Source organism: Oenanthe melanoleuca, chromosome 1 (assembly GCF_029582105.1).
Source record: "Oenanthe melanoleuca isolate GR-GAL-2019-014 chromosome 1, OMel1.0, whole genome shotgun sequence".
Classification (NCBI taxonomy): Eukaryota; Metazoa; Chordata; class Aves; order Passeriformes; family Muscicapidae; genus Oenanthe; species Oenanthe melanoleuca.
Genome location: NC_079333.1, coordinates 51354030 through 51498208, shown reverse-complemented (window position 1 = coordinate 51498208; position 144179 = coordinate 51354030). Strand labels below are relative to the sequence as shown.

At 40.8% G+C, this 144179-nt stretch overlaps 3 protein-coding genes across 7 annotated transcripts; 2 read left to right on the top strand and 1 right to left on the bottom strand.

Annotated features, from left to right (window-relative positions):
• Positions 1–19462: 19462 nt before the first annotated feature.
• FAM124A (family with sequence similarity 124 member A) lies at positions 19463–55626 on the top strand. The gene is made up of 4 exons (XM_056498045.1): positions 19463–19521; positions 29244–29275; positions 44881–45620; positions 54835–55626. The coding sequence occupies exons 1-4, from the start codon at positions 19463–19465 to the stop codon at positions 55624–55626; spliced, it is 1623 nt and encodes a 540-aa protein (XP_056354020.1).
• Positions 55627–79934: 24308 nt separating this feature from the next.
• SERPINE3 (serpin family E member 3) lies at positions 79935–95316 on the top strand. Its single transcript, XM_056498058.1, has 8 exons — positions 79935–80193; positions 82839–83066; positions 83719–83916; positions 88174–88372; positions 89415–89515; positions 91515–91601; positions 92943–93026; positions 95033–95316. The coding sequence occupies exons 1-8, from the start codon at positions 79935–79937 to the stop codon at positions 95071–95073; spliced, it is 1197 nt and encodes a 398-aa protein (XP_056354033.1). The 3' UTR covers positions 95074–95316.
• A 1276-nt stretch (positions 95317–96592) lies between these two features.
• Positions 96593–135585, bottom strand: INTS6 (integrator complex subunit 6). 5 transcript variants are annotated; one of them, XM_056497990.1, is made up of 19 exons: positions 135491–135585; positions 135019–135178; positions 134697–134774; positions 133828–133977; positions 118713–118802; positions 111605–111788; positions 110521–110646; positions 109568–109722; positions 106668–106820; positions 106399–106531; positions 105827–105921; positions 105289–105399; positions 103503–103718; positions 103268–103394; positions 101796–101938; positions 101000–101234; positions 99898–100269; positions 99356–99449; positions 96593–97171 (listed from the first exon to the last, which is right to left on the bottom strand). In XM_056497990.1, exons 2-19 carry the CDS (start codon positions 135127–135129, stop codon positions 97078–97080), a joined length of 2667 nt encoding a protein of 888 aa, XP_056353965.1. In that variant the 5' UTR covers positions 135130–135178; positions 135491–135585; the 3' UTR covers positions 96593–97077. The 5 variants fall into 5 exon arrangements, with proteins under 5 accessions (XP_056353965.1, XP_056353984.1, XP_056353956.1 ...); XM_056498009.1 differs by lacking the exon at positions 103503–103718 and having other exon boundaries at positions 135491–135581; XM_056497981.1 differs by having other exon boundaries at positions 135019–135550.
• Positions 135586–144179: the final 8594 nt, after the last annotated feature.

The window sequence follows — 144179 nt, the reverse complement described above, 5'->3', positions numbered from 1 at the left end:
AGCCCTTTGGCAACTTGCAGACATGGACACTACAGGTGTCCCTGGTGTAGATATTGTTTGCAGTGGGTCCACCTTTGAGATGGCTCACCAATAATACTGAATAAAATCAGACAAAAATAATTAAACTGTTATCTATTTGTATTCTTAAAACAACCTGGAAAGTCTTTGCAAAGGTGAGAATTCAGCCAGGTCAGAAAAAACTCAGATACAGGCACAGGTGGTCATGGGTGGTGAAATGGTTTTGCATTAATCTGCAAAGCCAAATGCCACTCTCCAGACTAAGATACCTGTTACATTCACAAAGCTTGCAAGTCAGCTTAGTCAGTGCTCAAAGGAACATGGAGATTTTTTATGCTGTGCTCTGAAATGTGGCAGAACATGTGCCTTTGACCCAAGGTGGGCAAAACCTGGAGGTGCTAACTGTGTTTTTCTCTGAGACATCCAGGTCAGGCAGGAGGGAGTGAAACTGGGTTAACTGAAACAGAAGGAAATACTTATGTGACCCTGGTGAGCTGGAGCAGCTGAGTCTCACAGGCCTGTAACATGAGCATCAGCACAAAATGAAAGGGACACTCAGTAGCAAGGACTGAGGCAGCCAGCATTCCTCTTGTGATTATTTTTTTTTCCCTTAAACCATCATTCAGAAAAAGCATCTCAAGGAAACTGTGGTAGTTACAGAAATGCACAGGCCAAAGTTACAGATAAATAGTGGCCAGAGCTGGCAGCAAGCAAAGGTCAGTGCACTTCTGAGTCAAAACACACCCAGCAAGGGCTTCATGGAGGGTTTTCAACACATCCACTGGGGCTAAGCAGATACAACAGGAACATCCAGAAAAATTTGCTGCAGTGGAAATGGACTGCAATCTATCATCTGTAATTCTCCCTGCATAAAAAGAAATCCAATTGTCTGAAAACATGAGGCAGCAGAAACTGAGTTGATATTTCAATTTAATTCACTTCAGTTCACCTTACTGACTTCAACAGTATGCAGAACACTATCTTTTATCACTCAAGTGTCACTGTTCTTCATTTTTTTGCATAGTGAACATGGTTATGGTTATTGATGTGCTTATGAAATATAAACTTAGATTTCTTCACAGTTTGCCTGGATGTGTGCCAGTGGATATCAAAAATTGTTCTCTGGTGGCTGGGTGAGGTTTTTGGGGGGAAATTGAGGTGGCTTCAGGGGGAAATAGGTAGGCCACCCTCACAAAACCAACCTTCACAAGATCACAGACCTCTTTATTTACAAAGTTCACTGCTGTTGTGGAGCCTGTAATGTTATTATATTTTGCAAGAAGTGCTCTATTTATTCCATTTCATTGGTGCATCCTGGCAGAAGTGATTATATTGTTCTCCTCACTCTATATGCCAAGACACTATTTTTTTTCTGAAGAGGAGTCTGAAAATCCAGGTTACTGTGCAGAGGCCAAGCTTTGCTTTCTGCCATGCCTCAGCCTGTGGATTGTCCCACAGCTCGTGCAGCACCTCAGCTACTGCCAGAACATCTGCAGAATGTCCTGCCTGGCCTTTAGCACAAGACAGCACCCACCCAGAGAGCTGTGCCCCTTCTTGTGTGAACTGAACTGCTTGAACCAAACTTCAGAGATCCTGGGGGTTGCCTGGTTTTTGCGTTGTCTTTCTCTTCTCCTCAGCCAGCTATGGCTTGGAACAAAGAGGAGGATGCTCTCAAGGGCCTCAGCAATGTGGATTCCCAAATTCATTTTGCACCTTTTACTTTAACCACTAGATGGAAGCCTCCACCTCCAGAGAGGCTCCTGCACATGCGACTGCACACTGAGCTTCTCAGTGCCATGGCTTTTCACCTGCACTGGTATAACAGCATTGAAATTGAAATAACTGAATAAAATAACTGAAATAACTGAAGTAAAATTCTCTGGGCTAAGGCATTTCTGTAGCTCGTACACGGAAGGTCTAAAACTGTATAAACCTCCCAGGTGTGGTGGTACTCTTAGACAAAACTGTAGGGATTACTGCAGTTGTATCTGTACAGGTGACATGAAACCAGAGAGGATTTGCCATGGATAAACGAAGGGAAGAGAATTAAATCTCTGCTTGCCTGCAATCTCAGCACAGGATGTAATCCCTGGTGGTTCATAGCTGGGCTTGCACTGAGTTCCTGGGACATAACACAAACAGGAGCTATATACTCCAGTTTCCCCACAGCATTTCAGGCTGCAAACACCACATAAATGAAGAGTGAGTTTGCAATTGTTGCTATAAGAAATTACCTGCCAAATGTTTCTTATGAATGAAATTTTTTTATGTCTTATTTCCAAGAAGCTCAATGTGAATTTTTATGTTACAGATTCAAGGTGCTTAGGACTCATGGCTCTCATGGGAATATTCTCTGACTGAGGAAGTAGCTCTCAGTGATGGGATATGACCTGCTGAACACTCACAATTATGAACTCAGAATTTGCTTTGCAGAAAACTCATGTTGGCTCTTAGCCAACATCAATGAGATCAATGGGAGATATTTCTGCTCCCTAATGCCAAGCCAGATGCTGAGAACTCCACTGCTTTAGGAGACAGCAAATTCATTTCAATTCTTAGACAAAGTAAACAGAAAACAGTTTATAGAAATTCACTTAGTGTCAGAAGACTCTCTAAGAAAATTTGTTTGTGAAAAGAATTTCTGATGCTCATGCATCTTTAGTCCTTATTTTTATAAGCCTATAAAAAGCTCCTTGTTTCTTGCTCTTCCATTTTTTTTTTATAAAAGTGCAGGTATCTGGTGTAATCTTGCTATGTATCTATGACTGTTCCCACACACAGTGCCACAGGTGTAATTTCTGTAGTGGTGCTGAATTCAACACAGTTTAGGTTAGTTGTTTTGCATCTATATCTGTGCAGGAACATCAGATAGTGAAAGCTCTTGGTTTTATTGGTTGTCTTTTTTTAGGTATTGGGGCAGAAATGGGGAGAAGTACCATCTCTGTGAAGAAATTGCATTTTAATAGTCAATACTGTTGCTTGCTGCAGGAAGAACAACACATTATGCTTATGATCTAGACCACAGCATACAGCTGTTCTCCTGGTGGGATAAACTACTTAAAGTTTACAGGTAATGTATCTAAGACACTACAAGAACTTTACTTTTACTGGAAAACTGTTTGTTTTGTGTAACCACAGATAACACTGCAGGTAATTATGACTGAAATGGATGAAAATCTCGGACTTGGGCATGGTTTCTTTGCCTACACATTCCCATTCATTCTCTGGGTTACAACATGGTCCTTCACCAGCTGGAGCTTATGGCTAAGCTTGCCTCAACTTGAGCATCACAGGACAAGTAGTCTGAATTAATAATATCCAGCTCATATACATATTTTATATGGTAACAAGGAAAGGAAGAATGGAAGAACAAAAAAAGAAGACATGAAAAGCCAACTGATAGGAATCATGAGGAGGTGCACTAGCAGAAAACACTCTGAATTAATATCTGAAACTAAATGCACGTGAGGTTGCCAGTGTCTCTACAAGAAGTGCCATTTACTGTGAAAGCTATTTTAAGGAAAAAAGCAAAAGGCTCATTTGCAGCAGTACCACTGCTGATTGACAGATGATGTGACTATTTCATCACTGCCTATTGTGGGAGGAATTGTGTTTATTGAAAGGAAAACTGTAAATAACAAATGTGTAGTGAGCTTCTATAAACAGCACATTTTTGTCATACTAATAATTTTCAGTTTTCTGTGATTTGCAGACACCTGAGATTTTGCAAGTGGAGAATCCACACAGACAGAGTAGAAGCTACTATATGTGAAGAGGTGAGAATGCCAGTCTGATGACTATAACTTTAATCCATAATTGATTTCAGTTTTATCTTAAACTATAGTTATAACACAGTCATGTGAACATTCATTTAATGGGCTGAATTGATGACTTTTTTTCATCTTTTTATAAGCCAACTCTTGTCTAGAGCTGCACCAGATTCAGGAGATTCAAAATCTGTTCCATAATCTAATTACCAATAAAGGTGTCTGCAGAAAACTTTTTTTGATTGCTGAGTTTTACAAAGTTTAATGCCATTTCACCAGCCAGAGATATAAGTTAAAGGCTTCACTGGTTCCAATGTCTGATACAATTAGGTTAAAGGCATGAAGCCACTGGAGTGTGGGGATGCAGGCAGACTGTTCTGTGCCCAGGAGTCAGAGCCATGGTCACATTTGCCCTTGCTGTCAAAGAGAAGAGAATAGCAATGACAATAGCTGCTAGAAGGATCTTTTTAGAAATAAAAACTGGCAGGCTCTCCTTGTATTGTCATGCCCATAGGCAGCTGTCCTACAAAGAGCTTGCACTTCCTAGGAATTTCAGCAGGATTTTCTGGGCACGAGCAGAGAACTTTTCAGAACAAAAAACAAACAAAAACTAAAACCCCCTCCCCCCCAAAAAAATAAAAACAAAAAACCCACAAAAAAACCTCAAAAAACCCCAAAAAACCAAAACCAAAACCAAACAAACAAACAAAAGGAAAAAAAAAAAAAAAAAAAAAAAAAAAAAAACAGCCAGAAAATGAAACAATTTGCTTTAATGAAAGACGTGTAATTCTGTGTTCCTCATGGCTGAGTCTTTCCTTATGTAGGCAATAGCATGAGAACATTAGGGGAGATCACAATGAGGCCTCTCTGTGAGTGAGAACTCATCTCAAATGACTTTTACACCCCTGGAAAAGTCCCTTCTTGCAGCAGTTTCCTAAGTATGGGGGTTTTCTCCTTCATTTTCTTCCAGCTCATCACGTCCTTTTTTGTGAAGTTTTTTCATAGTTTCTATCCACCTGCTTCCAAGCTGTGTTTTAATTCAGCTGTAACAAACTCAGTATTGGAATGACTGGCAAATTGCCATCCTTGACCACTGCTCTGGCTATGTAATGGCTTATCTCACTCATCATGCACATTTGGGACCAAGATCAAAGACACCAAGTTTAATGTCACAGATAAATGTGCACTCTTACCATAGAGGGTTCTCTTTGACAGAGGTGTAGGTACAGAGAGTCTCCACCTTGAGCTACAACCTCTTTCATGTGGGTTAAATGGAAATTATTACAAAGTGTTACTGAGAAAGAGCCTGAGGTGTGTATGTGTATATATATATAAATATATGTATGTATTTACATATATATTTATATATTTACACACACACACACACACATGAAGCCCATTATCCTGAGTGCAGTCAGATTTCTGCTATTTATAGACCGCCTCTAGATTTTTCTATTTTCCTTAAGAAAAAAAAAATTACTCTCAGTCATAATCCTATTCTTGTGTAATGCAGAAAAGGAGATGACCAGGAGGGACTGGAAAACACACAGCAGATTAAGGGAAACATTCTCCTTCTCATTAGTGAGATGAATGATCATCATGTAACCACTCATGCAAAGGTCAGACTCTGCTTTTCCACTGGCACTAAGGCCAGATTATCCAGTCTGTTAGGGATGTTCCCTGCTGCATAAGCATGAAAAAAATTTCAAGAGCCTTAAAGGACCTAGAGATAACTAGAGAGAGCCCCTTAATGTGAGCCTGTCCTGGTTTCAGCTGGAAAAGAATTAATTACATGTAACTTAATTAGTGTAAATTCAAAGCAGCAGAAAAACAAGCCCATCATTAAAAAGACAAATTCTTACAAAATATCACTTGAGCTGCTGGAACTCAAATGCCTCCAGAAGATCTGAGGCATGTGACTTCTACAGATTTTGTTGTAAAATGAAATTTGGATAAACACCATTAGCACCTCATCACACATCATCTGCCTTCTTTGCAGCTGCTTTCCATGTCCCCAGCCACCCTGCAGGAACTGGTCAGCTGACCCCTGAGTAGCAATAAAAACTCATGTAATCACAAACAATGCAGCATTCCAACAAATGCTTGTGTGGTCATTGCCATCTAGACTTGAATTTTGTGAATTTTCTGTTTCAGGGCACAAAATCCACCTTGCAGGTACATGATGGGATAATGGTTTCACTAACTCTAAGTGGTGATATTAGCTGTTTCAGATACCACCTGCTCACTGAAAGCAAGCTGCCTACTACTTGATTGAGAACAAATTCCTCTGCAGATTGCTCAGAAGACCTATTTCTCCTCCCTGATTTTGAAAGAAGTCCAGAGGGACACATGCCACATCCTGGGTGTCTAAACTTCATTAGATGGACTGCTCACCCATGACCCTTTTCCAAGAGAAGGTGGGAGAGGGGGAGATCTCCCAACACTCAGACACTGCAGTGCTGTTCAGGGCAGCAGACAGGAGCCCACAGCCAAGGCTCCAGCTGCAGCAGCCACAGTGACACCCCATCCCTTGCTCCTGGGCAGGGCACTCAGGACTGGGAGCTCCTTGCTATGCAAGGGATTTTTGCCAAGCTGCCATGCAGAGGAGTGAGGGCTGGACTTCAGACATTTCTTAATTGAATGGAAAAAGAAAAGAAAGCCAAGTTGTAACTGAGGAGCAGTTCTAAAGTTAGTTCAAATAACAGTATGATGAATATCGTGGAAAGGTTTCGTCTTTTAACCAGATCTGTACAAATAGTGAGAAAATCAAATAGCAATGTCTCTTGTTAGAGATTAAGTAAATACTCTGAAGATGATGTGGAAAGCTGTGGGTTTTGTTTTTTTTTTTTTTTTTTCAAAGAATGATATCAGATTAGCAGCAGGATTCATAGTCTTTTAGATTTCACTAACATACAAAACAACAAAGTCAACATTCTTACACCTCTTCATATCATCTTAGTCTTGTGTAAATTTTACCCACACCTTCAAACAAGCCATCAACCCTCTCAATGCCCTGGCAAGACCAAACTTTAACCAGGCACCTGCTCTTTGGAAGGTTGGGTTCCCCATGTCCAGCCTTTTGCCTCCCTTACCAGGTGGATAGATACACCTGTGCCCTTTGGTCACTCACAGCAGAAGAGAAACTCCTGCAGACAAACCACTGCATAGTTACTGGGCAGTGAACCACTGTTATTTTTTATTGGCTGGTGAAACATTCCAGAGCCCACACTTGGCTCCCTGAGCCATCTACTACACTCTCCCCAACAATTGCAAAATTGGTCACAAGCTACACTATAAGCTTCCACCATTATCACCCATTAAAATTCTTCCTTACTTACAGAATGTTTAAACACGTGTTATTATATCATGGCTGATATAATCATGGCTGACAATGCGGGTGGGAAAGTGAATAAGACTTTTTTGGTCCATTTACTTCTTCCACTGCCCTAAAACTTTGCCAAAAACACAGGAAAGGAAGCAATCATTCAAACAATCCAATAAACATTTTCTTCATGTGGGTGATCTCATGATACTGCAACCACAGTAACTGGAGTAGTTACTAAATGAAACTTTTCTTCCTCAGATAAATGACCTTATCCCACGAGAAATGTTTGTCTGGCAGAAGTAGGCAGTATGCTGAGGCAGTTACATTCACTGCAGTTTATAGGTAGCATTTTAAAGGTCCTTTGAGAATAAGGAATTTTGAAGTATCTGTAGAGAAGACTATCATAAGCCTGGACACAGTTTCCCTATCACCCACGTGGAGGCCTCTTTTTTAATTATTACAAAAGGCACCATGCAATGCAAATTACCCTGAAGGTGCCTGTCTTTCTCCATTAACCAAGGCAGGCCAGGTCTGTTCAGTTCCTTCACTTAAGAGTGCTTAGAGGATGTCTATTGTTAAACAAAATTCATTCTGTCCAATACTTGTTCAGTAAGGTCACTGCTTACCTTGAACAAAAAATGGAGCTGCACACACATCTTCACTCAGAGAAAGGCTCCCTGCTTCCACAGACAGAAGTTTTCTTCTTCTTCTCTTTCAAATCTTCTATCAAACAAGTAATTTCTTTTAAATATTCTCCAGATGTAGACTACTTTTCTATCTTGTGCTTGTCCTCTGGGCTGGTCATTCATGCCTCTCATTTTTAGAAGCAAAACACTATTTGGTTCTTTGGACAAAATCTGCCTTCTCTCTCATGTGATCAGCACAGACTTGTGCAGAGGGAGAATGGAAAGAGAAGGTGACACAGCCTTTCCTTGTGGAAGTACAGATTGTCCTCTGCTCTAGCACTGCCTTATGCCAAATACTCTCCAAACTTCAGCTGGCTTTATGAGGACAATCTACAGATGCTGGAACTCATAGTAAGAAGCATTTCTGCTGTGCCTTCCTGAGAGCACCAAGAAAAGCAGTGGAGTTTTTGGAAGATGAACAAATAGGGTAGAAACATTGAAGATGAGATGAAGGAGGTCAAGGTGTGGCAGTTAAAAAAAAAAAAGGTATTTGTAAAAAAAGTAATCTCCTTAGGGCCACAAATCAAAATAAAAGACAGAAAATGGGAATCTATATGAAAACTGGAGGAACATAGAGGAATGGTATAACCTTGGATGGTATAAGAGCATTTTTTTCCTTTTCTATCAACCACTCCAACCCTTTCTCACATGCTACAGAGCACTCATCCTCTGCAACCAACATTTGAACTAATGGCTCATACATAAAGCCATAAAACAGTTGGAGATTTTGAAGACTACTGAGCATTTGATTTGTCTGTGGACAGTAAGCACTGAACATCCAATCAGTTTTATGTGGGAGCCCAAATACAGATGTAGACACCTAATGTTAAATGGATGAGACTGAAAGTGATTGTCTAAATGTAGGATGAGATTTTATTTGATAAATCCCAGATGAGTAAACTTGGCATCTTTATCATTATTCCATGAACAGAATTGCTGAAGAGTATTTATGGGAGCAACTTCTTGACAAGCTGAAATAACTTGTAAAACTTATTTTCACATCCTTTAAGCAAAGACAAATGCTTAAAATTATCTATTTGACTTTTTCCTTTGGCAGACTTGGAATAAAATATTTATAAGTTCTTAGACCTTTCTAGTCTTAAGAAAAATTTAAGACATTTTGTGGTGTTCGTATCTATAACATTATCACTGAAAATATCTGGAAAAGAACTATTTGTGAGATCAGTCCTGCAAACAGAGAATGCTGTTCATAGTACATAGCAGTACCATTTTCTGAACAGATAAAAATAATGAATAGTGCTGACTTAGAGTTAAGATCTTCATTATCAGACAATGAATTTAACTGTTCCATTGGTTTAATGAAACTGTTTTGTCTAGAATCCATATCTAAATTGTTTCAGGTAAATCATACCCCATTTCTTTGAGCATAAACAACATTCTTCAGACAGGGACATGCTGATCAGCTTCCCTGAATATCAGGTTAAAGAGAGATGATGAATTTATTCCCTGTTCTCCATGGAGTGGCTTTTTTTACATGCTGACATGCTGTGATGAGTACTTTATGATGCATAGCAGACTGGCTCTAATACCACTTGATCCTTCATAAATTAAGAGGCAAGAGGCAGCAGCCTATCGTGTAACTCCATTACTGGGATTTGGATTAAGAGTGTCTTGCACATGTTATTGTCCTTCTTTTAGCTGCTACATGTTAGGTGCCTTGAGAAGAAGCTTCTGGAAACCATTCCCCAAGTCATCCTTTTACTGCCCATCTGGGCTCTCTGAAAGGATCTGTTTGTCACTGAGCTTCATGGGCCCAAGTCTGGAGGAAAATCCAGCAATCAGCAGAGAAAAGGAGTCAGTTTAGAAAGAAACTTTTCTATTTCATGTTCATCTGTATTGCAAAACCTGATCCTGACTAGTAAATGTTTTTATTTGCATCATTATTTCTAAGTTCACCTGTAAAGATTTTACCTGTTATGCTCTTGCAGAGTGTTTTCACAGGAGATCTGTTACAGTAGGTACAGCAGTGGGCACAATTACAGTCAGACCTTCCCCTTTTATCTTTGACAGCTGGTGTGCTTCAAAAGTTTGAATGCAGTTTGCATTCTCCTGGGCTATGGAGGCTTCCTATGGGTTATGGGGCTTTCTGTGTCAGCACACCCCTCCCAGCCTGGGTCACACAGCCCCTGCACACCCAGCAGACTGGCCATGTGAAACTTCATAGGAACCAGTGAAATAACTGGTGAGCAGGGAAATGAGCATTTAGTCCTTCCCTCTGCCACAAGAGAGGAGCCAGACTGACCCTGTTATTGCAGCAAGGGCAACCAGGCAGAGGGCCAGTGGGACTAGCAGGGCTGTGCAGAGCCAGGCCAAATCCTCTAGCATGATGGAGAGAGAGCACATTTCAGTATCACTGTCATGAACAGGACTTTCTTCATCCTGAAAGACAGAACATTTAATTACAGATGGGTTTCCTTTCACTTTGATTTGTGCATCAAACAGCTGGAGCTGAGAGGTGCAATCAGCAGCTTTGATAGCTGGATGCTGCCTCTGATGTGATTTCTAAGGTGATCTGTGTACAGGATGATAACTATAAAACACTGGAGGACAGCTCCAGGCAGCAGCACTGCCAGTCACTACTGTGGAGGTTCTGGCAGATTCACCAGCAAGTTTTGCTACATCAAAACCCCTGGCTGAGGCACATCAGAGCTGATTACAGCAATCATTAGATGCTCTGTCACCTACACAGTGCAGAATTCCATGGGGAATGAAATCACAGTGTGACTGCTACCAAGTCAGCTTTCTTGTTTCATTAAGATTTTTTTCCTCACCACTAACTATATGAATACTGCTAGAATGTGTAGTAACCATTTTCTCACAGCCAAACTGCTGGACAGTAAGAGGTGGGATAAGTTCTGATCCACTCTGTACACTCTTATGATCCCTGCCCTTGTGACATATCAAAGTTGTATCTGGAGATAAATCATGGAAGTATCATTAGAAGTTTGTCCTGTCCTTATGCTTTTCTTAAATGTCTGCTTCTGGCTACTTGATGAGACAGATGCTGGGCTAGATGGATCTTGGATATGACCTAGCCCCACTATTCCAATAGTCTGTAATAAAAGAAGATTCAGAGCAGCCAGGGAATCCAGGAGGCACTGCAATTTGAAGGAAAGGCACTCATGTGCTTCAATGATGGGCAGCCATCCAAAACACTAAGGTAGATGGAAGGCAATAAACTCTGGAGATAAGCAGATGGCTCTCAGGCTATAGAATGAGTTTACAACCAATACTAATGGTCTTAAGCTGTTTTATGAACTTCTTGCAAAATGCCAGAGCCAGCTATTACATGTCTGAGCTTTTTAAACATCAAAGATATTTTTTAAAGTTGATTTACACAAGCCAAAAAAAATCATGTAATTTTCAGTTAAAACTTGCAGACCTCAGAAATAGCATCCAAATTTCTTTCCTAATTATCTTTTCTGGCTAATGGGTTTCTGGGCCAAGTTTCTGCCCTTTATACTTTTATTTGGCCCAGTTACAATTCTGCAAATCTTTCTGTGCAGTTTGAGAACAGCAGCTGAAGTAAAATTTAATCTGGGCTGCTGGGGTCCTGTCCTCTGCCTTGGAGAGGACACCCATTGCTAATCTAATTGCTGCTCTGTCCCTCTCTTTTGTCTTGCTGCTGGACTTGGGGCGAGGAGAAGTGAGTCTGTCCAGGAAATAGTGTGTCTGAGGATGGACCATTTCTTTCTTTTGCAGGGCTGGTTTTCAGTCAGATCAGCTCCCTCACAGGCAGTGTGGAGATGAGGAGTGCACGTGCACAGCCAGGGACAGGAGAGAAGGGCAGATGTGCATCCTCCCTTTGGCTGAGTGTGAGCTGCTGAGGGGCTGTGCTGCCCAGGAATGAGAGCTCCTGGCCCTGTGGGTCACTGGAAAATGCAGCTTGCAGGTTTAGTTGTGACCTTTAATATGATCCACAAACTCTCAGAAAAGACCACCCTGGTACAAATGGATGAACTAGAAAACTTGGAAATTTTATATTCTTTCAATGATATAATGGCTCTGATAAGACATTAAAAAACTGACTGGCCCATATTTTGAGGCAGAGTGTTTCTATTTATTTCAGTCTCAATTATTTTCTTCCTATGGTTCCCTTACAAAACTCTTCTTTCATTCCTTCCAAGTTTTGGTAGAATCATTGAATGCCTTGGGTTGGAAAGGACCTTACAAATCATTTAGTTCCAAACCCTCTGCCATGGGCAGGGACAACTTCCACTGCCCCATCCTACCCAGCCCTGAACATGTCATCATTGCCTTCCAATGCTCTCAGCACAGGCAGGGAGGTTCAAGGCTGCTCTCAATGAGAGAAGGGCTACAGCAGCCACAGCCTCAGTCTAAGGAGGGAGGGGAGAGGCAGCTGCTCAAAGCCACTGGGCACAGGAGCTCCTGCACCAACCACAGCAAGTGGGACTTCAGCATCTCCTCTACACCAGCCAATCTACTCCTGCTTACAGATCTCAGAAGTGGAAACAGAATCAAATATCTTCTAGCAAAAATTGCTTATGTTTTATTTCAGTGATCTACTTCACTGTGTTTACCATTGTTTAGATTTTACATAAAACAGGCATTCTTGGTGTTGGTTTGATACATCAGTGGCTAAAATTCACAACTACTGGATGAAAAGTTTTAGTAAAAACATTTAAACCTAGAAAAAACATTTGACTGCCAATCCTATGATTAAAAAATTGTATCACAGGTAATTCAAAACTTATTTTTTTAAATGTGGTAGAACAATTAGGAAATAAAATCTCCCTTGGAGATCCAACAGTGTTTTAAATATAGCTGCTTTCCAGAGTAAATCTTTTTACTGTCATGACCAGCTGCAAAAGAAAAAACCTGAAGATCATTTTCAGTTTCAGAAGAGTCTACCTGTAAAAGCTGCTGTAGTATTTACTGCTGCTACCATAGGGGCTTAATCTTTCCTCTTTGAACATCAATGAGTACAGGATTGGTCCTTGAAAATAAATGTTTTCTCTGCCCTGTAAAGTACACTATTTCATGAAAAAAACTTCATTTAATAGGAGTTGTCATGGTTACCAATATAGGAGTGCTTTTCTGAATATAATAATCATTCACTGAGTATATGTGAAGGGTTCAGCACACTCACCAGAAGCCAGAATTGTCTCACTGACCTCATAAAAGTGACAGAAAGTCCACTGTCTGCTTTTCTGGTATACTTTTCACACATATGACACCCCATGACACTGGCTAGCACTTCTTTAAATGTGACAGCTGAAACATTTCCACTGTGCTTCAGTGGATGTGTGCCAGCACACTCTTAACACTTCCAACAACAGAGAAACAAGGCAAACACCCAAGCATCACCAGGCTCATACTCTAGATTAAGCATTGCCTCTCTACCTCAGCAAGTCCACAGAAGACAGCTCTGTCACCGGCACAGAACAGAGTGGTCTCTGGCCAAGTGGGCTAAGAGTACCTGGAAATGTGAAAATTTTTAGGCATCTACCCATCCACTGGTATCTTGAAAGCACCTCTCTGGTCCTAGAGAAAGTAGAGATGGCTTTGTTTGGACTGTGCTGGTGCTCTCTCTTCTTGCAGGGCACCAAAGAAGAGGTGTAGTGGAACACTCTCAGCTGGTGACCAGAAAAAGGGGAATTCAAGTGCAGGACCTCCACCTGCCTTCACACAGCCATGGCACACAGCCCTTGTACACCAAGCTTTCCACCCTCAGGGCTGCCCACACTGGTGCTAAGCCCTTCTAAGATCCCTCTCACCAGTAGGGGCTGGGTGAAAGTTTGCAGCAAAGGCTCACTTCTCATGCTTTATCTAGGATGTCAGACTGGTCAGTGCACTCACAGAGCTTGAGGACTGACTCAGCATTCCCTGGCACAGAGCTAAAGTCCAATCCTGGGTGTTGACCCTGGCACCTACACACAGCAAACCACTGAATGCATCCACTGGAAAGATCTGTCTGAATGGGATTGTTGCAATGTGAGGGCAAGATTAATTCCTCATGTCCATAATACAGAAAGTGACTTCCACTTTACTTCCTCTGGAAAGGGCTTTTCATCACCCACATTGGTCAAGCCTCCAACCAGAAGCCTGAGCAGGGATGGGGTGCAGCTCCACTTCCCCTTGTACTCCCATAGAGCTCTGAGCTTCAGGATGTTACCAAAAAGGACTCCAAATAGTCAAGTTTTTATGGCAGTTGTTACTGAGTGCTAGAAGTTTTCCATAAAGACATTAATATACTAGAATTCAAGTTAAAAAACAGCAATTTGCTTATAAAATGAGTATTTGTTGTACTGTACCATGAACTTGGGTAGAAGTGTGTGTGCTACAGTTTTCAAAAGAAACTTAAAAGACTGGGACCTGGGAACAAAGCTCCCTTAAACTTCAGTGAAAACCCTCACCCTGCTGCTTTGAAGAAATAGCTTTTTATTGCTTAGTTGTATTTTACCTCAAAATTGTAGAATTTTAGGAGGCTGAGTGTCTGGCTTGAGACCTACCACAAATGAAACTGACCTTATCATAACCTTTAAAAAATCCAAACAACCCAACAGTCTGTGTGAGAAACTGCCACAACTATTTTGGCAACATTTACCAGTCTAAAAGTCAACCTTTTAGGGCTGACCTAGCATGAAGAGTGAACCACATGCCAAGCCATAATTTCTCTCCTCCTTCCAAAACTGCAATTGTCTCATTTTTTTTAAACCACAGCCCAGTGTCTTAAGTCCAGCAGTGAATGTTAACAAAGCCTTGACCTGCAGAGGGCTAATTTCCACGGGGACCATTAGAGGAGAAAAACTTTTCTATAAATGCCAGATTCTGTAAACTGAGAAGTTCATCACTGCAATACCTAGAGTAGTGTGGAAAGTGCCAGGAATGGAATGCAGAACCCCTTATTAGAGGCTGAGATTCTGCCTCCAGAGTCAGGTAGCAGAGGGTGGAGACAGCACAATTGGAAAGGTTTCAGCTGGGAATGAAAAATCCCATCTAGCAAAAATCCCAATGGCATATTTGCTGTTTCTTTGTCTATGGTACTGAATCCTCTGCTAAGCTAGGTTCTTGGTCTGTCTCTCAAGAGAGCCTTTAAGAGGGCTCTCTAATTTATAGCATAATGCCAGAAGGAAGTTCAGTGGCATCTGTCCCCTTTTGTTTTGAAGTTGCACAGAAAAAGGGAGAGATCCAAAATAATGCATGAAAGGAAAATAATTGAGTGCTTTTACCTCTAACAGAACGCCCCTATCACCAGAATTTCAGTCATATGAAAAGGGACACATTTTTCTCCTCTCTCTCTACCCCTGCTACACTCTTCCTCACATTCCATCCTCCTGGTGCAGGAAAGATGATACCCCAGCAGACAGAACTCAGGGAGCAGAAAAGATATTGAAATTTGAATCCAAGTGTGGATTCATCAGGGAAATGGATGCTTTTGCTTCCCCTCCTCTTAGTCCCTGTATGATCCCATGTGGTTCACCTTCATCTTTCCAGTCTGCCTTTCCTCAGCTGGGGGCTGCAGCTCTCCTGCACCGTGCTCTCAGTTGCTGAGACCACTGTGTGACGAAGGAGGATCTGCTGCTGCAGCTGCTTCTGTGAGGACAGAGATTACAGCAGATGGAGGCTGCAGTTAGGTGGTGCTTGACTTTGCTGATACAGGCTAAAATGGTTAACCTTGGGCAATCTGCACATACAGCCCCAGACACAGTGGCAGTTTCTTTGGAAGGCAAACACCTCCTAATTACCCACTGTGTAGGACTTAGCATGATAATAGATTTGAACACAGTCATAAAAATTGGCTTTACATCCTCTTTTAAGTACCTTAGGTCCTATTTTAGATCTGGATCTAGGCAAGTAGGAAAAAGAGAACTTCCCACAGAGCTAATGTCCATTTCACATGAAATTTGGTTTTGACAGCAGAATGCTTTACTCTTTTGGCATCTTTGAAGATCCAAAGTCTCCTGATACTTTTGTGTCTGGGTTCTTGCCGCCACTGCTATTAAATGAAAGGTTTGAAATTTGAGGAAATTTAACTTAGAAATATTGTCACTATTACCTTTGTCTCTAAACTGATATCACAGCATCATAAGTATAATGGAGTAATTAAAACTTGACTTCTTTTTTTTTTTTTAATAAATAGCAGAGAGGACCTAATGAAAAGCACAGGTAACAGAGAGAACCTAAGTAAGGGGCAGGAGTTAACACCTCATTCATTAAAGTCTTTTAAATGCTTGGAATTTAATGCAGAGAATTCTCCTTTTCACCATAATTATGTGAAAGACCAGAATAAAACAGAGTTAAATGGGGCAAATATATAAATAAGAGAACCTACAGTTTGCGGTAGCTTTACTTACTATCTTAATTATATATTTCCTTTGAATGTTTCTTTTTCCCCTCCCTGGGACAGATGGAATAAATTAATCTTAAATGCAGCATAAAATCTATTCCAGATCCCCTCATATGCCAGTGTTTAAACAAAACTAACTAGAATAATAAAAGTCAGAAATGGAAAAGATCTATTAGCTGACCACCTAAAATTTTATATACAGAAATGTATCAATTTAACTAAACCTATTTCTAAATATTTAAGGAGGTTTGGTTACGTCTTAAATCAGTTCAACGGTGGCTAGAGTCAGTTTATTTCACTTTGAAACCACTCTTAAGAGCAAATAAAAGCAACCTGCTTTAAAGCACAGTTGCACTAGCTAAATAAATGCATGTGTGTAGGCTAAGAATCAGAGAGACAAGCAGGTCTGTCCAGTCCTGGTAACAGAGACTACCAACACCACTTTTGTGGGGCTCAGGGCTGTCCGTGGCTGTTGCAGTGATGGAGAATAAAATATTTACCCAAAACAGAGCTCTGAGTTGGGAATCAAGAATTGTTGCCTAGGTTTTGCCTCTGTCCAGCCTTAGGGGAATCCCCTAATGACACAGAGTTTCTGAAAATATTAATGTCTCCTACCTGAATGTGGTGATTCAATTTTAGCAAGCTGGGAACCAGGCAAGCACAGCATTTTGGTCCCAGTCCTAAAAGAAATTGTATTAATTTCATTTTGTGAGTAAATTGTTTTGGATGGCAGTTTACCAGTCACAAAGCACAGAATAGGTTGTTTCCATGTGTTCTGAATTACTATGTAGGTGTCTGCACAGGACTGTTCTGTATGAGCCCCATTTATAGCATTTTGTCCAAACTAGCTTTTAACAACTTGCTGGGGGGAGGATGGAAGAGGGAATAATGAGGAGGCTTATTCCATACCTAAATCCTTATATTTATGGGAATGTTAAATGAGAAATCATTTATCTTCTTCCAAAATGACATGCATGAAACCCTTACCAAATAGTCAAAGCGGATCAAACACCAACTTTCCTATACTGCATTTTTTTCACTAATTCTTCACTAACAGTAGAAGCTCTGAAGATACTCAGTGGGTCGACCTTCTGTGATGCTGAGAGGCCACAGGACAGCACATGAGCTCAGTGTCTCTCCAAGGTGGAGCAATGGGAATTCACCAGTTTCATAACAAGACTTTGGGGTTTGGTACCAACCTCTTGTTCCTACAACATGGCAACACCACCTTGGCAGCTCTTCCCAAGGTGCTCTCCATTCCTTTTATTTCACAAGAGTCCTACCCACACCCAGATTATTTTATTATTTATTATTATTTATTTTATTTAGAACCAGGGCTATGCACTATTGGAGGCAACAGCAGCATGAGCTACACTCAGCCTGTTAAACAATGCTAGGTGTCACTATTAATTTGTGCTGCCATATCCAACTTGAGAGACCACTGGCAGGCTTGAAATGAGAGACCGCAGTGCCATGCAATGCAGAGATGGATATAAAAGTATTGGTGGCAAACTAAACCAGTTTAGCATTTCTTAGACCAATAGAATGTTGTTTTGTGTGGTTTATTTTTATATTATTGTCAGTTTTATGTCTTAAATGTTAAGATTTTCACTATTTTTCTTTTTTCTTGTAAGACATAAATAAGAAAAGGTATAAGAAAATAATTTTTTATTAAAAATACTTTTTTTTTTTTTACTTCTAATCACTTTCTGCAAGTGGCCATTTCCTGCAGCTGATAGAAATTTGGTATTGTTAGAGATTTTTGAAGAGAAAATTCCAACACACCAAAGCATTTTCCACAAAATGTTAAAGGAAGAGGCCTCCAGTTATGGGGTAGATTTAATTGTCCCACAGTGTCTACATTGAGGGGAACACAGAGCACCCCATCCCAGTTTTGTGGTTGAACCTGATTCAGAAGAGACAAAGAGCTGGTCTGCCAGGTTAGAAAGCTTGGCTAACAAATCAATTCTGCACCATCCTCTTGTAAAATCTGCCACAGACTGAGTGGACTCAGTGATTTAAGGGAAGACTTGTTTGGTTTTTTGGGGTTTTTTTGGCTGGGTGAGATCTTGGTTCACACCTACATGGGTGGATATTTGCACTTCTACAAGTGATAGGGAAAGAGATAGATGTTCACTTCCAAACACAAAATGAGTAGACATGCATGACATGATACAGGAGCACACCTACAACTTCTCCCTTTACTCTCACTCTATAGACACTACCACTCAGCTTTCCCATATCAGCATCTCCTCACAGGCAGCATTCAAAATGCTTCTAAACGCTCCTTTTGCATCATTATGGAAACTCTCATCAGGTTGGAAACCACCTCTTGACCGTCTCTGTGTGTAAGTTCAAAGTTACTGTATTCGATGTAAATAAACAAGCGACGGGCAGCACTGGGGAGGCTGGCGAAAGCTCAGCACAAGACTTCAAATTAAAGGCTGTAACAGCGGATATTCCAAGACCGCATGGATAGTGAGGATGTCCATACATCCAACAGCCTCTCTTGACTTCCACTGGACATGGAGCGCTGCACCTTTAGCCCGGGAAGCACTGATGTGCGGCGGTGAAGGTGCTGAAGGAGTTTCGGAGCCAGCAGCCCCCGGAGGCGGTGTCCCGGTTCGGCTGGCAGGGGCAGGGCAGGCTGTGCCCGCGGTGTCCCGGCTGGCAGGGACAGGGGCAGGAGCAGGGGCAGGGGCAGGGACAGGGGCAGAGACAGGGACAGGGGCAGGGGCAGGTGCAGGTGCAGGGGCAGGGGCAGGGGCAGGGGCAGGGGCAGGGGCAGGGGCAGGGACGGGCAGGGGCAGGGACAGGGACGGGCAGGTGCAGGGCAGGGGCAGGGGCAGGACAGGGGCAGGGACAGGGGCAGGGCAGAGCAGGGGCAGGGACAGGGGCAGGGGCAGGGGCAGAGCAGGGACAGGGACAGGGACAGGGGCAGGGGCAGGGACAGGGGCAGGTGCAGGGGCAGGGACAGGGACGGGCAGGGGCAGGGGCAGGGGCAGGGAGCAGGGACAGGGACAGGGGCAGGGCAGGGCAGGGGCAGGGCAGAGCAGGGGCAGGGACAGGGACAGGGACAGGGCCAGGGCAGGGCAGGGCCGGCCGTGCCCGGGCCGGGCCCGCAGGAGGGAGCGGGCGCGGCGGGCGGTGCCTCCCCCGGCGCGGGGCGGGGGCCGGGCCGGCCGAGCGAGCGCTGCTCTCGCTGGCGCTGCTGTCTCTGTCGCTGTCTCTGCTCTCGCTGGCGCTGCTGCCGCTGTCTCTGCTGTCGCTGCTCTGGCTGTGGCGGCTCTCTGTGTCGCGCAGGGCGGGCGCGGAGCCCCCCAGCCCCGCCGCCATGGAGAAGCCTCCCGGCGGCGAGGAGGAGTGCGTGGACTCGGGCGCGGAGACGGGCGGGTGAGTGCGGGCGGCTCTCCCGGGCTGCACTTGTTGCCGGCGGGGCTGGGCTGGGTTGGCGGCTTCGTGTCCCGGGCTGAGCTTCCCTCCGGCGGCCGGCAGCATCCCGGTCTGCCCCGAGACTCCTTGGCTTGCCTTTCCGGTGCTCCTGCCGTCCAGGGACTCCTCCGGCGTGACCCCCGGCGAGGCATCACCGTGCTCCCCCTGCCCCGGGGAGCTGGCGTTCCCTGCGGTGGAGCAGTCCCCGCCGCCGTGCTGCTGCACACGGGGAGGAAGGCTCGGAGAGGCCGTGGCTGTGGGATTTTAGTCTGATCCCCAGAGCACGCTGTGGGGGCTCGGCGGTGCTGCCCGCGCTCTGCTCCGCGGGCTGAGGATGCGCTGCTCAGGGCTCGGCACCGCACCTGTATCCCAGGGATAGTGCCGATGAAATAGTCTGGAAGCGTGTCCAGGACCTGTCCTCTCCTTCTGGCAGTGACACCCAGACAGCATCAGGCAGGGAGAACTGACTCCTTAGAAGGACCATGGAGAGCCTTCTACAAAAGCAAGTTAGATTTGTAGGCACCCTGAAAGTGGGTTGCTGTTGTGATTTTCGTTGTGATACTCACCATGCTAACCTGTGAACTGCTATGAACTTTTCTGGTAATGTCATCTCAGTCAAGGAAACTTTATTTTTTCCCCCTGACTTCATGACCCTGCTGCCAGAGGTGTGCTGTGTTTATTAGCTGGATGACTTCTGAGTTAATGGAGCTGCAAGGGTGATCCATGGGATCTCCCATTCAGCTCACACCTTCAGCCCATCTCTGTGGGAGAGAAAGAGAAATGCTTTCTAGCCTGTCCTACATGCTGCTGCCATGGTATCTTGTCAGGAATGGCAGTGAGCCTTTGATCCTCCTCTGCCTCCAGAAGGGCAAAAGGAGTTTGCATACTCCTGCTAAGGCTGCTCTTTCCTGAGTATTATTCTCCTCACTCCCTGCTCCTCCAGCTGTTTCTCTCCAAGCTCCTTGCCTGATGCATCTTCTTTGGCCTCTAGGCTGACTCCTGCAAAACTGTAAAGCTACTTCTTGCACAGTGGTGTCAGGTGTACAACACCAAACTGAAGTAGCAATATTTCAAATAAAAATCTAAAAGGTGAAAATGGCATATGATAATCTTTTTCATACATCCAGCTAGTAATTCAAATAATTTTTTAATCTCTTCTGTAGTCTGAGAAGTTAAGGACTTTTCCCATCACCTTGTATTGTGGGTGCACCTAGTAGTAAAAGCTTTAAAATACTTTATGTGACTTAAGTTCAGATGAAAAAATCCAGGCCTCTTTTCCAGATATAGGTTAGTGCCCATTAGGGACATGGGTAAAAGGAAGATAAAGTAATCAGTGAACTCATGCCTGGTTCAAAGCTCAGAAACCCCTTGATTGGTCAAGTCACTCTTAATTTGCTGTATTTATCTGTAATGGAAAAACCTGGATTTCCTTGGGACATGCACTTGGAAGGATTTGACCCAGCTGGTGACATTAGCCTTTAGACCTCAGGGACAGCTGCTTGTGTCTGGTGTTGATGAGGTGCAAAAGCTGATGATTTTATGAAGCATCTCTGCCCTGTGTGTGACACTGGAAATATAGGTTTGTGGAAGAGTCTGGCTGAGGAATTTGAACAATGACATATGGCAATTAATAACTGCAGTGCTTTGCACTGACGTTTATTTTGAAAAGCAATGGGTCTCTGCATTTCAATTATTATTTTTAGTTTTGTTTAGCAGCTATTTAATTCTGATAAACATGGTGCGTATGTCTCTTTCACAATGTTTATATTTCAGCTTTCTCACCAAACCAACTGTTCACAGCACTTGCTTTTCCCTGTTACCAGAAGATGTATTTGCATTGTCTCAGGCCCATCACAGCTATTGCTAAATTGAACTGTACTCCTTTTTCTCCAATTACTCAAGGGTAAAAAAAATTAAAAAAAAAAAAATTAATTAACTATTCTGAGCTTCAGCAATCATCCTCTGAAAGAATAAGGAGGAGCAACTGTCAGAGTGGTTCAGTAACAGTTTTGCATGGAGTGGTCCCTTTCTGTCACTCAGGGAACAATAGTGGATAGTGACTGTGGTAAATCCAGGCACTGCACGCCCTTGTCATCTCAATGATTGTATGTAATGATGTGTGAGCTCTTGCAGGAGCCTGGGCTGCTGAAGCTGCTTAGAGCAGCTAACAAATTGAACACATCAAGTACTCCACAGGGCATATGTTGCTTAAGGTTTTGTTGTGGCTGCCAGCTACAAAAGCAGGCAAAACTCTCTGCTAAAGGCAAGATCAATTACAATTCAAACCCTTCATTTTCCTAATCCTTTGGAAAATATGTTCCTCTTACTGCATTTGCCTTGGTAAATAGTGTTGGCAAAGAGTCTTCTGAACAAAAATAGCATATTTGGAGTTCTTGAATCCAATAAGAATGGATTGAGCTGGTGTTGTCAAGTACCTAAATAAAGGGTGCAGAACATATAAGCCAATTAGTTTATATTGGCTGTTTATTAATGAGATTTGAGATAGTTTCACCATCCCTGATCTGAGACACTTTGCCTATACAAATTGTATCTTCTCAGGAAACACATTTTGGGAGTTTTTGGTATAAAAACCTTATTTCATCTGCTACTCTTAAACTTTTGGTCCAGAAGTATGGGACACAGTGCTTTCTCTGGTAATGGTCTTAGTAGTGGATTTTTACTATACAACCTGACATTTTAGGAAAACTAATATAGTCTTTCTGTGGTCTTTTATAGAAATAAAACAGAGAGGAAAAACAAGTGAAAGAAAGATTGAAGAGAAGGTTAATGTGTAGATTTACAGAACTGTAGTTAAATGGCAAAGAAAAACAAAAAAGTGAGAAAAATAACAGTTACTTAAAATGAATTGTAGAAATATTAATTTTAACATTTTCTTCATTTTACAAGCCATGCAAATACCATTATTTCACTGTCTTCGAACAGCAGAGCAAAGATGACAAACTAAGGCAATTTTAGAAGTTGTTAGGCATGCCTGATTTTGAGGCAAGGAGACAGATTGGCTACCACTGGTATCAAGGACAAAGCATCAGTTTAATTCACTGCATTAAGGACCAATACCCCAAGTGAATGTGGAAAAACAGGTAGTTTGTCAGTCCTAAACATCAATGTTCTCAACATTTCAACATCCATGACAGTTCCCAGCAGAAGTTTACTTGTTCTCTTAGGCAGCTGTAAGAGCCCATGTCTTAAAAGGGTCACACTTTATTCATTAGCTTACTGATCCTGGCCGAGTCACAAATTGTTTGAGCCTCTGTTAACTTACCTCTTAAGCAGATCAAAAAAACCTTTCTTTAATTGTTGTAGTTCAGTAAAAGGTGTGGGGTTCTAAAGTAGAAAATACACTTGTTAATAGAAGATAAGGCTGCCTATGAATATATATATGTATATATATATATATGTATATATATATATGTATATATGAAGTTTTACCCCACTTAGAGGTAAAATATCAAGAATACTGTAATCCATGTATGTCCTCAGTCAGAATAGGTCACTTAAATTATCAAATGAATAGTTGAATGGTTTATTGGGATGAGAGGTTGCTTTCCTGTCTCATGTTTCTGACTTTAAGGAATTCAACTCTTATGACTTCGTGTGGCAGTCCTACAAACTGACATGTCACTCTCTTGTCACATATTTCATGCATCTGTGAGAAACTCACAGGAACACAAACCACTGATGTTGAAAGCTATTTTAGGGCCTATTTTTACCTTGGGGCTTCTTTTGTTTTGGTTTGGGTATTGGAGGTCGTTTTGCTGTGGGTTTTCTGCTGACACTTTCACTTCACATACAGAGCCATCAGTCCAGATATGCCATGAAACTCAAGTTGTCTCTGATTTGACATTTAAATAACGTAAAGTTGAGCTGTTTGTCACAAACTGGGCACCATTTCCAACCAGATTTACTCAGTGAAGTGAAGCTGCTTCGTTGGACATCAGGGCAGGCAGACCTGTGAGTGCCAGGCACTGGAGCAAGGCACGGAAAGCAAGGCTGAAACAGCCTTTAAGTCACATTCTGGAGGCTGTGAGTTCTGTGCTGAATCTGTAATTTTTAGGTCCCAGCAAGCAGCAAGGTTCACCTCAGCTAAGTGTAGCTGTGTGAATGTTTGATGTTTGGTATAAATTAGATTTGTTCTGTTGTTAATTAAGAGACCCAGGACCTCAGGAGGAGGTCTGGGATGGGTGGGTACATGCCAGCTGATGTGTCCCTCTGGGAGTGCTCTGTGAGGGAGAGGTGAGCAGGGTGTGCAGCCAGGTGTGCTCACTAAAGCACAGGGTGCTCCTGCCTCATCAGGTGCTTTCTGGAAGATGACACACAACTTTTCATACCTTATGCAACAATGGTGTCTCTCACGTGGAGTCTCAAGCATTGCTGTTGGTAATAAGCCCCAGAGTGTACTGGTTAGAGCTGCCTAAAGGGAATCCATCATCTGCCTTTGTCACTTGCCTGGAAATCCAGAGCAAGGAGTTCAGAGACAAGTTGCTGTGAGTAACTCTCAAGTAGAAGCACCATGAGGGTAACAGATTTGTGCTGGACTGGTATTAGTGAAGCAGATTGCAATCTGACCTGCAGGAATTTGGTGATAAGAAACCCAGGACAGAGCTATAAAGCCAAACTTTCTAATTTATGTCTGAAGCTTTAACTGCTATAAAATGTGTGTGCCCTGTGGTGCACTTTCTGAGGGAGGGAAGGAAAAGAAGCTATTAAATACAGTACTTAATATGAAACAGTGAAATGTGCCACTACTCTAGGTAGAGAAGGCATGGGAAATGTGGATCCAGCAGGTTCCATTCCATCAGTCCTAGGCAAGCAAAGGATGCAGAGAGTGGAAGAGATTGTAAACTTTCCACTATTTCATTTTGGGGAGAGAGATTAAGGAGCCCTTGCAATGGAGACTGCAGGCATGTTGGGGTATAGTGTTATGTTAGAACTACTTGAGATGTGTTTGTTTCACACAGCAGGCTGCCTTTGGGGCTGTTGCACAGCTCAGAGACCTTGGCTCCAGCCACACCAGTGCATTAAACAGCATGTAGGGGTATCCCTGAGCACAGGACAATTTTCCATATTGTTGGATCCTTAAAATGGTTTGATGGCATCAGTTTGAATGGGGCCAGCTAGCTCTCTCCCATGTCCTTCTGGGTATGTTTTACCATGGGCCAGGAGCTTGTTTTCCACGTTGCCATGGTTCAGGGATCATTCCCAGCAGACAGCTTGCCAGGGTGTTTTGGAAGGCAAAGGTTTTACTGGTACAGGTGCAGAGTGCTCAGGGCACTTGGCCTGGCTCCCAGGCAGCTCCCTTGGGACTGTTTGTTTATGGCTGCAGCTGGCAGTGCTGTAGCTGTGATAACATGGTGCTGTGCCACAGTGCCCAAGGAACCCAAGCACCGTGTCATGCTGGAGTTGCATTGCTGCATTGTGTGAGCCAGAGCTGTAAAAGAGCTGTGCTCTCACCCAAATAAACGGGCTTACAGTGTTTTTATGTACCACACTCAGCAGCTGCAAGGTGCACTAGCAGCTTCTTGCTGGTATTCAGTGGAATGCTTCCCTCTCTTGGATATTTTGAGGCTCTGTATCGACAATCAGCAGTGAGAGGTGCACACAGATCTCAGAGGATTGTTCAATATCTTTTGTGCTCCTGATGCTCTTACCAGGTCTAATAAAGCACAAGTCAGATCCTTCAATGGTGGTAATGGGAATTGAGGTCCCACCTTTATCACAGGCTTCTCTTGACATCTTCACAGCTCCTCTTTGCTGGTGGGCTGACCATTGAGCACCTTTTCTCTCCAGACTGATATGTCTTTTGACTGAGCTATAAGCCTTCCTTTTCAGTGCCTCACACTGGTTCAATACCCTGTTTGATAATTTTCTTCTCATTATGTGCCTGTAAAGGGAACAGTCCTCTATTTGTTCACCTTCTGTCATGGATTTTTTTTTCCTTTTGTCTATAATCTAACATCTATCAGAGGAAATAGCTGACTGCAAGACCACATAATAGGCCTGGAACCTGTGAGCCCCAGTGTGATCCCAGGTGTCACCATTAAAGCACAGGAGTGCTTTACTCTTGAGTTATCCTGTTGGGAAAATCCTCTTCCAAGGGAAATGATAGAAGGCAATACTCAGGATGTTTAAAACAGGAATGAAAAGAACAGAAAGGAACACAGTTACCTGATGTCTGCAGAGCCTGTATGCCCCAGGAGTTGTTTATTTCAGTATTTGATTTTTCTAATGCATGATTTTGTAAGGGAATGTTGTGTGCGCCAGTCTAAAAAGCTTAAAAGACTTATACTAACTTCAGAATTGAGTGTCCTAAATAGCTGAAAGAAAAAAAATTAATGTCTAAGAAAAAAAATTAATTTATAAGCCACTTACCAATGTATTCCATGAATCTAAATGGTTTCTTCTAATATTTTGAGAACAATAATGATTTTGCTAGTGCTGTTCAGTTTGGTTTTGTTTGGTTTTTTTTTTTTTTTTTGTTCTCAAGGACTAGATTCAAGACAAAGAAAGGAGCTGGAGGGAGAAAAAAAGGTGATTCAGGTCCTGAGAGCACACAGAGAGACTCCTATTCATCCCATATGGTTTTAGCCATGTGGCCTAGAGTTCTACATTAGAAATGTGGTTTCTGTAGGCTTCTTGTCTAGACAACAACTAGGGATATTTCAGACCTCTCTTTTATTGACAGTAGAGGAGGGTACAGCTCTCATTTCAGTATCTGTGTTTGACATAAGCCTTTGAGCCTAATTACCCTTTTTTTTAATTTGTGGATGCCAGTTATGCAACAAACATGAATTAAATATTAGCTTGAACCATATTAGAACTACAAAAAAAAACTCCTGCAATACAATTCTAAAGTCTATTAAAATGTGTCTGTGCAGTTAGTCTCCAAGCACACTGTTGTCTCCTCCTTTCTCACCCCCCATCTTTTTATTTTTCCTCTTGTTTCATTTTTAAAGTCCTGCATGTACATAGGCTGCTACTCCCTCAGTTCAGGACTCATTAATTCTCCATGTCCTATAATGTGCCTGCAGCACTTTGGGATAATAACAGTGTGAAGTAATAGGATGCTGTTCCAACTTGCAGTAAGCAAAAGGCAAAATGTTGTCTTGCTTCCTTCCGAAATACAAGCAGTGCAGATTCATTTTGAATTAGCTGCCAAGTGCTGAACATAGATACATTGAAGGACAGCCCCAGGCTGTTTTCAAACAGAAGTGCAGACTAAATGAATCCTTGCTTGGGATGCTTGGAGGCAGCTGGATGTATATTGCTTGCCTCTAGGCTTATGAAGAGTGACATGTTACACAGTTTTCACACCCTTTCAAATATACATGGTGCCAAATGACACTGATGTGACTTGCTGCTGCAAATACTATTTGATTTTATGGGCTGCATAGCACCTTAGCCAGCCCCTGGCACCACTTCCCTTGGTCCCTGCCCAGAGCCAGAGCAGTGGTGTGTGCATTGCCCAACAGTAGGAACAAGAAGGTCTCCTTCTCTGCTCATGTTGATGTCCAGGAGTTAGAAAGATAAATTAGAATTTATCAGTCAGTAGAATTGCCTTGGTAAGTTTTAGGGCTTGATGTGCTTCAGTGGTGTCAGATCTAGGGGCAGGTTAGCAAAGCCTGGGGACAGGGGTGTGCTGCTGTGAGTGGGCACAAAAAAGCAGAATTCATGGGCCACATTTGGCAGAACTCACAAGAGAAGGTAGAATACTGAGCAGTAACAGGACTGTATGACTGGCAGTAAATGAACCCTGATTTCTTTGCTTGCTGAAATGTATGAGTGGTGTGGAGCTTTGATGATCAGGGAGCCAGCCTGTTGTGGCCCACACCAGCTCCCTGCTTTGCAGAAATCAGACAAAAGAAATGGAAACACCTCCTCTTGGTGTGTAAATTGGTGCTGTACATGGCACCAGTGTGAGATCACATTTGGGATAACAATGTCCTTACTGCCTCTGCCCTTCCCAGCTACATAAGGGTCCTGGGGGAACTGGTTGAGGGGCAGCACTCGATTCACGGAGGAGCTGCTGTGGAGCAGCTCTCTGTGGGGTGCCTGAGAGTGGCTGCTAATGACCTAAACCTGTGGTCTCTGCCTCTGGACAAAGATGTTTCCTTGCTCTTGGCCTTATCCAAGTGGCTAAGAGTATACAGGATTAGCAAAGAAGAGAGCTGCAAGCTCCCACCAGCATCTCTTTCCCCAGCATTGTCCAGATCTTTTCCAAAAACTGTGAAAATCTCATGGCACTTGACGGTATTGGTGAGTCATTTTTTCATGAGTTTTCTGAAAAATTGAGGTTATGTCATCTTTCACAAGCCCAGCAGGATTGGCAGGAATTGGGGGTAGTTCCTCATCTTCTCACCCAACCAGTAGTTTTGGCATCTGAGTACTGAGTGCAAAGCTGTGAAATACGGGGATGACTGTAATTGCTTTTCTCTTCTGCAGACATATGTCCATATTAAAATTAAAAGTAGATGCTATAGATATGTGGGATTGGTGTCCTTTATTCCCTTGGTTGCCTGGGAGCCTAGAGCCTGAGGGTATCCTGAGAATATGCTTAGATGGTCTCTACTTCCACACACATCTCTTGGGAGTCAAGGCTCTGTGGATTCTTTAATTTAAAGCAATGTTGCAAGCTTGCTGCAACTGTTGTATAGAACAAGCATTTAGGTTTGAATCCAAGAGCTGTGTCGGGGCTCCCTGAGCCCTGTGCTTGTTCAGGGCACTGCAGGGCACATGTGCTGAGTTCTGGTGGCAGAGTGCTCTGGTGCATGGGGTCTGCTCTGGGCACCCAGCCAGTGTGAGTGCAGAGCCTGAACCCCAAACACTCAAAGGTCATAGGTAGGGCCTCTGCTCTGGGAATTACTTTTTCCCCTCTTAAATATTAAGTGGTGGCACGTTTGTTTTACCTTATTATTTCTGAATCTTCAGGACACAAATGGGCTGTTTCAATCAGCTCAGAATGGGGTTTTTAGGAGTTTCAGTTTATGTGCAGCCAAAAAATTATTTGTACTGTTGCTCAAAATACTTAACTGCTCTGACTTTCTCACAGATAATCCAGTATGCCCTGAACTAGAACCAGTGGTTGTATAGTTTTATTGAGATGTCTTCAAGAAGGAAACGGTCTACTAAAGCAAAAAGATTTGTCATCTGAATGTTTACATTTTGTCATTCTATTTTTTTTCCTTCTCTGGCAGTTGTGACTGTAGAACTATAAAAATTCTGCTCATCAAATAGAGTTCTCCTAAAAAGAACTCCAAAAGCATAATCTGCAAAGCAGCATTTACAGGACATAAAGTGAGGAAGGAGAGGAGCTGAGACAAACTCAAGTAGACTTTTATTCCTAACCTGTGTCTGAAGCAGACTATTCCTTCATGATGGAGAGCCTTCTGAGCTTTTGTTTCCACACCTAGAGTTAGGTAGCATGAATAACCCCTAGATAAAACCAGAGTTACTTTACTCATTCTGCTTGCATATTTTCAAAATTCACATGAGATGCCAGCTTTTCTGAAGCAGCATTCAAAACCTTTTCCAGTTACTCTCTTAGCACAAAAAGAGTAGTAAGTGGGCATTAAACTATTTCAATAAGCACTGTGTGTTAATTCTGGTAATTTTTTAATTATATCTTTTATATTTAATGCATTCTAATTAAAATCTTTGTCTTGCAGGTCTGAGTACAGCCGTATGTCCTCTACCAGCAGTGAGTATAACTTTGAGATTCTTTTTTTAAATGGCTTATTGTATTTTCTTTTTCTTCTGCTTGCTAATATTTATTAACATCAACCTGGTGTTATTGGCAGAATTCACTTTGACTCAGTAAAGCCCCCATTCCATCTCTTCTTGGATCTATGTCTAGAAACAGTATAGAAAATTAAACTCTTTGAATATTTATGACCAAAATACAGCCATGTGTAAAGTCTTAAATATTGGCACTCACAAGGATGCAAGGCAAAATGGGAACAAAATCTATAGACACTGTATGGGCCAGTGTGAATGGGCCCTCAGGCCAAAGGAGTTTGCAGTGATGAATGTCATTAGAGCTGGGAATGCAGGAATAATTAAATGCTTATTGTAAGCTGATGCCAACAAAGCACTTCAGAGCAACTCTAGTGAAGTAGTTTTTTATTTCAGAGATGGTAGGTGCTCTAGTAAGTGCCACAGTCTTTCTAGGTATTTACAATGCCAGTTGATTTTCACGTTGTCCAACAGATAAAAGAAAAATTCCTGTGTTTGGATTATTTTTTCTTTATTTTTCACCAGTGCAAAATGATTATTTTTTTTAAGCAACAAGGAACACTTTTTCACTCCATACTTCCTTAGTTGTAGAACACACTGCACCCACAGCACTTTGAAATGCAATGATGCTTATTCGTGCATGACTGCTGGTATCTCTCCTTGTCCTGGTGTGAAGTGATGGCTGCCTCCCCAGTTCACACACAGACATCAGCTTTATTTATGCCAAGCAAGCACATCAAAAACTCCTAGATGACAAGTTGTGTTTTACAATCTGGATCTTTAAGCACCATGAAAATCAGAGGGGAAGAAAGCTGTCAGTTGTTTGCTCATTCACACATTCTGACTGAAGTGTGGTTGTTCTCCATCTCCCGTGGTCTGCACTGAAGGCTTTAATTGATTTCAGCAAGAGCTGGATGAGGCAGTGTTCATAATGTCTGACTCCTGAGCTGATGTGCCTGGCAAGGAGCTCGCTGTCTTCCCTCCATCTGCTCATGTGTGTGTCTGAGAAAGAGAGAATTTGGTGCAGCTTTTCCCTCAGTTCTGTTGTTTAAATAGAGTTCTGGATTCTCGCTGTCAGGCATAATTTTTGAAATGATTGGGAGGCAAAACCCAGGCAATCATTTTCTCTGTGACAGTGAAAGCATATTGGATTTGCCTGCTTACACCAGATGTGTGGCACAGCACCCTCTCAGCTCACAATTTCAGATGGTGGCTTGGGGAATATGCTGCCAAATTCCTCCACTTTTTAAAAGGGTGGTGACTCATACTGACTTGCTTAATGGAGGCAGATTAGTTCAAAAGGCAAGGTGCAAGAAGTTTTAAATTTCTCATTTAAAAACTTGGTTTGAATCCCTTAAAAACTGCATGACTGCTGCACATTTTACAAGTAAAGGTAGCAAATTGCATTTGTAAGCCTTGATTTTTATGAAATGAGGTGTTTCCAGGGGAATGAACCCTTTGTTACGTGGCAGCCACAGTGTGTCATGTCAGCTGTGTCTCCTCAGTGTCCTGCTGGCCACTGCTCTCCAGTGGATGTGGTGACTGCAGCTGTCTTTCAACACCAGTAATTTGTCAGTACAAGGAGGTATTATCATCCCAGCAAAGACACACAAGTTCAGGAGACAGAAAAGTCTCCTCCTTTCTCTTTTCTGCTTCCAAGGCAAATTATGGTGATAGAGCTTCACAAGTAGCAGTATTTAACTTTGCCTTTTGAGGGGTTTCTGTGGTTGGTTTGGTCAGACACTGCAGCAGTAACAGAAGCAGTTACATGAAAGAATTTTGGTAAAATAGAAATACTTTCATGTCAGAGGCTGGTAGTGAGTATGCAATACATTTTTTTAAAAAAGATTGTTGGAGAAGAGAGATTTTTTTTTTTTTTAAAGGTGATTTGGACCTTTAAATTTCTTTGGGGAAAAAAATCAATAGGTGGTATCATTCACAGTACAGAAAGCAGTCTAGTCAATGATGCTGCTAGGCCCTAGAGAAGCACAAAGTAAGATGTTGTAAATTATGAAGGAAGGAATCTCCATTACCTGCAGCTGCTTCACCTGAAGCTTCTATTCTAATGGAGTTTATCTAAACCAGAAGGATTACAGGCTAATTTTGTTTTACAGGGGTCCTATTTGGTGGTACCAGTGAGGCTCCAGTTTCAGTGTTTAACAAATGAATAGTCTTTTCATTTTCTGGACTGACTCCACTGGACAACAGTTTTTCACAGCCATACCAATAAAAGGTTAAGCAAGACTTAGCAGGTGAATCAACTGCAGCTGGGCAAACTGCAGGACTTTGCACCAATGCAAAGTTGTACAGGAATTCCAGACCCCCCCAAGTCAGAAGAAAAACCTCTTTGGCTGCTAAATGGCAGTGGCAGGATCATTCTGTGTTTATTTCTAGTACTTTTTTCCCTGAGCACATGGCAGCAGTTATTGTGGTCAGTGTACTTCTTCAGCACTTCAAAGCCCTGCCTGGTGGATTGGTTGGACCTTGGGTTTTAGGCAACCTCTCACTTCTTTTCTTCTTTGCCCTTGTGTCCCAGCTTCAGACAACCAAAAATGCTTTTTACTGGCAGCATTCACCTAATATTTGTGGTTTTGTACAGTAGGTAATTTGGAGAAGAGCACCAGAGTTTGCAGAGTGTGTGTATTTCAGCAAGAAAAGGCAGCAGGTGCCTGCTGTGCAGGATCTGGCTGTTGTCAGGGTGACTGTGTGCCACTTTGCCCTGTCTTATTGAGTAAAAAGGTCACACAAACCTTTCTGCAGAATGATGCATCTGGCATATTACAGCTTTCAAAGGTTCAGCAGTGTGATTTCAGTGAAGAGAAATACCTTTTTTTTAACTTGAATTCTGATATATGTAGTTACTTTTACATTTGTTCTTTAGGAGAAAGAGTCTTTATCTTGTTGGGATATTTTGCCTATTGGTGTGCTCTTCATTAATCTAGGAAATGTATTAACCTTCTTTTTCCTAATACTTTCACTTACCTTTACAATTATGATTTTCAGTTACCATTAGGAATCCCTAATTCTATATGAGAGAGAATGTGCTCACACCCACAGAAGGGACCTTTACCTGAAATACAACATATAGAGACCAAGTATATAAAGACTGTAAGTGGCATATGGATACAGACAGTCAGAATCACAAAAAAATAATTAATTAGCATGGGTTGGCACAATAAACAGGAGTGTCAGTACATCATAATTTTAATTATCTTCAGATTGCTTTGAGCTATGTGTTTCAGGGATGATTTTCAGCTAGGGAGGAGGAGTTTTGTTGGGGGCTGCTTATTGCCTCTTCTGCTTAATCTTTGCATTGATGATAATGGCTCCTCAGAAAGACCCAAACCAGAAATTGGCATTTTGAAACATGACTTTTGTCATTTCTAACACTCACAAAGGATGAGAGGAAATGGCCTCAAATTGCACCAGGGGAAGTTTATATTATATATTTAGATATTAGGAAAAATTTCTTCACTGAAAATGTGGCCAGGCATTGGAACAGGCTGCCCAGGAAAGTGGTGGGGTCACCATCCCTGGAGCTGTGTGGATGTGGCACTTGAGGATGTGGTTTAGTGGTGAACAGGGTAGTGCTGGGTTAATGATTGGATTCAATGATCTTAGAGGTGTTTTCTAACCTTAACGATTCTATGATTTGAAATATTCACTCCTAGTCAGTCCCAGAGCCAATATAGCTAGATTGTCTTAGAAATAATTGTGGAAGTGAGAGATTTTTTTTTTTCTTTAACCATTTTTAGCCTGGCAGTCAGATAACTGCCTGGATACACGTTTGTACTGGTTAGCTAAGTTGGTAAATGAAATATAAAAATGGTCCTATGGGATAAGATGCAAGTTTCTGGAAGAGTTTAGAGCATTTGAAATTGTAGAGCCCTGTAGCACGCAGTAGTTCAGGTTGTGCTTCTCAGTGAGGTAAAGGGCTGTCACTCACCTGCTTTGCAGTTGGAATGCTGGTAATTCATCTTCCCTGCTCCCCTGCCTTTCCTTTAGCAGCCAGGAAACAATTGAGTCCTTGTAGGGTGTTCATATTCTTTTGTGGCAAACCTGAGAGCTGGGGTATTAAAATTTTTATTTCCATGTTGCACATAGCCATGTTCCTAGCCCATGGAATTTCACTCACTTTCTGGTTCTAGAAATTGAACACAAGAAAGTTTGTTTTGGCAGATATAAAGCATGTGGGTTACTGCACATGTTTCTTTTTAATAAATGCTCTGTTTGATATTCTGCTCCTACGCTGGTACAAATTCAGATCTTTGCTTGGGGCTTTGGTCAAGGTTTGGCCAACATTTTGTCAGTGTCATCTGCTTCAGCTCCCTGGGCTTGTGACCCTGTGGGAAGCCTACACGAGAGCAGGCTCCTGCCAGAGCCTGCAGAGCCCACACTGGAGAGGGTTTGCTGGCAGGGTTTGTGACCCCACGGGAGACCCAGGCTGGAGCCCCTTCCTGAAATCCTGCACCCCAAAAAGGGAACCCACGCTGGAGCTTGGAAAGAGCTGCAGCCATGGGAAGGAGACACTGGAGAAGTTCCTGGAGGACTCTCTCCCTTGGGAGGGACCCCACCCCTCTCCCTGAGAAGGAAGCAGCAGCAGAACAATGTGATGAACTGACTGTAACCCCCAATTCCCATCCCTGTGTGCCACTGCAGGCAAGGAGGTGGAGAATTGGGAGTAAACTTAATCCCAGGAAGGAGGGAGGGGTGGGGGAAGGTGGTTTTAAGATTTGTTTTACTTCTCATTACCCTACATTTATTCTGATTGGTAATAAATTCAGCTAATTTCCCAAAATCAAGTCACTTTTGCTCATGACAGTGATTGGTGTCTGATCTCTCCCTGTCCTTATCTCATGAACCTTTCATTAAATTTTCTCTCCCCAGCCCAGCTGAGGAGGAGAGTGATGTTGTGGTTTTGGTGGGCACCTGGTGTCCAGCCGGGTCAACCCACCGCAAGATGCCTTGTAACAAAAGCAGGGGGAGAAATTCCTGTTTCTTGTGTATCATTTCAAAATCTGGCTTCAATGAACTGCTAAATGGGATGCAAACTAACCAGCAGCAGGAAGGGGAGTGGGTCTGATTTTGGCTTTGAAAAATCTGTCACAAAGCTTTCATAATATAGTTGTCTACTTTAAGTTAGGCTGGTTCTGAGTGATTCTGAACCAGGCACTGCTGGACTGGGTATCTTCTAAGTCTGTTTCTACAAACAATCCAATTTAATGAGTGTAAGGATATAATTATATTCTTTTATTGCTATACAAAGATACACTGTAGTATATTGTTTCTTATTTCCATAGAGAACAGAGATGTTTCTACAATGGCTGGCAATAAGCTGTATTAAATACAATTATAATAACAATTTACAACAGGCTTTCCCAGCATCATACTGTATTTCCAGGAGGTGTTATTATAAAAGGAAGACTAATTAAAATATGAGGGAAAATGCAAGGAGAAATTAGACCCAAATCATGTAGAGTCTTAGCCTGCAGCATCTGTCAGTGTTGCAAATTCAGGTGTTTTATATAGTAATGAAATCTGAAGTGTCAGCTCCTGTGGAAAATAAAGCTGTGGAAAACATAATACATCTCCTGCTTATCTTGCCTGGCTCATGTTATGATGCCAGGGGTAAAATGCAGTGCTGCTTCCCACTGTGGCAGGGTGAAGAAGGAAAATGCCACTGGTACATGCGACCTAGCAGTCTTTGGCTGAGCAAAACATTTATGTAGCTTCATGTCATTAGATTCCACTGTGATGAAGGACCAAATTCTGCATACAGGATAGAAAAGAACAGCACTGATCCACAGAGAGCTGAGCTTGGAAGGCACCTCTAGAGATGAGGCACAGCCATGTGTGAGGACATGCACAAAGGATGTGTAATTTCAAATCAAACCTAGATTTGATTTTTGCATTGCAAGTGGCATTTACCACAAACACAGCACTGCCTTGTTAAGACTGAATTTCCTGTTCAAATTTGTCTGGCTTGGAGTGACCTATGTATCTTTGATTTTTGTAAAATTCAGAGTTTCATTCTTTGGGATCATTTAGCTTGCACCAAGCTGTGTGTCCCATGGCTTAATTACTTTGTACTGGCTTGGTGCTAGATTGGGATTTCTGTATCAAGGACGTGCAAGTGTACCCTAAACAGTTACTAGGCCAGAATTATCAAAAACATCTTTGCAGTTGTTTTGTATATTCTTTTCTGACCACATCCAGTCAGGTTTTTTGTTTTTTTTCTTGTCATACAGCAGATGAAAACTGGGACTAGTTATTAAAAATTAATAATGTGTATGGATGACAATATAAATGTTTTTCTAGCTCCTTTATTTAAGCCCATGTGGTCATAATCAAAACCATGTAACCAAATATATCCTAATTTTTAATAATCCAAGCATATTTCAGAAGCATAGGAAATCTTTGGTAGACACTGAGCTATCGAGTGCCATACAGTTGTGGTAAAATCTTACAGGAAATATCTCAGAGAAAAGTTAAATTGGATTATTTGGTGATGTGGGTTAAATTTCCCCCTGTGGAAGTGTTGCTGCTGCTGTCCCAGAAAACCACAAGGAGCTAGGCAGCCATTTAGTGGGTGTTTTAACCCTGAGAAATGGGTTGCAGGAAAGATCTTGGCACTCTAAGTTCAGCTGGTACAGCGATGAGACTGATCTGGAAATTGTTGCTATGTCTGTCTGAATTGTTAAAGCCCAAAGAGGGAAGCTAAAAAAATAAATCTGTCCCATGGCAACTCCTGACTCAGAGGCACTAGTTGGGGTAGAACAGGAAAAGCCATCTGAGTCACTGAGTCAAATAACAAAACACTTGTGAAGGCTGAAGCTATTAAGGCAATTTCTACTGAATGTTGCCAATGCCAACAGTTAGTTTCCTCATGGCCACAGTACATTATCGTGGGGTACTTTGTTTCATCTGCACTTTTAAAAGTAAATAAACACCATTTGTTTATGCACGCTCAGTGCATGCCACATCCTAGAGCAGTAGATGTCCTCTGCCTGCCTTGTTTTTGTTGGTACAACATCTGTTGATTTGTAGTTTAGGAAAAAAATTTGTATCTATAGTTTATAAAACGTTTGTGAAATGTTTACCAGGTGGCTCCTGGTCATCATAGGGGACCAGGATGGAGCAGTGACAGCAAATCATGCTTTCTATTCCTGCTTCCCTTTCCCATCAGTTGGTGGGGGGTAGATCTTTTGAGCAACATGCTGCTGTCAGCTGGAAGGATTATGAGATTCAAACTGATTTTCCAGTACTGCCAAGTCCAAATGGGTCCTTTGCTGTTATGCTGATGTTGTTCATTGTCTACAGAGAGACAAGCACGGCAGTGCTCAGCCATGCCTCAGGATTTGATCCCATACTGCCTTTGGTTGTGTCTTTGGTGTAGATGTTTTGGTGTGACCTCTCTGCCACATCTTTGTGATACCAGGAAGATTTGTGCAAAAGCACAGACTGATTAAAAGAGGTCTGTCTGAAAATTACCATTTTTAGCCAAACTAGTTTTCTGACTGCCACCAGAACACACAATCCTTACTGTTCCTGGAGTCTGAGAGTTCCTTTTCAGTATGTTCAACTTGCATCTAGACTTGACACATGGGAAGCACTGGAAGCACTTAGCTGAGAATAGTAGGGGAAAGAGTGCCAGCAGTAAGTCTTAAATTGTCTTAAGCCCATCATAAAATCACACTTTCAGTTAACTGAAGTACATTGTGTGTGGTATGGAGCTCATTGTTGGACTGAATTTGTTAGTTGCTCAAGTTTGCAGTGTTTATTGGGTTTTTTTAAACACAGTGTTCTTTCTGCCCTTTTACAAAAAACATATTTTTGAGAATCTCAGCTTTTCACAGGAGTGGAATTTTAAGAGAGCACAATGCCTGTAATCAGAGGACTTTGGAAATTATGGTGTTGGATGCAGTTTTTTACAGCTTTTGATTTACTAGTGGTTGCTGATGGGAGTTTTATTATGTATTAATTTATTTATGTAGTAATTGAATTACACACACAACTTGTAATTGAAGTACACATTGCAGTTCTCTGCAGAATCTGGTATTTATACCAAATATCAGTGTCTGGGTACTTGCCAAGAACTACAATCCTTATCTGTGGTTGAGGAGAGTATTGAAGACTTCAGTGCTCTCCAGAGGATAAGTAGATGATAAGGCTGTTGGGTTTTTAAATTGAAATTCAGATTATTTCTAACAATGTAACATAATGTTCAAGCAGCATATTTTGAGGGAGGAGAGCACCAGGCAGACAAAATAAAGTGCTCATGGAGAAGCCCAGAGCATTGGCAGAAAAATCATTAACTTAGGGTGTTTGTAAGGAATTGCCAAGCAGTTTACTTGCTTGTAACCATGGTGTGAAAGCACCCACTGCAGGTTCCTAAGCTTGTTTGCATGAGGTTCCTATACAGTGTCTTCTCAGAGCTGGGAGTGCTTTTCTCATTGGGTGCTTTACACACAATAAGCACAGCCTCTGCTTTGACATGCCTCCGGGCTCCATAAAGCCTGGCTGGAATACACACACCCAGCAAAAAGTGTCAGGGACATGGGATTGCACATCAGAAACACAATGTGGCATTCTCACCCTTTCTTTTTAGCCTGTTTCTGAAGGGAAATGTAATGTGGACTTGTGCCATCTTTCTTCACAGAGACACTAACTTCCCACAGGTTTCATTGGAACTGAATGAAATACACTGGGACAAGAGGGAGAAAAAACACTAAAGTGATTTCAGTTTAGTTTTTTTCCTAACCTGCAGCTGGACTGTCAGCCCACAGGCAGCACACACATCCTTTTATACCAAGCATGAACGTTCCTGGCAGGTGTGAGAGGATAGGTGAGAAATCTGCAGAGGAGGGAAATGGGGGCTGAGAATGTATCTGTGACCTGAGGAGTGGCTGACTCTGCCTTGGTATGAACAGTCTGCAGCCTGAGCAAAGGAGTCAAAGAAGTTGGTTTTGGAGGATGTCATGGAAGTCATGATAATCATGTCGTTCAAGAGATTTTATTGCATAACACTTACCACAAAACCACTTCATTTGTGGACAAGGAGTGCAACAAGATAATGTACTAGAACAGGATGATGTGTGTAGGCTCACACAGATGAAGCACTCAGGATGGAAGTGTGTACAATGGAGAGTGATAGGTCTTACCTGAGGTTGGACTCTGCTTCTCACCTGGGCTACAAAAGGAGCCCAGCAGAGCCAGCCACGTGCTGCAAGTCCATAACCTTCCATGGGAGGACTCTGTGCCACAAAAGTTGTGATTTCTATGGAGGAGATGAGGGCCACATGGCTCTGAAGAGGGCTGGGGTGGCACCACAGCCCATCTGACTGCAGATGGAAGAGGGAGTGCCAGGTATTGTTGCATTGCCAGCTTAGAAAATGCAGCTACACAAGCAGCCAGGCCAACAGAAGGGAAGGCAGCAGGAGTACATGGAGAGGGGAAGGATGTGAGATGGGCCCTGTCAACAGCAGCTTAGATTGATCATGAAGAGTTACCCTTAGGCAGGTCAGGAGAAGATAACTGGGGGAGGGATGAAAATTCGCTGGAGCTGGAGCACATGGGGAGTTTCAGCAAGAGTTTTACCATCTAACAGCCAAGGTACCATGTGTATAGATCTGCCATTGCCTTTGTTTGATCATGCAGGGCCTCTGTGGGCATCCAGTATCAGTTGTTGACAAGATTCATTCCCTCAGGATGGTGTCCAGTGCTGTACACTAAGGGTAATAATGACTCCTCAGAAGACTGCTCATATTAATGTACCAGAGAAGGTTTTTTGACTCCATCAGAGAGATAATGGGCTGTGTGCTGGTCTTCTGTGCTTTGTCTGTGCTTCCTTAGCATAGATGGAGAAATGAGCATTGTAGAACATTCAACTTCAGTTCCTCAGGAAAATGATGCTCTGAGGGGAGCATGAAAGAGCTTTCTCCTCTTGGCACTGTGCTGTGCCAAGAGAGAACCCTTTCTTCTTGCTGGTGAGCATCCTTCCTGAGTTTGACGTGGTGTGCAAAGCAGGGCAAGCTGAGTAGCACAATATCCAGCAGCCCTGCATTTGTCAGATGCTATTAAACAGCAGGGAAAGAGAGTGGAGGAGCTGGTGAATCTGTCACATCCTGCTTGTTCAAAAGATTATTGATGCTGCATAATTCATCACAGCATGACTGACCTAGTGGTGGGTCTGCTGCCAGGGGTGTCCAGTTACTGCTTCTGCTGCAGCTGCCCATGAAGCAATGGTCCTTCTTTATGAAAATAGCCTCTGATTTTGTGTCTGCCCATGAGCCTTTCCATTAGTGTACGTAAAAGGAGCACTCCTGCCTTGCACTCAGATAAAAGGTGAAGGTCCTTTTCACTGAGAAATGCTACCATTTTGACATTTCCTTGTGTTTTGCAAAGTGATTGAATCAGGGAAGTACTGATACTTTCCGTGCAACAGCAATCCTGGGAAATTTTAATTGGAAATATTATAGTGCCTTTTTTTTCCTGACATTATTTATACTGTGTTTGGGATTATTTTACATTCCCACAGTTGAAATATTTTGATTGATTAACATTGAAAAAATATGTTGTTTTGTTATGTTTGGTTTTGAATTATTTCATTACTTCCTAATAGCAGTAATTTCTTGATAATGAAGTACTGCTTGATGGGAGTTGCAGATCAGAAGCTTGGCATGTTCACTCTGAACCTCTCCTGTTGCCTGATTTACATCTCTGGTACTGCATCATGCAATTTTGTCAAATGAAATTTGATGTCTTACTGCCTGATGTAGTGATAGAGGGATCTGGTCTGTATGGCATAAGACAGATTCAGGTATTGATTCTCATGAAGCAGCATGCTGCAGTGGAAAAAATGGGAGTTTGTTTTCCAGTGTTCTGATTCTCAATTAAAAAAAAAAAGAAAAAAGTCAAGTATTTTTAGGTTGGATATTTTCTCTGTGTTTCCTGGATAGAAGATCGAAAATGTATGTAGCTAGAAAATTGAAAGTATCTGCCACAATTTGGAAATGCTCTTTCACATGCACAATCTAGGATCAGGAACCAGTCTGCCTAAAATCTCACTTCATTATAAATTCAGTCCTTTCTTACAAAACTTACCAGGTTTCCTTGGCCCTGTAGGCAACTCTTCATTAAATAATTCCTGATAAGTCTTTAGATTCACCCTTTGTTTAACCAGCACAGGGTGACAGGTATTTATATCCTTCCTAAGCTCTGCTGTGGGGTGAGTTTGGAAAATCAGATCTCATCAAGACTGCTGAAGGTGGTGAAATAAAAAGTAGTTATTAATAAAATTTAGAAGTAAAATTTTTATCCTGAAATAAAGAAGTAGTTGGAAGACTGCCATGAGAAGGAATGGTTCTTTGCTCAGGGCACCTCTAGAGGGAATGCAACCTGGAGATGTCACTGTGTGAAAGAGGGACCAGATTTCCAGGTCATGGCCAGAGTTTTGCTCAAGCAAGGTGTGCAAGAGGCCTAGGGCCAAAAATTAAATGAAAGAGGGAGACTTCTCTAACCTAGGATTGTGCAAGTGGTGTGGAAGAAAACTCTAGGGACATTTTGCCTCTTGTGTGGGTTAGGTGCATGTATACTGTAGGGAGAAGGAGTGTTGGATCCAGTTCTCCACATCTGCAGATGAGTCTGGCTGCTTCCCAGCTGCTGGGGTTGCTGTCCTGACCTTCCACCTTCTTGGGCCAGCCTTGGGTCAGGGCCAGCCAGCAAGAGTGATACCTGATCCTTATGGCACCTCTCAGGTGTGGTGGCTGCCCTCCAGCCACATAACCCATTGCTTTCCACTTCACCCATGGGTATTTGTGTCACTAGGTCATAGAATCATAAAGTGTTTAAGTTGGAAGAGATCTCTAAGATAATTGAGTCCAACCATTAACCCAGCACTGTCAAATCCACCACTAAGCCATGTCACCACGTGGCACATCTACCTGTCCTTTAAATACCTCCAGGGGTGGGAACTCTACCACTTCCATGGGCAGCCTGTTCCAAAGCTTGACAACCCTTTTGGTGAAAAGATTGTTCCTAATATCCAGTCTAAGCCTAAACTGGTGCAACTTGAGGACAACTCCTGTTGTCTGATCACTTGTTACTTGTGAGGAGAGACTGACCCCCACCTGGCTACACTCTCCTTTCAGGCAGCTGTAGAGAGTGATAAGGTCAACCCTGGGACTCCTTTTCTCCGGGCTAAACACCCCCAGCTCCTTCAGTTGCTCCTCATCAGATCTCTTCTCTACACCTTTCCCCAGCCCCTCTCCTCACAGCCATCCAGCCAGGCAGCTCTGGATGCCAGCAGGGTTGTCCTCTGCAGGTGCTGCTGTTCCTGCACAGTGATAGTGGGGGAAAAGAATGAGGAAGGCAAAATCATCCTCCACTATCAGAGGTGGCTGCCTCTCTCCATGCACACAGCAGAGGATGTAGAAGCTGGGATGGACAGCTTCAGTTTGGAGAAGTCACCAAAATGAGGTAGTTGGCACAGGCAGACTTGACAGAACCCTCTGCTTTCTTTCAGATTGTCTTACTGATGAAAATGTCCTGGTTTCTGGGCAGGAAAAGGAGGGCAGAAAGAACCACAGGGCTGGACTGCCATTTTGTTTTGCAGGACTTTCTTTTATCTCACCTGAGCAATATCACATCAGCAACAAAATAAAAATAATATGTACAGAAGGACCCATACAACCATAAAATATCAGGCCACCTTCCACTCCAGCTTTAAGAGGTCAGGTGTAACAGCTCCACAGTATTTGGGCTGACTGCTTTAACCTCTCATGGGTGGTTAATACTACCTAGCAGAGGAGTAAAAAGTTTAGAATTGTAAATACTCTTTCAACCCTGATAGTAATTACCTCTTAGCAAAGTTAGTGCTTTGCCAACTCAAAGAGACCTAATCCCTTTCTGTCATAGGAAGAGAAAAAATGTAATAGCTGTGAGAACTGTGAAGCTTATTTTCAAATAGATGCCTCAGCATTTTGATATTTTCTGTGGGATTAACTAGTAACACAGGAAGGCTAATACATATGCAGAGCTTTCATTTGCTCCTGTAACAATTTGGCCTGGGGCAAATTGAACTGTGTCATGAGAAATGGTGTTGTTTTCCCTCCTTCTTTGTCAGAGGAAGGAAAATGACTTGTTAGCAGCATAGAAACAATTTGCAACTTATTGTCAGTTCAGGGAAGGCTTCTTCTTGCCTCGTATTTCTGCTTAAGTTTCTCTTTTTCTGTTTTCCAAACAGAAAGGGCTGCCATGTTAGAAGCCACACAGTGAAACATGTAAAAGCATCTGTGCTAGCATAAAATAGATCTGAAGCTCTTTCTGTAGTGATCTGTTGCACTCACAAAGTTGCTGCTATGTCAGAAAGAAGGGAAGAATTGCTCTGCTCGGTGTAGCTCTGGCTCCTGGGGGTGTCTTTGTGCTGTGCCTCCGAGGCTGGTGCTGCCAGCATCTGGTGCTGATGGGCACAGGCGGCGATGGCTGCAGAATACTGATGCTGCCACTGGCTCCCACGGGGCTCCACTTCTGAAAAATGCTCTAGCCATTCACTGCCCATGCACCATGCTGAGCAACAGGAGGGTAGAAAAGCCGTGCTCAGAGTTTTGTTTTTTTTTAATGCAGGGCAAGAAGCTGACAGCAGCGATGGCTCTGTGCTTCACATTGTTGTGGCTTCTTTCAGAGCTGCAGTCATTTATATGCATAAATATCAAGCCTGTCACTTGTTGCAGGCTTTGATAGCATTTGTGTAACACAGGAATCAGAGGGAGAAAAAAGCTGAACTTCTTCTGTTCCAGTCTTAGAAAATGAATGACTGTGCAGTTATCAGGTTTCAGGTTTTATTAGATCACTGTCCTCTGCAGTGTTTTCCTTCCTCTTCTGCTGTCTGGTGCAAGGACCACGAGAGCACCTCCCCCCACACCCCTTTTGTCTTTCTCCCACACTGTGGCTACCCACAGGGGGTATCTCAAAGAATTACCTACCATTAATGATTGCCACAGCTCTTTTTGCTTCAATTTTTTTTTCTTCCATTAGCCATCTGACAAAGTCACTCCACTTCACCCATTTCATGCAGAGAGATGAGAACTCTACCGTAATTGTATTTTTGATTACTTACTTGGTTTTACTTTATCTCCCCCAGGCAAGATGCTCACTTGCTATTTGCTCTGCATTCCATGTCTTTCTGCAGCTTCTAAATTGAGGCTGGCATTGTGTTTGCCAGTCATCTCTGTCTGCAAAGCTGTGCAGTTGCATCTACATTTTCTCTGGGTCTTGCAGCTATTCTATGTTGAAAGACAACTAAAATACACTACTCACACAAAGCTGCTTTTCCATTACAGCAATTGGTGAAGTATCACAGGAATGTTGTTCTGATGCCAGGAGGGAGGAGGGAGAGGTTTGCACTGATTGCTAATAGGAGGGGGAATAGCCTTTGAGGCAATCCCCTTATTAAATGTGGTCTGCACAATGAAAACTTGGGAAGCCTTTCTAAGGCTTCTCACATTTAGGCTTTGTGCCCAAGCTCGGGGTCTCAGACATGAAGGTGGTTTCAGAATACCACACAAGGGGAACCATTTCAGCAAAAATATCAAGGTTACTTGATTAATTTATTAAACTGCCTTGGATCACCATACCTCTTTATTGGCAAAAACTCCAGCAGAATAAAGTAACAATTTCTCCCTAGACCTCTAACCAGTCATTGCTCTGCTGGGCTATCAAAGAAGTTTCAGGGACAAACAAGAAATAGAGCCCCTGTGGAGTCTGCCAAGGTTAACTAGAGGTTTCTTTTTTTCCCCTAAGTAAGTGTATTTTTTTTTTGTACCGCCTCCCTTTACAAGTCTTTTGTAAGCTTAAGAAAACCTTGAAGCAGCAGTGTTAGAGTCTTGATAGTCTGAAGATACAAATAGTGCAGGATTTGTAGGGACAAGTAATATATTTTCCTAAAGAAAGATCTGTGTGCCTGAAGGGTTGTCTGTTTTTGTTGGTTTTTTTTATCAGCTGTATCAGTTGGTCTAATAAAAGATATTACCTTTCCTTTACGTTGCCTTACTTATTAGGACAGTTGCCTCCAGGATATAAAACACTTAACTATGTGTAAAACTCCAGTGTCAGGGGAGTAGAGTTCAATGGTGTGATTTCCATGCCCTGAGCCAACTGGCAAAAATGAAAACAAAGTGGGATGAGCACTCTCCCCTCTTAGCATTCTGTGCATCATTTATGTCCCCTACACCCCCACTCTACATCAGTATTTTTGTCTTTCCTGCCTCTCAACTGTATGGAACAGGTCTTTTCTAACACAGAAATGCACATTGAGTAGCATCTTTTGGATCTCAGAGAAACAGAAACTCTTACGGTAAGCATGATGAAACTTTTCTCTGCCTTCTGATTATTTTCTTGGTTGCTGTATTGCTGTACATTTTGTTGCTGTTGTTTACTACAAGTGAGATTCAGGGAGATGGAGAAAAAGAGAAGTCCACTGGGATTAAGTAGTCTCTTTCTCCTTTGAGGATCACCTAAGTGTTGCCAACTCGGCTGCAAATTTTAAAGGACATTTTTCTTTTAATATTTCAGGTGAACTTTCCGTGGAAGGCATACAAGACCCATTCCTTGTTAGTGTGCATATTATCACAGACCCAGGTGAATCCACGACTCTTCAGCAGGCCATTGATAAGCTCCTAGCCTGGATCCATCCAGACCTGCAGCTGTTTCGGGTCTCAGAAAGAAGAGTGCCCAGGAAGCGCAGGAAGCCGGCCAAGGCTGGTGTTTCCCAGCCAGCCCTTGCTGTCATTCTGTTCCTGCAGGAGGAGTATGGAGAAGAGCCCATCTTGCAGCTCCATGAGACTTTGCAGCAGCCACCTTGGCATTACCACCACACAGAGCTGATGCATGGGAAATTGCTGCCTTACATGCCATGCAGCCAGGACTTTTACACTTTGGCTCCAGACACTCCCCTGTGGGCCATTCGGCCAGTGCACTACGGGAAAGAAATGATCCGCTTCACCATCTACTGCAGGAGTGAAAACTTCCTGGACATTTTGAAATTGTATGAGTTAATACTGAAAAGGCCAATGTGTCAGAAGAAAGCAGACTTCTGTGTTTTCCCTGTCTATTCTAACATGGAAATAGACATTCAGTTTTCTTTAAAAAAACTCCCAAAGGGGCAAGTTCCAGTGAGGACAGAGTCAGCTGTGCTGGAGTTCAGAGTCAAAGATGTGGGGCAGCTTGTGCCTCTCTTGCCCAACCCTTGCAGCCCCATCAGTGAAGGCAGGTGGCAGACAGAAGACCATGATGGAAATAGGATCCTTTTGCAGGTAAGCTCAGTACACAGGGAGATAGAAGCACTTTTCTTGGTTTTGTGCAGGAAAGCTTAACTTGCATTGACAGTTGCTCTTTTGCTGGTTGGTTGGTTTTTTTGCTCTATCCTTAGAGCAAGAGCCAGGATAGTACTGCTGAAGAAAGAACTTGAAACCCCTTGCTGTGTTGTGTAACTGATCACAAGAGCAGTGAATGATGTTATCCAGATATCAGTCAACCTCAGTTTATGCTAAGAGTGATGTGAGATGAGATAGCTGTTTAAAAAAAAACAGGAGGAGAGAAGGAATTATGAGCCCAAGAGGAGAAATCATGGCTGGTGAGTGTAGTTTTTAAAGAAGTATGGGCACAGAACTAACATGGAGTTTTAAAATAGCCCTCAGTTACGAGACTTTTATGGAAGACAAAGAGAAGTTCTATTGGTGCTCATTATTTTCTAGCATCACTGGGTGACAAACTGCATCTCTCTTTTGCACAGTGATTATCAGGATGAGTAGAGAGGTGATGAAGGAAAAGAAATGTGCCCTAAAGAGCAGTCTAAGAGAGACATTCCCACAGACTTTCTTTTTGAACTAATCTCAAGTGCTCATAACCAAATCCTGAGAGTTTCTTTGTTAGGACATCTGTAGGCACCATATCTGGGCAATATATCAGCATGCTCTGCTCCACTACACCACATCCAAGGGACATGAAAGGATAAGCAGCAAACTCTTAATAGCTGCCTGCCCTGAGAGGGGTATCTGTGGCAATCCAGAGCCAGGTTAATGTGCATTCTGGCACTGCAGAGGCATTTATTGCTGCTTACATTCAAATCAAGGAGCACAGTCCCTCACCTTTACAAGGCTGTTGTTCAGATTTCAAAGGGTGTTCTTTTGGAGTGAATTTCATTCATGTGGCTTGTCCAGTTGTCTGACCTTGTTCAATGGAGGACCATTGTGGGTGCCATCCTTGCACCACACAGACCTCCCAGCAGGCAGAGGGGGTGTACAACCCTCTGTAGTGCAGTGCCTCTGGGTCTGTAGCTCCTGGGACTGAAATTCCAGGTACACAGGACATCTTTGCTCTGGTGAGTCACATCCAGGTGGTAATGGAACCTTTAGATGCTGCTTTGCAGATGCCACCCTCAGAGAAATCCCAGAAATTCTAGAGCTGAGTAACACTTGTAAAGGGCTGAGGAGGGCAGCTTCCTTGCCCAGGAAGAGTCACCAATTTGTCAGGGTTACTGATTGCACTTTAGGCATATCTGTGTTAGCCTGAGATAAGTTGCAAACTGAAGCTGATAAATCACCACCAAAGTTACACACAGCAGCCATACTCACCTGTGTCTCTTTTCCCTGTTCTTCCTCAGGAGGTTTCTGCTATGTGATATAACTTTGGTTTATGGGACCTTACACTGGTTTCAAGCAAATTGAAGGGAAGGGTAAAAACAAACAAAAAACTAGGGCTTCTAAATAGAGCTTTTGGTTTAAATCCAGCAAATTTTCAGAAGTAGCAAATGCCAGGCAGTACAGAGGTAAAGTGAGACTTGCTGAGCAAGGAAAATCAGAATGAGATTTTAGCTATATGAATCAAAAGAGAAGAGCAGAAACCTGCCTAAGTATGGCCTGCACGTACAATTACTTTTATTTTCTGTTTTCAGTGAGGATGATGATTCTGAACGGGAAGACAAAATGGCAAATGAGAATGAAGTTAGAGAAATTGAATTTATCATTCTGGAAGTCTGGTGAAGCAAAAGAAGTTTAGTATATGCAAAGTGGAAGGAAAAGAGGGATTTTGGATCTAACTGATGCCATTTTAAAAGCATGGAAACTAGGTCCTGGTATATGGGTTTTAAGCAAGAAGTGGAGCTCTACAGCTAAATCAAAGGGAAAATTTCCTGTTACTCAGATACCTATGGCCAGCAGTGCAACATGACCATGAAAATAAAATTGCAGTCTCTGGTGTGTACCAGAGTTCCTGTGCCATAGGAAGCATGGGAAGTTGCACAGGGTCCCAAGGGCCACACATGCAGAGGAATGGAGAGACAGTCCTACAAAGGGAAACTGGAAGAGTAGGGTCACCTGAACCCAGCCAAAGTCTGAAGGGAGCTCTGACTGGAAGACACACCATGAGATAAACAGCAGGAACAGGAAAAGGCTGGTTCACTCAGTGATTGTTTTGATACAGAACAAGAACCTGCCAATAAATAGAATTTAGTACATATTCATAGCTAACTGCATTACTGCCACCCAGCAGGTAGAAGCAGGTTAATACCTTAATTTAAGGCAGGATGGTCAGTTAGGGAGAGAAAATGATGGAGCATGGGTTATAGGAAACATCAGATTTGGTGATCCATGGACTCCTTATATTGATTTAATTCATTCCAAGTTCAAAGCAATTACAGCATCTACCTTTGAAAGTAACAAGTCTACACTTAGACTTCTCACAGAGAGCTGCTATTAGCAATATTATCCATGCCACAGCATTGATCATAACTTTAACTTCTTCCCAGTTATATAAACTTGAACAATGACCTCTCAGTATTTTTCAGTCTCCATATCAGTTGATAGTTAGTAATCATCAGAATGGTTTTGTTTACTTTATACAGATACTGCACCCTTTTAAAATTATAATTGTCTATAATAGTCTGACAAAAATGGTAGACTAACATCCCTGTTAAATTGCAGGCAGTGTTTAAAGTTTGAGTATACTTCCGTGTTTAGGCTAATGAGATGTGACCTCTTGCTTCTCCTGACAGGGAATTGGATACTTGCCAGCCAGATTGATCCATGTTCTTAATCCATTTTGCAAATGCAATTATCAAGGGGCTTAGATAAAGTCAGTTCAAGAGACAACAAAGTTATTCATGGGTAAGATAAATCTGTTTAATACCAAGAAACTATTCCTTCATTTGCAAGGAAGCCCTTCAGAATTATTTTGTCACAGTAGCTTCTAAACATTGGCAAATTGCTCCAAGGGTGCAGCTATCTAACAGCAGAGGCAAAGGGTTCAGTTGGCTGGAGCAGGAGCAAGGCTTAGGAACACGATTACATCCTATGGGAAGACACCCACACTGCTTCACCAGAGATAAGCCCAGAAGCAGGAGCTCTGGGGAGGTTTTGTCAGAGCAGTGGGAAGAATATGTAAATAGTGTAGCTAAGAATATACCATAGACTGGTGTACTGAGTATACTGCTGGATTTATGGGTCTTTCCCAGATTCTTGGCTGCCTCTGGGCATAATCCACACAGAGACAGATGAAGTGCTAATCAACTTGCACTCCTGGCAGTGCAATGTGGGAAGCAGGAAAGGTTAATAACTGATTGGATTGGCTTGGACATGCATGTTTGGGAAGCAAGGATAGTGAGCAGAGAGGAGAAAGTGCACAGATGTCTTCTTTAAATCATGATAACCTCTCTGGATAGAGTAGGAAAAGTAAAATAATATGTTGGCAGGATTTCCTAGCCATTCTACATGAGATGGAACATTCAGACATGTCCAGGACAAAGGTGGACACTAGAAAAATTAATGTCTTTCCTAGGTAGAGACACAGCACTTAATCTTAGGACCTGCTGCTGTTTTACATGCCAGAGAGTCCCTGTGCAGTTTATGAGGTGGATATTTTCTGCCTAGTGTTGCTTTATAAGGCATCCTTGAAATAACACTACAAATGTTACCAGATCACAGCTTATGAGGAGGTAGAGGGATCCTTTTTTTAGCTGATTTGCTGAATTAATAGGTCAATGTTCTTATCTGTATGGTACAACTGTAATCTTGAGTTGAGAAGTGATATCATATGTTTTAGGAGCAGAGGTAGTGGCCATAACTGATGCAAGGAGCCTGGGACAAGAGGACTCAGTCAGGACAAGTGGAGAAGAGAAAGAAATACAGCTAAACCAGGGTCAGAAGAAGGCAAAAAGACAAAAATAGGCACAGAAAGGGCAATTCTGCAGAGAGCAGTTCAGTCTGCAGGAAGGGAAATGGAGGTGAGAAAAGACCTTCAATCCTCTGAATTATTATTCTTAATAGTGCAGGTAGAGCAGAATTGAGCACAAAGAGAAAGAAAGGCAAGAAAAGCATCCCCTGGAACAGGTTTATCAGAGAAGCTGTGGATGCCCCATCCCTAGAAGTGTCCAAGACCAGGTTGGGATTTGGTTGGGCTCTGAGGAAACTGGTCTAGTGGAATGTGTCCCAGCCCATGGCAGGGGGGTTGGAGCTATAGAATCTTTAAAGTGTTTTCCAACCCAAACCATTCTATGTCTTACAACAGGCAAGGATGTGTACAGGGCACCTTTACAAAAATTGTATTTGTTTTCTTTTGAAACAGGTGACACACTTTCAGAGCAAAAATTGACTCAATCGAGGGAGATGCCATCAACTGATTTAATTAATCTGGAAATCTAATACTAGTCTCCTGTTTTTCAAAATATTTTAATCTATTTTTTCCTTTCCTTTTTGTGATGTGTTTTATTGTCCTTAATGCTAATGTCTGGGGTCTGGGGGAGGATAGAGAATCAGTCACTAACTCATATAAGAAATTTTTGCTTGTTTTTCTTCAGCCTAAGATACTTTATCCATTTAAGTTTCATGGCATACTAGAATCTCTTATGAATCTATATACCCAGCAAAAATTCTTGAGAGTGAATATATCTTGTGTTACAAAGCATGCAGCTTTTATATTTTTGTAAACACGTTACAAGCCACTTTTCAAAGAGGTTAAATTTTAAATAAAATCTGTGCAATTTTCCCTTTTGAAATGCTATGCTTCTGACTATTTGCCTTTCAAGTAAGGCTTACTATGATGATATTGAGGACTAATCTCTGCCACTTTTTCTTGTGTTGATTTTTTTCCCCCTGGATCGATTCCACTGGTTTTAATACAATTAAACAAACACCATCACACTCCTGTTGAGCAAGGCAGGCGAAATCTGGGCTGGAGATGGTGATGTCATTGCTGTGCTGGCTGGGTCCTGACCTCAGCAAAGCCTTGCTGGCAGTTCTTAATGCAGATAATGCTTAAGGAGATCTCTATCTGCTTTCTTAAAAAGCAGATAACTTAAAATAGACTGCAGCAGCACTCGTGGATTTTTTCTGCTCAGTCCCAGCAGCCCAAGTTGAAAGTGCATTTCTGAAAGGTTCGCCCCAAGTTGTTTATGGCATTCCCGGATATTCATCATGAAATTCTTCTGCAGCCCATTGTAAAACACAAAGACTCTAAATCCCTCCAGGCTTCACAAAGATTTGTGCAGAGATTATAAATGAGCAGCAGATTAGCACCAGATGAAAAAATCTGTTCTGTTAGAGAGCTAATTTGTTCAGTCAGTGGCTGGGTTTGCTGCACATCTTTGTGGCAAGGTCTGACAAAGCTACCTCCGTGCATTTGGCATTTCAGTCAAAACCTAAGTGTCACTTTGTGTTGTGTCTTTGTCCTCCCAGATGACTGATGCCCTCTTTGGCATCTCCCTGGTGCTTGTGGCTGTTGCAGGCACATTGGCTGCACCAGGCAGGGCTCTGCCAGGCAGCAGGGAGGCGACAGGCAGTGCTGGGAGCATTAGCAAGCTGTGAGAAGGCTGACCATGAGGACTTGAAAAAGAAAAGAGCTCAGAAAAAGATGCAACTGTTTTCAGAGCCAGTGGCAGGATTAAGGAGGCAGAGAAGCCTCCTCTAAAAACTGAAGATGAGTGGTCTTGGGGATGCACAGGCTGCATGTAGCACTCGATGTGCGTGCCAAGGTGGCACAGGGGACACAGTCAATGGCCTTGGCACAGGACAAGGAGCTAGTTTTGCCTGACTTTTAATCCTGGCTAAATCATTGGATCCTCTCTGTGATCTCTGACAAGTTAGAGAATGTAGATATAGAAAAGTCTTATTAGGCCACATAATCCAGTTCTCTACAGTATAGGATTAGCCTGTAATCTTTATGCACAAGTATTTTGTGGGATGGAGCTTCTGACACGCTACCTGTTCCACCTGTAGTACACTACTGATGCTTGTACTGGCTGGTGTTCTCACAGCCAGGAAAGTCTTTGGTTACATTGCTTTAGAATGAAAGTATTAAAATAATATCTTCCCATTTTTTATACAGCCCATATAATGAACGGCAGCATTGAAAAATAGTCTTCTAAATATTATCTTAAAAAAAAAGATTGAGGTGAGCAGTTCCTCCTACAAACAACTGCTCAGAAGTAAGCTGTATCAGTGATGTCACTTGACCTGCCCTGCAGGCAGCCATTCTGGGGGCAGGCTGTGCTTGCCCCTTTCTCCTTACCATCCACCATTGCCTCCTGCCAGGCCAGCTGGGATTGACCAGAAGCTGTGACCCAGGAGCAAGATTAACAGCAAATACATTGTGTAAAATGAAATGCCTCCATCTGTCTGCAGGAACATTAAAAGAACTAGAAAAAAAGGTTTGAAATAGCAAAACCCTAAAACTAGTGCCTTACCTAAAGTAGGCTGTCAGCTGCAGTCTGTGTTCTCACTGTAGTTGATGGGTGTGTACTCAGTACAGCCCAAGGACATTGAAAGTAACTCAGCTAACCAACCAGATACAAGAATTTTTTTCTGGGAAAGCTGGCTGTATTAAGTAGACAGCTAAATCTAATTTGTGATGTCTGTGGGCTCTGCCTGATGTGTGTGTGGTGTGGCCTGCACAAGGTAAAGGCTTTTGTACTGGCCCCGGAGCTCTGCAGTGCAAGGATCAATCTGTTCCCAAAAGCCTTATGTTTTCAGCTCCAGCTCTCTCCCAGGTGCCAGCAGTGGTCCCATCCTTTTCACAAGCAGGAAAACTGCACTTGCTTTGATCCTTTGTTTCTGTGGATGTTTGATCTGCCAAACTGTCGGCTTAAATCTCCAAAAACAAAAGTATAGCATAAAAATAATATATCGTGAGGGAATCCATTATTTTCTTTCTGAGAAGTAGAAGTGTTCTGAAGGTGCTTCTGTTGATTCACTGAGCATGGTGGTTGAGTTCATGTAGTTTATCTTATAACAGAGCTACTGCAGAGAAAAAAAAGGATACCTTTTGTTAATGCTAACAAAATATAATGAGGAGTGTTTTCTTGGTCAAACACATCAAAAGAATGAAGTGGTCTGTTTGTGGAATCAGCATGTCAGATTCTTATTTCTAAGTTATCCAAAAATGTCTTTAGTTAAGAAAGATCTGGGATTTTCCTCATGGACAAGCTTTTTATCTTGCAGAGTAATTTTTACACAAATTGGCTCACATATTGCACTAATAAAATAATGTTATTTGTACAGGTCAAACATGATTTCTGGCTAATGTTTTGTTGGCAACTGAGTCATTACATTTGACTCTTTTGTGGTCAATTTTTCCATTCATATAATCCTTTATGACATTAAGGGAAACAGTTTATTATATTACACAGAAATAGGTTATGAATGAGCACACCTTATTACAGATATATATATATATTTATATTTATATTTATATTTATATTTATATTTATATTTATATTTATATTTATATTTATATTTATATTTATATTTATATTTATATTTATAGATATAGATATAGATATAGATAGATACAATAGATACAGATATATAGTATACATATGTATATTTACTCATCTAAATGAACATCTAAATGAAATTCTGTGGTTTGGCTGTCCTATAATGTCTGGTAAGAGATCATGAAAGAACCAAACATTTTTGGCAGATGTGAAAATCCTTTTTTTGCCTATAAAATCACTTCAATAAAAACCAGAAGATGGCTATGACAGATCTGGGTCACTAAGACAATGTGGTGTGCACTAGCAAGATGTTAGAAGCAGCAATGCATGGAGCTCTTTTAGAGACTGGGTACAAAGAACCTCCTTGGTTGCCAGGTCTCAGCTCTTTCTGTCATGTCATATAATCTGTTTGGTATAATGAACAATCTCTGTCTTTATCCATTACTGACCCAAGAAGATTCTTCTCCTTCTGTTGTTATTAGAAACTTTTTATTAGTTTGTGGTTCCATTTTTTAGTGGATAGTTCATCTCATTATTTTTTTTTCCTGCAGCTCCATCTTTTTCTGTTCAAATTTGTTCTTTTTCACTTAGGTGTGATTAGAATCATGTGCAGTACTGCAGATGAGGCCATAGCAGTGTTGTTTGCAGTGCTTTTGCAACTCACTTGAGGTTACCCAATACTGTGTTGTCACAGCATTGTTGCTTCAATAGCAGAAAGAGATTGGAATACCCAGGTCTTTCTCCTCTCCTGTTTCCAACTGACAGGTTCCATAGCTGAGATTATTGTTTATTCTCAAGAGCATGATCTTGCACTTTGTCCCTGTCCTTTTGGAGCAGAGATCAAGTGTTTTTATTTATGTGGGAAATTCCATTAAGAAGACTTTAAATTAAACTTTTTGAAAGGCTAATTTCTAAAAGCCTCACTGAAATAAGGGGGAAGGTGAAAAACCTTACCTTTGCTCAAACACAGTTCAGTTACACAGACATCAGTGTCTAGCTCCATAGGAAAGCCACTTGGCTTCAGCTCTTCCTTGAGAGGGATGTTGGCTCATCATTTGTCACAGCTGCTTTCCCTGTTCAAATGCTTGAGCTTCAGTGATGGGTAGGCAACTAAATCCTGCCCTGGGACTGAGATTCAGGTCCAGATTTGGATCATAACCATGAGTTTGGGTCTTCAGTCTAGGTGTCTACAAGCAAACTGAATGTGTGTCTGTAATGTCACTGTGAGCTAGTTAATAGAGCTCACTAAGTAAGAAAGAAAATGTGAGAGTTGAAAGAAGTAATAAATTCCCATTGAGAAGACAGAATGAGCTTGCTTGCTGAAGGCTTTCTGATGTTTTAAAGGAGGACAAAACAAAAAAAAAAGTAAGGAAGAAATGAGAAATTATAATTATATAACATACTTCTTCCATTTCTTTATTTTTTTCTTAAGTCCACTAAGACAGTAATGTTGGAAGACAGAATATGAATAAACCCGAATAAGTCAATAGGAAGCAAGAAATTAAAACTAGTGTAATTCAGCCCACAAGGCAAGGCTTCTCTACCATTTATTCTTGTTGTCTTTGAGGCTCCTTATGTAAATATTTGGGATTTTGGCAGGGTGGTTTGTCTTTGTTATTGCAGTGAAACATTTGCTGCAAGCGTACTGACTGAAGTCTGCTTCATAATTATTTGCAGTAACAACTCAGCAATGGAGACTTAGGGTTGTGAAACTGCCAATTCTGTATTAATGTGATCTTCTTCTCTCCCTCTCCCAACTGCAGCAAGCACACAGTTGGTGCAGGAAGTCTGCAAATCTGAACAAGCAGCCATATCCATCTGTGTCAACAGATTCCCACTTCACCACTCTGCCAGCCTTTCTTCCTCAGAGCCACCGATCCGTCTCTCAACAGCCACAGGAAATGGGTCAAAAAAAGATGCAGCACACGAATGGACTTGGTCATTATCTTGGCTTCTCCCAACAGGACTTGAGACATGGTGATCAAGAAGACTTCACATGCAGATCCAGGAGTGCCTCCAGCGTTTCTTGGTCATTTCAACGAAGCAAGTCTCTGTTCTGCTTGCCCACAGTGAGCTCCTCTTCAGCATCAGACACATTTCATGGACCATTTCAGTTTTTAAACACTGGGTCACCTGCAACCAGGTTAAAAACATGGAAATGCAGCCACAAGCTTAATATTGATGACTTGGAGGGTGCCCAAGAGACTGATGTGGACACGGGGATGAAGCTGTCCTTCTCAGACCTGTCTGTGGTTTCTGCATACTCTGCCCTTAATGGATTTTGCAGTGAGTTGGAAGACTCTCTTCCATCACAGAAACAAACTGTCAGTAGGACTAAACAGGCAGCCACCAGTGGAAGGCCTGTATCAGCCATGTGCAATACTTTTGAGTCAGTTGATGGTTCACTGCCTTCTCTTTCAGAATGGTCTTCCAGCTCTTTCATGTCAGCTTCTCTCTCTGAGCGACACAAACAGCCCTTGAGAACAGCTCCCTGTTCTCTGGATGATCATGTTTGTCCAACTTCACCAGTTAATGAAGAAGAATTTTACATCTGAGGTTTCTATACCTTACACCTTCCAGAGGAAACGTGTTCTACTTGTGAATGACAGCAGTGGGTCCACCCTGAGCTTACAGAAAGTTCCTTGCTGAGGAGAAGGTGATGCAGAAGTGTGTATAATATTTGAAGGAAATACTCAGTACCCTCTGAGATTGGCATTCCCAAACTGGGTACAGTAAAGAGTCTGAGTAAAAAGTCTGAGATTGCACCCTGTATCTTTGTACTGGAGGATATGATCAGCACAGGCTTTTGCACAGGAGCCCAAGGTGGATGTTTTCTGGCCAGCTCTTAGACTGGTGGTGAAGGAAATGCCAGAAGATGCACCTAGTATTCCATTTTAATTTGGCAAAAAATGAAGACTACTTTGTGAAACCAAACTGCTTTAACTTTTCTGAGAAATTCCCTTAACTCAAGAAAGATGGGTAAAGAAAGGGGTGTTATTTCCCTTTCACAGGTCCCAAAGGCAGCTCTAAGCACAGCAGGTCCCAGCAGCACAGCTCCAGTACGGTCAGGGAAGAAGTCTCTTGTGAGGAGCACGTTCCTTCCAAGCTTTGAGAGCTGGCAGTGGTGAGGGGGGCAGAATCACACAAACATCAATGTTGAAAGAGGTTTTCAAGATTATCTAAGTCCAAGTGACAACCTAGCACTATCATAATCACCCCTAAACCATATCCCCAAGTGCCACATCCTGACACCTCTTGAACACTTCCAGACACTGACCCCAACAACTCCCTGGACAATTTATTCTAAGGTCTGACCACCCTTTCAGTGAATAGTTTTTTTCTAATATCTAATCTGACCCTGCCCTAGTGCAAGTTAAGGCTGTTTCCTCTCTTCCTTTCACTTAAGATATGGCAGAAGAGACCAATCCCCACTTCAGTGCAATCTCTTTTCTGGTGGTTGTAGAGATCAGTGAGGTAACCCCTGAGCCTCCTTTCCTCCAAACTAAATAATCCCAGTTCCCTCAGCTGTTCCTTATCAGACTTTTGCTCTAAACCCTTCACCAGCTCTGTTGCCCTTCTCTGAACATGCTCCAGCACCTCAGTGTCCTTGCATTGAGGGGCCCTGAGCTGAGGATTCAAGGTGCAGCTTTCACCAGTGCCAAGTACAGGGGTACAATCCCTGCCCTGCTCCTGCTGGCCACAATATGGCTGATCCAGGCCAGGATGCCACTGGCCTTCTTGGCCACCTGGGCACACTGCTGGCTCACATACAGTGGCTGTTGACCAGCACCCCCAGGTCCTTTTCCAGCCACTCTTCCCCCAGCCTGTAGCAATGCATGGGATTGTTCTGACCCAAGTGCAGGACCCAGCACTTGGTTCACCTTACTGAGCTCCACAAGACTGTCCTCAGCCCATTGATCCAGTTTGTCACAATCACTCTGGACAGCTCTCCTGCCCTCCAGCAAGCAGATCAACACTCCACCCCACCTGGTGTCATCTGTGAACTTACTGAGGATGCACACAATCCACTCATCCAAATCATCAATGAAGATGTGAAACAGAACTGGTGCCAGTGCTGACCCCTGGGGCACGCCACCAGTCACCAGCAACCAACTGGATTTAGTTCCATTTACCACCACTCTCTGGGCCTGGCCATCCAGACAGTTTTATTCAGTTTTATTCAGTTAAGTCCACCCATCCAACCCATGAGCAGCCAGTTTCTCCAGAGCAGTGCTGTGGGAGACTGTTTGAAATGCTTTCCTAAAGTCTGGATAAACAACATCCACAGACTTTCCCTCTCCTACTGAGTGGATCACATTGTCATAGAAGAAGATCAGGTTGGTCAACGGGGACCTGCTTTTCATAAACACCTGCTGGCTGGGCTTGAGCCCTTGGTTATCCTGCACATGCCAGGTGATGGACTCAGGATGGTCTGCTCCATGACTTTCCCCATTACTGAGGTCAGGTTGATAGACCTGACCTAAATTTCCCCAGATCATCCTTCCAACCCTTCTCATAGGTGGGCATTACATTTGCTAATTTCCTGTCAGCCAAGACCTCTCCAGTAAACCAAAACTGCTGGAAAAGGGTTGAAAAGGGTTCACTAAGATCTTTTCCCAGCTCCCTCAATACTCTCAGGTACATAACATCGTAGATATGTGTCTAACTGGACAGGTCCTCAGATTTTGGGGACTTCACTCAGCTCCTCATCCCTAACTTCCAGTTGTCATTGCTGGATATCCTGGGAGCAACTGGCTTTGGTGTTAAATACTGAGGCAAGAAAGGCATTAGGTACCTCAGCATTTTCCTCATCCCTTGACACTGTGCCACCCTGTGCACCCAGCAAAGAATGGAGACTCCTTAGCCCTCCTTTTGCTGCCTATGTATTTATAGGAACTTCTTCGGAAGAAGTCACTCCTTCCCCAGGGAAGAGGAAATTCCACTGTACCTCTTACTTTGACAGACCAGGATGCAGAAAGTGCCAAAAGAGAAACCTTAGAGAACATTTTCAGCCCCCTCACCCAGAAAGCCCATCCTTTCCAGATAGAAAGGAGCCCTGTGGACTGTTGTCTGAACCACCTGTACAGACAGTGATAACCTGAGTAGCCTGTGTTTGCTGCTTCTAACTCAGGCAATGCAGCTTACCTTCCTGGAATGCAAATCAAGGAAGACAACACAGCATTTTGTTATATTTCTACACCATTAGATTCAAATAAAAGACAGCTCCCTGATTTTTAAGGGGTTGTTATTTTTCTGTTAAAAATAATTAATGCAGAAACTTATTCTTTCTATTTCCAGTTCAAGTATACTTCTTTCTGGATAAAACTTGTTTCTTCTTGAATACCTCTCCCTGAAGGGAAAACAAGTTAAATTTTCTGGCTTTCAGAAGATGTTTTTAAAAGATGCATTTTTGATAAACTGTTTTGCTCTAATTAAATTGGTGCTTAAAAAAAAAAAAAAAAAGTAAGTGAAAAGCTGCTACTATGACAGCTAAGTAACTTCACCAGGATTTAAGTCATATAAACAGATTTTATAATGCATGTTCTGAAAAGTACATTTTTGGCTGACAGGTGTCACTGATCACAACTCTGGTCAAGCCACTGTGGAAATGACCATGCTAAAAGGTAATTATAATGCTGGGTGTAACCTAGATACAGGTGTAAATGTTGAAGACCTACCATGATGGCATTGTGGTGTGTGGAATAAAAGCACATTTTCAGAGAAAGATATTTGTTGTATTACCAGGTAATTTTAATCAAAAGGATTTCTGCTTTAGAGGGGGGAAAAACAGTGAAAAAGCACACACATACTGTAAATAATAGTTACAAAAAGTGAAACAGCTCCTCTGGCCCGTTTAGGTAAGTGCATGGTTTTTACAAATTATACTGGAAGAAGTCTAGAGGAAAATGAGTACAGGTTTTTAGGGGAGGAACCTGCAGCCCAAGTCCAGAAGAGGCCAGAGGGGTAGTCAAGGCTTTTTTTCCTTTTGCTGTTGTTTTCTTCACACAGGAAAAAATGGCAACAGACTGAAGTCCAAGTCTCCTCTCTGTGAGATGCTGTCATAGCATTTACCAGGAGTAGACTTCACTTTTGTGCTAAACACAATGAATAAACAGGAAAATCTATTCAAGGTAAAGAGCAAAGAAGATTATCAGCCCTCTCCTGCCCTCTAAAACAGTTTAGGCTTACTGCAGTTTTGGGTAAACTGTTCTCTTTCTGGGACCAAAAATAGCACTAAATGAAGAATTTGTCATGGTGTGTTTACCTGCTCTGTGCTCCTTCAGACCCCACTCAGCCTTTCCTCTGACTGTCGTGACCTTTAGATCAAATCCCCTCCAGAACATGTGAACTCGATTTATCTAAAGTTGTATTCCCATGTTATTGTTTGTACTCTGCCAAAATATATATAAAACACTGTGAAGTCAGACTAGCCCCTTTTTCCATCAGCTTGCATTTCACCATACAAACAGTGATTCCTAGGATAATCAGCATCCACAGGTTTAAATTTATGTTTCATCATTTTCTGTCCATAATCATGGTGTTTTCACAATATTTTAATAATACAGATAACATTCGATCTGGATGTGAAATAAAAGACTTGCTTGAGCTGATGTGGCTGTCTGATCCTGGCATCATGCCAACTGAAACTCCTGACAAAAGCTGATTGGGGTTTTTATTGAAGAGGAGGCTCTGAACCATCTCTCTGCTAAGACATGCCTCTAGAAGGAGTCCATCACAGCTGGGACTGCCACCTGCTGTGGCAGGAAGCACTGGTAGTGGAGATCCACAGGGAAGCACAGGACAGTTCAAGTGTCAGTCATGAAGTTCATATGTGTTATTAACCAGCAGCTCCACAAGCATCTCAGTTCCAGATTCTGCCACAGTAATCCTGATGGGAAGAGAGCAAAATGAGTGTCCACAGACTCTGCATTTGTACTGTCCCCATTGGTTCTGTCTTTGTTTACTGATACCTAAGTAGAGATTAAAGTTTTAATTGTTTACATTGATGGTGCTTGTAACCAAATCTTGTAAAACACTGAGTGTCCTACTGTCAGGAAAACAGAGGTGATAGTGTACAGAAAACTTTCTGTCTATAAAAAAAAAAAAAAGACATGAAGCATGTTTCACTGAAGGTAGGCTTCATTAATTCTCTTCCCATTATTTAAGAAGGGTCATATTCAGAGACTTGAATATGCACAAGTTTCATAGCATTTACTTATTGATTTGATTAAATTATCAACAATGTATTTTGAGAACTGCATTTTTCCCTGAACTTTCCTTCTCATCCCAGAATGCACTTCTGTGAAATAAAGTAGAGATGAAAAGTCAGTTGTATGTAACTTTCTGCATGTTCATTTATGAAGTATTGCAGACTTAAGAGTATTTAACTAGGCTGCCAAAATGACTGCAGTGCCATAAGCTTTATAACTTTTGGTGGTGTGTGTTGGTGGGATAATTACAAAATAACACAGCAAAAATATTTTCTGTTGGACTCAGTTTTGCCTCTGCAGACTGGGTCTTTTGATTCTCACTGTGGTGTTGTAAATCATTTTCTCTAGCAAAGCTGAATGATAAAATAGGAGCTGTGACACATATTGGTAATCTTGCATGCTTAAATCCCATCTGGGTTTGTTTGATATACATTGGTCTTCACAATCATCCTCTCCTTTTATTTTAATTGCTGTGTGGTGTTACCTGTTATGCATTTCTTTATCCCTCCCATGGGACACATCTGCATGTCAGCACTACATTGTATATGCAAAGCTGTGTAGGTTTGGCTTTGTTAAGTTTTTAGTTTTTATGGTTTAACATTGTTGGTTTATATATATTTTTATGGCACTTACAGAGCTGTAGAAATATCAGGAGTTGGAAGAGGCCTCTGGAGGTTGTCTAGTCCAAAACATCTGCTGAAAGCAGGCACAAAGCTGCTCAAGCCTTGAGCCTTGGAGTTAAATCAAGTTGTTCAGGACCTTGAACAGGTCAGATTTGGAAGTATCTAAAGGTAGCAATTTCACCACTTCTCTGAGCAATGTATGCTATTGCTTTCCCACAGTAATGGTGAAGAATTCCTTCCTAATCTGCAGTGAGAATTTCCCATGTCCAAAATTGTGATCTTTTCTTCTTGTTTCACTGAACACCTTTGAGAAATCCAGGCTTTATCTTCTCTGTAATCCCACTTTAGCTGCTGAAAGATTGCAGTTGTTCCTGCATCCATGGTCTTCTCACTCCCTGACTCTCTGAACTCTCAGGTGTGTCAATATCACTCTTGCACTGACAATCCCAAAACACTACACAGATGTATGGATGTGGACGATGAGTGATCATCTGGCAGGAAGAAGAATTTCTGTCCACCTGATGGCAGCTGCCTTGCTTAAACCACCCAGTATCCTGTTGGCCTGCAAGGTTGCCCTGCTTAATCATGTTCAGCTTACTGGGACCCCAAGGGCTCTTTCTTCAGAGCTGCTCCCTAGCCAGGAGATGCTTCCCCCTGTGCTGGTTAGTCCATGCCAGGTGCAGGGCTTGCATTTGCTTTTATTAAACTTGGTGATGTTCTCACTGGCACCTTTCTCCAGCCAGTGAAGGTCTCTGTCAGTGACCCTGTAGCCCTTCAGAGTATCAGTCATGGCCATCACATTGGCCAGGCTCTGTTGCACTGTCACTGGTAGCCCATCCAGCCCCATGGACTTGGGTATGTGCAGCTTTTTGCATCCCTGACTCATCCTCTAGTAATTTTAGTAAATTAGTAATTTCCTCCTCACAACTTTGCTGGATACAGACACATGGCAGGCCTAACAGAATGCCTTGTGAGTGACAGCCTTGTGGCTGAAGGTAGAGGTTTTTCCAATTAGCAGATTTTTCCAGTTACAGAAGACAGGAATTTTTCTAGTCTGTCCTGAATAACTCCTGAGTTGTTTAAAGAAGGTTCTATCTGTCTTTCCTTCTTGATTGATTGGGTTGTGGGAGATGCCCACAGCAATATCCCTTTTGTTACTTCTCCTGACCCATGAGCTCTTGAGTTTCTCTCCCTCTGCTCCCTCACAAACATGCACAAATTTGTGCCATTCAGTTGCTGAGAGCACAAACCTCATCACCTTCTTCCACCCTTCCATAAAGAACTTGTATCCAGCCATGAGAGCTCTGGACCCAGCTGCCTCATCATCTGTCTAAATCATCTGGTTTTACATCCTGAGAGTGCTGAGGTCTTCCAGAAGTGATTTCCAGGTTCAGCAGCCCGAGCTTTGGCACTGGCCATCCCATCTGCCCAACAGAATGGAACTACCCAGGTGTACCCAGGGGCAGACAGTCCCACCTCACAAAGGGCTTAGGAAGCAGTTTCAAACAGTACATGTGTTAACTACTGCAGAAATCAGATTATTGTTTTTCTATCAAGGTGAAAAGTCTTAACCCAGTAACTCATTCTTCATAGGAAAACCATTCCATGTTTTTGTTTGTTCTTGTCACCCCTCTGTTGCCATTCTGTGCTGTGTGCTTTTTGAACTAGAAGGTCCATAAATATACATAGTTTTTGGAGATTAGATGCACTATACGAATGTACAGCTTGAAGATGTTTTCCATTTTATTCTCTGTTTTTCCCTAGTAATGGAACTTGCTGCTTTGGCTGCAGCTGAGCACTGAGCTACCCTTTTCATAGATATTTACATAGCCCTTAAGTAAATTCCCAAGCAGGAAAGGTCAGTTGAGACCCTACTATCATGTATGTAAAATTAGATATTTTTAAAATGTAATTAATTTTAGAATTAGCTATGTTGAATTTTATCTGCCTTTTTATTGCCCAATTGTTCTCTATTGTGAGATTTATTTTCTGTAGCTTCTTCAGTTGTTGATCATCTTTACTGTCTCAGATGCTTAATAACCTCAACAAACTCCCATCTCACAAAGCCCCCCGTTTTCCAGGTTTAAGTCATGCTGAGCAGTGTAAGCTTGAGTACAAATCCCTGCATGACTCCAGTGCCAACCTCCTTCCACTGTCAGAGCTGGCTATTTATTTCTACCTTCTGTTTCCTGCTGTTTAATCAGCCCTTTATTCACATAACCTTACCTCTTAAACCATCACAGCAGGATTTCCTGTAAAGGCTTTGATGAAGGGCTGTAGAAAACTCTTCTGAACTCTACACCTATTTGTTGATCCCTTCTGAAGCCCCAAATAGATTTAAGAGGTGTGATTTCCTTTTATAAAACTATGTTGACTCTTACCAAAGAAAATCCTTCAACTTTTCTCTGTTTGGATAATGACTTGTCTCTCATCTGAGCCCAAGTGTCATTTGAGTACAGAGCAATCCTCCCTGTGGCATTCTTTCCTAGCTTCCAGGATTCAGCATAGTGCAAGTTGCTAAATTTACACAGAGTCCAGACTTCCTGAGCCAAAAACTGCTCAGATCACTGTGTGACCAACTGCTACATTGTGCTACCAATGGATTTACCTTCCCTCAATTTGTCAGATTTCTTGTTGAATCTCTCTTAATTCCTCAGGTTTCCACAGCAGATTACGGCAATGAACAGCACTGAATTCATTCCAGGTGAGAAGAGAGACACATTTATTTGCAGCCTTCACCCACACAGTTTCACTGAGCACTTTCTGTTCCAGAAGTCAAAGCAGCTTTCTGGGCCATGTTGTCTCAGTAGCTGGCAAGGATTGTGTCCCCCTGAGCTCAGGAACTAGTGGGTTGTGAGATAGCTGTAGAGGAATCCAGCTGCTTGTTTTGGAAAGCCTTGCAGCCTTTCAAGGCATAAATCCTGTGGTGGAATATGTCTCCAGTGGTGAATGCAAGTGGGACAGGGAGCAGGTTCAGACACTGGATTGTTTGATTTCTTGTCTCTGTTTTGGACCACTTCAAGCAGCTTTCACCAAGACACTTCCTGGTGGTGCCCTTCACTCCTAGGACTGTTCCCACTGTGGAAAAGGCTACATCAAGCTTTGGCCTCTCTGTCTCCAGCATTCTCCCACCAGGCTTTTTGCATCTTCCTATCATCCCATGTTCCCTTGGGCATCCCACAGCATGGAACTCAGGCTCATGCTGCAAAAAACACCTCTCAGCTGTTTGCTACAAGAGGCAAATAATAACAACACACTTCTTGGGTGGAAGGAAAAAAGCACTTTATAAAAACCCTACTTTATTAAAACCTATCTTTATAGAACTGTTTGTGAATCTCAAGTGGCACAGCAGTTCATTGGACAATAGGAGAAAACATGTCACGTACATCATGCACTGTCCCACTGTCAACACCAGGTGCTAATCTCTGTTTATTAATTCCTTTCTATTTGCAAGAAAGCCATCACCCTGGGAAAAATCCTGACCAGAGCTGAGAAAGTGTCACGACCTGAGAAAAATCCTCAGAACCTGAGAAAAGGCCTGGCTGAAGTTTGCCTAGGCCTTCAGCAGTGTCCACATGGACACAACTCAGACAGGGTTGGGCTGGCCTGGGAGCTCAAGACCCAAGTTCAAACTGCTGCTGTTAGATGGTGTTGCTTCAATTTGGCCACAGAAGGGAGTTTTAGAGGGGTTTGTCCTGTGCAGGTGCATCCTGCCCCTGCTGCGGCTCGGCCTCCTGCAGTAAAGCACGGCTGAGGTTTGGATCAGATTCCCTTTCTGATCACTTTCCTCCTGAATACACGGTGCATAAAATGGAAGAATAGCTCGGTGGGTGGAGGCCATTAATCCAACCTGCCTGTCACGAATGAGAGCTGCCTTAGTGGCTCATGACGAAGCAGCGATGACCGTGGCCATGGCCGGGCCTGGCGGCAGCAGCGACCCCGATCCCGGGCGGGGCCGGCGGTGCCCGCGCCGCCTTCGGGATCTCTCTCAGCTGCAGGATGTGAGTCCCAGCGCCACCCTGACGGCCACCAGCCTGTCCCAGTGCCACCCCGGCGGCCACCAGCCTGTCCCAGTGCCACCCCGGCGGCCACCAGCCTGTCCCAGTGCCACCCTGGCGACCACCAGCCTGCAGGAGCCCCGGGTGCCACCTGGCGGTGCCGCCAGCCCGGCGGGGACCGGGGACAGCGGGGGGACCCCGCGGCTCGGGGTGCCCTGATCCCCTCACACCCTCGCCCTGCAGCTCAGCCTCGGCTGCCGGCCGGCTCCGAGCCGCTCCCGTCCCTCTCTGCTCCGCTCTCCTCCCTTCCAGCCGGGGACAGGATCCCCCGGGACCCGAGGGGCGCTCGCCCTGCTCTTGGGATGGAGCCGAGCATCCGCTGTGAAGGAGCCCCCGGGCACGGCACGGTAAGCCGGCTGCCTGTCACGAATTCCTCTGTTTACTTTGATGGAAATTTCAGCCCTCCTGGTACGGAGATAATCTGCTAAGTATGACCCAACTCCTGCCAAGACAATGCTTCTTGTGAGGTTAGCAGTGCTACCGGAGAGCTCCTGCTCCTGAGGTGTAATAACCTGGGGACAGGGCTGCCCGGGACAGATACTCTATAAGAATGCAACACATAATACCGATTTTATAATTCCTCTCTTTTCCACGAATTAACTATTGCATGGACATATTTTTATTTAAGCTGGGCTGTGATTAGGAGCAAGAGGGTTTTCTCACATGGTTTACCATGATATGGTTATGAGTCCCACTTTTTCCTACATTTTGAGTGCTGTTTTTGTTTTTTTATTTTTGTTTTGTTTTGTTTTATTTTGTCACAAGAAAGCAAAGCTTTAACTAATTACTCTGTGCCCCCACTTATGGAATTTGACTAGATGCCAGTGTTCCCCTGTTGTGCCATGTAAAGCCACAGAAATGCAGCCTCTGCCCTTCAAGTCTCCCTCCCTGACACTTTGCTGCCTTGCCTTCATTCAAGAGCTGATTGCCTGCTGGTTTTCCCACAGGATGGGTGAAGATCTAGTGGCCACACTACCATGTGTGTGAAGGCTCTGCAGAAGTTTTGAAGAAAGGACTTCTGGGGCTGCTTGAGGCACAACAGATACAGCCACTGCCAGAGACCTGGCCATGAGGTCGGGGTGATGATGGGACAAGCCAGAGGGCAGAAGAGGAGCAGAAAGATGGGAACCATCTCTGACCCTCCTCCCATTTTCTAGCCCCAGATGGTGAACCAGCTTCAGGCATGTGGGGCTGTGCAATATCTCACTCTTTGAGGCACTAGGATGAGATAGGGAATGTGGGGGGAAGCCATCAGGCCTGGGGGATAAGGATGCTGAAACTGTCAAGTTGTCAGCAGGGCCCAAGTGCACAGTGTTTTCCAGGTTCCCGGGATAATCTTTGCTCTGGGCTGGTTTGCTTTTCCAACCACTTTCTTTGCAGATGAGTTCAGTTGGATTCATGCTGCTTGTCCCCACAGCAGATGCTCTTCTTCCATTTCTTTCCTTTCCTTCTTTCCGTTCCTTTCCTTCCTTCCTTTCCTTCCTTTCCTTCCTTTCCTTCCTTCCTTCCTTCCTTTCCTTCCTTCCTTCCTTCCTTCCTTCCTTCCTTCCTTCCTTCCTTCCTTCCTTCCTTCCTTCCTTCCTTCCTTCCTTCCATAGAGGCTCGTTATCTCTCAGACACGCCAGGTCACCAGAACATTTTCTGATGATGCCATTTTTGGTAGATGGCCCAAAGAAAAATTTTCTACTCTCTGGAGTGACAGCTAGATTGCAGTCTGACATGAATGAAGAGCATACAAAGATGGAACAGATTTTTGCTCCAAGCCTTCTCTGCTGATGTGTTAACTTTGGCAGCATCATTTGGAGAAAAAGTGAATTAATCTTATTCAAGTTGTGTACAAAAGAGACTAGGGGGAGGAAAAGGGGGAAAAGAAAGAAGGATGTGTGAATCTATGTTGATTATTTTGAAGCCATAAACAAGTGGCATCAGAAAAAATTTTGACAACCATATGGACTTTCAGAAGTGTGAAATCTTCTGAAAATGATGTGCAATCATGTAAGGGCTGGCATAAAAAAAAGAAGACAAGATACGGATGGATGAGATGTACAGACAACGGACTGCAATCTGTGATACAGGAGTTAAGATTCTGGGTATATGAAAAAAATGTTACCAAAATCAAATTTGTATAAATTAAATCAAATTAAATTAAATAAAAGAATTCTCCCAAAGGTAATAGAAATAACAATCAATCCTACTTCTTATTGTTGGTTTTCAGAACTAGACTCTGGGGAACAGCAGTCTCAGGGACTGAGTAAGGGCTTTCCACTGAAATAATCATTGTTTTTCTGGGAAGCTTCACTGGAGATGCCACATGCAATCTGGATTTTACAGGGCAGAAACCACAGGTACAAGAGTGCAGGTCCTGCTGAGGGGCATCAGCTGCTCTGGCTGAGGTCAGGAACTGCTGTGGCAGTGCAAGGTACCTCCCCTGATCTTCACCAAGGGGACACTTTTATCCCAGAGCTTGGGAAGTGCCGCCTGAGAGGCAAGCAGGATGGCAAGAAAGCAGATTGGCAAATTCTGTAGCACATTTTCACACAAGCTGTTTGTGCATGTGGCAGGGACATCCCCATGGGCCACATGGAGGTGAGTGCTGTGACACACACCAGAGGAGTTCAGCGCTGCTCTGCTGTCCTGGGGAAGCAGGGCCATTGCCAGGGGCAACTCATCAGAGCTGGGCAAGGCCACCACACTGCCTGAGGTCCTACCTGCTGGGAGGAGAGAAACTTGAGAGGTCTGGGCTCTCTCTGAGGACTAAGTTTAAATGCCAGCACTCTGAGCCTTCTTACAACTTGAGTGTTGCCTTTCCCCTTTAAGTTATTACAGTGTGCAATAATGTGAGACACAAATTGCAGCAAAATACTTTTCAGGTTTGATTTATAAATGGCTCTGATTTGCTTCTGATTTCAGCTTCTCCTGTGGCAGCATTCCAGGTTCAGATTCTGGTTTGTATTTCTTATTGTATTTCTTATAACTGAAAATGGAAAACAAACCAGCTATTCCATCTTGAAGCAGCAACAAAAATAGGCTGAACTCTCAAATAAGAAATTATTTTTCATTGGAAAAGACAGATCAGGGCAAGAGTTGGCTTTTATGTATCAATAGGGGTGTGTGATGGGATAAAATAGATGATACATATGAAATAAATCTGTTAGCATAGTTTTAACATTGAAAAAGTACAGCATCTGTGCACTGTACATGATATACGCTATTCCATAGCCTTATACTTTGAGTCCTCTTCCCATTCTGCAATATTTCCATTGGACATCAATCTTTAAGAAGTCAATACACACCCAAAAAAGTCCACACACATCTTAAATTTTTCAATGTATGTCTTCTAAGTATATCCTTCCTTTCCTTCCCTTTGCCTTTCACCCAACAATCCTTTGTTGTTTGGTGACATTAGCACAGCCACCAGTAAATTTAGTGTCTCAGGGTCTCTTTCCACCACTGCAGGTGGTACTTGGAGTTGGTCCTAAGAGGTTCCAGCAAGAAGGTGTCACTGAAGAGAATGCAATGAACTGTACAGAGAAATATTTTTTGCTATTTGAAAAGAAAACTGAGAATACTTTATGATGCCATGATTTGTATTTTCAGACTTTGGAGTGACAGGCATAAAGAAAAGCATATCAAGACCCCCCTCTTATTTCTTTATTTAATGAGGTATGAGGTTTAGCTGAGGAATTTAAATGATTGACTGGGAAGTATTTGAAATTCTTGAGAGTCATAAAGATCAAGGCAAATGGATCAATCAAAAATAATTAATTTTGACACTGTGACAACTGCTAATGCTTTCTTTTTTCCCCTCAAACAATCTATGAATATTTTTCCTCTTCTTAAAATGCTGAAGTAAAGAGTCTTATTTTCCAAGGAACTGCAACATTAAATGCACCAATATTTGACTAGAGCACTTAAAGAGGGCTGTAGCTGTTCTATCTCTAAAAAGGAAGGAAACACTGATAAAGAAAATGTCTTAATTCATGATCCATTAATTCATTAGCTGGTCCTTTGACACTTTTTCCTAATTAATAGAGTTGTTATGAGAAAAAGCAGCAACACATAGACATTAAGCATTGGGGGGGCAGGGGGAAAGCACTGAGAAATTAATGTTTTACATTTAATTACAACAGTCATGCAGAGATATATGTTCTGTGCCACATCTCAAGCAGAATCAGTGTGTTGTTGTGCCCTTGAAGAAGAAACCTTCACCAGACCAATTAGTTTTCTAACACTTGTTCTTCTCTATTACTACTAGTGTGTCTGATGAAACAAGATAGTTTAACAGTTTAATTTTGTTTTGTTCCAGAAAACAGATTTACTGTTTCCAAACATACAACCTTAGGGGCTGGGAATACAACAGTGCTGAGGGTCCCAGCTTGAAAGGCATCTCTGGGCAAAAGTGCACAGGGAGCAACTCCAGAGAAAAGATCTGCAGCCATCCTGTAGTGAATGGCACATGCCTTCTGTGTGGCTTCAACAAGACCCTCAACCATGTGGTGTCCCAGTCTTCCCAAGGAAAAATTGAGAATAACCTTGTGTCATCAAGTATAGCTCTGATATAGTCCTGCTTACTACGGAGAAACATAAAAAAAAAAATGTTATTTTATTAAGTGCCTATTCCAGCAGACTTCTGTTTAAAGGAGGAGAAGGCAGTGCTTGTTTTCTGTAGGAATTGGCTCTGCATTACAGCCCTGAAAGCTCAGCTTGGAGTCAGCTCTCTTTTCCTGCCTGTCTCCAGCTGTGTCAGAAAGAGCTAATGGCTGGAGACCAGGCAGGCTGCACACCGATACAAGAGAGGTCAGCTTCCCAGAATTTCTGCCTCTCTGGGGATTATTCTAACTCTCTTGATCTCCAAGAACTACCATGCCTCAGAGATGAATGCTTCAGAGTTGAGGGGGAGAAGAGAAGAATGAGCTTGGAAAGCAAACACACTACCCTGGAAACCAGCACTTGTTCATTTGGGTACGTGCCTGCCTACCCCATGGCCTGAGCTGGCTTCTGGCTCTGCTCTTTGGAGCAGCCTGAACAGAGGTAAGCCCCAAGCAGCAAATCCCACTATGCTCAGAGGACTGCAGGTGCCCTGGTCACCACTTTAACTAAAGAAATTCCATGTAGCTCCTTTGTGAATTTATCTTGTGTTAGCTACGTTAGGTTCATCAAGTTAACTTTTCTGGATCCCATTTCTGGCACATTCTTCTCCCCTGAGTTTTGTTCTGCTATTTCCTTGTTCTGTATGAACATTTACAACAATACAGAATAAATAATTCAATTTTAAAGTTGTTTCCCTGAGCTGTAAGGGTGATCCTATCAGCCTGCCTTGATCTGATGCATAAGGCCTGGGTGTCCATCACAAACAAGACAACATTGCAAAAGCCATGGTCCTGCAGAGCTGAGGATCTGTGAAGAGCCTGCAGACAGCAAGCCCTGTTCTGTCCTTCCCAGAAGAATTTTATTTTAGTATCTTGGATCCCTATTCAACTGCTGGGCTGGCCATGCCACTGTTAGGGAGATCAAGAGCCAGAGTTGTTAGCATCCAGTATTAACACTGGGTAGGAATTCTTTTAGCTCTGCAGCAAAGTTTCCCTGCCACCTTGTGTCCCCAGTTTTCTCTGCTGCCTTAGCAGAGGATGGATCAATCCCAGCAGAGTGGAGCACCATCACCTCCCAACACCAGAGACTCAGAGGGGGCAACTGTTCCCATGGTGCTGAAATCCCACTTAATGGCAGGCACACCTATTATACCCCTTCTAGGAGTGTGTGTGGAGACTCTGCCCTTGACTGGGGACTCCCCTCAAGGCTGAATAGATTTGCCCACAGTTGTTGGTATGAGTGAGTAACATCAATCTCTACCTAATTGTTGTGCTAGCTTTAATATTGCTGTTTCAATATTGCTTCAATAAATAGTGCACTGCACCAGTAGTTATAACTATCTATACTGTGTAGTAAGTCATTCTGATTAAGGTCTTTTAGTCTAATCATTATAATTATCACCATCAATAAAATGAATAATTAATTTTATTAATATATTTGGTTTTCCTTTCTTAATCTTGCAGTCATGATTCACGCAAAGATTCAATTACACCTATATAATCCTATAAATCTTCAAAATATAATCACGTAATTTGGGGCAAAGCCTGGATCCATCTGCGCCTAGATTCCTCTCTGAGGAGGAGTTTAGAAAGCAAGGGAGTCCTTTATGCACCTCGTGACTGCATGAGAGCCCTTCTGTAATTAACTTTGGGATTTCTGTTCTGCCTGCGACACCTGTGTCAGGAGAGGTGGAGAGCAGGGATCCGGCCTGGGAGGGAGCCACACCAACAAATGCCATCTCTGAGAACTGAATCTTGCTAGAAAGTCACAATGAAGAAGCCTAACTGGAGCCTTCCCTTTCCTTGCAGCTGCAGCTTTGCAGAGCAGCCTCCCCGCTGCGTGTTTGAAGCTGTGTCTGCCCGTAGCTCAGCCAGGACAGAGCACCCACCTCCCTCCCTGAAGCACATACACCCACAGATAATCCAGATCAGTTTACCTCTGTGTACCTGGCAGCACGCTACTGTGCACTGACCAAGTATCAGAAGAGTTTGTGGTTAATTAGGATCAGATTAATCCCTGCTGACTGCCTGTCTCTGTGTAAAAAGGGCACCAGAGGTTAGAAAGTATTAAGTACCTTAAATGTCTACTTGCATAATGTAAAAACCTGCTGAAGATCCAGACTTTGTGCTTGAAAGTGTTGATGTGAAATAATTTATCCCTAGAGGCATTTAAATGTGTTTCTTATCATATCAAAGCAAAAGAATCCATTCAAACTTTTCCAGGATAAAATGTAATAAATATTTGACCATGGAAAATAATAAACCTGCAGAACAGTGAAGACAAGACATCTACAAATAAATACCTTAGAGATTCTGAACATTATTTCCTACTCCAAAGAATTTAGTTCAGCATATAAAGTATCATTTTTACAGCTGCAATAAAGCTTTTTTTGTGATACAATTGTATGTAGTTTTCAATTTTATTAGTTCCTATTTATCATAAGACTACAGCAGGTAAAAATTAGATAGTTTCAGATATACACCCATTCTATGGTACTCTCCAAGGACCCCAGAGGGCTTCACAGGAAGGACACATTTCCATGTTCTTATATGATCAAATTACTTAACAAATTTATGACAGTAAAATGTAGATTATGTTTGGTTGAGATGCTTTGCTATGACTGAGCATGTATGTGATTATTGGATGTGTCAAAATATGGAGAACTTTTGTGCTATTCTCTTTAAATAAGGAAAGATCCTGAGATTGATTTTTAAAACTGAGCTGATAGTGGGAAGATTTTGTGGCAAGACACACTAATAAAGGATCTGTGGGTCTGTGAGAAATATCAAATTTGCACACATCTTCACATATCCTGATAGGTCATTGGGCCTTTTCTCTTTCTTATTTTTTGTTACTGGCACATTTATATAAGTTTTGGGAGCACTTATATAATAACAGGATATTAGCTTATTTTGAGGTCATCTGTTCTTGTGACTTACTCCCCATTTACAGTCATAAGCTTCTCATTGTGACATCACCTTGGCGGCCCCAGCAGTACCTGTGATGTCACCAAAAGGGATTATAACCTGAAGCCGTGAGAGCAGATCAGCTCCCAAAGAATAAAGGTTTTTTGTTTTGCCCTGCTAGCAGAGGGACATGGAAACACCCACCTACCCTTTCCCCCCTGCCTGTCATGGTGGAGTGGGACCATTTCACCACACAGGCTGGCAGTGCAAGAGTGGGGCTGCCTGGGAAGGAGGGTTTGCTTAGTTTGGGTGAACCTGTGTGCAGTGAAGTGCATGCAGGAGGAAATATGTGCAATGTGTGCAAACACACATGACTGTGCTTCTCTGCCCAGCTTGGGGGCACATCATAAGCTGGGGTGGCCTGTGCAAAGCCATGTTCTTCCACTTTATTCACTCTATAAACTCCCATTTCATCTCAACCATCTTGCCTACTCAGCCACACTCACCTTTCTGAAAACCAGACTTCTTACAGGAAATCAGCACTGCAACTTCATAAACATCCTTGTTTTTATCTTCTGTTTGGTTGCCTGTCATTTCAGTCAGATCAGCAGCAGAAACTTCAGCTGCCAGTGTGCTCATATGGGGACCTCTTCCTATGTCATTTACTTGGCATCATTTACTTGGCACTGTAAGAACATGACAGACATTTGGGGGTATTTGACAGCATTTGAGGGTATCAGCTTTTAACTTACTTTGTATTTCATGTCAACAGCAAATGCATTTAATTTGTAGGTTCATGGAGCTGTCTGGGAGGAAAATATGCTGCTGAAATGCTGCTCCCCACTCTTGCTTTGGCTCACAGATATGTCTTGTCTGAGCACCAATCTCCACCAGGCCCCCATGCAGGGTACTGATGCTATCTCAGAAGAATTTTAAATCTGCAGATACCAAAAGGGTGACGTCTGGGGGCAGAGGTGGCATTTTACAGACTGGCAAGTCAACTCTGAACATGCTGATGCAGCACCTCTGAGCCACTGCAGTCAGCTAAGCAGCTGATCTGACCCTTGCAGAACATCAAGGCCCTTACCATGCATTCAGAGTCCACAGGGAAGAGGTTTTACTGTTAAGATCTTCATATAACACTGCTGAAAATATATACACAGTGAGATTATCTCTTTGGACCTCATGCATCATTTCCCTGGTGTTCCTTAAGCTATCTTCCCTATGACACATGCATGGGACAACTATTGCATTACAACAAAGATGTGCAAAATCTTTAGTCTTCCCTCAATCAGCTTCTCCTTCTTTTTTCTTTTCCTTTTTTTTTTAATTCAAATAAATTTCATCAACCTTAAAAAAAAGTGGTCTTATTCTCATTGTTTCTCAGCCCTTTTGAATTTTGTCTATTAAAAATACATAATGAGAGCAGTCACTGTCAGTTTGAAACCTGCTTGATTTGGGCTTTTATTCAGCCTACACTTCTGCCTGGGGAAACACCTGTCACTTCATGAGTGTTATGGCATTAAACTCATCCAGTGGAAGTGGAACTCCTGTTTGCTTTGCTTTGCTTCACACTGGAGAAAGGCACCATTCTTCCCACTGCAGGAGACATTACATAATGCATTAGAAACACCTACCCTGCAAACTTGAACTTAACCCCAGACCAATTCCTCACACCCCTTATTAACTTACTGCCTGGCTCAGTTTTTGGGTGCTGTCACTAGTTGTCTTCAAAACGGCCCTCAGGAAAGGTCCAGGTCACATTTATTCCCAGATTCAAGTCAAAAGCTCCCATGGCATAGCCTTGCCCAAGCTTGGATCCCACACAGTCCTCCATCAGCAACCCATCCTCCAAAGGTGCCCTTGGGGCATCTCTCAGGGCAGGAAACACCCCTGATCCCCAGGGTGATGCTGTGAAGCCACTACTCTGTTATTTCACTTGGAGTATTAGAGATAGAAATAACTAAAATGTTATATTCATGTTTTACATCCACAGGGGCTGAAGAGGAACCAAGTGCTGCACAGTTTGGTCATAGCCAGCCTGTGCCACTGCTCCTCTGCTACCCAGCCTGCAGCCAGAGGCAGGGAGATTGCCTCTTCCTGTGGAACTGCCAAAAAAGCCTTCATTGCTGCTAACAGCACTTCTTTCCACCTGGATCTGGCCAGGAAGGTGTGAGGGAAGTGATCTGGGGGCTCCAGCAGGATGGAGCTCCATTGTTGGATTCTGCATTGTTTCACCTTCCTAAAAGGTCCAGGCTGGCACCAAGCTCATCTGTTCAAACCACAACACCTCGCTGAGCAGATGGATTTCTTCTTTGGAAGCAACCCTCTAAAGTGGTCACTGTTTGAAGAGCCAGATTTTGTCCTCACACCCCTGTGGGAGGCAGAGGCAGTGTTGGTTTTGGCATGGGCATGGGGATAGCAGTAAACAAATTCTCTTGAATTTGCTCATCTGGGTGTTTTGTGGCTCCGCAGCCATCTGCCTCTCCACAGAATAAGCTCTGTATGAAATGATGATGCCAATTTTTCTTATCCTGAGATTCAGCAGAACCACCTTCCTGACTGAGCAAATGTGCTGGCATCTTGCATGCAGGCTTGCTCCTGGAGGAGAAATGTAAGCAGGAAGGAAGCTGGTTTGGATCCAATTTAATTTCCCTAAGGTTATTCTGTATGTTAAGGGGAGCTAGCATACGAAATTCAGATGCAGATAGAAGGTTAAATGCAGTTCTCATTTGTGAAGAGGCTAATGCACAGTAGTCCTGCTGATAACAGGGTTATGCTAGAGTGGAAGGAAGACTGCAGGAGAGTGACATAACACAGAAAAGCTAACAGGAGTTCTGAAGAAGAAAAACTGGTTCTCTCATCTTTTTCTCTTCCAGCCTTTCCCTGGGCCATATTCGGCTCTAGATCACAGTGTAAAGTGCATGCAACAGAAGCACAAACTGGCCAGAGCCCAAAGCAGAGCAGCTCTCCCTTTCCCTCTGGTTTCTCATTGCAGTCTGGTGACTTCTGGCTGCTTCCAGGGCTAACAAGTTCCTGACCTTCCTCCCTATTGCCACCACCATGGAGGGTCTATCCTGAGTCTATTTTCCACAGCCATGGAGCACCCTGTTCCCCAGAGGAGTCTCCCAACCCTCTCCATAATCCCCCAGCAGCTCTTCATTTGCTCAAGGACCAAGTTTATGTCCATGGTTTGCTTTTACACTCCTATACCTGAGAGCAGAATCTGGCCCATGAAGACCTTGAAGATGTAATTCTGGAGGACAGCTGTCCCTGTTTTTCCCTCACCTTTCTTTTGCACTTCTGCAGACTTTTCACAGCAGACATTGCAGAGCATGTGATGGCATCTGTCAGTGCTGGGCAGCAGGGGATGCTTCAGCAGTCTGTCCCTTTCCCACCACCATGGTCACACAAGGGACACTGAGGGGCTGTGCAGTAACAGCACTGGCACACTGCAGGCACAGGCATGATCTAATCCACTGTGGAGAGCAGCCACCACTTATGGCTTCTTTCCAGTGCCTTCCACCAGCTTGGCTCCCTGCGTGGGGAGGTGTTCACACTTCAGGAAGATCTTTGCTGTCTTCTTTCTCAGAGGGGTGGTTTTCTCTGCTGAGTTAGGGAGCAGAGAGGTAGGGCTCCCTGTGAAGCTCTCAGAGCTGCTCCTGTAGAAGCTCAGAGGAGACACAGTGCTCTGTGCTCCAGAATGCTACCCACACACTCCTGCGCTGTGTTTTCTCCAGACATCCTCAGTTTGTGTCTTTCCTCACTTCCCTCGCAGCCAAAGTTATTTCAATGTGAAGAAGTACTTCTCAAAATACAGATGCTACCTCTGACCTTTCCTGACTTTGAAGTGTTATCTTGGGGACCAGTCAAATGCATGCCTTTTAAAATGCATTTCCAGTATCTTAAAAACAAAATTATTGCCAGAAAGTTTATCAGTACTTTCCTCAGTACCTTGTGATGCAGAGCCAGATTAAGATTCAAAGAAGGCTGTGATGCCTAAACTAGGACACAGGCAGGTATGAAGGATCTAAAAAACAGTCCTTAAAGGAGACAGAAACTCCCTTTCTCCACAGCAGCCCAACTCTAACACTGCAGTAGGTCCAAGGCTCTGCTATTTCTGACACAGAATTTCTGTAACTGGCCTATTTAATTTGCAGCCCCCCCGAACTACCCTCACTGGACAGCTCAGTCTCTGGCTGCCTGTGCTCACTCAGCAACTCAGTTTTCAGACTCAGCCTTATGTGGCACTGGCTCTCCTTGGACACCCAGTTCTCAGCTGTGGATCCCAGTGTGGAGCAGAGAAACTTTGAACATAGGCTGCTAAACTGAACAGGCATGAGAATTTTGATTCTGACCTTGATTATGATAAATGTTCATACCCTTCCCCCCAGGCTTCTACACTTACTTTTTAGCCATAGCCAGTTTCACTGACTCTTACTTCTTTCTTACTCCACTGTCTCCCATCTTTCTCATCACTCACCAGTGGATTTCTTTCCTATTCATTATATGTAAAGCAGATTTCTTATTCCCCATATTTGCTTTGAACGATGTTGATCCAGTTTCAGTTTTCTTAAGTCCTCTCTGCTTGTCTGCAAACAATATTTTTGCTGAAAAGATTCCTCCACAGCTTTCCTTTCATAAAACATCTGCAGAGAGGGAAGATTTGAAACAAACACTCCAATTTCTAAGTCTCCTTTGTAAGAAGACAAGACTCAGAACACTTTTTTCTCTTTCCCATTGAAATTATGATGTCTTACACAACATTTCTACCAGGTCTAGTTTTTAATTATGTCTTCCATAAATACATACCCCAAATCTGAATAGCAACATTTTTGTAAAGTGGGAATTGAATGTTATTTTTACATAACAATGCCTAAAACCTTCAGGGGTTCCCCACCTTCGTTTAAATCTTAATAAATCCACAGGAGAGTATCAAGAAAGGCACAGAAGAAGTCTTTTCAGGTCCAGAGCCTCTGGGAACACCACATCAAATCCAGTATACAGTCCTCACCAGTGGCCAGAGCTAATTTATTTATTGACAGCTCTGAGCCCTTTGAGAAATCACTTGGTGGCCTCTGTTTCATTCCTCTGAATATATTTCCCCTCCAGTGGAAGCTGTTAATGATAACTTCAGCAGTGAGGTCCTCATTCAGCCAAACCCCTAAGCCCAAATGTAATTTTCAGTGTGAAGATACTGCCATTGAAATCTGTGGCAAAATTACATTTCTGCCTGTTGTATTAGACTGTGACTGACCAAGCTCTTGTGCTTCATCAGTCCTTGCAGGAATGCACTATAAATCCCAGGATCCTGAAACAGACCCCAAAGTCTGCATCTATTCTGGCATATTCTCCAAACAGCAGAAAGAGAGAAACAGCACAAGAACAGAATATAAGAGATGCTCATTGCTTCATTCTCACTTGGGCCTTAATTCCATTGTGTGGCTGTTCCTTCCCTGCTAAGAGTGAAACAGCAGCACTTAAATTATTGCTTGGTTGTAATGCCTTTTTTCCTAATGTCTTCTTTCCCACTCACATCAAAAATGTATATTATGAAATAGCCAAGTATATAACATCAGACTCTGGGAAGATCAATAAGCTGCAGTTTTACATTCATTTTTAAGCCAAATCTTGCTTGCCTTAGGTGGCATTGTGAATCTGTGAGGCTGAACCTGTGGATATGATGGGCAGGATTTGATCCCATCACACGAAGAAAGCCATGAACAGCTGCCACTGCTTTTAAAGCAGTCACAACCACAGCTCTTCTGCTTCTGGTCCACTCAAAGCAGCCCCTTGCTCATTTGCTGCCCTTCAAGCACAGCAGTTTGTTGTTTCTTTCCTTCTGGAAAGTAAAGAGTGAAAGAAAATCTTGCTATTTAGGATGGCATTAATTTAAAAAAAAGGGAAATAAAGACATTTTAATTGCATGGGATTTCTGAATAAGGTTTCAAAGTGGGGGTAAAAAAAATAGCTGTGTGCCTGGTACACAGAGAGCCCTTTCTCTTCCCCTTTGTGGTAGAGGAATCAATGGAATTCATATAAAAGAAAGAGGGGGGGTGGGAAGAGAGATAGGAGATGCCTTGCTCAGTACCAGCAGGTCACAAGTCTCATGAGGCTCGAGCAGGGCTTGCAAGGAAGTTGCTGACTCTATCACCATGAGTACCTTTTTGTTCCTTGCCTTGGATTTGCTGGTCAGTGGCATGCTGCTTTGCCTGGCTCTCCATAGAGCTTGTAGCCTACAGGAATTTGGACAGAGTGGTACAGACATCGCCGACAGAGACTCTGATCACTGACTATCCCTTTAAATGCAGTCTCATGACTTAGTCTTTGCTCCACTACCTATTAAAGAAGGAGACAAGACGTTCATAGGCAGCTCCCATTCAGGCACCCAGAAGGACACAGAAAGGCAAGACAATTTAACAGAGCTAACTGTGAGTAAATACAAGCATTAGAGGTGCTCTCTAGAGCAAAGGGCATGGAGAAAGATTTGTAGGAAATCCTGAGGTGAAAGAAGGTGCAGTAATTTTTAAAATATACTTGTATACTATCTTCAAAAGGTGAAATTCTGTAAGGAAAGCTGTTCTCTCATTTTAACATGATTCCTTTAAATATGAATCTAAGTGTCTTGTAATATAATGTTGGCCAGTGATTAAGTTCCCATAAAAATCCAATGTGGTGATTTTGTGCTGCAAGCACTGGAGCCTTTTGCAAATACCACCTTTTCTTTCACTGGCATAATTTCTTAGAAGGAGTATCTGGGGGAAAAGTTGAAGCCAGCCTTTTGCAAACTTGGACCCAAAGCTCAGCCTGGAGCTTCCAATTATATTTCTGCACCTGACAAGGAATGGCCTTCCTCCTGGGAGTGCTGGGTGTGACCCCCTTTCTGCTGGGGACAGAAAGGAGCAGTGGGTGCTCAGCAGCATGGAGACTGCACTGAGGTGTCCCATCATGTGTGCAGGTAGCTAATTTTTAACCAAGAGGCTGTGTGTCTCCACATTCTGTAATGGCCAACCATCTTATATGCTACAGCATTCTGGAAAATTCAGTTCTTGTCAGTCAACAGAGGCATCAGCATGTCTGATACATATTTCCCTTTCCTTTCCTTTCCTTTCCTTTCCTTTCCTTTCCTTTCCTTTCCTTTCCTTTCCTTTCCTTTCGTCTCGCCTTTCCTTTCCTTTCGCCTTTCCTTTCCTTTCGCCTTTCCTTTCCTTTCGCCTTTCCTTTCCTTTCGCCTTTCCTTTCCTTTCGCCTTTCCTTTCCTTTCGCCTTTCCTTTCCTTTCGCCTTTCCTTTCCTTTCGTCAGCAGCTGCTGAGTAGACTTGGACAAGTATTTTGACAGTGATCATTACTATTACAAGTGATATCTCAACACTGATGGAAAGTTCCTCTGCCAGCTCAGCCTGTTGCATTTCTAAATATACCCATGTCATTAATTGCAGGTATTAGCTGGTGGAGACTGTTCCCAGCTCATCTCCATGTTGCCTATTTTATTCCCTGCCTTTATCCTGTCTGCTTGCTGCTTGACCAAAGGGAGCTGCATCTCCTATGATGAGCTGAAAGAGCTGAAGACTGAATTTGCCATCAGTCTCTACCAGCATGTGTCTGAAGCAGAGAACAGGACCAATCTGGTAGTCTCTCCAGCAAGTGTGGCTGTTTCTTTGGAGCTGCTGCAGTTTGGAGCTCAAGGAAATACTTTAACAGAACTGCAAGATGCCCTAGGATACAGCATTCATGGTAATGTACTTTAAGAAATACTTATTGTCTTACATTTTCCAATAAACTCAAAGCTTTATGAAGGTGACAGGAATTGCACACATACTAAACTTCAGGTTTCTCTCTCACTGCAAGATGTAGTTTTCTCCATCTTTGACAGCCAGGTATCAGATGGACAAAGGAAACTCAAGGGAGTAGTTGATACACAAGTCATTATTCCTCTTTTTTCTGAATCAATACTTACTCTCTTATGGCACAAAATACAGCTATATCTAGAAAAGCTGCTTCCATGAACAGCAGAATTGCACCAGGTTTGCCAGAGGTCCATTGTGTCCACTGTGTCCTGGTCTCCTCTGTGTGCTCGACAAAGAACTGCCAGGAGGAGAGCAATGGTTTTCTCTCCTATCCCACTAACAAATTTTATGAAACCTGTAGAAGCTGAATTATCTCTAAGACTTTTCATATGCTATTACAACTGGCCAAAAAGATGAAAAGTTATCAGAAGGAGGCTGGCAGACAGAGGTATACATTGACAGATGGATGATGCAGTTGCATCTTTCCCTGAAAGCAAGCTAAAATATGAAACTCACTGGGAATTTGGAAGGGATATGGGAAAGACAGATGTCTTTAAATCCAGCATTAAGTCAGCTGAATTCAAGGATGCTGTTTTCATTTTAGCTCTGGATTATCCTACCATCTCAAATCACATGTCAAAAACTATTTTACATTATGGGCAGATTGTTTATGAAAAGCAGAAGACTGCCTCATCTTCAAAATTTGCAGCTTACATACAATACTTATGTATAGAGATAACACTGCTGTTTCTCAGCATAAAATTTACCTTCAGGCTACGAAGATTAAACCCCACAGTAATTTAATTGTCCTGTGGTGTAACCAACCTCAGTCACCAACACCATTCTGTACAGCATTGATACTCAACCCCACCACAGCAGTAAGAGCTGACTCTGGCTGATCCATACAGATACAGCTGCATGTACTGACACGGGGACAGTGCATCTGAATTATGAGCAGCTGATATAACAAAGTCTTTCCTACAGGACTCCTATTTCTGTAAATTCAAAATTCCTAAACATGAATTCATACAAGGATTATGCCTTGCTTGACACTTCTGATCTTTAGGGGCTCAGTTGTCATGAAAGGACCTTACAGAATAACATTTCAAAGTGAAATTCAAGCACAGATCTCCACAAAATATATAACAGAGAAGTGCAGGGGCTGTTCATGACCTGCTAGCTCTTTAATGCTCTCTTCTTCTCATGTGACACATCATGGCAAGCAGACATTTTATCTCCATTTTAGCTCTCTGTGGCATAAACCACAAGAGCTTTGGCTTTCAGCAATATTAATGCATGTATGTGAAAATAAACAGGATGGGATCTATTGTTGTTGGTATACAGTGCATTTCCAGTAATGGGAAAAGAAACCACTTCCTCAAATGGTCTAAACCAAATAAATAAATTAAATACTTAGATGAAATCTCCTGTAAGATGAATAAGCCCAAATTGTATATGTATGCATATATGATAAAATTCCTTTCTTCCAGTAGATATTTACATTAGTGCTTCTGTTGGCCTGCCCTAAACAATAATGAAGGATATGAACCTTAGTAGGCTGAAAACAATGAAATCATTGATGGTTCGTTGACTGCTCAGAGAATCTGCTCTTATATGCACTTGTAAACTTCATTCAATGTCTGGAAAATTTGTTCACCTTTATTCTAGTACTAACAAAAACAATGTATAATGGGATGCATCTCTAGGCAGCACAGACAAAATGATATGCTTTAAAATTATTCCTCCTTGCTGTTTTATTAAAGCAATTTAGAACTGTTGTCCAAGTAGAATTCCGGACTTTGGTGAAATCACAAGCTTGGGATACACCCCCTCATATTCATCTCTGCTTCTAATTTACCATCTTTGACTTCTCACATCTTCCAGAGAGCTCACCAAGTGCTTCCATACTAACGCAAAACACTCTACACCTCAGACAATGTCAGTTTTCTTTAAAAAATATATAAGCCCACTGTTGTGGAATGTATGAATAAAAGAGTCACTTGTAACACATGAAGAAACCTATCAGCTTAGTTTAGGATTGCCAGGGCTCTTCAGCAATACTGGGCCACTTTGGGACACCATCCTTTAAGAAATCAAACACCACCTAAGGGCAAAGTGTGTCAGAGAGGCCGTCAGGGAAATGCCTTTCCTGGGATAGGTGGATAACATCAGGAGAAGGAGATAGTGGTGTTGTGGCATTGGCAGCACAGCCAGTCATGGCCAGAGGTATGTTCAGTGGTGGGAACTCAGAGAGTGCCCAAGACAGCATAACTACCTTATGAACTGTTAAGAGCTGTGTCCGCATAGAGCTGTGAGCCTGACATGGGATCAGCCACTTGACACATCTGCACTGGAGTGATTTCTACAGACACATGAACATGAAGAGAGCTTTCCAGTGCCCAGTGCATCACTGCCCATGGCAGCAGTGCTTGACAGGAATACTCCACAAAGTCAAGGGTGCTCCAGTGGTTACAGGGCTTTAACAGTCAGAGGACACCCGTGCCAGCACTGGAGCTGAGAGTGCAGAGCCCTGGGCAAGCTCTGCTGCCCTTAGCCTCAGCACAGCTGTTGAGTTTCTCTCTTGCCTGGCAGACCAAAGCGTGCAGGATTTCGTGCACACGGAGGATGAAGCAGTGCCTGACTCCAGCCAAGGCACAGTGGTCCAGCTGGGATGTTCCCTCTTTGTGGACGCGGGCGTGCAGCTCTTGCCCGGCTTCGCCGAGCGCGCCTCGCGCTGGGCCAACAGCAGCCTGCTGCAAACCAACCTCAGTGACCCCAACAGCACCCACCCACAGGAATGGAGCATCACCCACCTTGCAGGTACCACAGGGACCCACGAGAGTGGTTGCACACAGATGAAATGTCAAATAAGAGTGATGGGAGATACTGCATTTAACCAAGCTTAAAGATTTTCACAACACTCCATGCTGCCCAAACCAAGGCTGAAAGCCAGGAAACCTAGTTCTTGTGTTAACACTCACTTGTAATGTGAAGCAGGAGCTGGAATAGGTTTGAATCTATAAGCAGTGTCAAGCTGGTAACTACTTGGCCTTGTTCCCTTAATTTTTAAAAAGGCAGTCTTTTGCAGTGTTCTCACTTTTAATTAGGAACAGCCAAATTCCCCTTGGACTATATTAATGAAGCTGAATGCTTTCATGGTGCTACAGGGGACACACAGGGGCACAAGCTCAGCAGTCAGATTCCAAATTTAAAAAGCCAAAATGGGGAATAAAAACACCAGCTCAGTCTCAGCTCTGGGCAGAGCATGGACCAACAGGCAGCCCCAGTTTGGTCCATGTGCAGGTGGGGAGGGGAAGGTAAAGCAGTGCCTTGTGAGTTGTGCCTCTTGGCCTTTGGGATGGAGAGATGAAGAGTGGTCTCAGCTTGCTTTGTTTAGGCACATGGACCTGACCTTTAGGCCTGGGCATGAATGACTGCATGTGTCCCCCTCCCTTGTGTCTTTTCCCTGCAGATGGGGATGTGCATGGGATGACATGGGAGAGCGCTGGGTCATCGCTCAGCCAGGTCATCCTGATGAGCACCCTGTACTTCAGAAGCACGTGGCAAAAAAAGTTTTCCTTTATGGATTCCCAGATGTTGCCTTTTACCACTCCAGAGGGCTCTACCCTGAAAGTGCCCACCATGCACCACACAGCTGAAGTTAACTACGGTAACTATCCTTGATCCATATTTGATCTTCTGTGCAATATGGACAGATTTATTTAATTTCCACAGACTCCACACTAAGATGTGTTGTTTTCCCAGTTTGGAGAAGTCTCAGAAGAAGTCCCATCAAATGAAGAGATCACCCAGGTGACCAAATTGACTCCTCATAATTCCAGGCAATTATGAAACAGATTCTGGGTTCAAAATGGTTCCTAAAATATTTACTGTCCCTGTCCCATTCCTCACAGACCAACACCTCCCAGTACTCCATAACAAACTTATCAGCTGTAGGAAACAATCAAAAGGCACCAATATATCATGCTAGGAGAAAGAAAGGTGAGAGACTGAGGGTACTGCATGGAGCTGGTTAAATAAAGCTGGCTAGGAACGGACTACAGTAGGAAACACATCTGACCCCAAGACAGAGGGGAAATTAAGACTAAAATGATATCAAATCCCTACCAATTTGATTTATTGGGTAAGAAATTTCCTGGCACCTCAGCCAAATCACTGTCCCTGTAATGTGTGAGCACCAGAGGGAGTAGAGCACTGCAGACCTGTAGATCTGGTCAGAGCCTGCCTTCAAGGCTTTAGGGAAAAACTGCAGGTCCTCAGGGACAAATTAAAGAAAAAGGAGAGAAATTCTTATGTCTTTTATATCAGAGGATGATCTCAGTGTGGGCTTAAAACAGTATAAATATAAGTCAAACTTTTATTCGTATAATATATGGACAGTGTAGGCTACTTTCAAAGGCTTGATGCATGTGGGTTGCTGACAGAAGGACTCATGCTGCAGGCTTAATTTTCTGCCACCAGAAATTATGCCAGTTAGCTATAAAATCTCTTCCAAAATATAAAAAGCTCTTTTCCCTCTTACTCTAAATTTCAGAACTGCACTTGAGAAAAACCTTTCAAATTCCAAATCTAAATTTTTTCAAGACAGATTTATCTCTCTTAACATTCTGCCTTGCTTTATCCTTTAAGTTAAATAGTTTCTCTTCAGCTTTGATATTTACCCCCAAACATAATTGCAAGTAACCAAGTTTTCTCTCAATTTCCTGATAGTTAATATGAAGATGCCAGGCTCTTCTAAATTATTCAAAAATCAAATGCTCAAAATTCTCTACTACTTCTTTTTTTTTTTTTTTTTTTTTGCACTTTTCCAATTTAATCTTTTTTGAAAACAAATGACCAGAAATGTACACAAAACTTTCAATGAGGGCATACACACATGCCTGATAAAATGCTTTCACAATTTCTATGTCTTGATAAAAATACCTTGCACAGTGTATTGCAGAACTGGCTCAGGGTGTTTACTCAAGGGTGGCCCCACCTGGGCCTTTTTCCTTTTGGCACTTTTTTCCTAGGTAAATCAAGGGGAGGGAAATCTCCAGTGGTATATAACTTCTCTGTGTGTTTTTGACTCATCATTCTTCATGGCAGTCTCACTGTTTGTCTTTGATAAAAGTTTTGAGCATTGACAATATTTTGGAAAGCTACTAGTGACTCTTTTCAACCTCTTGCACCTTTGGTCATTGCAGTTTCCCCTTCAAGTGGCTGCTTGCTGCCTTTCCTTTCTGGTTCTAAGTGCCATCATTTCTACCTGTAAATAGTGCCACAGTGGAACAATGCTTAATGTTTTACCTAAAACTAGATGGCTGGATCTATGCCTTTTTGTCAAATTAGTTAACTTAAGTTAAAAAAGTTTAGAGTTTTGTTTGCCAGTCTACATTATATTCCAATCTACCTCACTGTCTATTTCTCTCTGTCACCTGATAATTCTTTTCTCTAGAGTATGTGCTAAAGCTTCTCAAGATAGACCTAGAGTTCCCTAGATTGACTTCTTTTTTTTACAAATGAACTCCTGTTTCGGGAAACAACTGAATCCTCAGGCTATTAAAAACCTTTGCTGACTAATTGCAATTCCACATCCGAGTTCTCATGTTCTGGGACCAGGCCCCAGATTATTAAATGACAAAAGGCAGGGGGCTGCTGGTGCTTGTACAAGTAGACATCTCAGCTAAAGCCAATTACCAGGAATTCCACAGCTGTGCTGCATTGTCTGACCATATATTTGCTCCAGAGTCCTTGAAAAGTTGATGTGAAACCATTTGTTGTGCTCTGCTGACCACTTGCCTAAATACAAGGAGCCCATCCTATCATCCTTAAGCAGGTAGCTAAAGCAGTGAATTTTTGCACAGAGAAGGAAAGACAGAATACTTGGATTTCCTTTCATCCAGCCTGACATGTGTGAGGTCTCTGCAGCTGGAGAGACTTCTGAGAAAAGCCAAAATAGAAGGGACCATTTAAAATTTGCTGGTTGTCAGATTTGAGTGGGCCAGATCAATCTTTGTCACTAAAAAATCCAGAAACATTTCTAACAAATCAGTTTAAAATTAATGCAAAAGATGGCTCAATACAAACAGAGGATTGAGATGACTTTCCTTCATTATTAAATGATAGCAGCTAGGTCCTGCCAGGATTCAAAACACAGAGTGAGAAAGATAAGCTGTGGCCTGTTATCAATGGCAGCATTTACAACATTGTTTATCCTTTTAACATTGCCATGGGGACAAGTAAGGCTCTAAGAAAATGTCAACATTGCTGTTCACACACACTTCTTAAACACCACAACTATTTTACATATCCATTTTTCCAAGCGATTTGCTAAAGATGTTTGAATTCTAATTTAGCATATGTGAAGTCCTTATGGGATGCTCAAAATTAGTTCAAGCAAGGAACACTAAAGTGTTCTGACTCAATAATCTAAAGCCTTTGATTTTCTTTCTAATTAATAAATAAGGACTGTATAACCTTTGTGGAGAATGTGCTGACTTCAAAGTATCAGCATGCACACAAATTATACCCCTCATGTCCAGTGCACTGCAAATATAAATCTTCCATGCCTGCCCATTAGAAACCAGAAGATCTTTTCCCAGCAAATGATCCACATGCTGGGAGCTGGTTTTAACAGAGCAATTCTCTCCAGATTGCAAGGCAGGAGGGCTGATCTAAGATCTAAAATTTAATCTAGCAGAACAATCAACACTTAATGAATCCTATCTAGTCCATATCTGCAAAACTAACAAACACTGCACAATAAATATTTGAGACATTTATTGCCAAATATTTAGGTATTATGAACATGAGCTATCTATATACAGTTATTTACAGCCACTGACTCAAACAGTGAGAGCATCTACCCTTGAAGAGACAACTGCTACAGGTGGATGAAGGAGTTTATTTTGCATGGCCTGCAGTAAAGGCAATAAGACTTTCACTTGTCCTTTGTAATTAAGTTGCATTTAACTCCTGGCATGCTAACTATTGCTGAGTGTTCCTGAAATGCTACTTACTGGATTCTAGATGACAAAAAAAAGGAAGCAAAATTATGATAGCTGAATCTTTTCTACTGTGTAACAGAGTCCATTAGAAAGGCCTGATTAATGGTTTTATAGAATATGGGATCAAAATGGTACTTTTAAATGGCTGTTACAAATTACTGTAAAACTAATTGCAAGTTTGGAAGCTCTCCAGCTTTTACTTTTGAGACTACTTTTTATGACCTTCATCTAATTGTGATAGGTCTCTGTGCCTAGATTTTAAAAAATTATTAAGTTGGTTCTTAAATAAAACATAAATAAATAAATAGCTAATGTTTAAATAAGCAGATACTAGCTCTTGTTTAATACAACTATTTTTTTTCTTGAAATAAAGTTAAATTTTATTTTTGAAGGTAGTAAAGACGGAAACATGAGCTAAAGTATGTTTCAACTAATCAAGTAGGACACTCTGCATTTTATTTTTGTAATTCCTATCTGCTGTAGTAAAATTTTAGTGAAAAATATGATAAAACTGTAAGTTTATTCAAAGAACATACATTGTGGGAAGAGTTGCCAGTGCTGTCATTGCCTCGGTAGTTTTGGGTTTTTTGTCCCCAAACTGAGCAAGGAGGAGAGGTGTTATATGGCAGAGTAATAAAATACCTCTGCTTTCTTGAGGTGGTTCTTCAGGTACTCTCAGTGGTGTTGGCGCTGCTCTGCCAAGATATCTGTGTCTCTGAACACTCAGCTCTGCTCAGGTGAGATTGCCATGAGTTAACCGCAACCTGAGCTGGCTACAGGAGCCCAAGTGCAGGAGACTGCTCCTTCCATCCCAGCACAGCTGCTCTGAACTGTCTGCTGACCTCAGCAAGGGTTGTGGCTCGGGGTTTTCCTCCCACCTGAATGATGAAATAAGATCTCTCTTTGCCCACCCACAGGCCAGTTCCAGACTGCAGCTCTGGAGGCTTTCAGCGTGGTTGAGTTACCCTACCTGGGGGAGAAACTCAGCATGTTCCTAGTGCTTCCCAGCCACAAAAGAACACCTTTGTCCCAGATTGAGTCTCACCTTTCTGCCAAAACCATAACCCTCTGGGCCAACAGCTTGAAGAGAACAAAGATGGACATTTTTCTGCCTAGGTAAGCAATGTCAGCACAATGGATTCACTACCTCCGCTGTCAGAATTCCATGTGACAGTGCTGACACAAGCATTGTGTGAGCAAAATCAAATCAAATGCTTTTGGCTTCATTATTCATCACATTATCAGAGATACTCTAACCCTTTCATAAACCACAGAGAGGTGAGCCAGGAATGACAAGACTTTCTGGTTACACCCCATATTGTTTTTTAAAAAACTTAAGTATTTCAGTAGATCCTACAGCTTTTACTTAGAATTTGTTTGGGGTATAAGTCCCTTAAGAAATGTTGCTGGACTTTTCCCACATATTTTTCCCTCTATTTAAGGAAGAATTAGCATATAACCTCCTAAAGACACACTAATTTGTATTTTTTAAACTTGCCAGAGAACTAAAAAGGCACTGGGCAAAGAGCCTGGTCCCCTTGCAGCAGTCATAACCATCTTTCCATGCACAAAGCAGGTTTCACTCATCCATTTTCCACTTTAGTCAGTTGTTTTAGCAAACACCTATGCCGGAGGTATTTACTATCATCTACTCCAGTGAAATTGCATATCAGGAAGACTTAGGTGCAGAAGGCTTTATATGGCTATATCTATTGTATGGACTAGCATGGAAGGGCCTCATTACACACCTTCTACAACATACTCATCACATTAACAAAGCACCGAAAACCAGTGTGTACATTAATATTTGTTTTCTTCAATCTAATTTTTGGGAAATGTTTCCAAGAGCCATTTGCTACAGCCAAAAATAATATTAGAAAGAGAACACATTGGGAAAATGCAGAATTCACATTTCAAGAAGACTTAGTAGCAATCTGATTGCAACAGAGGGTGGTGAGGGATTCCTTCTGTTAATGTCTTCAGGTGAAGGTGAGCTACTTTCCTGCAAATACATTTAACCAGACAATGCACTGGGCTCATACAGGAAGAGATGGATGAAATGCTAAGGCTTGAAATGAATTGTATCTGTTAATGCCTTTTAATTCTACAAAACTCTACAAATCCTGCATTTAAATAAAGTCCATCATATTCATTTCAGGTTCAGTATTCAAAGCCTTTTTGACCTAAAGACAGTTCTTTCTGCCTTGGGAATTAGGGATGCATTTGATCCCATCACTGCTAATTTTAAAGGCATTTCAGGTAAGAGGCTTGACTGAATACAAAATTATGCTTGACACAAGAGTTGTAGACTCTTACATTTGAATGATTTCTTAGCTGGGTCTTCTGAATTGATTGTACTTCTTTATCTGTGAAACTCTGAAGCACAACTCACACTCAACTGCATTTGTATTTTGAACTGTTTTGTAGGAAAGAGGAACCTGGAGAACACAGGTGTGGTTTTGGCCTTGAACTTAGTTTTTCTTGTCCTTTATTATTTATTCAGAAATTTAGGATGCTTTAGTAAAACTTGCATTCCTATTTGTCTTCTTAGTTATTTAACAGTGAGGGATGCTGGTCCAATAAGTCTATATCCCAACTCCTGACACTGCAAACAATACTGGTTTGTGCCCAGGCTATATTGTCTTGCTAATCTAGTAATCAGCAGACAAAGTCATACTTTTCCTTTGCTAAAATACTGTTGCTATGATTAAATTCTTGAGTTTGGAACACTGAAATTCTTCTGCTCTTAGGAAAATTTGTCCCCAATTTAATATTAAATTTTAAAAAAACCAAAATTATCTATTATTTTATTTTTGACTCCTTCCAGCAACAAAATATTTAACTTAGTCATTTCTGCTCACAGTAAGGACTCAGGAATGGCAGCTGCCCAGTAAGAAGCTCACATTCTTTTGCATGTGAGTGAATAAATGAAATTGCTCCAATTCAGACAAACCTGCTTATACAGAAAAGTTGCTTTCCTGGGATGAATCTCAGAAGGCACATGATTCATGGAATTTTTATGCTGCTTTTGAAATTGAGTATAGCAATGTTCTAATGCAATATAGATCACAGACTGCACATAGATACACAAAATAATTTGTTACTGGTCACTGCTGCTTTGCTTATTGCAAACAAATGTTAATATACCAATAAACTACACAAGGATGTATTTTTATAAAGTTAGTATCTATTTAAATAAGATAAATACTTTGGGGAAATTAATTCCATAAACAATATAATTTAGCAGCTTCCTTTTGGCATACAGGATAAGGCTTTAGAAGTAGCTGATCCTGCCCTGGCAGGTTGTGGAACAAAGGATATCTTGAGGTCCTTTTTAGTTCTACTCTTACACCACTGTGTCATAGCAGTAGGGTTCTATGTGGTCTAAGAGTTATGTAAGACAGAGTTTACAAGGAAAATGTATCTTTCACTTAACCAATAGATAGCTGAAAAAAATAGGTAAGTTTTCATTTCCTCTTCTATATGAAGCAGAAGGATAACCTTCAGAATATTTACTTTCAGATCACATTTAGCAAACAAATGTGGAACTTGATTTCAGACCTGAAATAGCTTTTTTATACCTGAAAGCTTGTATTTTTTTTCCCCTCAAAAATATTTAAGATCTATCTACTCTTAAAATTCTTCCTTTCCCAAGTTTTGGCCTGCTTGCTTCCATCCCAGTTTTTCTGACTGGACAAAATAAAGACAGAAATAGATAAAATGCTCTCTTGGCATTTCTTTGATTTCACCTACATGTTGGACTTGATCCTTTAATTCAGACAAGAAAGAAAAAACTTCAAAACTTCTCAATCTTTCCCGCTTTCTGCCCTTTGTAGGCAGCTGGAAAAAAAACAGACTTGTAACACTCTCTTTAGTGTCTTTCTGAAATTATTTCTTTTCCAAGATTAATTTTATGTCTCAGTTCCACTGTTTCTTCCTGAACAGCACTTTTTCTACATTTTCCCTTCCAAAGGTTCTTCAGTTCTTTCATTGTCCTCACTCCATTAAAGTTTCTGTTTTCACCACGTAACCTTGCCTTCCAACACAACCTGAAGATCTCTCAAACTAGTAATTCCTATTCAGCACTCAATCCACTGTTATCCATGTAGTGGGAAAACAGTCAGAGGCTGAAATACCTAATAGTTATGTGATGCTTAGATTCTGCAGGGAAAAAAAAAGTAAAACCATTCTGATTATTTTTTAAGGATGCTCATATTGAAATGCAGAAAATAACTTAATAGTTTTTGTGGTTTTGCAGAGCAAGACAGTCTTTATATTTCAGAAGCTATTCACAAAGCAGAGATTGAAGTAACAGAAGATGGTACAAAGGCATCAGGAGCTACAGGTAAATCAAATATTCAGACAAACTTCTCACTTCTGGAGCCAGCACTTGTCCCCTCCTGCTCCCAGAAAGGAATTCAAGAGGCACAGAGAACATGGCAGTGCATCCCCAATCTGTTGCACATCCCTTCACTCCAACATCCCACAGTTGCAAATACCAAAAAGAACCTGAGTACACCTGAATTGACATATTCAGTATTCCTCTAAAAACAATTAGATATGGGGGTGTACAGAAAACATCTGGCACAACTAAGTTAACCTTTCTGCAGAGCTGTACAGTTTTAAGTTCTTTAATAGTTTTAATCTCTATTGGAGCAGTAATATTTTTAATAACTTTGTGGTAAGCCCCATACAAAATAAAAAGCTTTTAGGTGCCTTCAATTACATACCAAGGACTAAGGGAAATAGATCTTTATTCCCTTGAAACCAATGCTAAAACATCCCTTAACTCCAGTCAGACCAAGCTGACAAGCAGATTTTTAAAAGTGCAACATTTATTGTTTACTATAAAAGTTATGGATCTTGTCACATGATGACTTGAAACTAGGCACTTTTTTTTTACAAGCACTAAAATAGTGAATAGTGCCTTCTCAAACTAGTTTTATTGTGTCTTACTTGAATTTCCAAACTAATTCCATTGTTTAGCTGTTCAAAAAATAATCCAGACCTGGTGTTTTTAATTTGTTTTTGTTTGTTTGTTTGTTGTGGTTTTTGGTTTGGTTTTTTTTGAGGGGTTGACAATGTATTCTTAATACTATATAGCTAAAAGGAAGAACTTATTTAAACAAGGTATATTTTAATACCAGCTGAGCCATCATAATTCTTTAAAACTCTTCATTTAATCTGATAATTAACCCACAACCAGACAGGAAAGACAGTCAAACTGAGTTGAGGATACTAAAGATTTTGTTGAGAGCTCTGACAATTCCAGGATCATGTAGGTATTCATCTGCTGCTTGTCTCCTAATTGGGTAAGGAACTACATTTGTGCTTTGCTTACCTTTTTCACCAGAACAGCTAGGAATGGCTAGGAATTGGCTAACAGGTGAGGCAATAGCATGGGATGACTTCAGAAGAGTTAGGGATGTGATGACAACAAAAATTACCTTTGAGATCCAACACCAGGCAGACACCCTTCAGCACTGAAATACAAGTCACCTGCATGTAGTCTCACAACTCCTGACTTGTTAATACTGCCAGACTGATTTCACTGTTGGATAAAATTGCTGTTTTAGTCTTAAAGCAGAGGAGCAACTCAAAAGTCAAGGTATTGAGATATACAGAGCTTTAGTGCACTGTATGGAAGCAGATGCATTTTACTGATGTTTTCTTTGTTGCTTTACAGCAATGGTCTTACTAAAAAGATCTCGAACACCTATTTTCAAAGCAGATCGACCTTTCACATTTTTCCTGAGACAAGCTAATACAGGTATGCATGCTCTGCCTTTCAGGAGCAGAATCCCTCACAAGCAGGACTGAAATCAATTCAAATAGAACACCATTCTTCAATCCAGAAAACTTCAAACAACCATAGAAACAGTGGGGTTTGGGGTTTTAAAGCATAGATTTTAATCTCCTTAAAAATAATGTGTAATAGTCACAGAAGTCTAAGAAACCAGATTAGCCTCTTCTTTGGACACGTAGTATGTGCTCAAAAAAATTCTATCAAAACTATAGGCACTAGACAGATCTCACAGTTGCTGAATGCTCCAGCATAAGGAACTGATCTCTCCAGGGCAATTCAAATTACAAACAGGCTGGACCAGCTGGATTAACATCTGAAGTACTTCAAACAGAAACCTTTCCCTATAAAGGAAACTCACCTATGCCTATACTGATAGCAAACAGACTTTTGCCAGAAAATGTTTCTTTGCAGCTGTTAACTCTTTTCTTGCAAATGACCTCCCCTAGCCCCCAAACAAAAACCACCCAAAAAACCCAAACAGAACTGCAGAGCATGTCTTAGACTGAAGCATCACAGTGCTCCTTTAGCTTCAGCAGTGGATTATAAGTCTCATTTCAGTTGTCATTAAGTTACTCTAGAATGTCTGCCAAAAGAAAACACCCTTTAGCTTGTTGGCAATAATAAAGAACTGCATTATGCACCATTTAGCAGGTATTTGCTACGCTGAAGCATGAGGCCAAACTCCAACAACTCTTATTCTTAACAATGCAGTAATTTTGCACCTGAAGAGTTTTCCTAAAAATAGTTTGAACCACCACATTTCTCTCATAACTGGGGTCACAGTCGTTTAGATTTTCAAGGAACATACAGACATTTATAGGGCTCAGTAAAACACTGGGGCCTAGCACAAAGACAGGAATAATTTCCCTCATCTGCTTCCAAGCAACACACACTGTTCTCTTAGTCAGTGAATACCTGTGTAGGTAACATTTTGTTTAAAAAACCCTATCTTAAATTTTGACCACAGGGCAAGTACCCAAAGAGAAAATTACTGACTGGGTTGGAATTTTGTTTTAAATATGCTCTGGCAATTATTACCAGTCAATGAGCAAAAGTATTTTACTTGGCACATACAGAATTTTAAAACAAAAAGGCATTAAAAAGCTCACTTATGAAACATGAGCCACAGACTCTTCAGGATTAAGAACAAACTTTGGTGAATAAAATGGTCAGTTTACAACATATAGCAAAATTATATAAAGAGGAAGGAAATCAGATTGTAAAACAGGATTTTTATGTGAAGCACAAAATACATACCTTCCCAATCAACTCAATCAAAAATATATTTCTGTAATTCAGCATTTCAATGCAAAAAGTAAAAACAGTCATTTTGTTTGCTCAGACTTAGTGATTCAAGTTTTTGAGGTATGGAAAACTTGAACAAGTAAACAAGACGTATTTTTCATCCATCTGTTTAGAAGTGCTTAAAACTTCTACGCCCATAAAGTCCACAATGAATCTTTATGTAGACCAAAAGTATTGATTGCATCGATGTTCTAGTAATAGCAAAAATACATTTTTCAGTACTTAAAATAGCATAGTTCTGCTCAAAATAACTGAAAAAAAGAGTTCTTAAATCTAAATTTCAGGTTTGAGCACATTCCCTTTGAAGGACAGGTAAAAGGTAACAGCAATACAAATAACCAAACAAATCCAGTGAATCTGAGACAGCAATTTCATTCTCTTCTGTAACTAAAATATGAACACAAAGCAATGAACTTAGGTTCTGTTTTGCTCAGTGTAAGTTCCAGATTTTGGCAGGTTCCTGGTTTGGGCTACCAATTACTTGGAAAGGTGTTTTTAATACAGAAATGTTTGGATTACTTTAAGACAAGCATGCAATTGCAATCAGTTTTTCAATACATGCAATGATCAATTCTATGATCTGCTAACTTACATATTTAAATTATACTACACTTGAAAAATGTGGCCCCAAAATGAAATAATCTTAATATTGTTTTAATTTACAGGTTCCATACTTTTTATAGGACGAGTAACAAATCCTTCATAATACGCATTAAATGCATACCCTGACTTCTGTTCCTCCTATGATGAAGCTTTCCTCCAATGAAACTAAAGGCTACATTGTATACATTTATTAAAACAGTTTTAAGCCTATCACTTTTCCAAGAATAAACAAGAGCAAAAGCTCTCCACTACATTATTACATTGTAGACACTGCTGAAATGTAGAGCTGTCTAGGAATCATCAGCACCACACCTACAGCAAAGACAGTATGCAAATAAACATTTGCAAAAAATTGAACAGGTTTAGCCTCCTAAATGTTCAAAAATATGAGCCAACAGCTTCTCAACTTCATCATGGCTAAAGTCAGCTTGACTGCTGCTGAGTATGTAGGTCAGAATGAAAGCAACCCACAAAAAAAGCTTTGTGATATTATTTTTCAAGCAAAATTTTATTTCCCTGTCCTGAAGTCAAAAGCTTAAGAATAAAACTGAAATTCATTCTGACCTCAGACAATTATAATCCAGCTGATATAGAAGGTAACAAGCAAGCAGTTAAAAGCAGTGAGAAGAAAATAAAGTTCAAAGGCTACTTCAAAACTGACACAGAATCATCAAATCATTAAGGCTGGAAAATACCTCTCAAATCAGAGTCCAACCATTAACCCAGCACTGCCAAGTCCACCACTAAACCTAGTCTCTAACCACCACACCTACACACTTCTTGAACATTTCCAAGGATGGCAATTCTACTATTTGCCAGGGTAGCCTGTTCCAGAGCAGGTAAGAAGCAGAAATACCCACTCAGTGATCAAATATTGCCAAGAAAAAGTAGCAGTACTACCTCTGCTGCCTTTGAAACATACACAACATAGAATGGACATTCCAGAAGAACACTGAATGTGATTACTGGCAACAAGAAAAAAGGGGGTTTTTCAGCATCCTGACAAAAGCTGGGATATGGCAAGTGTTCAGCAACTCGTGGCACAAGCATCAGAAACCCAGGCCCATAAAGATTTTGGGTGAAGACTGTAAACAACTGACTCCCAAGAAAAGCATCAGAGGACTGTTTTATTCAGTTCCCACTGAATCAAACAAAGCCTTCCAGATAATTCAGGGCATCTGGCACAGCTGAAAGACAGGGCCAGTAAAGCAGTCAGTGATATTTTGTGTCCAGGCAGAAGCACCCTGTGACTGTTCCTGCACTTGTAAACATGTAAAATCTTCTGACACAGAAAACCTCTGTGCAGCCTTCCTTGAAGGCTACTGACCCCTGCTTTACTGCACTGTATTCCTCAATAAAACTGCAGGGTTTGTCATGGCTGCACATGGGCATACAAAACATCACCTTGTTATGCTGGTCACCAAAAGTGCAAAGCACACAAGATATCCCACTGCAGCTACAATTCAGCATTAGCTCTCTTTCACTCAGTCTCTGATTAAGAGCAAAATGTCCAGTGATAGAAAACCACTCTTCATTCTTTAAACACTGATGCCAGAACACAGAAGCTCTGGAAAGGGAAGGTAAAACATTATTCCAATAAAAACTGTACTCAAACCTACACAAAGATTAAAATAGAGATTTTATTGATGGAATAACAAAAGTGCTTTTCTTAAATATTTTTCAAAATACATTTATACAACTTACAATAATATATCCAAAATAACTGTATATACAAAACATTACCTTGTTTAATGTATGTGCTTTTTTTTTTTTAAATTACAAAGCAACTTTTTTGGCAAAGTTCAACCATAAGAGGTGATAGTTTTGAAGATTAGATTAAGAAAAATAGAACCTGAGGGAAAGTGACACTTATGTCCATGACAAGCAAGAAGTTCTCAATTTAGTTAAATAAAAATGTTTTTGCAGTATTTTTCACATTACAAAAATAACAGAAGTGAAGAAAAAAAGGATGATGGGTACTTCTCATCATTTTATTGAGCAGCTTCTCATTGTTTCAGGTACAGGAACTTGAGATAAGAGTGCATGTCAAAAATGAATGCAAGTAAGAACAGCAGTGCCCTGCTGTGGCTCTCTCATGTGCAGTTTCTTAGCTGCTGTTGATATGGTTGACCTGATTGGATCTGCGATGGATTTCTTCCAGAAAACTCTCAAGCTGTTCTATCAGCATTCGTTTTTTAAACCTGGATTTAAAAGAAACCATTACAGTGGATGCACAAAGTAATACATGAAACATCATTGAAAAAACTTCTACTGAACTCCAGAAACTTCAGATATTCAGGAACAGTGCATGACAAGACAACACATACCTCATATGTATACATATGTTTCCTAACATTCTGGTAAACCCATTAACTTGCTTTTCCATTTGCTGAATACAAAACTACATGTACAACAGTTTATTACAGCATATTGTTATAGCTGAACATCACTCAGCCCTGAGGAATCCAGGAAAAACTGTTAAGAGCTTGTTGCTTCCAGAAGTAAAGTTCTGAAGTACAGGAAAAAAAATATACATCAAAAGAACTATAATCCTAAAGCTGGCAAACAGCTTTTAGGGATTATTTGCATGCCTTCATGATGCATGTTAAAGTTGGTGCTGGTAGAAGAACAACCATTACACAGTACAAAGCAGATTTCCTGACAAACAACACAAATTATAACTTCAAGAAAGAAATTAAATAATTAAATTATCAATTAATTATTTAATTAAGAAATTAAATAATTTAATTATTAATTAAGAAATTAAATACAGGCATCCAAACTCCATACCTCCAAAGTCCCTGCAGCTCTATTCCATATCAGTTGTAAAAATTTGATCTGTAGGCTACTCTCTCACCTCAGCTTACAGCCCTACCTCAGGAAGCACAACTCCTTCCTGTTTTCCAGCTAAACCCTCCCCTTTGCAACATTTCTGCACCTCTGAGAAGCCACTTCTGACCAATGCTTTGGTAGCCATATGTGTGTTCACAGACAGGCAGCAATAAAGATATTTTGAACTACACCCCAAGTTCAGTCCTGTGACTTGACTAAACCCCAGCAGAAGCCTCTAGATCCAGTCAGGTATCCCGACCCATGTCCTTGGCTCACAGAGACATGGTACCTGCCCTAGTTTCCAGATCACAAGCCTCCCCATAATCCCTGATGCATCCAAGAGCAACACTCAACCACTGCCAAATTTTGTAAAAAACTCTTAACTAAAGATAGCTGGAATGAAGAGATTGTGCAAGAGAAATGAGAGTTACAGGTGATCTTAAAAGTCTAATTTTACAGGCACAAAAATTGCTACCCACTAAGGGCTGCCACAAACTCCAAGAGCAACATTACTGTTTTGGTGTGCTGTGACAGTAAGGAAGAACATATCATTTCCAAGATACAGAACAACTCTGACAGGCAATATAACAAGCAAAAGCACAGTAAAGCAATTGTTGCTATAGGAAGAGCACAATCTACATAAATGTACATGCTTCACCAAGCTGGCAATAGAAGGCTAGAGGACCTGTATGAATGTCCAAAATCCAGCATACCTAGAACTCTCAGCATGGTTTTCTCCTAAAACTACTTTGATTTTTAATAATGAAATTTGCTTAATGCCACAGGAAAAGAGCTGACTACTACAAAACAGATTAGAGAATAAGAAGCAACTATTCTTTGAGGTTTCTGAAGCTTCAAAGTTCTGGTTATATTTATGATCCATGCAAGATCCTGGAATTACTAGGTCCCTGCAACTCAAACACTATTGGTTCTCAGTAAGCATGCAGAAGTCTAAGTATGGACAGTATCTTAACGATACTGTAAAGAACAGTTTCTACCTGGATGAAAAACAAAGTTTAAATCCTTATCAAGTCACTCTTCTCCAGAGAAAAGACACCTCCATTTCCAAAGTCTCAGACAGGACTACATTATCTCTGAATGAAATATGCTGAAGAGTATAAACATATCTTTATGAGCATACCTGAATTTTAAAACTATTTTTAGGACAAGATTTTGAGCCAATGCTGTTTCTGAAAGCCTAATTCCCAGTAATTGGTAGCTCTGTTACATTTTCAAATTAGCAGTACACGCACACCTGAACTTTTTAATTTGAATTATTTTTTACGTTACCGTCTCTTTCTATACCATTGTCCATCTACATTTACAGGGATTTATTAGTTACAATTGCTAACATCTTTAAGACAAAATCCAAGGGAAAAAGGTAAGCTTTTACAAACAACACCTCACAAAGCTTATGCATTTCTGCTCATTCATGGGGAATTATTTACTTGCAGTACAAAGGATTGTTTTCAAACAACCATGTAATTGCCCAGTTGTTATACATGGCATGACATGGTGCAGGTTTGTAAGAATAATACAATTCTGTTACCTACCTTGAAGCTTCTTTTATAACATTTTGTAAAAATATCAGTCTGGTCTGTAAGCTTCCTTGTACATGCTTCAGCAAAAAGAAGATTCTTTCATATTCTTAAAGGTCAAGAGAAAAGGAACATCAGTTACTTAAAAAATGCCTACACAAGGTATCTGTTTTAATAGATTTGAGTGAAATGCAACATTCAATTTTTGTAAACTTTTAAGCTGTATCTCCTATCAACAGGAGCAAGAATATCCTATTTAATGAGAACCAACAGTTAAAATCCATATGATATTGCAGCTTAGGATATTACTAACACCTATCAAGTTAATTCTAGTATAGATATAAAAAACATTACTTTCATGAACACTGATAGGTATAGAAACACTTTAACCACTCCTACAGTAAGTTTTTAGCAGAGGTTTTAAAACAAATCTTCACAGCTTTGCATTTAATTTTGCTTCAGTCTCACGGTCCAGTACACTTCTAAAATAGTGATCTAACATTAATTCTTCATTGAACTCCCATGCCAATTAACTGAAAGAAATTCAGTATACTTACTCCTTCCTGGTTTTCGGATCTCTTTCATAATTTGTGCTCTTAGCTCTATATTAATCTCCCTGGAACTTCTGCAGTGCACTGGTTTTTTCCCTTTGCTAGATGAAGACATTGTCAAGTTCTCTTCAGCACTTGGTTCTTTACTACCTGATTCCTCGTGATTCTCCAAAAACCCATCAACATTCAAATTGTTCCCTAAATGTTCATGGCCTACATCCTCTGTATGAGCTGTTGGTCGATCCAATGAATTGAATGGTGAAGAGGACAGTGAAAACTCTGAATCCACAGCATTTGGGAAAACATCTGATGAAAGGGGGTCTGTAATGTGATTCTCAATGACATCATCAACTCCAATCTCATTGTTTGTTCCTGATGCTGAAAAAATAAGGATGACATTTGCCACATTCAGATTCCTTATCATCTGATACAAATCAATGAATCAAGATCATTATTATGCTCTAGATCATAGAGTCTACTGTACATGCCAGGCACAAGAAAACTTGTTTGTGGATTATAATATTGAGCCTGTCACTATCTCCTGGCAATTAATGACTTTCAAAAGAAAAAAAACAAAAAAACACTGGTATATTCTTGACATGAAAAAGGAAGTTACTTACCAACAAAAGAAAAATCACCTTTAAAGAGTGATTTTATGACATGGTGTCTTTCCCTCTTTAAATCAAGTACTAAAGTACTAAATCAAGTTTAATCTAGTACTAAACAGTAAAGGTTATACAGCCCATCAGCTTCACACTCAGGAAAGTGATTTCACTGCACTAGAGCAAAATTCAAACTAACTTCATGCTGATACTTCTAGAGCATCTAAATTTCCAAGCAAAGGAAGAAAACTCTTGTCTCTGAAAAACTGTCTCCTCCGGAGAAAGGAAATATATAGCTTATACTTGGAATTTATATGGAAGACTTCCATCTGAAGGACTACATGAACTCTGTAAGTTACCTCAGATGAACACTTAAGTACTGCATTTTCAAGAGGGAGGGATAAAATTGCCATATTTCACAAATCAGCCAGCAGTATTTTTAACACAAAAAAAAATTTTCAGATAAATTAAAAAACAAACTTGGAAGATTTTGAAGATACACTTACTTTTGTGAATAGCAATGGGTTTAACAAGGTCAGGTTGTGCTTGTGCAATTGGTGTTGGTGGCCCTTTTCCTCCTATGTGGTTATTGACAACTGGAGGAGTTTGTGGTCGCCCTCTGAGCAGGGGGGACATACAACGCCGCCTTTTCGGAATCCCTTGCATGTTTGGTTCTCCAGGTCTTTTATGTTTATTTTGAGGTCCTGATACAAATTCATCTGCTTCATCTATCATCATTCCCTGTAATTAATTTCACAGGAATTCTTAAGCTTCACACAAAAACCACATAGTGTAAGGTACAATTAATGCTCTGATACAATAATGTTTAACATGCATAAGAGTTACACACAACATGACACTATTTTTGTAATTCCAAATTGTCAATCAAGACCAGATAAAAGTGCTTAAGGCCCTTATCCAACAGTCTGCCAAGTAAGGTAAGGGAGTGGGCCATCAAATTTTCTTTAGAGTAATTGCAAAGAGACTCCTAATATAAGAGTTCTAAATTATCTTGGCAGTCTGGTCAATTCTAAGAGATTTGGATAAAAGGGACAGTTAAGACTCTCAAAGTTAAGACAAGTATTTCAGTTATAATATAATTTAAAGACATAATACTGGTTTTCCAATGAAGACTGCCCTCCACAAGATACTACTGATGGAAGAACATCTGAGACACTTTCTTGTAACCATTTCTTTCACAAATATTTGAAGGGGTTTGTCCAATAGATGACTCAAAGAACAATGTAGGCAATAGCACACACACAGCAGCACATTTTTAAAAAAGGGTTACAGAAAAGTCACCTTTTTGTCCAATTTGAATGGATTGCCAAATGTATGAAGCCTTCGTGGTTGATCAGGATCAAGTTCTCGGAGTGGAGAAGGTATTTGTTTTAGATACTCCTGGTAGTTTCCCATTTGTGCTATAGGTACACTGTGAACTTGATCTATCGTAACAGAGGAGTTCATTAATACACAGTACTGCTCACATTATGACAATTTAGTCCATATCCATTTCATATCTCCAGTGTTCAGACTTTTATCATATGCATTAACAAAACAGCTTTACAAAGCTCACAATTTTTCTTGCCTAACTGGTATTTATAACACTTTTGACTTGAAGAGATTTGCTCAAACGAATTGGTACATGACTTGGGGATTTATCATTTTGATGCAAAATAAGCAATAGGTGTCATGCACAGGTATTAGTTCTCCAATGTCTCCCAACTTTACAACAGAGAGATGGACAGAAAAACAGACTAGGAACAAATTAGAACTAAAACATTACTACAAACAAGATATATTAAAGCAAAGTAGCAATACCATGCTGCACACAGCTTTGACATAACTTTGCCCAATTTTAGCCACCCAAAACTTCATTGTCAAGACTAGCTTTTTCCTGGAGCAAGGGTGACTTCTGACCACTGCAAATCAAATTCTTAAACCATAGGGCCCGATTTTAAACTCATTCTAGTTTTAGAGTTGCCAAGCCTTTAATCCAGGAATAAATACACTAGAAGAAACTGCAGAAAAAAATCCTGAGTTAGTCCTCCTCCCTGAAGAACAACTACTCTGACAAAGTGATAACATAATGTGAAATGTACAGATGTTAATCTGACCTATGTAGTAATGAGAAATGTACAGATGTTAATCTGACCTATGTAGTAATGAGAAATGTACAGATGTTAATCTGACCTATGTAGTAATGAGAAATGTACAGATGTTAATCTGACCTATGTAGTAGCAGCACTAATGTAGCACAAGCTTTCACAAGCCCTTCTCATTCAACATCTTCAGTTAAATGCCACAAAGCAGTGCCAGAAGACACAGGGAAAAAGGTAAAGGAATAAATTAGCAGACTACTGAATCATTTGCTGTTGGCTCAACAGGCAAAACACCCACAGTGGCAGCACCAAGTGAGATAGCCTACTTTTCCACTGCTCACAATCCACTTCTAAAGAGAGATCATGATGTTCAGAACTGCCCTGTGATTTTATCAGACACATCCATGAGAGTTAGGAAAAACAGTGAACAAAGAATCTTCTGAAAAAGCCCATCTCCTTATATGGACTTAAAGAAAAGAACAGTGAATCAGCAATCTTCTATCCTCACCATTTTTTCCTACAATAAGCTAAGGAAAAAGCATCTAAAAAAATCCATGCAGTTTAATGGCAGTATCAAACATCCACTAAGTTTTAAAGAACTACATTATTTGTTACATTGTTTTTTAGCAATTATTGTATCACAGGCAGACAAAATATAAAGTGTTATCTAACCTTCATCTTGTCCTTTGAGGAACTTGCGAGTACTCTTCAGTAAATTAGATCTCATTCGTGTTAACTGATCCAAAAGATTTCTTCTGGGTATGTCATAAGCATTTCTAAATGTCTGAGGTTTCAAATCCTATGGTTCCAGTAAATGAAATTCCAATTAATGCCACATAAGAAACAATATCTAGCATTTCAATGGAAGTATATTGAAAATAACAACATTACACACAGTGGTGCTTACCTTATTCAGCAAAGCTATTTGGAACCCAGCATACTCCTTCATATTGAGGTCTAGAGGTCTATGAGGAATTTCCCCAGTAATCCCCTGTAGCAGATGTTGAAAATCGTTCCTATGTGCCATAGACAGGTTGTGTGATCTGCTTCTGACCTTAATTCCAGTCTCTTGCGCTACCTTTTTGCCTACAGAGCCAATGACTCTATCGGACTCTATTTTGGCCTTAATTTGAAATAAATAAATAAATAAAATTGACAATATGCTCTTAAAAGGATTAGTCAGACTTATTCATTTTAAATTCCTACCTACAAGATTCAACAATGTGCTAACACACTATGATGACCATAAACAGGCTGAGCACTTAAGGAGTGTTTAATACATAACCACTTAATGCCTACTACAGTTTTAAATATAGTGAACAGTTTTCTGCCCAGGTCTTCTGCATATTTCTCCTCTGCTGCCCATTACAGTATCTAAGCACCAATATGCATGCAATGCTTTTATTTTCATAGAATGCCATAATTTGACTAGTAATTCTCTGCAAATCTATCTGTACTCATATAATGTTCAGCTGTTCCTGTAGAGAAGTGTCAAAACTCTCAAAAGACTGATTCTCCCACAACTGTAGTTGCAATCAGTCACCCAATGGTATCAACTTTTTTAAAGCTCAATAAATAGTTATAACAGTAACAAATGTGAAATATTTGAAAATAACCAACTGGTTGACCAGATAGACCTAGCACCCAATATTATGTTAGATTTGTAATAAAATTAAATGTTTATAAGTGCCAGCTTTGACAGAATACAGTGAAAAGAGCCAAAAGGAATTTATTAACAACTGCCAATTTTAGTTTTGAAATGTCACAAATTTATAGAGTACTCAAAAATTTGAATATTCATTGAGAATGCTGAAAGGCAGGGCCTTTCAGAAGTTAGAAAATCTTTAAGTACAATTTGCAGTGCATGTCATTACATCTTAGAGGAGGCCAAGATGTCTAGATTGAGACATCAGTTCACAGACTAGTGAGCAATATGACTGATTTAACAGGATATGCTCTAGACTAAGATATTTGCTTCCTCTAATTATCATTTATATTCCTGTTTTAAGAAAAAGCTGGTCCATAAAAACTCATAAGCTAAGTTACAAGTACTTGGCACTTCTGTTTCTTGACGTTTCAAGTTTACTTTTTTTATCTAGAACACAAAGCTTAACATGCACAGCTCAAAAGTGGAGGTAGCAGGGCAGAAATGCTTTAGCTGGTGCAGGAGCCTAGTCAAAGATTCAGGCACTATTCTGAACATGGTCAGCAATTTCAAACGGTCACTTGTCATTTCTACATCTGTATCCTTATTTGCTATTCTCTTATGTCAATTATCTTATTTACTGAACACTTTTCACTTCATGCCACAAACTAAAGAAAGAACAATTTGATTCTAATGCATGGAGCACAAATTCCTATTTCCTGAAAAAATACTAAAACATCTTTAAAGACAACATGGGTTTTTTTTGGATAAAAGTATGTTACTCTCTGCACAAGTGGAAATGCTCCTTAAATAGGAAAAAATTCAACTTGTATCTGTCTCTATATAGATCAGTTTATAAAGCCTGTAATTAAATGCTATATTTTTCTTAAATTCAAAAAAATCAAAATTATTTTTTGCTAATTGCTTACGGGAAAGTATTAACTTGATCTTTCCGTTCTTTTTTTCCTACAAAGCCACTGAACTTGAGTATTATAAGATTATCCTGCTATTAGAGTAAGTTTTTACTGCTCTTTTGCTTCAACATTACCTGCTGACTCAATTTTTTGAGATATGAAATGACACTGTAACTAAGTCCATATTCCACATTGTCAGCTATAAGGTTGGGTGCTCCCATCATTCTCACAGCTTTCTTCAAAGGCTGAAACATGGAATATATTCATGGTCATATTTAATTTTATACATACTTGAACCAACTGTACCTATTTCAAATAGAATCTGAAGTTCTGAAAGTCCAAAAAGAGCAACAACCACCAAAAAAAAACCAAACAAAAAAAAAAAAAAAACCAAGACTACCAGGGCAGCATTCTTTGTTGCTTTAAAATAGTTCCATTTATACAGGATCAGTTAAAAATATAATTTATACACAAATCCCAGTGTATTACGAAATTAAGAAAATTTCATAGCATTCAGGTCTCAAGCCCTCCACAGGACTCCAGTGAAAACACTATGATTATGTATGAAATTTAACTATTCTTTCAAATTAATACATATTCTACTTAAAATAGAAACTACATCCATAGTGGAAAGACAACTATAACCCAGAAATTTTAACGCAGGCATCTTACCCCAAGATAATAAGGAGGCATTGTCTTCAAATAGCTTTCAAATGACTGACGCCATTTCAACGTAGGCTTTGCCTTGTGTACTTTGAACAAGTCATCTAATGGTAATAAAAAAAGCAAAGCAACAAAATGAAAGGCATGTCTACATAGCATTGCATCTTTTTTCTAAAAGAGAAAATTTTAAGTAAAAACTCTTGAAGAAATGCAAATTCCTCAATGATTAAATTACTATCTACAAGTCAACATATATACAACTAAACCAAACACACACACAAGATTAACACAGAAGCTAAAAATTGAACCTGATAAAATATCAAATTGAATTGGTATTGAGACAACAGATTGACAAAAATGGCTCTTAAACCAGTGAAAGCGAGACCAAAACATATCTGAAAAATGATGATTGAGTAAATCATCTTACACAATGAGTCATGAAGGCCAGACAATTGGAGACTAGTGAAACTTACCTTTCTCCAGCTTTTATTAATACTGGCATTAATTGCAGTAATTACTTAGATGACATCAATGTTTCAATTACCTACCACATGAGAAAATTTGTACGAAGTGGTATTTACCTAGCAGTGGAAGCAGGACTGGGTAATTGTAAGGCATTACAAATAAATTCACACAATTCAGCGCTGTACTAGCTTTCAAGTAACCAAAAGGATGACCAAGTTCACTGTATTTTGCACTATTGCTCACATACACCTGCAACAAAACACATTACATTGGATTTACATGCCAAGTACTGTGTTCTGAAATTTCGCATCCTATTTTGATTATAGAATAAGATATATGAAAAACAGCATTCCATAAACTTCAAATCAGCATGCATTCTACTTACCTGCCAGCAGGTCTGAGGGGATTTTCTTTCCAGGATAAACTGGGTCAGTGGTGAAGGCTCTAATTCATATTTATCAAAAGGCAGTTTGTCAATGACCATCGGCTCACAGTCAGTACAGGAAAATTTCACCACAGGATGAGATGTGCGAGGTGGCTAAACAAAGTATTCCACTGTTAATAAGGCTGCACAACAATTAAAATGCATTTGTGCTATGACAACTACAGTAATACAGCTTCTTTGAAGACATACGTATTTAAGGAACCTACACAATACAGGATTCATTTATTGTTAATGAGTCCTACACAATTTATTATGTTAGCACTGTCTTAGTCTGAAAGAATCTTGTCTTCTAAATAAATGCCAGTTACTTCGCATAATATGTCTAGAGCAATATGCAACTAAGACTGCTTGCATTGACCCAAAAGCTGTACAAATAGGAGTAAGTCCTAAGGGGGACAAAACACATCAATGCTACTTAGGGACATTCCATTTTCATTCCCTACAGAAGCAGGTGCTGTACCTCTGCATTTGCTGACTTCGCCAGGAGCTTTTCCTTCTTGGCAAATTTAGCAGTTACAAAAGTCAAACAACTATAAATATCAAGAATAACATGAATTCAGAAAAAAAAACTTTAAAAACTCATATTTTAACTAGGCCTGAGGAAAAAAAAGTTATTTTGATTCAAGAAATTGCAGTGTTTGGATTTTTTTAGTCTTTTCATTAATCAGAGGAAACTGTCTCAAGTTTCAACTGTAAGTTAACAACTTGAAACTTCTTTTGCCAAAAGCAAAAGTTGATTTTCAGTGTGATGAAAACTAGAGCTGTAGACCTTCCACTGAAGGGAGGCATGTAAGCTCTTGTACTTACTCTGAGCCTTCCCCCAGAGGCCACTAGAATCTTAGGAAGAGCTCCATTGGGAAGCTTCCTTCCATTTACTCTATTTACAAAAAGGTAACTCACAAACACACAAGATGAATTAGAAAAGCACAACGTTTCTTGGACCATCATCACCTTAAAAGCAATTATTTTATGTCTAAGCTCTAGGCTCTTCTTTTTAGGATAAGCTACCCCAACAAGTTATCTGTCAAGAGAGCTGGTCTTGCCTTGAGTATCTCCACCCTGAGGAAGGTGGGCTCTCCAACTGGACACCAAACAGGAGGCCCAAACCAATGGAGGAACAACAACTCTCTTGAAAGAATATGACTAATAAATAGTTGTAGTGGAGTTTTAGACTAAGCCACCAAAGTCATACTAGGAATAAAAAGGCTGCAAAAGAAATTGACTACTCAGACTTCAGAAGTCCAATAGACCTTTGCTGGACAGCAGAACTATTTTTACCTCTGAGCAGTTGAAACAGCCATTTACATGTTCATCTGCCAACATAATTATTAGCAGACTTTCATATACATTTCAGAAAGCCTTGATGGTGTCATTAGCCACAGTAACTTAAGTTCTTGTGATAAAACAATTTGAGAACTCCACTGTGGATGAGATATCTGGCAGGAAAAATCAAGTATTTAACTATGAACTCTTAAGCAGATGAGATATGCTACACACAAACTGATTACAACATACATTGTGTTTGAATGCTACTGTTAGAACAGTACTGAAACAAAGGTCTAGAAACACTATCAGCAACTTAGCTCCAACACTGCATGAGGAAGATATAACGCAGAATTCCAACTGATGATGAGAATTTAACTATACATGACAGTGCTTTATAGTTATGAGACCTATACACACTACAATAGAAAAAACCCCCATTGTTTTGCCTTTTGATTAAGGCATCTTCAGGCTTTCAGAAGATGTAATTCAACAACTCTTCACTTGGCAAGATCTATTTTATCAATCTTGATTATGATCCGGAGTAGCAAACTGTACAGACTCAACACAGCAAATGGAGGCAGATATGCTACTAACAATGACTGCAAGGAATACACAGAACCAGCTTTCCTACAGCACAGCCTTTAAATAACCACTACATAATGACACTGGATTTTTTAATGACTACAGAAAATTTATTTTATTCATATATACTAGCTTGCCTGTAGTTCAGAAGGACATCCACACATCCTTTAATGAATGTGGTCACAGATGCCAAAAAAATCAAACCCGTAAATGACTAAAATTTCATACTCAAATCACTCCTCAACAACTTGTATTTCAAAGGACTTAATCTGTTTTCTACCCAAGAGATAAAATTTATGAGAAGTTCAGTGAGTGTTAGTGAGTACATCTGCATCATATCAAAAAACCCACAAAAACTCAAAAATCATCACAAAATGGAGGTAACCATTACACTACTGCAGGATTTCTACTTTAATGATTTCAAACATAAACAAACAAAAATGCATTATACTATACTAATGATTAGTTCTCAGACCAAAAGGCAGTGGCATACATCCTTTTGCAAAAAAGAACAAATAAATCAATCTAAAAGCCAATGTCTTTTCAGTTTGGATAAATTGAAAGTGTGGCTACATTGGACAACAGCAAATGAAACTATATTCACTTGCTAGAATGAAAGTAGAACTATCACAGGGATTCAAATTGTCAAGATCATACTATCTTTTATTAATACCTCCTATGAGGCAATAGAATTTAATAGATTTTTACCAAGTGCCACAATTGCTATTTAACAGGGTTCAAATAAACACTTACATGCACGTACTGGGTCAAAAATCTGTTAGAGGTAGTTTTTTAATACTTCAAAGTTACTAAAAAGAATGTTACTTGCTCAGTAATATACAGGCATGCATGTATCACTCCTTGGGTCACACTGCTTCCACATCTGCTACAATGCAATATATCTGACAAGACTTGAAAAAAAAACAAACTGAATAGGAAATCCTGGAACACTCCTGCATGCACAAACCCTTTGCTTTATCTTCAGTACATACCAGTGTTGGAGAATTCTGATCTGGCCAAAAGGATTCAGGAACAGGCCAATGACCTATAGGAACCCCAGTTTTAGGGTTTGGTCTGACATAGATAAGTTTGTGACAGCTGTGCCAAGGTTGGGGTCCAAAGGGTCTGGATATCTCCACCTGCCCATCTACAGAAGAGAAAGAGTCAACATAGTGTTAGAACTCAAGAATAGTACTCAGTAACTTCTGTGAAGACTTAAAGACCTATACTCCCAGGGAAGCCCTTCCTATAGTTAATATTATTTCTAAGAATAGCAGATTCAGTAAGCATGTGCGTAAAAACACAAACTGAGGAACCAAATAAGCATTGAATATTTACAGGGTAAAAGCTCAGAAAAGCAATTATCTGGAGCCCTTCATAATAATGTTTCTTTTTCCTCCATTGTTACTAACAGATAACCTTCAAATACAAGCATTAAAGAAGTGATATACATGACTAATACTGCTGGGACTTTTTATTGCAGCAAAGTAAAATTTAAAATAATCTCACAAACTTCTCAGTAACAACCAAAGAGGGACTTAGCTAAGCCATTTATAAAGCCACACAGGTGTATTTGCTATTTTAACCCTTAACACAGCCACTTTACCCACAGTGCAGAAAAAAGGGTAAGTCCAGGTATTTCTGTATGGCATTTTTTACATTTCCAGCTGGTTGAAAACTGCTTAAAACCCATAAATCCCTTTAACTATGCCTGTCACTAACAAATGCATTGAAGACTGAGTGGTTTGACCAAATGCAGAGATGTCTGGCAGCTACAGTCAATATTTTGAAACACTACAAAGAATTTCAAAGTTTTTCTAGTTAAGTCTTTCAAATTGCAATAATTTCTCTTTTAACTTGACAACTAGTACATTAAGTTCACTAAGCTACATTGATGACAGTCATCCCTGCTATTTGATAACACAGTGTAAAAAATTTCAAGTACCATCAATTGGTGAGGGATCTGGTCCAGCTTTTTCAAAATTTATTACCACTCCACTTTGCACTTTTTGCACCAATGACTCAAGACATTGATTCAGCATTCTTGGAGAGCACACACAATATGATCGACCTAGAACAAAGCAGTCAGGGTTAAAGCACTTCAGCATGTGTGCCCCTATTTTAACTTGGATCATTGAAAACTGTTCCACCACCACACACATTGATTTATGTATCACTGAATTAAAGCTTCTCCTGAACACTCCCTCTTTTTTTTTAAGCAGCAAGACAGCCCTAGTGAAGCACTGACAAGTACCTTTTGGAAAAGTTTGTGTTTTAGACCCTTAATGACTAACTCAAATTCTTGGTTGCATTCATGGAAAATGGGCTCCCCCTTGTGACAGACATCAATACTTAAACTGTCCACAAATTTCAGTCAAAGCACTTGCCAGTACAGCCTACATACAGTCAGAAAGCAGTGGAATCAAATCCTTTTGGAGTACTTTTTAAAATCCTCTGTTCCCTCTCAGTCACATCCTCTCTGATGCATTAGAAGAATCATCATACTTTTAAAATGGGATAAACTCAATGCCTGAGTTTGATCTGGAATATAATTTCTAAGATATTTACAACATAATCTGCCACTGAGAGAAGTATCAACTCTGCAGAATTATTATGCATTCTGAAATAAATTCTGCTTGGTCTGGAGGGGAAAAGCCTAAAACAACCCACTTCCTTCACTTTGGCTTTTTTAGACCAGAATAGGACTCTGCTTGTATGAAACTGTACTGCACAATAGATTCCATTACAATTTCTAATTGCAATACCAAGGTGTAGTAGAAAAAAAAAAGTTCTTACAAAGCATTTCTGAAGAAAGCGGATTTACTCTTCCAAGCCAGGCTACATTTAATTGTTCTGTAGCTTTAACACTGTCTTTAGTTTCACTGTAACAGTCTTGAGAGTTTTTACAAGTACTGAGAGAACTCAAATACTTATTCCATGACATGGAATCACACAACTAATTGAAATAAACTGAATTAAATCTACGCTTTGGAAAGTAATGACTTGTCAAAGGAAACAAGAGCACTCACCTCCTGTGACTTCACACATAGGTGTGATAGCAGAGTCATCCACAGGTACCCCCGTCATCTGCTCTGACTCTGGTGCTGTAATACCAGGCAAACGAAGAACCAAAGCAAATAACCTCTGATCCCATCGAAAGGGCTCCTTAGTCAACTCACTTCCAGGTAAAGGGGAATTGAGAGGTAAATGGAGCTGGAAAGGGATTTAAATCTTTCAACACACAGCTTTTAAAAGAAACAAAAATTCAGGTTACACAGCAATGGCAATTCACTCTATATAAGCACACCTCTCTCTCCATACCCATTTAACACCTCTTCAACCAAAATGAGAAAAGCTTCTAAAGGATAGCACAAGGCATTCAGAAGATTCTAGATGTTCTTTTGCATCCGGATACTTCACACAGATTAGTGGGAAAAAGAAAACTTATCCAAACACTTAACTAGAGAACCCCAGACAGATTTGCAACAAGTAATTGCAAGTTTCAGAAAATTTGATACATCCCCGGCTAATAATACCACCATCAGCAAAAGCAAAATTCTCATTTCACCCGGAACAGAAGTGTTCCGCAGCAACAAAAAGGGAAAAAAAAAAAACAGCTCCAAAGCAATGACAAGTGGTGTAAACAGTTCCATTATCACATCAAATATAAGGGGGCTAAGCCCACATGCTGAAACAAACTCAACATGTCCTCATTTTCTCTCATGGAGCGTTCAAAAAAATCCCAATTCTCAAACTTCAGCTCAATGCTAGCAAGAAAGTACTAGTCTGTTCCAAAACTTGATGCAAATCCATACAAGCATTTATTATATATTGCCTTCATTTCTAGTTCATAGTGGTTACAGAATTTACAGAAAGCCATTTAAAATGGTTTTTTGTTTGCTTATTTTTAAGAGATAGCTAGAAAGCATTAAACCTGATTTCCAAAATCAGATACCACAGGTATTTCTATTTACATAATTGCAGCAACTCATACTGGGAAAAATACATACCTCGATGTTGGAAAAGCAATCAATTTATTGATATGACCTCAAAGCTACGAACATGACAAAACTACTCATAAAACGTGGCCAAGAATCAGAATATTTTGGACTTTTCAGCACACCTGATGATTCCTCTAGAATTTCACTTTTTGCTTATGCAAGCACAGAGTATATGTAAGAACAAAACTATTTTCTCCAAATGTTTCATGTTTTACACGAAACTGGTCAAAGGGAACTCAATGTTTTATAACTGCTTGACATGCATGTCCTTCCCCTCTACACAATGAGCCACAAAGACTGCCTGACAATGGAAACTCAGTTAAAAGAACTTAAAAGAAGTGCCACATTCTTAGTTAACAGCCTGGAATCCTGACTGTAAGAAGACTGAATAGCAAGTACTCCACCACCCTCACTTGGGGCTATTAAGGAATGCCATTCAAGCTTTCCTACTTAAATATGACTGAAAATAGTATATCTCCAAAGAGTACATTTGATCTGCAAAACACACCTATGTAACAGCATTGTTTTCTTTCGGGTAGCATATTTACATATTTTTTACCATGTATATTTTTTATCTATATAAAGTATCCCATTGGATTCTGCACCAACAGTATCCTGAGTTCAGTTTACCTCAAGCTACAAAATATTTTGTTTGCTCAGCTGGTTATACAGAGAGAACCCCAAAACCAAAGAGTAGTCAGAAGCTGGCCATTGCATTATGCACATATTACTATCAAAAATATTTTCAAACTGGAAGCCAAAATGCAAAGCAATCATCAAGTCAAATGTCCTCACCTTCCTTAATTTAATCCCAGTTAAGTTTAACATCTTTAACATTTATACCAGCCAAGTTATAGAGTCAAACCACCTCATTCACAGACATTAGGTAACTTGGTCTTGTCACCTCCAGTTACATTTTTTTTATCTGGTATTGTATTGCCATAGCAACTGCATACCTAGCAGAAACTAAGATGAGCCTAGAATTCTACATCTTGCATTTCATTTTTTCCCCACAGATTTTAATATGAAGGCATGCACACATTTTCCTCTTTCTCAACCACCAGTATGACAGATAAAGGGGGACTGAACTAATTAAGGCAAGGTGATTTACCAGCTGTGATCTTCAACATGACTGTACATAGACAACATGTGTCCTCCCAGCTTAGTACTAGAAACCAGGTGTTTAGTCTCATCACTCACTTGTAGGAGCAAAAAGAAGTCCTACCATTCCTAAATGTCAATGATAATGCTAGTACACTATCAGTGTGTGCCTTATGCCACTCTTCCTGCCTTTAAAACAACTAAAACATTCCAGAACTTCAAGGAGGCAGAAAAGGAGTGGTCTAGAAGATCTCTTCAGTGCAAGGTTATTGGTGATCAGGTTTGTTTATTCTCAGTCCTTGTAACTACCTGCATTTATGCAATCGTGAGAAGCAGCACAGCCTAAAATCCTGGAGGGAGGGAAGAGGATCCTAGACACCCTAGGATGAAAAAAGCTAGATAAGCATTGGAACACTCTGCACTGGCAGGGTAGTCTGACAAAGACAGTAATCACCTTCTGGCAATGGCTGCAGGTAGGGGCTCATCCATTAGAAGGAACACCAATAGCACTGCTTAAGCTTGAGTACCCAGGTAATAACTCCCAGTTCCATCTTGGGAAATCTCAAAAGGGTGTTAGAAAAGTAGGCACTAAACATATAAATGCCTACAGTCAATTTCTCTTTTTGTACCAAAAAAAAAATTCTATCTGCAAGTAATCCTCCTAGCATGCTCTTCTGGTACTCAAAAAAAAAAAAAAAAGACATCTCACATTCCAAGCAAATACAGCCTTTCATCCTTAAAGGACTAAGGACAGGTAACCACCCAAGCCCAGCTGAGAATATCAGCTCTTGACAGACTGAAGAACTCTACTTAGAGTTATCAACAATATTATATCTTTTCCCATCTCTCCCATCCTATCCTATGCAGTTATAATGCACAGAAAGACAAATTGTTCTGCCAGGGGAGATAACTCAAGGAGATCCCAAAGACATCAAGGTCAACTGACACACCATGTCAATGTCATGATATACTTGGCCACTCCAAAGCCAGCATTAGTCATCACCAAGTACTCACTGAACTGATAGTTACACATCAAGAACTCACACATCAAGAGCTCTGTAGCTCAGTGTCAAGTGCTGTGAGCCCAAAAACTGCTGCTAATAGGAATAATAACGACAAAAAAGAACAGAAACATACATGCAGTGATATTTGTCATTTATTTCTGGCAGCATTTCTTTAGAAATCCAAAATTTTAACTATGGTAAAAAATATAATAGAGCATTTAGAGTTCCTGATTTTTCTTGACAGTAAGCAGAACCAGCAGAACCTTGCTGTGACACTTGTCACAGTTGTTACAAGTTCAATGCAAGGTGATCAGATCTGGGAAGGATCAATCTGACAGTGTCAAACAGCTGTGGGATTAAGTATCATGAAAATCAGATTCCTCCTGTAAGAGTCTCTCATATCAAGCAGCATTGCTCATGCTTTTTGCTTGTATAATCATTTATCAGAATGTATCAATGTTAATGACTCCATTTCAGTCTTGCAGACAAGTTCAATGCTACTTAGAGGGTATGCAGAGGGACAAGGGAATATAGCTGAGCAGTTGTAAAGCTGGAAAAATATGCTATTTCATAATAAGAGGAGGAATAAGAAATCCCTTCAAGCATTTAAATATTTCTTTAAAATAAGATGAAGAAAGGACTAAGACTGAATTTGAGGGAACAGGCCAGAAGCGAAAACTACTCCATAAGGAACACGTAACATGAGACCAACTAATCAACGATTGTTTGCCAATAGCATGAGCCCATCCCTCCTCATGTTCTGACTGGAACTAGTGAGCCCAAGGTAGAGTCTGGTTAACAAGGCATGCAGAACAAAAAATTGATGCTGGCACTTTTCAGTGCATTGGCACTGATGCATTAAAAAGACATGCCAGAAGGAACAAAACTGAAAGTGCCACTGACTTGTGCAGGTAGAGAAAATTGCATAGACAAAATACTTTCTGTTTTGTCACAGTAACACCCCTGAGAGACAAAGCAGCACTCACTGAAGGGCAAGGCTATATCTGCAACAGACATTTTAAAGTCACAAAGGAACAGGACATCTGAAGAATTCAGCAAGAGCTCTGGCACAGGCTCTTGACTGCTTCACACTAAGGCAAAGACAGTGTTCCCATAGTGATAAACTGACTTCATTGGTAAAAATGCAAATGTTCATCTGAATGACAAAGGTTTGAGAAAACTTGCATCCAGGTTCCATGCTGGCTTCACAGGCTTTCAAAAAAAAAACAAACAACAAAACACCAAAGCCCAACATTGTTGGTTCTCTTGTACATATGTCTTAAAAGAGCTAAAAATATTCTGCCTTAGTCGATGCTAAGTAAAAACACTATTGTCACAGCCAGTAGGATATGATCACTTCCAACACCAACTCTGAAAAGCCTCCCCAAAGTCAAATCCAAAGAAAAGGACAAACATTTGAAAGTGACTGAAAAAGCTTTTTTAGTGAAGCAAAGAGGAGCAATGAGCTTCCATATCTCCAGAGTGGTGTTCCTGTACTAATTCTAGTTCATTTCTGCATGTCCAAACTGAGAGGTAACTGTAAAAGACAGTCAAAGTAGACCAAGAAAAATTCTGATTAATAGGACACACACTAACAACAACAAAAGATCATCCCTGAAAGACAGTAGCACCCTTCGATGCTATCTTTGTTCCTGTTCTTTGATAGTGTTAAGAATGTTCCTATCAGTATACCTATAAAAAAAAGGGAAAAAAAGCACATTCCTTGCTGGGTATGAAACATATACCCAGTACACACATATGGAAAAGCATTCAAACTTGCATTTTGTCTTACAGGAAAAACAGTGGTCACTTTGTCTTCTAGAGGAATGGAACACCTTTACATTGGCTTATTTTTAACAAAAAACCCCACATTAATTCACTATTATTAGAGCAAATTCTGCATTTCTAGAATGTAATTTAATAATCATAAAATTGTAACATTGGGCCTGATCTGACATGATCATGACAAACTCTGGGTGTAGCATACACTTATCAGTCAGCACTTCCCATGAGCCAAGTCTAAATTTAGTAGATAAATGCAGTCACCAAAAAACCCTTTTTCTCAAAGTTACAACAGTTTAAAGATATCAATGTATGAGCAAATAGTTGCCTGACTCTAGGAAAATATCTTTTTGTGAAGACTAAGATGAAGTTGTATCCACATTAAAAGGAAAAGGAACTGGCTGGCTATAGAGTCCTGATTCTTGTTATAAGAGGAAGAGCTTAACTACTAACGCAGCTTTGTTACCTAAATCATTCTGAGTATCAAAGGTGAAAGGAAATGTAACACAGAACCATAGCACTACATACACTAGAAGGAACACATGACAGCTATACAGTCCAGAGGCTTTTAACTGCTCAAGGCCTTGTCCAATGCAACTTTTACCATCCCCACAACCACTGGACAACACGCCTAGTGTTTGATCACCCATACAGCTAAAGATTTTCTTGATATCCAATCACCATTTCCCATGGGACAACTTGCAGCTGTTGCCTCTCATCTCATTTTCCTGGGTAGCTCCAGGAAAAGACAAGCACCCTGTCCCATTCAGCTGTTGCCAAGGGTAGTAGAGCACTCCCCAGTCTTCTCTTCTGAAGACTGAACAAAGACAGTTCTCAGCCTCTACCCAGAGGTTATTAGTTGCACCCCCTGAGCACCTTGGTGCTCCTCAGTCCAGTATGTCAGTGCCAGATTTTATCAGACAGATTCTTCTCCTCAAGGAAGGACTTACACAGCTAAGAGATGACCCAGAACAGTATTCTGCTGCTAGCAGCACTGTATGTTGCAGAAGACCCTTCAAGTGTCACACTACTCTAGTCTACTCGGTATTTTGGACTGTGCATATTCAATCACAGAATTAATCTGAAAATAGCTTATGGGGTAAAAAAAGTATGATGGAAGTGAGGTTTCATACAGATAACCTACTTGTTACCATGGATCCAGGAATTCCCTTTCAGTTACTAGCTATGCTTGTTAGGAGTCCACACAGAATTATGTGATCATTCAACTCTCTTCAAGTCAGATATATTACAAAAACCACTCAAATACCACTTTCCATACAGACAAATTCTGTAAGTGCTGTAAGAATGCAATATAAAACATTATTAGCAAACATCTGAGTAACTAATAAACAGCAAAGTACACATTAATCTGTACAATCAAATGTGGTGCAGCACAGGCAAAAGTCTGAATTCTACTCTTAAGTTGTGAAATGGACCTTTGGATATTAACCTTTTCCCTGAAAACAGAATGAGCTTAGGGATTTGTCATAGTTTGTTTTGGTTGGGGTTTTATTTTTGTTTTTGTTTTGTTTTTTTTTTTTTTGCTTTTTTTTTGCACAGAATGGGCACTGAGCTCACCAGACCAATCCTACATCTTGCAACCACTTCCATCTTTTTAAGGGAAGAATTTAAAATGGCCAGTAAGTTAAAATAGTACAGTACCTCAGCATTTGCTATACCTCTGAGTTTGCCAGACATCTGAGTGGGTACTCCAGCATACAGAGACCTCAAATTTAAACTGCTCTGCAGATTGAACTTAGAATCTATTTCTTCAGTTCTTATCTCAAATTATAAATACTATTGAATTGATTATAATTTTTAATAACTCAGTGTGAGAGTAGTAAATGTTTTACATACTCCCTAGCGGCCACATCCTTTGTGAAATCACTGCATTAACTGGGGTCTGTTCAAAAAACGTACATCAAGACCAATTAAAAGACATGCTTTATAGAAATCAATTTCTTCTGCTAACATATTTGAAAAGCCATGAACTCCCTAGACAGAAAGAACAAACTCATTCTACTCAGACCAACAATTATATGACAAATTTCCTTTACATGAAGGAAAAAGTTATTTGGTTTTTTGTAGTGCTACTGCATAAAACTACTTGAAATTAAAATCAAGACATAATCAAGTTTAAGCTAAAAATGAGCATTCTTCTGAGGAGTCACTTATACTCCTACTGTAAACAGTATCAATGTTTAAACAATATTTAGTACACATCCCTGTAAGCAGAGGTTAGATCTTACCTCTTCCTGTATCCCACTGGTAGTAGTTAACTTACTTCCATCAGTAACTGTTATAATTATTGCCGGCTCCAGAAAAAAAGGGTTTCGTCCCTAAGGGAAAAAAAACAGTTTTACTCAAAATGATGTAACAAACTCTGTTCAGTCATTAAATAGCCACTGATATCCACTAACAAAACAACAAAGCTTGAGGTATTTATTATCTTGTACTGCATAGTACAGCACAATGGGTTTCTGAGCCTTTTTACAGTCAGGCCATGGAAAGTTAGACACTTAGCATGTCTGTATTCAATGAATGCATACAGAAACAGCAAAAGCGGTTCACACAGGACTTCAAGAATAATGCTTGCTGAAGTATTCTGACAAACTTGCAGCTGTTTAGAGAAGCAACCATCTCCTCAAAAGGTACTTCCAAATTCCCCCTACTCCAGGGATGTTTCATGTGATTTAATTACTGTGTGTCCACGTAAAGCATTTGCATAGTATCTTGTGATCATGACCTCTGGGTTAAGAACTAATACTCTATGTATTAAGACTGATATAAATAGCACCTGCTCCATTCTGACCAAAGCTCAACATGCATGCAAAATCTCCAAAAGCAAATACTTGAAAAACAGATTATACATATAGAAAATTTAAGACAGAAACATATACAAGACAAGATATTCTAGGATCCCAGCAAAACAGGCAGCTAGCCTAGCTGTAGAAGAAACTTGAGGTCAGTTATCGGTATTCCTTCATCTACTGCCAGTATTCTAAGAGCTTTCTGTGACTTGCAAAAAAGAATTCCAAAGTATTCTATGGACACATCAACTCCAAGCTTAAGTAACACATTTCACTCAACTTATTAGGGTTAATAACAGAAGAAAAGCACCATAAGATTTTGTTTAGTAGGTCCTACTCTTCCCTTGCTAATCTCAAGGCTTTGTTTTTTCTTCCTCAGGAAGCAAAGAAAAATGTAACTAAACCCACAGCCTAGTTCTGCTTATAAAGACAAACTATCTCATGAATGCTTGTGAATTACTCTAAAAACATGGAGAGAGAACAAATAGGTTTTAAAAGACCTTTTAAATCAATTTTTAGAATCCACTAAATATAAAATATCATCTACTGATTTTGTGCTTCAAACAGAACTATTATTTAACAATCTGAAGCATATTTTGTGAAGGGTATCCAGTTTAAATACTGTGGCAGCACTACATTTATAGTGCTCAATATATTCTCAAATCTTCGTGAAAAAAAATTAAATATTTCTTTACAAATAGCCTACCATAGCTCCAAAAAAAAGGGCAAAAATCGAATTAAAACAAAGATCAATCTCTCCATGAAAGCCAAGCTACTTCATAATTTAAACAATTACTCAAAAGAATTTAAGGCCTCTCAAAACACTCAATTTTAATCAAAATATTTTCCTAAGAATATTTAGCCTTATTTAATTCTTAATAGTTACAATATGTTTTTCTGCCAACTAAAAGTTTACCACAACTGCAAAACATTAGCAGGAAGCTAATTACATTGCATTGAAATAATACAGAAAGCAGGGTTTATAACTAGATATTTTTCTCATGAATACTGACCAGAAAAATGCTTGAACTCTACTGCTGTAAATTATGGTAAAAAATAAATTGACAACTGGTAAAAATAATAGATTTAGAATATCAAAAGCAAAGCTAAGTTAATATTCTGGTGCAATTTCAAATGCACATATTACAATTATCACCTCTGACAACATCTTTTATCTGGAAGTCTTCATCTTTAAAAACTTTTTTATTCCTTAACTATAATTTGTCTCAAATTTTTCCCATCTAAAGTTCAAGCCTTAAACAGTTTGGTCTTAAAATGATTAAGAAATGATAAGAAGGAAACAAGAGTTGCTATGCTCGAGTTCCCCACAAAACATGTCTGAGGGAGAAATGTCTTCATCCTCAGTCTACTCTTTACAATTTCACAAACATTTTACATATATAAAGGTCAGTAATATACAAAGAATCAACTTGTTTTCAAAAAGATAATTAAAATGTATCATGGAAGAATTTCAGTAAAAATGCCTATAACTGAGATCTACTATTTTTAACTAAAAATTTCAATGTCAATTTTTAAAGGCCACTACTGACTCTTCTGACTCTGCTCCTCACCTTAGTTATATAAAGGCATTTAAAACCAGTATTAAGTCAAGTATTCCTCTAAGAAAACCCCCTCTTATTTATGTAAGCTCTCAGTAGTAAGACATCATAAAAATAAATTCCAGAAGACTTACCAATTCTTTTAACTAAACTGCAGCACCTTTGTCAACAATTGGTTGAGAAATTTATTTCTAATTAATCTAATTCTACAGTAAACAAATTACTTTCTATTTCTCTTCTCCTAGAAATACAGTTAAAAATCACTTCGTATTTACACATCTTGGAAATATCATTCTTCAAAATTCATAGTAACATCATTGACTGCAAATTCATAGGTAATTCAATCCAACCCAATTATTTTGGATACACAGAGGAACAGTGAGTGACAGTGTACGCTACAGCTCTTGGGCACCTTACAGGTATGCTGCAATGCACTGGGGAAAGCATCTCAGGATACCAAGGTATAAATAATAAACCTGCTTACAACTTACTCTGATAACTAGCTAACCAGCATGAGGTTTTATTTATTTCAGAAGCAAATTCTTTTCAACACACTGCTTTTCCTTCTGAAAATTTGTAGCAGTGGTGAAAAAAAGGAAGCAGCACCTACAGTTTTAATGGCTGACTACCCTGCAACAAGGTACAAGGAAGATTTTTTCATGCACCTGCAATCTGCATTTTCATGGACAGATGTTCACCAAGACAGCAAAAAACCCCACAGGTCTATTTTGCAAACAAAGTTACTTAAAACTCAGCATCAATACCAGGGAAAGCTTACTTGGTTAAAAAGGAACAAGAAAGAGATTTGAAGCCTTAACACTAACTTGTATTACACAACACTTCCATTTGTACAATTTGACAGCATCATGGCTGCTCCAAAACACAAAGCAACTCAGCTGCATGGGTTGCCTTCCCTCGGTCTCCAGCTGAAGCTGCTCTGTGCTCAAACAACACACAAACACAGAGCACACTGAGCTCCACACCACTCATAATGGGCCACAGTAGGAGGCATCCCATGCCATCCCAGCTTGTATGAGGCTCTCAGAGGGAGCCTCACATCAAGCCAGGAGTGTATCAAATTATCAAGACATTATTGCCTAGTTAAGGCTCTCACAACTATGAATTCACTCCCACTGGCAAGTAAGCTTTACATTAAATTTCAGTGTGACCAATTAATACACTTTTTTTTTCTTCCAAGTGTACAGGTAAAGCAGTGCAAGAGCTACTGTGATCTTCACATATCCAAGTATACAATACTATAAATCCAGAAAGAGAAGATAAATTGAAGACTCCTGTTATCTCAAAACACACATTTAAATATCAATTTCAGAGACAGAAGTGCTGCAAAACTGAAGAAATTGATGAGTTAGAAATTTGACCAAAACACACCAAATCAGAGACTACAAATGACACAACAATTACTACAAAAATAAGTTTTTAGTAGTACAGAAACCTCATGCCAAAGAAATGTTGGAAGCTGAAAACAGACATGAACTGAAGTGCAGATTTTTTTAATAGAACATATCACTAGGAACTGAAAAAAATGCATTTTGAGATTGCAACAAATGCCTAAAAGCTATACTTTCATTCCAGTAAATCACAAAACTCTGCAAGCAGTATTGCATATCAGCCATTATATTATCTCAGCAGAGCCTTTTCATTTTCAGAAGTATAAGCTCTAGCTCTCAGTAAATTTAGACATCTGACCAGGAAATACAAAACTGCAGTATCAATTTTTGAATTCAGTCTTGGGTTTTTTTATCATTTAGAAGGTCAAGAGTCTCAGAAATGCTCACGAGAATCTGTGAGCAATCATTGTTCAAAAACAACAGCTTAAAATGAAATCTAAAAGTCAGAATGACAAAATTATTAGCTTTAAAGCTATTTTAAAACTGATAAACACCTTTAAAAAGAAAATCAAAACATTGAGTTTGAATTTCAAAGTAAAACAGATGGTCCAAATCCATAATGGTTTTCACTTTTTGCTTCTCAGAAACTTTCATTTGCTCAAGGCAGAACACTATCAGTTAAGTACCTAGAGGTATTTAACAACTGTTCTGATCATCAGTTACAGAAGAACTGCAGCATCTTGTGCAGCCTTTTACTTGTCCCACCTCAATTTTCAGCAGCTTTGGCCATTTTCTTCTCTCCCCACAGAATTCATCAATGTAGTTGGCAAGTCCTATAGAACTAATTGTATTTTATGCTTTTGCACAATTGTTTCCCAAGTCACAAACACAGCTGAACACACAACACTCTTTTAGCCAATTTATACCTGGCAATTAAACTCTACAAAAATTATTTTGCCTTTAAGGATTTTGAAAGGTATGTAAACACACACCATTAACCATGCACATACATGTAATGCACTACAGTACTAGAGAATGAACATGCTTTCAGCTTTGGTAGATCAGTAAATTCTTTCCTATTACTCAATAAGCAGCAAAATGTCTTTAAATGGAAATTTTCCCAGATGAAGTCACTATCACCTAATTAATATCTAGCACAAACACTGTAAAACTTTGATCTATCAGACCACAAGGAAAAAATATTCTGGGGATGGGGAATGCAAAAAGGGCAGTCCAATTCTACTACAACATTTGCTTTGATAAATCTGACTTCTCATAGGATATGCCAAAAGACCATCATCATTCTGCAGCCAGACTGAAAAATACAGCACCTCTAAATTCAGTCACAGTGTTAGGTAAGTGACTGAACCTAGCAATTGTATTTATTTACTATGTCTGTTTTAGAACTGAAATGAATTCCTTGAAGTGGAAGCACCTCAGTGTCAGAAAAATGTCTGTGCTTTCAGCCTAAGAGCTGAAGAACATACAAATTCTGTACAGGCTTAAGATCTGACAAGATGGACTTCAAGCACAAAGTTGCTAACTCATCTGTCTTGCTGTCCATAAAGATTTCAATATGTTCCCTTGATGCTGTTGGTTATTCAATAAATACAGTTTTGCAGTGGTGGCAGTTCCGTTTTAGGAGAAGACCAGATATTTGTACAGCAGATGTACAAATCAGATCACTTTCAGTAGTCACAGAAGAAAGTTCAATGAGAGCTACAACAACCAATTAGAGTTTTACATAAGTGTTTCAAAATATATTAATATTTCAAGTCATAAAAGAAATTCTAATACAAACCAATAATTTCCCTTGATGCCTGATTAATGACAAAGGCAACACCACCAGTCATAAAGAGCAATCTTATGAAACAACCTAATGAAAGCCTCATTCCATAAATTACACTATCTCCAAGAAAAAATGCCCAGGTTTTTTCTGAAAGGGCTGCAGGACAGCAGGATGATTCTTACTATTAGAGCTAGTCCACACACACCTCCAGTATGGACAAGCATCCTCTGTCATAATATAGAAATCTCTTAGCTCTCCCTGCAGTACCCAAGATGGGAGAACTTGTGCTCTGCCTCTCATTCATGGCAGGCAGTCAGGAATACTACCTCACCAAAATACAAATACAATACATGTACAATACCAAAATACAGGTTTCAGAAAGAACACAAGAAAATTCATCACCTGTTAAAGAAAATTTGAGAGATCACCTCACTACAACCAAAAGAAGAGAATTCTAAATCTTAAGGAGAAAACAACTACTATCAGAAAAGCAGGTGAGAGTAACAGATTTTAGAAGACCCAAGTATGGTCCCAAGAATTGTCAAGATCTAGTTCCTATGGAACAATATACACACCCAGGGTGAGTAAAAAGATGACATATCTTCAACTGAGGGATGAGGGAAGGAAACAGGTTTGACAAATGCTTACAGAGTCTCAACTGAGCCCAATCCCGCATCTGTACTGTGAAAACACCAACTCTTAACACCACCACCGGTTCTCCCAAATTACAACTCACATAGATTCTGCCATAGTTCCAGCTGCATAAAAGCAACACTTATAAACTGGTATTTTGCCAAAATAGCCTGTCAGAGTACCTCACCTATGTAAACTTGTCTTTTACTTTGTAGTTGGAACACTAGCCAGCAGAGGGGGCACAAGTTAATAAAATATTTCCTCATATGTAGTGATTTGAGTAACAAGATAAACTTGAGGCACGCTCTGTTTGCATACTACCTCAAGGCACAGGTTAATACCTCCTTTCTAAAACTATATATATAAACCCCTAAATTTTCTTGTATAAGTACAAATAAGGAGTAATCCATCACTGAACTCTAATTTCTTATGTTTAATCACAGCTGGTTTATGATTTCTAGATACCATCGAAGCACATACTATCATTCCATTTCTTCCTTTTTTTGCTGCAGACAGCCCATCTTTGGAAGGCTCAGCCACAAACATTAAACTGTATTACAAACACATTCCCTTTGCTTTTGAAGCTAACCTCCCCCTCCACCCCCCAGTATTCTCTCAAATTATTTTGTCTTTTGGAGAAGACCTTAAAAACAGTTTTAAGAAGGCCCACTAGCATTTATCAAGGCCTGAACCCATGCTTCTGTTAATACAGTATCTCATTCCACCCAAAAAAAAAAAAAGGAAAATGCTTTTCAAGAAGTAATGATTTCTCCTGCACTCTTTCACACTCTGAAGGTCAAAAAACTTGCAACAGTCTTACAGTAAGGAATGCTACCAAAAAATCTTGCCACCATGAGGCAAGATTACAAAACCTAAATTCAGCTATACTCCTCCACAGACTACAGAGAGCAAGGTTATTGTAGGCAAATTCATTTCCCACCTTCTAGACAATTTTTTACTTAACTACATAACAAATACCTACGAGTTACTGCAATGCCCAAGTCATGGGCTAGTCATAGTTTCTTAACTGGAATGCCTATGTAGGATTACAAGGCAGTTACATGGTTTCAGATTCATTCCTTACTGCACTACAGATTAGCAGTAGATGAAATAATTTTTCCAAAGAATGTTTGTACATACCACTGTTTGGTGGTATGAAGCTTTCTGCATTTCAGGCAACTGGGAACAAATAAGGTTATAGACTTCAAGAATTTTAAAGCAAAATCAGTCAGCAAAATGCTTTCAAAGCAGAACACAATTGTAATGGCAGACTTTTCCTAAAGCTGTCCTCAGGACAGCAATTACAGAACTAAGAGAGAATTCTTGAAACAACCATTATGTCATAACAAAGGCTACCTAAGTTCTATTTAAGAAAAGGAAATTTAAGGTATTGAAGAAAATAAATGGGATGAAAGCAAGTAATTATTTTGCTGCTTGGTATTTTGGACCTAAGCATTATCTCCAAAAATATTTTTCAAATAGCCATTTATGACTTCAATTGACTACTGAACCTCCAAACATGTCACCTTAAACTAGCCATGTCCAGTCAAAGCTGTACAGCAAAAATCAAAGATCATCACACATCACTTCTATAATTAGAAATGCTAGAGACAAAACAGCTATCTGAATTGCACAAGAGACATCAAACCCATTTTCAAAAACAAAGTCACAGAAATATATCTAAGCATATCAGCTGCTTGCTTTGCTAAAGCTTGCAAGTTTGTGTTCTATGGGCAAGGATTTCATTGCACATCCATCCTGAAACACGGCACGAGAAAATTCACTGTGCTTAGTATCATTTTTATAGACGCTCATAATTTTACACATTCGGAGTTTCCAAGTCTGGCACTGAATGAACTGCTTAAAGATTATTTAATTGCGCAACTTCAGTCATTCTGGAACTCTCTCAAAAAGTTTGTGCCAAGAACAAAACCAAAACAGCAAGAAAACAAAAAAAGGCAACTCAAAGCAGACTGAAAATGACTTTCAATGCAAAAACAGACCATTTTGGAATACAAAATCTCTATATTGAATAATACACGTGACAACAGAGGGCATGTGTTAAGGAAGCAGTTTAAGACTGTTCATGTTGAACACACAGTACATTTGCTAAGACATCAAATGTAAAACCTGAAGATACTTTCATGCCTTCATGTGCCTATATCAGAGAGGTCCCAACATCACTAAGTCAGAGTTTCAAAAAATCACAGGTTAGTATATAGGTTTGTCCTGTTTCTTTCATTTAAGAACAGATTTAATTGAGTTTTAAATATCACGTTATATAAGTGATAATTTCTTGATTAACTTGGAAGTGTTCCAATTTAGATGAGGTCCTTGGTAAGTTTAAAAAGTAAAGCTGGTAAGTTCAAGTAAAACATGCACAGAACAGGGATTTTATATGTAATGGATAGCAAGTAACTAAACAGTGACAAATCACATTGAAGTGAAGAACAAAAGGCCATTAACACTTGAAACATTTAAGTACTGATGCGACAGATATATAATCCCACAAGGGGAAGAACTTTAAACTTTTTCTTAAATTAAATGAACTATATCTAAGCAGCAAAATCAACTGCAATCACAACTTGTATCTTATTTTTAAGGTAATGGAAATCATAACTTATAGAAAAAGATGTAACTTATCAGTTAGTCACAGATTAATAAATGCATCACTACTGAAATCTGAAATTGGACAATCAGCCAATAAGTCACAGGAGCTTTCAAAGTTATTTGAGTGAACATAGTAAATGCGACCTGCTGAAAATAGGTTCTAATTGAGCCTTTATAAACTTTTTCTAAGGAAAATAAAATCACACAATCCATACTAATCAGAACTTTAAAGTCAGCTCCAAAGACTGAGTTTAAGATGATTTTGGTTATATTTCCTAAAAATATCTCTGAATGTTTTATTCCAAAAATAACTGACCTTGCCAAGCCCTGGATCAAGTCCCTAATTACAGCAGCCTTTCTGCTTCACAGCAGTGACTTGACATAGCTGGTTCTGGCTCAGTCAGTGCAATTCACAGTGCTAAGCCAGGACTCTGTTCTCCATATGCTGGAGAAGGGTAACGAGTCCTGCAGTCGTCAGCAGGCTAAGTAGAGGAAAAAAACCTAACCAAACAACATACCACCAAGGAGAAAGGACAGATTTGTACATAAAAATCTCTCTACATTTTAGGGGGTAAATAATCCAGAGAACTGGCAAGCAGGCTAAAAGTAGCTTGACCTGTGAACACAGCAATTCTTCAGAATAACTTCCTGAAGACACCCCCACAATTCCTTCCTGGAGTTCATTACCACAACAGCAGGAGCAACTTAGCTGTTTTAAACCAATTTGGAGCCAAGTTGATTAATCTCACTGATCAATCACTGATTTATTTTGCTACACAAAGTCACAACTTGAAGCAAGGTTAATGCAACTATGAACCCATGAGAGGCCACAAGATCCAGAGCAGAGATCTAGGCTGAGCATGCCATGCAGACAGAGGCATACAATCAAGTTGGCACTCTGGAACTCAAAGCTGGGAGGGCAGAATTGTTGCAAGAGAGATGGCCACTTTTCACTCATTCTGTATACTGAATATCTGAAAACTACCACTGCCCTACATGAGTGTAATGGCATATTCTGTCTTTGTTCAATGTAGCTGGACAAAATGCAGATAATTTATGAATTAACATATTACAGCACTGACTCTTCCAAATCAAATTTGCTTGAAGTATCTCCTTTCTGTTACTGGAACAGACAGATGAGATTGTTTTCATCGGAAAAAATAAAGTACTTCATGGAAGGCTGTTTCAAATTCTTTACAAACATACCAGGATGGAACTGGACAAGTGAATTTAAAAACATTTAAGACTTTTGCTGAACTTCATTGTGCTGGGAGGGCTAAAGGGCAAGCAGTTCCACCTCACTATGTGAAAAAACACTTTAACAATGCCTGCTGTAGCTCTCACTTGAGAGTGTTCTACAACAAAACCAACTAAAAATTTCAAAGATGGCATCTTTAAAGGTTATGGTATAAAAGGTGTAAGTTCAAATCAATATGATTAATTTCATCACACAGCAGAGGAGAATGATTGATTTCCACCAATATCTACTTCACATACAGATCTTTGATATCAGCAGGCATACAGGTTCATGTTAAATCCATTGCTATTCCACAGAAAATAGGAGACTGTGAGATAGCCTCTCATATTTCTGCCGTTATTGTTCTTACACTTCTGATGTTGTTTACTGCTGTCTGAAATTCCCCCATTTGGTTTTCTTGGGGAAGGTGGGGCCAAAAAAAAAAAAAAGAAAAAAAAAAAGAAAAAGACCAGGAGAGCTGCTCTAGAAGTGCAAATCTCTGCCTCTACCAACATTAGAAGCAAATTGAATGTGCAACTGTGCCAGCATGACAAAGCAGGAAATGCTAACCTAAACTTTGGTTCCAAATTTGGAGGCACATGCAGCACAGGTCATTTCAGTGCAGTGTGTTATGATCCCAAAATACCAAGACAAAAGCCATACTTCAAAAGATTTTGACTTTTGAGAGCAACAAAATCCAGTAACAATCCTCAAATGCCTCTTGGGAAAATAAAACTGCTCAACAATTTAAAGAAAAAAAGATCACTGCAAAAGCATAATGCAGTTCATGTTAGGGAACAATATTTCAGGTGTGATTGTTGTGGTTTTGTAAGCTCAGGAGATCCTAGACAAGCATATAAGCAAGCAATCAGTCTAGAATGTGTGACTTAGAGCTGTCTTGTGCCTACAAGTATGATTAGACATTATCTCCTAGGCATGCTGTTTACCTGTAGCTGGAATACCACATATTTAAGATATTTAAGCCATTATAGCAGAGCACTCTGAACTCTACAGACCAATGCCAAGTTCCACTGTGGGAACACATCAGCAATGCTGCTACTGTAGCTATAAATTGGTCTAAACATACTCAGAGAGAACTATTAAGTAGCAGTTACCCTAAGATTGTGTTGTTTGATAGTCATACATAGCATGAGCAAAACACTTGGAAAAAAGTTAAATTATTTAAAAACAATGCCATCATGTGCAGAATGCCTTCCAACTTGCAGCTCTGAGCGCATTTTTATGTTTCCAAAATATTCTTTAGTAGTTGAATTCCATTGGGTTCTTAGTTTTTCCTCAAAAAATCTTAGTTATGCTTCTGTTCACATGTGAAACACACTACAGAACAAAAGGCTTTCACCAAGACTGCACACAGCCTAGTAAATCACCCAGTGTTTCTTGTGCTAATCTAAATCCAGGAAGCATCTTTTTCATCATTTTGAATGAGAAACACCTATTCTAAATAGATACATTATAGTTGACTTTTCTGTTTCGGAGCAACAAAGTTAGCATGTGCTTTTGTTACATTAGATTCATTTAAAAGTCAAACTCATCTCATAGCAGTAGTAATTCTGCTGAAGAATGTGCAAGATACTCTAGTGAGATTTTTAAAAACTCATAAAGAGCTTATATTGTTGAAAAGCACTTTCTATATGCAGTATTAAAGCAATTTCACCTGAAAAAATTGCAAAAATACTTTGAAATATCAACTCAGCCACTTTGAAATCCCTTCAGTTAAGTGTATTTTATCCTCTCAAACCTTATTCTATGCAATACTGCTGAAAAAACAGTAAGACTTTCATCATTTTGCAAGTAACAGGCAACATGAAACACATGGGGGCTCAGTGAATCAGTCTTAGCAATTTCAAACATCCATCAGATTTCAGTTTCGGTACAGCTATGTTGGTCCTTTGCATGTAAGTATGAAAACATCATTGATACATATTTTACCTACCTCAGATTCAGTGTTTAGTCTTAGAAACCTTACTACAAACTGCAAGTAACTGAAGTTGATGGTTCATTTCAACCATTTGTTTACAATTTCATCTATCATAACAGCTGCTAAATTTTGAATATTTTCTGTTTCCACAGAAACATCTATCAGTATTTAACCCTTCTATCAACTACAACAAGCTGCACATTTGCTACACTCAAAACTATTTGGTTAAATTGTGACTGTTCATGTCCTGCTGAACAAGCCACAATTAAAAGACCTAAGCATGTGTATCAAGAGGACAAAAAACCTGCCAGTAAAAGACTCAGTATTTCAGACTACCTCAAATAATGGAAAAATTGAACTGGAGAAAATAAGAAGTCAATTATCTAAGTGCAAACTGGGCTAATGAAGTACAACATTTTGTGCTGTGACAGTAAACCCTTACTGGACTTGGTGCATTTTAAGTGATTTCTTCCTGGAGACATCTAAACACTGTATTTCCTCCTAAGCTCCCCATAAAAATGCAGAAAGTGAAAAGGATCGCTATTTTTAGTGAACACTAAAAGCTGACACCCTATTTGAAGGTTCATTCTTCTGCTATCATAATCATCACAAAGCATACTAAGGGGGGGAAAAACTATTATTGGATCCAAGCAGTATAATACAGAAATTGTCAATCTGAAAATATTGCCAAAGTTAAAGGAACAGCTGCCTTAAAATGTGTTCTTTTTAAAGCCATTTTTTCTTTACTAAACACTCCAAAACAATTGGATGTAGCATCTCCTCAATATGACAAAATATTTACAAAGCCATACCATAGATTTCAGAGATAGCTTATGAAAAAATCTTCCAGGCTTTTCACAATCTAAGTGTGTTGATAGTGTCCTTTAAGATCTAAACTTGAGATCCTTTGATCAGCTGATGACATGGTAACTCAATCTTTATGAGTAACTAAGCCAGTACTTATTTGCTTAAAGAGCAGTATGATCAACTCATAATAAAAATCCAAACATTAAAGTTGCAAGAAAATATGAAGCAGATTTTCCCCAACTCCAGAAAGACCATTCAGCCATCATTCTTGTTCAGAAAGTCAGCTGATGGAGAACTCTGGTCAACTTGAGAAGAAATCGAGTTCACAGAAACAGTTCACACTCAGCAGGGGTACAAGATATCACACTAGTGGAGACATAACCAGACAATCCCATCAGGCTTGTATCATGTCATTTGCATGTGTAAGAAAAGTACGGCTTACAATTCATTTTTGTGTAACAAGTAGCTCTTGGAAATATCTCAGAAGTTTGTCAACACACCAAAATACAAGCATGAGAGTCAAAAGATTTTTAGCCAGAGAAATTTCCCACAGAAGATAAATAAAAGTTTGGATTTTATTACATCACATAATAGCACTCCTAAGATCGTCTATATGTTGCTCCTTTTTTTGTAAAATTATCTTCTTACTCTGACATACTCAGTCTTCAAATATCTGCCTGTTAAATTTCAGTTAACTATGGTTTTATAGTCCTATTTGTAGCTGCTTTAAAAAAAGTTAAGCAGCAATTTATGCTCTGAGTGAAAACTATTTCAAATGCAATTGAGCACTCTGACTTTTATTTTCCTGGACTTTTAAGTTTCTCATACTGTGAACGGTTAAACACCCATTTGTCTGGACTAAGTTTTGGGTGGTAAAGAATAACAGCAAGATGACAGGGTATCAAGACAGTTTTAAAGACCAATGTGAAGTTGAGGACAATTAGCTGCCCTAGATCTCATCCTGCAAATACTGAGGGATCAGCTAAGTGTTGTGGAATTTGATTTTTTTTTTTTTTTAATTGCTATTTTGGTTAGAATAGCCAAAATGGGAACCTTTGACTTCAGCAGCAGATGATCTGCTACTTGCAGTATGTCCATCTATTTTTACAGACACTAAAAAGAGTTAGAATTTCTATTCAGTCACCTGACTGCACATGTGAATACTTCTTCAACAGCCAGCTCCACATGTGGAATGGAGCAAAAACATGCATAAGGGTGGGTTCAATCCCAGAGAGACTTACAAGCAGAACAGATCATACAAAAAAAGTCTTTGTTTCACATGCAAAATAACAGCTACTGCAGTAATGAACACTACTAGTGAGTCAAAACAGCCATGACAACTCAACTGTCCACTTGAGTAGCTGAGCACAGCTGGTTCACTGAGAGTAAATTATTTGGCACAGGTTTAACTAGAATAATTATCAGTAGCAATGGAAAAAAGCAAATATTTTGTGTATGGGTCTACAGTGGTTAAGTGTTCAAGAAATATTCATAAAGCTCCTGTAACTAAACAAAAGCACCAGAAAAATGGGGAAATTACACACAAATGTATAAGGACAGCAGATGGCCATAGGAAAAAACCCTATGTGTGGAACTAGCACTTTAAGAACTTAAAAGTTTCATCACTAAACAGGCATTTTAAAAATGTTTAGGCTTATTTGATCATCTTGTGGGGAAGCCATATGATGTAGCATGAAAAATTTCCTTCACAAACAAACATGGCATGTTATCAGAAACTCTGCTTAGACTGGAAAGAGAGGGGGAAGAAGGGGGACTTATGAACATAACCATATTCCAACGTTAAATACCAAGAGCAGTACGAAACTTCAGAGAGTGGACACAGAATTACACGAGAATAACACAGAAAAAGGGGAGATTCAAGATAGTATGTTCCACATGAAAAGTACATGGTATACTTTGCCCAACACTAGTAGCATTCTTCAAGTGAAACAAATCCAGGCTTTGAGCCAGCACCAGAAAGAACTCTGAATCCTAATGCACACATTGAATCTACAACATCTGTATTTTAGCAGCTCACACTAATGAGCATGAAAGTGCTGGGTCACACCAAAAAACCTCTTGTTTTAAAGGGATAGTTGCAATAGAGAGATTTAAAAAAGCACAGCTTCTCAAGGCTCAGATACAACAGGCAGGTTTATAAAAATACATGTATGCTAAGAAATGTTGTGATAAACTCAATGGAAAGGAAGTATTTTGAAAAAGTTGTGCCCCTTTCAGTACTTTTGGACATGCAGTGTTGTTAGAAAAATGGCTCATCTCCCAAACTGTTCAGCACTGTATAGAGAAAGCAAAGTTTTTATAACCCTATCAGGCTCACCAGCTAAGGTAGTGAACACAGACTTGCCCAAATATAGAAAAATTTGAACTGAAAAGGTCATCTTGGAGGCTACATCACAACTTAAAAACTGAGAAATGACTGAAATTAAGAAATGAAAAAAGTTGGATACCAAATATACTCACTGACTGTATTCAAGCTAGCTGAGCTCTGCTTATTTTTGAAGAAGCCCCCCTGTATATTCCATGAAGATGCCACTTTGGACAACTAGCTAATTGTTGTCTCTGGGAAGTTTGTGTTTTAAGATTTTTCCCACCTAGTAACAGTCAACCTACCTGCCCATAGTTGTCTATGCCAGTTACTAATCTATTTAAGTTTAATAAATCAAAAGCTGTCCTTAGGGACTGGCCAAGAGTCGTAAGTCCTTCAGCTTGAAGATTTTTCAGCTCATTCATAAACGTAGCATGGTTTTCCTTCCAGCCAGCCTGCAAAGAGAAACATGAGAAGATTTATTCTGCAGATACGAGTTTTGCCTTCCTGTTAAGCTACAAAGAGCCTTCCCTGCTGCAGGCAGCTCACTACAGATGCTAAACACAATACCTTAAAAGTTAGTAGTATTTGATGTTGCTCCAAAAAGCCTGAAATTATGCACCTAATCCTCAGAACTCCTCATTTACCAAACGAGCGTTTTCGCTTTGTTCCACGGGACAAATTTCTTTGAGGACGCTGGTGCCCAAACCTTAGAGCTATTTACATCACCCTCCCAGAGCCCTGCTCATGTGGAAGCCAACTGCGCTGAGAAGCGACCTCCAACAGGTTCACGGTCCTGTGTCATGTGGACCCACCGCCCCCTTCCCCCGCGCGGTGCGTCCCCCCCCGCCGCGGCGGGGCCAGGGAAGTGCCGTCCCCTTCTGACTCCGGGGCTCTCCGGGCTGAAGTCGGTCCTTCCCCCGGCTCGCCCCTTCCAAGCCGAACTCTCCTTGGAGTTGCTGTCACTTCTCCCAACTTGAATAAATATCCCCCACAGTTCATTGCTGCTCGCACACCGCACAGGGGAAAAGCGTCGGCCATGTTGATGTCAGCGCCGCCGCCGGAGCCCGTGTGTGCCGCGCTCCCCCGGACCGCCGGCAGCCGGGGCGGCGCGGGCGGGGGGCGGACGGGCCGGAAGGAGGCCGGGGAGGAGGGGGGGGTGAGCGGGGGTTACCTTGATAGCGTAGGGAGGCTCCTCGAAAGTGACCAGCATGTACCTGTCTCCCCTGCTGGCCGGGTCCCGGGCTCGGAGCTGCGGCGCGGGGGACAAAGCAGAGGGTGAGCCGAGAGGCGGCGCCGCCGCCGGAGCCCCCCGGCTCAGCCCGGCCCTCCCCTCCCCTCCCTCCCCGCACACACACGCACTCTCTCGCTCGCTCCCGCCCGCCCTCGGCCCGCGCCCCCGGCCCAGGCAGCCCCCCGCTCCCTGCCGCCCCCTCCCCTCGCAGCCACTCTCGCTCGCTTTCTCTCGCCTCCTCTCGCAAGGCAGAGCCCGGTACCTTCATGAAAGTCTCTACAGCGCCTTTGGCTATGTCCAGATAGGTGGTGCCCAGATGGGTGCGCTGGTTCATGGAGGCGGACGTGTCTATCAGGAAGAGTAAGATGGGCATAGTGCGGAGGGGCCGGCGGCCGGACGGCTACATGGACAGCGGGCGGGGGCTGAGGGGAGAACCGTGGTGGGGGTGAGGGGAAGGGGGGAGAGAGAGAAGACGGGGGACGGGAGAGGAGTAAGTGGCTGTGAGTGCTGTGCACGGGGAAGGGCGCCTCCCCGCTGCCCCTCTGCCGAGGCGGGGGGGAAGAGGGGGCAGCCCTGCCTGCCCTGCCCTCCTTTGTGTGAGGGGCCTGCTCAGCCCAACACAGGCTGGTTTATGAGGGAGAGGCGGATAGGGCTGCGCTGCTGGCTAACCTTCCCCCCACCGCCACCTTCCTCCTCCACCGCCGCCCGCCCTCCCCTCCCCCTGTTGATGTTACTCAGAAGTTTCAGGCGGAGCAGCCGCGGCCCCGCCAGCCCGGCACTTTCTCGCTCTGACTGAGGCGCTTCCTCGCTCGCCGCCCGCTTTTAAGGCACTCTGGGTAGGTCGGCCCCGCCCCCAAGGACACGTCCCCGTCCCACGTGATTGCCTCCTGCCTCCACCATAGGGCGCCGGTAGGCGCTCATTAGCATATTGAAATCGGCGGGGCGGGGCGGGCGCAGCCGGCGGGGGCGCGGGCGGCGGGGGCGCGCAGGCGCAGCCGCGGGCGGGGGGGCGGCCGGCCGGGGGACACGGGGCAGGGCGGGGAGCGCCGCGGCCCGCGGGGACGCGGAGGGGCAGCGCGGGCGGGACGGGAGGGACGGGCGGGGAGAGGGATGTGCCGCCGCCACCCCTCTCGCTGAGCTATTTCGAGGGCTGCGGGGTGACGCGTCCCTCGGGGGCAGCGCCCTGCCCGCTCAGGGAGGGCGGGGGTGGCCCCTGGGGAGCGCCGCGCCGCGCGGGGCCGGGCCGGGCGGTGACTCCGGCGCTAGCGGCTGGTCGCCGCCGGGAGAGGCGGGTGAGTCACGGGGCGGGGAGGAAGGAAGGAAGGAAGGAGGGAGGGAGGGGAGAGGGCGGGCCCTGCCCCCGGCCCGCCCCCGGCCCGCCGCTCGCCTCGGGGCTGCGGGAGGTCCCCGCCTGTCCGTGTCCCCGCAGTGTCCTGTCCCCCGCCGGCAGCTGGGCAGCGCTCTGGGGGCTCCGGTGAGCTGTGCTGCAGCCAGGGGCCAGCGCGGCCCGTGCCCAGGAGCGGGGGGAGCGCTCCTCGGGGGAGCTTCGGCTCCTAAACCCAAGCACAGCCTGGCTCCGCTGGGTTTAGGATGGAGGGGACGGTCCATTCTGATGATGAATTCCCGGACACATGGTCTGGCCTTTCACTCGATCCTTAGGAAAAAAAAAATTGGCTAGCCTTAGCTGTGACCTTTTCCCTTCCACAATCACAAGCAGTGATTAACACTAAGGTTTCTTTCATCTACGCTAAGACGCTCCAGATTTACTTCTTATAAATCTTCTAATTATGGAGTGTTCCTAACCAATTAATGACGAAGATGTCTGTTCTCAGTTTTTTGGCGATTTATTAGGGTTTGGGTTTTTTTTTTCCCCCAGCAATTGAGACTGCTGTTTCTGCTGACAGCCTTGGAGCAGTACTCCAGAGCCATGCCATAGCATAATCTGTTCAGGAGAATGCTCTGCTTTCTGTCTCTGTTTTTTTTTTCTCCCTGATCCTGCTGATGTGCTCCCACAGCTACTGCTCTAGAAGGTTTAAAGCCCTGTGCTCCTTCCTTCTCCCAAGATAAAATTGGCAGTGTTCTGGCTTGGTCTTCCAGGCAAGATTTCTGTCTTGTTAGGCAAGAGCTCGATGGGCTATTTTACTATCCTTTTTTTTTAAAGACTAGTGGGAGATTAGCATTTCTAGGAAGAGAGAGGGGTAGAATCACATTTCCATTGCAAATTGGTATGCATTCTTATGCCTTTGAGCAGCTTATTTTGGCTTTCCTGTTGGTGCTCTACCTGTGACCTATGCTGTCCTCTCTTAGGCTTTGGGGTGAAATCAAGGACACTTCCTTTCAACCCAGTAACCCAGTTTACCATTCAATGCCAGTAAAGTATCTCCAATCTTAAGGACCAAGGGAGAACTGGGAAGGAATCATTGGAGTTGGTGCAGACCAAAATACAGCAACTTTGGAAGTAACTTCTTTTGCTATGATTATTTCTCACTCTGGATTGTGCTGCTGGTGCTGAGAATGAGCTTTCATGTGCACCCAGTGGCTCTTGAGATGCTGTATCTTTCCAGTTCAGTATTAGAGCTCTAGCAGTGATGCTTGGTCTCATGACCTGCAGCAGGGCTGTTCTGGTACAGGTTCTACTGTTTAATCTGAATCCCTCCTGTCAGAGGGAGAAAACCAGCAGGTGCCACAGAGGCCACACTGCTGGGTTACCCTGGAATCCAGCTGCATGCCAGTCCCTGTTATACAGTAAAACATTTGGACTAACAGAGAGGCTTGGTGACAGTCATTTTCTCTCCACAAAGGTATTTTGGGGACCTTCTGTCCCCTCAGGTCCCCAGAGAAAACTAAATGTATCTTCTGCAGCTCCTGAAGTCAGTGAGACTGGCTGCTGGAAGAGTAGTAATTGTCCCCCTAAGGTGGGGGGGTTCAAATTGTAGGCTGCAGTGCTGCTTTAGCAAATCATGCCTTGGGATTAGTAGTTCCATGGGAGTAGCATTGACTTGAGTGTATGATGATGGCTGGTTTCCTTTTAAATTTCAGAGATAGGCATATTGTTCAGACATGCTATATTTTATCTGTTTGTATGTTGCTGATATTTCATTGACTATCCTAATAAAACCATCATCACTTTTATGTGTAAAACATCATGCATCTTCTTGGGGACTGTGGAAAAGTGGGAAATTCCTGGAATGGTTCCTTCTTCAAAGTGCTGGAAAAGAGGCATTTCAGAGTCCTTGCCATACCAAGAAAATGTCATGGTGAAAGGCAGCCTGGGCCATGAAGACTTTGCATAAATCCTTGAAGACCATTTGGAATTTTTATGTTTTGTTGCCAGTAAATGAAAAGAGATCAGGGAAAAAGCCATGTTCTTTCATGGTGATAGAATCAGTTATAAACCAGCATGGATTCTGAATCAACTTTGAAAATTGCATGCTGTAGGCATGCTGTAACCATCTTGCCAATGCAAGAGGAAGGTGAGACCAAAGCAACTGGCCCTACTCTACCCCTAGTTCCCTCAGCACTGGTAATTATCACTGATGGAAGAATCACACAGACAAAACTTATACACTGTTCGAATTAAATTTATACAAGGAAACTAATTTACTGTGCTTTTCTGTATGCTTTTTGCTGTTACCTTTGAGGCCATTTGGAGCATTCAGTCCTTCTCACTCCTATGCATCTTATATTAGATCCATATTAGATCTGCTATAGGGCAGAATCACGGCTGGGTGTGTTTTGTCTGTGGTAGGCATGGGTACTTTGCTGCTGGGAGCAGGCCAATTTGACTAATACTGAGAAAGATTCTTTCAAAGACAGGTAATCAGCCCAAGCCTTAAGCGTGCATCAGCCTCTTGATGTGAGAGTCATAATGGCTGGTACTGCCATCAGAGTAGCATTTATAAATCTGTGTGGGAGACTGGCTGCAAAGGAACAAACCCCAGTGATATTAGTGCTTATGCTCATTACTGCAGAGCTGACACAGCTGAGCAGGGAGAGAGAGTGAGGCTGCCACGAGAACAAATGCATCTTTCTTTTTCTTTAATATTGTGGGAAAGTGACACCCCTGGCACAGTCCAAATGAGCCAGTTCTACCTTTTCTCCTGAGTCAAGATGAATGATTTCAGCAAGCTTCTGGCTGGAGGAATACTATCCTCCAGCTGTCCTCATGATGCAAAACATTCCACCTGCTTCCATACAGGTTTGTATTTCTTGTACATCCATGAGGAAGCATGAATGTATATGTATGCCTAAGAATATTTGTTTTCTCATCTTCAGAGAATAGGTGTTGTCCATCTGGGGACAAATAAGGTAGTATTGAAGGTGCATATTTACTTTACATTTGAATGCTAAGTCAATAAACCAAAACAAAAAAAAAAAACCTAAAACCAAACCAAAGTGTAAAAAAATACATAAAACCCCCCCATCATATGAAAAAAAGCTGAAGAGCATTTTTCTATTATTTGCTGTTACTGTGTTTTTCCTTAAATAGCTTCTCCTCCACGTTAATAGTTTAAGATTTTTGTTGTTTTATCACATAGTATTGGCCTTATTTTGTCCTAAACTTCAGGCTTGAATGGAACTCTCTGTGTTAATGACCTTCAAGCAGGTCTGAGAACTAAAACTGATAGTATAACTTTTTTTTTTTAAATTGTCTTTCTCCTCAATATGAAATTATTTTCACAAAGAATATTTCCAGATCTTAGTCAGTTCAGGTCCTAATGATACAGGGAAATTTTTCCAAGTTTCCTTTAGAATACAGTTCTGTAGTCTTTTAGACTGTAATTATTAAATGCTCCCCCCCCCCCCCCATTTAACAGTAATGTTTTCCATTCCCTAATTTAATTCCACTGCATATCATTAAGACATATCTCTGAGTTTCAATTTATCTTTTAAAACTTATGTCCTCTTTTTTTTTAGTCTTCCTTTAGCCATGTTCTGTGCATTCAACTCACTTGCTTTTTGCCACAAATAAAATTGTATTGTTTCCTTGTCTTGCATACATGGCAGCATATATTGTTGGGGAGTTTTGTTTTGTCCTGCTGGGTTTTTTTATTAGTGTCAATGCAGTGGGGTTTGACCACAATTTTTTTCCTCTTCCTGAAATTCTTACCAAAAATAACCTGATTTAATCCTATAATTCAGACAGCCTAGGTAAACAGAAAACTTTTTTTATGTATATTCTAGGACTTGAATGAGGATGCCTATTTTTCCAAGATTTCCAGCAGCTGCTGCCTTCTTTTGAAACTGGCACCTTTTAGAAGCCTGTACTTTGGGTTCCCTAGCACCAGAACACAGTGAAACTACATCTCTCTGCAGAACAATGACCTCTAAAAGAAGTGCCATTCTGGCTTCTCTTGGCCTGTCTTCAAAGACAGCCTCTTTTTCATTGTCCATCTATTAGGAAACCCAGAGGATAGCCTTTGAAGCTTCCTAGGGATTTTGTATTCCCCACCATCCCTCCAGTCATCCAAATCCCTGGGTGTATCCCAGCTTGGGAGTTGGAACTGCAGTGAAGAACAGCTAATGTGGAAATGCAAGGAAATGGGTACAATAGGAGTTTGATAGAGCTTGTCTTCTAACTGTGAAGACTGAATGTAGGTACTGGGAGACTGAGGTTCATGAATATTTGTGAAATACTTAGGTATTTCAAAATAAAGTTATGATGGAAGTGCACAGTAGGATTATTTTCAGAGAAAAAAACCTGATCTCTTTGAGGTCATCTGGCCATGACAGCAGAATTCAGTCAGTTAATGATGGAGAGGTTGCAAGGCACCTAATAGAAGATAAAGAAGCTTCTGTAATTAAATAAACTGTGTTTGATACATGCTTTTTCTTTACTATTACTGGTCATCTATTGAAAGGTCTAGACTATGCACTGTCTTCTTATGTATTTAACAGTGTTTAATAGAGCAAGACCTCTCCTACTTGGTACCATGGAGGAATATTAAATGTAATATGGAAAAAGCTACTTAAAACTTTTCAAAATCACAGTTGCAATAAGGTAGCGCACATGAGAATTTAAATAGATTTATATTTCTTATTTAACATTCCTGATGTGTTACATTGCTCCTTTCATTTAAGTTAGGGTTCTGGTCAAGAACAAAACCCTGTCTTACTCTGGGCCTTTAAATTTATTCTGTGTCCTGAGTATCTGAGCTGGTGTTTCAAGATCCAAAGGGAACAGAAAACATCCTCTAGCATAAACACCATCTGGAATACAATAAAGTCCCTTCCTTCCTTCCTTCCTTCCTTCCTTCCTTCCTTCCTTCCTTCCTTCCTTCCTTCCTTCCTTCCTTCCTTCCTTCCTTCCTTCCTTCCCTTCCTTCCCTTCCTTCCCTTCCTTCCCTCCTCCCCTCCCCTTCTTTCTCTCCCTCTCATTTTCCATCCTTAAGATGCTGGTGGCAGCAATCAATTCAATTACTGATACTACCAGGATGCCCAGGGAAATATCAGTACAGACTTACCAGCCTCCCAGGTCATGAACACAGGAAGAGTCTTCTGCATTCACTAAACCAAGAGGTTTGAGGAGACTTTTGCTTGTTTTGCCAGGGCAAAAAAAAATCTCTCAGAAAAAAAAAAAAAAAAAAAAAAAAAAAAAAAAAAAATCTCAGAATGGCCAGAGATAATAGTTAGGTCTACTGAAAGTCTGAGAAAGATCATTTGTAGCAATCTGCTCTGGTTTTGGGGGTTAATGCATCCTCCACACAAATACCTGTAAAAATGTTGCCATGCAGGCTTTCCTCAGGATGACACTAACAGAACTATGATACTTTTCCTCCACAGCACCACTTTTAAGTGATCTTTGAGGTTGCTGTTACAGCCCTCCCAGGGTAAACCCTTTCCTGTACCAGCTGATTTGAGCAATCCCCTGTCACTGGTCCAGGGATTGCTTTTGTTCATTCCTTCAAGCATTGCTTCTTGTCTGCACTACCAAGTTTCATTAGCCCTGGAAATCATATCCTTCCTGAAGTGCTGGACCTTCCTGCACATTTCATAGCATAGCAACGTAACTCCATTACCATGGATCCCAGACACAAGCATGCTGAATTTATCTAACTAATCAAGCAGCTAAGGGACACCAATTTCAGCTACAGTCAGCTTGGATTATAAAGCACTTACAGCTAAAATGTAGCCTAAAGCACTTCCCAGGGAGGCAAAGCAATGAGTTGGGGGGTGTTTTGTTTGTGGTTTGTTTGGTTTGGGGTTTTTAATGGCAAATGTAATGTGTATAGTCTTGGTAAACAGACAGAATTATTCATTCATCCATAAGCTGTTTCCCACTGAGTTATCACACCTGCATGTGGTATTTGCAAGCTGGGAGTTCTTCCTTTAAAATACTGCCTCACTGTAGAGGTTTTTTGTCCAACTTTTACTCTGAATGTGATTATTATGCATTGCCATCTTTTGCCCAAAATCCAAATACACTAAAATAAAGATGTACTCTGTTGCACCTACAAAGCAGCTGACTGATGACTGATGTTGAATGGAATATGGACCAGCTGATCTTTTTCCACTTAGCAGTTAATGAAAACTTAATCAAATCTCAACTAGTAGCTAATCGGAAATCTCTACAAAAGCCATCTATAAAGCACAGACATAGGTCTTCCAGAAAACAATTAACCCTAGAAAGCTTCTCATCTAGGGAGGACATCTGTCATCTGTATCTCATGGCTTCAAGGACCTATGTCAAGATGTTTGGGATTGTTGCTGAGCATGTAATTTAAAAGATGCAATTAAAATCAAGTGAGAGGATTTTTTTTCTTTTCTACTTTTACACTCCCACTGAAGCCCTGATATAAGGCCTATTTGTCATAGAAAACTTTAGTGAGCAAATCTGTCCTGCACCAATTTGCAGAAAAATAGTGTCTTGTTTTATAAATATTTCAAATGAAAAGGAAGGACACTTATAACACAGCTTTGAAAATTGCAAAAGGATAATTCTTACTGAGTTAGAGACTACGAAAGCATTTCTCATTAGGAAAATTTTAGAATTGACTTGAGACCAGCTTATAGAAAACCCTGAGTTACAAGTGTAACCTTTTTTCCTAACAACAGTCTTCACCAAGCAGTGCTATTTTTGTCAGTGATGAGTTCTTTTGTTGTTGGAGATGGCTTTCAATTTCATGATGTTGCAATCGGAAAGCCTTGAACATTTCAGGATCAGTTCTAATATTTTCCTGTTGGCAAGCCATTTTTAAGGCAACATACCATTTATGGTTATTTTCCAAACATGGGGCCAAAATAAAAAGTCCAAGAAAGCCCATCCCATAATTCATGTTGATGGTAAGTGTATGCTTCTCCAGGTTTGGCAGTGTGCGTGTGTATACCAGTCTTGTGATAATTCTAACATTTTCTCTGAGTTTCTCCTGGTCTTTTCATCTTTTAAAGTATTTCTACTTTCTGTTAGTCTGTTTTCTTATGAACTTTACACTGATATATGCATTTCTGTTTTCTGGTTTGTGTGACTTGTGAATAAAGCTAGCAGTGATTTGTATAACTGGGATCTCAAAGAATGAAACTTAATTAACAATGCAAAGGCATTTTAACTATTATATCCATTCCATTACCTTTCAGTGTTTGCAGGTCATTTTTTTTTTTAATTTTATTTTTCCTTTATCAATTCTTATTTTTCTTCATGTCTTCCATTTCAGGTCCTTTTTATCTTCTCTTTCAGAAAAAGTTACAATATGTTCTTCTTGACACTTCTGCTTAGATATGGCTTATCTACTTAGATACAGCTCTCCTCGGCTGGCCAGGGGAAAAAAAGCCAAAACTACTAATTTGCCCTGATGAGTGTTTTCACTCTTTGTTTTTTCAATGACTGGTTGTGCTGTGTCCTGGACTTCTGCAGCAGCTAATAAGTAACTCCTGATGCCAGAATAACTCCTGATTCCAAAGGCTGACAGATATCATTTGAGCTCTCATTTCAGAGGTAAATGACAGCCCTTTAACCCAATTATAGTCCAGTGTGGCATAATTGGACTCATTTGTGATCCTTTACCAACTGGCTACTGCAGTTAATTTATAAAAAATGTGACAGCATTCCTTTTTCAAGGGGAATTAGAGTCTATTATGCTTTAATTTATACATTGTTTAGAATGCTCCAGACTGTTTCTACCTAAGCACCAATTTTTCCTTTTCTGCATCTGCTCATTGTTTCCTAATTCCCTTTTGTTATACTGAAATCTATTACTTTTCTGTTAATATGCTTTACAGTAGTTTTCACTGAGACATTTGGAGTTTTTACTTTTGACACCATGTCCCTCTAATTACTATGACCAATTTTACTATAATGTCAATTACTTTGTGGAGCATATAACTGTAATTGTGACCATCATCTAAATCTGTTCCTTATTGCAGTGCTAGCAGTGCAGCAGACCACTGCCACTAGCATCAAACTTTCCTGTCATTCTGACACTGTAG

Excerpts from the sequence above, each read along its gene's own strand:
- FAM124A (XM_056498045.1), top strand. The coding sequence starts at position 19,463 with ATGGAGAAGCCTCCCGGCGGCGAGGAGGAGTGCGTGGACTCGGGCGCG. Across the intron at positions 19,522-29,243 it reads TCGGGCGCGGAGACGGGCGG|GTCTGAGTACAGCCGTATGT; the intron begins GTGAGTGCGGGC and ends TTTGTCTTGCAG. Across the intron at positions 45,621-54,834 it reads GAAATAGGATCCTTTTGCAG|CAAGCACACAGTTGGTGCAG; the intron begins GTAAGCTCAGTA and ends TCCCAACTGCAG.
- SERPINE3 (XM_056498058.1), top strand. The coding sequence starts at position 79,935 with ATGTTGCCTATTTTATTCCCTGCCTTTATCCTGTCTGCTTGCTGCTTG. Across the intron at positions 83,917-88,173 it reads CACAGCTGAAGTTAACTACG|GCCAGTTCCAGACTGCAGCT; the intron begins GTAACTATCCTT and ends GCCCACCCACAG. Across the intron at positions 88,373-89,414 it reads ATGGACATTTTTCTGCCTAG|GTTCAGTATTCAAAGCCTTT; the intron begins GTAAGCAATGTC and ends TATTCATTTCAG.
- INTS6 (XM_056497990.1), bottom strand. The coding sequence starts at position 135,129 with ATGCCCATCTTACTCTTCCTGATAGACACGTCCGCCTCCATGAACCAG. Across the intron at positions 133,978-134,696 it reads AGCCTCCCTACGCTATCAAG|GCTGGCTGGAAGGAAAACCA; the intron begins GTAACCCCCGCT and ends TTCTCTTTGCAG. Across the intron at positions 101,235-101,795 it reads CATTCAAATTGGACAAAAAG|GGAATGATGATAGATGAAGC; the intron begins GTGACTTTTCTG and ends AATTAATTACAG.